The 143,058-nt window shown below is 43.3% G+C and overlaps 4 protein-coding genes across 4 annotated transcripts in view; 2 read left to right on the top strand and 2 right to left on the bottom strand.

Moving 5' to 3' along the window:
* Window positions 1-20,089, top strand: part of CPLX4 (complexin 4) — a 49,830-nt gene extending 29,741 nt beyond the window's left edge. The window contains exon 3 of the mRNA XM_020804904.3: window positions 8,633-20,089. Coding sequence (XP_020660563.1) covers window positions 8,633-8,860 — 228 coding nt within the window. The 3' untranslated portion in view covers window positions 8,861-20,089. The remainder of the gene's footprint in view (window positions 1-8,632) is intronic.
* A 9,725-nt stretch (window positions 20,090-29,814) lies between these two features.
* Window positions 29,815-42,475, top strand: RAX (retina and anterior neural fold homeobox). Its single transcript, XM_072992873.2, has 3 exons — window positions 29,815-30,215; window positions 32,772-33,013; window positions 41,488-42,475. Exons 1-3 carry the CDS (start codon window positions 29,870-29,872, stop codon window positions 41,938-41,940), a joined length of 1,041 nt encoding a protein of 346 aa, XP_072848974.2. The 5' UTR covers window positions 29,815-29,869; the 3' UTR covers window positions 41,941-42,475.
* A 22,838-nt stretch (window positions 42,476-65,313) lies between these two features.
* GRP (gastrin releasing peptide) lies at window positions 65,314-76,869 on the bottom strand. The gene is made up of 4 exons (XM_078385198.1): window positions 76,666-76,869; window positions 76,426-76,635; window positions 71,972-72,222; window positions 65,314-65,752 (listed from the first exon to the last, which is right to left on the bottom strand). Exons 2-4 carry the CDS (start codon window positions 76,601-76,603, stop codon window positions 65,699-65,701), a joined length of 483 nt encoding a protein of 160 aa, XP_078241324.1. The 5' UTR covers window positions 76,604-76,635; window positions 76,666-76,869; the 3' UTR covers window positions 65,314-65,698.
* Window positions 76,870-94,479: 17,610 nt separating this feature from the next.
* Window positions 94,480-114,159, bottom strand: SEC11C (SEC11 homolog C, signal peptidase complex subunit). The gene is made up of 7 exons (XM_020804892.3): window positions 113,948-114,159; window positions 108,984-109,037; window positions 104,411-104,520; window positions 102,348-102,497; window positions 100,272-100,391; window positions 98,240-98,297; window positions 94,480-97,345 (listed from the first exon to the last, which is right to left on the bottom strand). Exons 2-7 carry the CDS (start codon window positions 109,023-109,025, stop codon window positions 97,292-97,294), a joined length of 534 nt encoding a protein of 177 aa, XP_020660551.1. The 5' UTR covers window positions 109,026-109,037; window positions 113,948-114,159; the 3' UTR covers window positions 94,480-97,291.
* Between the last annotated feature and the right edge of the window lie 28,899 nt (window positions 114,160-143,058).

A 143,058-nucleotide genomic window follows, 5' to 3' on the forward strand; every position in this document is an offset into this window, starting at 1 on the left:
CTGATCCCTCTCTCAAACCACCTATCTTATTGATCCAAAATGAGTACACCTTGGTCATAAAATGAGTGTCCTTTGTCCTTCAGACTGAAGAAGCTACTTGGATGAGTAGTGAAACATTTCAACCTAATAAGAAAGACGTCCAGTTGCCATGACTCAACTTCCAGATAACCTCACTCTTCACAGACTGATTAGAAGTGTTGTGCTGCTCTTTTCTATTCCACTTGGTTCACTTCCTACATTAAAAAAACTTTTTTGTAATTTTACATTTTCTTTTCTATTGTTTCAATTATGTCAGTTGGTCACTTTAGGAGGGCTTTTCTGTAAAATGTGCCACACATATATAAGGTTAATACTCTTCCTTCTGTAATAAATCAAAATAATTTCTTCAACCCCTGCTATGTGATTTTTCTTCGAGGAAAATGGAGCTGCTCATAATTTTGCAGGTTCTGTGTACCGTATAAATGTTTCCTTCACATACACATCCAGAGAGGGGGGCGGGGAGAGTAGACAGGAATTGGATAGGAAAAACCCACATGATTGGCTCCCTCCTCAAAATGACTGGATTCTCATTTTCACATTAGCGGTCAGCCTCGCCAAGCACCTCCCCAAGGCCCCACCTCAGTGGGCTGGGTTGAGGGCACTGCCAATCCCTGGAGCCTTCAGGTCCTAACTGCTCACCTTATTTTTGCATGTGGACGAGAGAGAGAGAGAGAGAGAGAGAGAGAGAGAGAGAGAGAGAGGAGGAGGAGGAGGAGGAGAAGCTGGAGTAAGAGGAGTAACTTCCTCATAGAAAATTATTGGAGGTGCTGCAGCTTGAAAGATGTACAGGGCAAGTGAATAAGCTTTAGCAACATGCTGAGGGAGAGATGGAAGCAGCCGGGGGTTCAAAGACAGTGTTTTGTGTATCTCCTCATTTTAAACCTGGAACAGTGCTATTGATGGGTACTGGGAAGCAGATCCTTTGCCACTGACAAAAGAAGCAAATGCAGAAGATGGAATTTGGGGTAGCTTACCAAGGAGCCTGGCATGTTGTGGTCTATGGGGTCACAAAGAGTCGGACATGACTTAATGTCTAAACAACAACACCAAGGAGGAATAGCTCACTGATTTAATTACCTGGGTACAGAACCAGAGACCAGGAGTTTGATTCCCCAGTGTGCCTCCCGGGAGAAGAGTCAGCATGTCTAGTCATGGGCAAAGCTGCAGAACCAGAGGTTGGGAGTTTGATTTCCCGCTGTGCATCTCAGAAGATATGTACAGTCCCAGGATGCCCCCAAAAGAAGAGAAGGGTAAACCACTTCTGAGCACTCTCTACCTAGAAAACCCAGTAAAGGGTTGCCATATATTGGAATCTACTTGATGGCAAGCAATATTTATCATCATACCCAATTTGTTTGTGTGTTTGTTTGTTTACCCCGCCTTTCTCCTTGAAAAGGACCCAAGGTGGCTTACAACAATGAAAAACAATATTTAAAGTTGAAGACGATAAGTATACAATGGTGGTTAACATCATTAAAAGACAATATTTAAAACTACGAACAATGAATAAAGAGGCATCTTACATCATTAACAGGAAATACTAAGGCAAAGATCAATAAGTATACAATTTTTTTTAAAAAAATGACACTCTGAGAAATGGAAAAGACAAGTACGTAGTACTAAAAATCCAATCAAAGCAGTAATGCATAGCAATCTATCTAAAATCACACACAGGTAGCTGGTTACTGAGGGAAAGCTTGCTTGAAAAGAAAGGTCTTTTTGACTGCTTGTGGAAGGAGAGCAAAGATGGGGCCAGTCTGGCCTCCTGTGGGAGGGAGTTCCAAAGTCTGGGAGAAGCAACAGAGACCGCCCTCTTCTGTCTCCCCATCAGACGCAGTACAAATGAGTAACCATTATATCTTAGAAGATCAGGAGTACTTAAGCTCAGAGTGAAGTCAGTTTTTAAGGAGGAGTTAAAAGTTAGTTAATTTTCCCACTTACATTTGGAACAAGAGGAAGAATAGAGTTTGTAAGCTTGCTGCATGGAGGGGGTGACAGAGAAGGCAGAACTTTACTTCTGTTTTCTCTCAAGACAAAGAAGAATGCTCAGCCTAGTGTAAAGAGGGGGAAAAGTGTGCTGTGTGCTGTTTCTATACTACCCCATAGCACTTAAAGCAGTATATGGGGAGTTTATAAATTAATTACACAAGCTACACATTGCTTCCCCCCCCCCCCCCCGGCGAGCTGGAAGGTGGAAAAAAGACAAGTGTTGCCTAAGATAGTTAAAGAGGTATTATGGGACTATCTAGTTACTTTAAATAAACTCAAGCCTTCTGGGCCACATGATCTCCAGCTAAAGGTGTTAAATGAATTTGCTGATGTAATCTTGGAGTCTCTATAACCTTTGAGAATTTTCTGAGAAGAAATGACATCCGTGAAGGCTAGAGGCGAGCAAATGCTATTGCCGTCTTCAAAAAGGGCCACTTAGAAAAACATGCTGTGATAGCTAAAACCCCACATGGGCTTCTCAAAAGCAAGTCATGTCAAACTAATCACATCTCATTTCTATTGAGTCATAAGATTAGCAGATGAGGGGAATAATGTGGATGTAGTATATCTTGATTTGCAGAAAAGCTTTTGGGAAGGTGCTTGATGATATTTTTGCACCCTTGCAGGCTGTAAAATGTGGGCGAGATGATTCTGCTGTTAGGTGGATTTGTTGATGTCTGATGGGCCATAACTAATGAGTGTTGACTGATCCCTTATCATCTTAGAGAGAAGTGAAAAATTGCAAAAATATCCTGTCCTCGCATGGCTACTTCTTGGCTGGTTATCGGAGTTGGCAGGGGGTTGAAAAGTGTCAGGAGCCTCACTGGGGACTGTGTGAGCCCCCTGTGACGTATGCGCCTCATTTTGATGACTCCCAAAGTAGGAGGATCTAATAAAATTCCAGAGGACCTTGCCTGGTCAGAAGGTTTGCCAGCCTGAGTTCAGGTGCTCAGAGGTGCTGGGTGTTATATTCCTTGACCTTAGAACACTGGAAACATTTTCAAGATGGCGACCACTCCAAGAGAGATCCAGAAAGCAGCAACCAGAAACTGGGCCGTTGGGCCTTCTCAGTAGTGGAGTTTTCGTCAAATGGAGATGCATTAGGCTCCTACCCTCCTTAGTTTTACAAAACAAATTAAAATCTGGCTTTTTATCCAGGTCTTCAAAAACTCTCTCTTTTGTAATCTAATTTTTTTTTTTTTTTTGTAACTCTGTTTCAACCCTGTGTTGTTTGCTGTTTAGGGTTCCATAAATTGCTTTTACTGTTGTCATCTTGAGAATTTTGTGTTGTTTGTTAGATAAGAGGGTTTTGAAGTTTGGTTGGGATTGATTTATTTATGTTATCTTTGTTAATTGTTTTAAGAGTGTTTCTATTCATTTATATCTGTTTTTATAGCCACTCAAGAGTAGTGGCCTGCAACTAACTGGGCGGGGTATAAGTTCACAAATCAAATAAATAAAAAGAAGATATGTGTAGGCTGGTTGTTGCAGTTAGTGTGTGGTGGAAGAAGCAGTCACTTGTGTTCTGCATGCGCACGGGCATGTTTTATTATTTCACTTGCATGCTTCACATTTCCACTTTCTGTGTATTCTAACATTTGAAGAGGTGGTTTATTGCATTAATGTGTGAATGGGTATCTTTTGAACTGAAAGAAGAAGGATGTTTCAAAGCATTACTTTATATGACAGTCTTGGCCTGCTATTTATATTATTGTCATCCTTATCCTCATTTATTTACATAGCATCAACAATATACGTGGATCAGTAAAAATGTTAAAATGAAGTAAGGAAGGTCTGCCCCATCGACTGTACCATCTATTATATTTTGATCTCCTTGCACCCTTTATCAAACTTGATAGGTATAATAAGACTAGAAGGCAAACTGGATAACAGAGATAACCAACAGGTTTTTAAAACCTGAGATGTTGTTGAGAATAAGTGTTCTTAATTTTTCAGAGGAAGTGAGTGAAAGGGAAATGAAATTTGGATCTACGTGAAGTATCACATTAACAGATCTAACATGATTTCATTCGTTATTGAAGGCTTTTAGTAAATCTATGTGTGACAGCACCAATAAAAGCAACATCATGAACAGGAGACAAGAAATCCAACTCAGTATTCACAATGCCACCTAGTGGTGGAGGGTTGCCATTCTCCTCTCAAACCTAGAAAAATATTTTGTCTATAGTGGAAGTTAAGGATTGAAGAATAAATAGATGTGTTTTGTTTGTTTGAATGGAAGATGCATGTATGTATGCTTTTATTTACCTGTAGCACTCACAGGTTACTTTTCAGGAGCAATACTGCTTAAGGCAGTGGAAATCGGTTTCTTTTGTGTGGCATTGTTGTACACAAAGTGTTTCATACCCAAAAAACAGTTCTTTAGGAAATTATCCACAGTGAGGTACCCAACAAAAGTATTGCCAAATTACCTAATAGGCCAGTAGGCTTGGAAAGCTAGCATAAGTGTGGGCTGGGTATTCTGAGAGTTGTAGTGAAAATTAGTAACATCTCCTAGCCCTTCCTTCCTTCCTTCCTTCCTTCCTTCCTTCCTTCCTTGTAATGGGGTTTTGGGCTTACTGTCTGACTTTTGTACAGTCTTAGTTTTTAAATGCAGCAGGAATTCATTATTTCTATTGTTGCCGATAATATGCTGTTGTTGCTGTATATGTAAAAACAGCTTTCTGATTTGTTTGTTTTTAATGAGACCAATAAGAACAAAATAGTTTAGTTAGATGTTACAAAGTGTAATTATTGCAAAGTGGTTCTGCATAGGCTCTGACAGCCAACAAATTATGGTTTAAATTAGGAATTTAATTATCAATCTGCAAACAAGGGTTCAAGAATAATAGAGTACCCCAAGTGGTATACGTTTTCGTATGAAAATAATCCTGAGCCTTCTATCTATAATATGATGCTGTTCAGCCCACTTCTGTACTTATTATTCAAAATGAATCCCAGTAAGTTCATTCATTCAATTTACTGTATTTGCATCCTACCTTTCTTCCTGCCCCCTGAAAGAGACCCACTTCAGTGGGCCACCTATCAAGTAAATATACTGTACATTGTTGTTGATGATGTTGTTTAGTCATTAAGTCATGTCTAACTCTTTGTAACCCCATGAACCAGAGCATGCCAGGTCCCCCTGTCTTCCACTGCCTCCCGGAGTTTGATTAAATTCATGTTGGTAGCTTCGATGACACTGTCCAGCCATTTCGTCCTCTGTCGTCCCCTTCTCCTCTTGCCTTCACTCTTTCCAAACATCAGGGTCTTTTCCAGGGAGTCTTCTCTTCTCATGAGATGGCCAAAGTATTGGACCCTCAGCTTCAGGATCTGTCCTTCCAGTGAGCACTCAGGGTTGATTTCCTTCAGGATGGATACGTTTGTTCTCTTTGCAGTCCAGGGGACTCTCAAGAGTCTCCTCCAGCACCACAGTTCAAAAGCATCAATTCTTTGGTGGGCGGCCTTCTTTATGGTCCAGCTTTATAGGACCCAACTTTTTATGTTTTCTATATCTCTGGTGTAAATGCAACTTGTCCATGTTTCGCAATGGTTGTATGTTTTAGAATTTGTCTGTCAGCTCTCATGGACCTAACCTTTGTAGTTATCTCACTTTTCAAAATATGCAGTCCACACATTACACATTAATGTTGTACTGCATCATAGAAATGAAGGGTGGCAGTGGCTAAAGGCCAACAGGAATAGGTATCAATGCTTTCCCCAAGGTGTGTTTTAGAATATGCAGTGGGGTGCAGATCTGAATAAAAGTTAGAAAAAATGAATGTGAGTGTATGTGCTCTTGTATAGGCATTTTAAAAATTTTTATTTTGTTTAATTTCATTTAGCTACAACTCCTAGAACCCCAAAGTTACTGTTGCCACTGATAATGCTGATCAAAGGATTCTGGAGGTTGTAGTCCAAAAGGCAATCTTACCAAGCTCTTCAATAGATTGGCCAACTAGCCAGTTGAAGTAATTTTTATTCACCTGTTTATCTTTTGGAGATAAAATTCCAATTGTTGTTGCTGAGTATATTCTTGCAAAGCACAGTCTGGATGAATAAGGAGGACGCTTGTCCTCAGAGAATTCCGTATCTGGAAAAAGGAGCACTTTAGGACAGCTGTTCCTAGTTTTGGGTCCCCAGATGTTTTTTGCTCGTCACCTCCCAGAAGCAAGTATGGCCACGGGTGGAGGGTTGTACAGATATTTAGTCCAACAACATCTGGGAATCCATGCTTGGGAATTACTTCTATAGCTGAACTAATGCAAATGCTGCCCTCTTGAGAGAGCAGGTGTGCCCGTTCACTTCAATGGATAGGGTAGCTTTACTGCTACCTGGGTGTGAGAGCATCTGGGAATACCAGAGGCCTCCAGGTAGAACCCTTCCTGGAACTCTGTCTGATCCAACATGAGGCAGCTTTCTATGTTCTTTCCGCTGTTGTAGTAGGAGAAGAGGGGAAACAATTGCTAGCATGGATTAAAGCCCCATAAAGATTTCCTTGAGAAAAACAGAGGGACGGGCTATCATGCTCAGCATCTGACAGATTGCCTAATCTGGTAGGATTAAGGTAGAATCCTAACTCCATTCCCAAGACTAATCATGCCCTGCAAATGACCTCCTTGGTATATCTGGCTGGGTAAAGCCAGGAAGAGAACACTAGAGCAGAAGGACTATTGTCTGATCGAACAAGGCAGTTCTTACATTTTTGTACTCCGGGACAAGTGCCATGATTAACTGTGTCTTATGAGAATATAACTCTATTTATATGGTGTGAAAACACACCCCTCTTGAGCAGGTGGCCAAACAAAAAGTACATCAAATAAAATGGATGGTTACCATGGCCTGGTAGCCCGACAAGAACATTTTCACTCTCGGCACGCACAATAAATGCAATTGAACAGGCCAGATTTACATTTCTGTGTAATTTTTTTATTATTCATTATTTTACCTCTCTGGTCGTAACAAAAACTATGCCGTCTGGTGAATATGATGTAGTGGAAAAAATGAATGGGCAGTAAATGTAGTTTTGTAGTTCAAGTGGGGGTGGGTGTTGGAAAATATGACTCATGATGCTTCTAATTTAGGATTGGGGACTTGGGGGCTTACTAGAACTTAAATAGTACCTAGATTTCCAAAAAGCTACTGCCATGTAATGCCATTATTTTGACCTGGGGCTCTTCAAACCTCCTCAAGCAAAGATATTTCATTGCCAATTAAGCTTTATCCCCGTGACCTCTTCTGGCTTTCACTTGGGTTATGGAAATGCTGGACAGAACTGCTCCATGTTTTAACATAACTAGTGTTCCTATATCAGTAAGAAGGTACACAAGTTAAGTATGAATAGAAGCCAGCAGGCATGGCTCCTGCCAGGCAATTGTGAATTATTTAATGAGTAGAGCCGTACGTAATAGATTTCTATCCTCTCCATCCATTTCTGCCATCGGCTGGCTTACAGGTTTCTTATCTTGGGAACAATGTTCATATATCCAAACTAGTTAAAAGTCTGGAGAAATTTCATGGTCAACGTGAGGCTGGAGAAGGAAATATTCCAATGGTCCTCTTCCTATTGGCTTTCTTCAACCTCTCCTCCGTCAGGACCGAACAAAAGTTAGTTAGAGGTTGCTATCTAGCAGGAAGCTAGAGCTAGGATTTCTGTCAGGTGTAAGTGTTTGAGGGGGGTCAGGCTGAGAGTCAGCACCATCCTGTGGTAGGAGAGAGTATTGTTGCCCAACCAAAGTACCAGCCTGACAGAAACATGAAAGAAACCCCACCACCTGAGGCAGGAGAACAAGGAATTATTCACTTTTGCCTTTATTGGTTGTCACTGCTGAGATACCTAAACTGGATAGGTTCTCTGGAGAACAGCGCCAGCTGGTAGAGGCAAAGAGTAGCCAGAATTGGTATCTAGAGAGCTGCCAAAACCGAAATGGTTGGAGGAATCCTTCCTCAGAGCAAGGCATTATGAGAGAGGGGGGGCTACCAAAACCAACTTTGTACAGCTGCCATGGTGCCTTCTTGAGTTAGTGGGGGGAGGGCAAATTTGCCAAATTTTCCACTCTCCGATTTGGAAAAGGAACCTCACCCTGCCTTGTGGAAGGCCTGACACCGTAACCTAAACAGGAAACCTTTTTACTCCCTTGTGTTGAAGAAAACCAATAATGTCTTGCTTTAACTTGATGATCTTCTTTTATAGAAGGAACAGCTACCCCCAACAAGTGATTGGCCTCCTCTCTTGTGAAAGAGACCAAAAGGAAGGGTTAAAACAATCAGACTGCAATGAATCGTGAAACCCAGTTCTGTATTTTTTTTTGTCAAGTGAGGAAAAATTTATATATGCTATTTAGCTCAGAAGTAAGTACTATTAAGTTTAGAGAATTTTCCAGGTAAGTACTGTATCAGTAAGACGTCAGTCTTAATAGGAGTTATGGGATGCACACAATCTCAAACACAACATTTATACAGATTACATTGTTATTTTTTCTGAGAATTCAGATTGGATAGTTCCGATAATTTAAATTCATTTGTGGTGCAGAAAACATGTGTTTCCTATTTATGTTTACAGTTCTCTTTTGTCTCCTTCTCCCCACCCCCACTCCCCCCTCAGAGTGAACTGGATGAGAACCAAATCCAAATGGCCGGCGATGATGTAGATTTACCAGAAGACCTCCAGAAAATGGTGGCTGAAGATCAAGTAGAAGAAGAAGACAAGGATTCTATTCTTGGACAGCTTCAGAACATCCAGAACATGGACATGGACGCTATTAAAGAAAAGGCCCAAGCTACTTTCACTGATATTAAGCAGGCAGCTGAACAGAAATGTTCTGTCATGTAGTAAAGACATTTACAAGATTTATGTACAGATGCCCAATAGAAATGGCGAGCCATGGATGCTCCCACTGGTTATTTGCCACTCTCTACCCATTTATAAGGAGTTTAAATAACTTTAAAAACAAATCACATCCATTTATTGACAGATGTTGGTGGCAATAGTGGGATCTTGAAACACCAGCGAATGTTCGAAAGCTCTAACTGCAGTTGCAAATATTACTGTTTGCATTGGTGTCCAATCCATCAAGGCCATCATGATTTTGGGTTCTGAATTTCATGTTAAAATGTGCTTTGTTAACAGGGAATGGAAGCATATTCAATTTCCTAAAATTTCAGTTCATGGGGTGTACAGTAGTTTTTATCTGCTTTTATTACAGCAGAGTTGCCTAGAACAGTGGTTCTTAACCTTGGGTTATTCAGGTGTTTTTGGACTGCAACTCCCAGAAGCCTTCACCACCAGCCGTGCTGGCTGGGGTTTCTGGGAGTTGCAGTTCAAAAACACCTGAGTAACCAAAGGTTAAGAACCACTGGCCTAGATAATAAAGATTAACCATACATGGTGTCTATTCTACATAGATGACTTTGCTAAGTAGTAGTGATCTGAAAAGGTGAATATTTTGATGTAATAAACATTATATTACAAAGAGGCCCCCCAGCTTTACTGTTGTTGTATGTGAACCATACATTTTGTACTAATGTATTTGATCAGCCTGAAGTGATAGAATCTTTTCCTTAGAAAAGAAAATGACTTTGTATGAAAGATAACGCAGAGCATTTAGTCACTGCTCTGTCATGAAAGGGACATAACATCACATACCTCAAAACACATGACTGTAAATATTTGACAGACACCTATATCTTTTAGCAAGCTGAATAAAACATCAGTTGGATTTAGGGAATTGTGGTATCTTTCCCCCATGGGCCTGCTCTTATGCTTTTAATGGCATTTTGACAAACAGAAAATTAACTGCTGAAGTTTTTGGGGGGAAACCTTCACTTACTAAATTTGGATTCTATCAAATGTTGAGGGTTGGCTTCAGAGGCTAATGGGCCTATGCTAAGTACAGTACCATTTAGTTTATATGAGAGGTGAGCGGATTTGTGATTTGGACTACAACCTCCAGAATTTTATAGCCAATGTGGCGTCTTGAGCATGCTTTCTGGGGAATTCTGGGAGCTGTAGTCCAAAAACACACATTTGCTTAAGCTTCAACCCGAAGAGTGACCCATTTGTCTTGAAAGTGTGGATTAGGTTGATTGACTTCAAAATGCAGACCTAACAAGGACCCTTATTCCTGCAAAAGGACGAAAGATGATCACACTTAAAGAACCCCTTCCCTTCAAGTACCAGAGAATTTAAGGGGGGGAACTACAGTTATGTATACAGAAATAACTTTTAAAGCAAATATCAATGTAGTAGTATATAAATTGAACCTAGATCCCAGTCCTGGGACTCCTTTTGATGTCAGATTATTCTTCCCAGAATCCCAACCATTGTCCATTCTGGCTTGTGATGTCATGGGAGGTGGATCCTTGCATAATTGCAAAATAATGGCTGAAATCCTGTTATGTAGTTATGCAAAAAATGTAACTTTTACATGCATAAAACTGCAGGTTAACAAATTATCTGCCTCACACCAGTTTAAACTAAATCCCAGTGTCTTTTTCCTCCACAAAGCAATTCAAGCATTAAAAGTATTGGTTTTAAGGTCTGTTTAAAATAGTACAGTGATGCCCTGCATAGCGAGGTTAATCCGTTCTGGATTAACCGTCACTATGGGGAAACATTGCTATACAGAACGGAAAATGCCATAGGAACGCATTAAACTTAATGCGTTCCTATGGCTTCTAAACTCACCGTTAAGCGAGGTTTCCCCATCCGGCCGCCATTTTCACGCCCTCGGTAAGCGAGGGCAGGGCACGAAAATGCTGCGCGTGGCCATTTTGGGCATCCGGCGGCCATTTTGGAACCACCGAACAGCTGATTTTTAAAAATCGCTATGCAAAAATTGGTAAGCGAAACGCTTACCGATCATCGCAAAGCGATTTTTGCCCTATTAAATCATTGCAATGCGATCGCATTAGCGATCCCAAAAAACGGATCGCTATGTGAATTCATCATTAAACAGTGCGCTCGTTATGCGAGGCACCACTGTACACGTCTCCATGCAATTCCCATGCTTGTTTTCTATCATGTACCTCCTTATGCCATAATCATATTGTTGATATTTAAATATAATGAACATGGGAGGGAAAGATGTATCTATTATTAAAATTCTTTTTTCCTAGCATTTTCTTGTTGTTGTTTGGGTGGGTGGGTGGAAGGTTCTACAGATACTTTTTTTTCCTAAGATATCATTCCCTAAAACTGTTTCCCTGATCTAATTATAAACCATATTTTGCTCTCAATTAAAAATGATTTAGATTAACATTGCAATTCTACATATGGCTACTTAGAAACAAGTTGACTGAGTTGAATGAGACCTTTTCCCAGTCAAGTATACATGTAATCATGGCATGATTCTGTAACAATATTTGCCTGTGTGTACCTCAACTTTTCCAACTTTGCAATCTAAAATAGCTTTATGCTTTACAATGCATGTGTGCACAAAAGAAAATGCCACTAATTTCAGTGGGGCTTACTCCCGGGTAAGAGGGCACAGGGTTACAGCCTTTGTCTCAGCAGGCAGCTAAATATTCTTAGAAGCACAGCGAAACTTTTAAGGTACCAGAGGAAGGAAACCTATCTACAATCCAACAGTGCTATGATGGACACAGTTCCCTATCTCAAACCCCCCCCCCCCCACACACACACCAGTGTCAGACCTGGGAGAACAGCTGATTCTGTTTGTTTCCAAGTCACCACACACTATATTCAGAAATGATTTTGGCACTAGAAGTAGAAAATCCTATCAACCCCAACTCCCTGCTGTAACCTTTAGCTATTTACAGGCGCCTCATGGTGTAGCGGTTAAACTGTGGTGCTGCAGTGAAGACTCCGCTCATGGCCTGAGTTTAATCCTGGGCTGAGGCCATTGGCTCAGCCTTCCATCCTTCCAAGGTCCATAAACTGAGTACCCAGTTCATGGGGAAGGGAAGGGAATGTGTAACCTGCATAATTAAACTGAGAACTGTCCAGAGAGTGCTTTAAGCACTTTAGGGGAGTATATAAGCAGAACACTTTTGTTTTGCTTTTTTATGTATTTAAAATATTTATAAGATATTAAATAAATAACCACTGGCTGCCCTTCCATAACACTCAAAAACATTTGCTTTTACTTAATAGTAGGGCCAGTTCTGGACAGCAGAAGTTAACTGACAGTTTCAGGTCACGTTTTTCTGCTTACAGTGGACCCTCGACTTAGAGACGGTTCCACTTACAGACTTTTCGAGTTACAGACTTCTCTGGCCGCAAAATTTAGGTTCGACTTGCAGCCTGAGAATCGACCTACAAACTGGGAAAAAACCCAAAATGGAACAAAAACGGCGGTTGCGGATTAATCGGTTTTCAATGCATTGTAGGTTAAGGGAGCCTCGACCTACAGACTTTTCGACCTGCAGCCACCATTCCAATACTGATTAATTCCATAAGTTGAGGGCCCACTGTATCTCCTGGGGCAGTGGTCCCCAACCTTGGGCCTCCAGATGTTCTTGGACTTCAACTCCCAGAAATCCTGGCCAGCAGAAGCGGTGGTGAAGGCTTCTGGGAGTTGCAGTGCAAGAACATCTGGAGGCCCAAGGTTGGGGACCACTGTCTTGGGGCTTTCATTTCCACTGAGCAACTGTGCCAGATAACCTTCCGAGTAACCCCAGTCCCCATGTGGGCCCTACTGCAGGATGAACTGTGGCGCTCATATGGTGCTGTCAAGGAGCGCAGAGCACCAGTTACATAAACCACGAGACAAGAGGAAATTAGCCACAGGTAGCTGAGGTTGGAAGATTACAGAGGCATGGATAGGTGAGCCAAAGGTTACAAGTAATGAATGTGGCTTAGGGGTGGCAATGAATAGCCGGAGCCATAGACTTTGTTTAAGGGTGGATGCTGAAGAGCAGCGTTTAAGACAAAATCCAGTAGCAGACTCCAACCTGACCCAGATATTTAAGTAAAGCAACTGCCTTGGGCAGCAGAGGGAGGGCGATAGGAAGAGGAAGTTCTCTCTATATCACCCAATTTACTCTTGGTACGCAAACAAACAGCAGTATAGGCTCTCCCACCCCTGCTGCTGAAGAAAGATCCAACGACCAATCCACTTGACTTCCATACCCGGAAAGGAAGAATGGGATTTTGTCTTTTTAGGCAGCGCACCTTAGGCAAGTCCTGGCTGGCATAGGTTTCATCATACAGGATTCAAAAGAAGCTTTTCTGGCTTCCTCTTTGTTTTTCAACCCCCGTCAGAGATTCTGTTTTTTCTTATCGATAACATTCTCAGCAGTTAGGGTTGGACACTCCACTGCCTTCCCTAGGAAGCAATCCAATGTTTTTTTCTTCACATTCTGAGGTTCTTTCACCCCTTACAGAGGCACACGTGGTGGGGCAATTCAGAGCCATGGCTAGCCACTTGGCCACCCATGGCAACTGTAAGGCCTCACTCACTTCGCCTTGACTCCTGGGCATGCACTGGGAAACAAGGAAGAATGTGATAATTCTCCCATAAAGCAAAAAAGAAAGTTTGTGTTTTCAAATAAAAGGAAAGTTAATAGGGCCATGAGGTGCTCCCATTTATTTCCCCAATATTCATCAACAGATTCCTTTCTAGATTTTGGTGCCCTGAGGCAAAGCCCTAGTTGTACCTCTCAAGTTATGGCTCTGGCAAAATTGAGTCAGGTTGGCCCCGGTTGTGTCACTCCCTCACCTGACAGATTAGGTAGGCTCCCTCACAGTTGGCCTTTAGGAAAATACTACATAGCTCTGCCAAGCTTTTAGTGATGAATGCTACTCCTTGATTTTGAATGGCTCTCTTGTTTTATTGAAAAATATATGTTTTATTTGTCTTATTTTCTGGTTTTTTTAAATTGGTTGTCTTTGTTTATTTATTTTTAAGGATTTTGTTGTAAATTACCTCAAATACCCCCTGAGTGGAGGAGTGATTTAGAAGGATGTTAAATAAATACATACATACGTAACTACAATATTTTAAAACATATAGAATATATAAGTCAGTACTTTGCTGTAATTCATGAGCACAGAAAAACAATCATGTGAGCATTTCCCCAACTCTAGCAAGTTTCCTGTTATATGCCTATTGTAGGTTGTGAGGTTAGCTGCACAGCCAGGTTAAACTGCAGTACTGCAGTCAAGACTATGCTCATGACTTGAGTTCAATCCTGACATGCTAAACTATGCAGCTCATGGAAGAGAGGGCAATATATAGACCACATAATTATATTGTAAACTGTCCAAAGAGTGCTTTAAGCGCTATGGGCCATTACATAAACAGCATACATCCAGGGGCTCTCTAGATATGTTGAACTGTAACTACTTTCATCCTAATTATAGATCATGCTGGGTGAGATGATAGGAATCGTAGTCCAAAAATCTGGTGAGGACCTCTCCTTGTTGGTTGTCTACTTGGGCTTGCTGATCCAAATCATTTGTCTATCTAGCAAATTCAAGTAGATCTTCTTTTGTAGAAGCTATATCAAACTTACTGCTGCCACTTCACTTCTGCCAGAAGCTATCTAATGGTGTTTCCAGAGTGAAAAAAAAATCAGCCAACAGGGTGCCGTCATTGCCCTGGAGGATGTATATTCTTCATCTCTTTCCATCAAACTTTCTAAGTCTTGGCATTCAGACCTGTAGTTTTTTGTTGGGTTTTTTTTTGCAAAAAGGTCATGGTATGGATGGTTCAAAGGACAAAGTAGTATGTGATGGGAAAGGCCAACTTTGCTTGAGATGGCGGATAACTGCTGCCACTGAGAATACAAAACATTGGAGTAGATGGGCAAACGGTCAGACATGCTATAAGAGAGCTGTCTGGTCCAGAGATGGAAAAAAAATCATTTTCTATACTACAATTCCAGAATATCCCAGACTGCCTAATCGTGGTCATGCTAGCTAGGAAATCCTGTGAGCTATAGTCCAAAGAAGTAACTTTTCCAGTTGCTGAACTTTAGCAACCAGGTTCTAGAGAAGCAAGAGCAGAGATGAGCAGAGAGAAGTGCATTGGAAGTGGTTGCAGGGAGAAGCTGTGGAGGCTGGTCAATGGAGGCATGTGTGGACAGAACTGGTGATAAATATCACATCAGTAAGTCAAGCCCAATAGCATAGAAGCCTATTGAACCAGCAAAACAGGCCATCCTTCCCTTCACTTAGAGGTTAACTGTTAGATGTTAAATGTTAAAGACTTGTATCTACGGCAGTGTCATTGCAAAGGTAGAGAAAGAGGAAAGGAGCTCCAGGATTACTTAGCTCCATTTACTGTTCACTTGGTCCTAGTGAATCCCCTGGCCCAGTCTGTCTCCTTGCCTTCTTGTTCACAGTCAGTAAGAACAATTCAGAACGTAGCCTTTCCTGCGCTCTGTCTTAAAAATACATCATAAATAGCCTTGAGAAGGAGTCAACAGCTTTTTAAATGGTGCACACAGCCAAGGAGATTTATTATAATAAGTAGCATCTTGCTATAATTATCCCTGAAACACTTTTATTAAAGAAGCAGGACTGGCTAATCTACTAGGTGCCTAGAAGTGTTTCTGATTATCGACTAATCTTTACTAATCCCTTGCGAACCTTATCGTTCACCTCATGACAACACTGGGCAATATTTTCCCATGAAAACCCTATTGCCATTAAGGACTTAAATGAAGGAAAAACAAATGACTGGACTGCATTTTTTGGGGGGGGGATTCTTTAAGTGTGCCACAAGAATTGTGTTCACTTTTGTCTTTTATCCCTCCTAGGGCAGCAATGAGGAAAAGTAGGAGGATGGCTGTTATATAGAACTTCCTTGTTCAGGTGCAGTATACCATCAAATACTAATTGTTAGGGAGCAGTTGCAGGAAAGGACTAGCTCTTCATGCCTTCCTAGTGGACCTCTCAAGTGCATCTAGTTGGCCACTGTGGGAAGAAGTGTGAACAAGATGGGTTGTTGCTGTTGTTTTAATCTGATGCAGCTTTCAGGATCGTGCCTGTAAAGCCAGAGTGAACAATGTCATTCGGTATGAGGGTTCATTTTTTGCTCCCGAGAGTTTGTGGGAGCCCTATACTGTGCCAAAAAATGCAAGAGGAAACCCCAAATCCCAAGTGGTTAGAACTCCACTTCCAGGTTTTAAAAATTTATAACTTCTTGCTACCAAGAACTGCAGGGTGGTCTGATGACTTGTTTTTAAAAAATGAATTGCTACTCCTGGAGGCTCCCAGAAGTGGAATTTCATTTGTTGTTGTTGAAACCCATTTTGGAGGTACTGGTGTAAATGAGGCAGCCTGGTGATGCCAGAGATTGCAAAAGCAGCCTTGGGAGATACAGGCAGCCCTAGAGCCATTGTTTGCTACCCCTTCTTTAAAGTCAGGTTGATGTGCAAAAATTAATAAGGTAAACCTTTTACATTAACCCTCTTCAGGAGTCTGAAAGAGTGTAGAATACTTAGAACATGCCAGACCCGTTAATCTTCCCATTAAAAAATGGTCATGAATCAGAAAAAAAACAGTGATTTGTTTTAATTTGTGATTCATCAAGGTTGATGAATAACGAATTTACAATTTTTTTCTGACAAATCAATGACTCGGTTTGCCAATTTGTTTTTGTATTTAAAACCTTATAGAATGCTCTAAGCACCTAGAGACACCAAAATGCTAGAGAAGCTTCTCCTGACTCTCCTCTACAATCTCTCCCAGTTTGGTGAAGATTGGGTTTCAGACATCCAAGTTATATACTCACAAAGTGGGTCCCCCCAGGAAATACCCTTTAGCAGCTGACTTTGGGAAATCCAATCTTCACCAAACTGGGAGCGATTGTAGAGGACAGTCATGGGAAGCTTCTCTGTGATTTTGGTGTCTCTTGGTGCCTGGGGGAAACTTTCCTGTGGGGACCTCTTTCTGAGTGTATTACTTGGTCATTTGAAACCAAATCTTCACCAATCTTGGCGAGATTGTAGAAGAACGTCAGACAAAGCTTCTCTGTAATTTGGTGTCTCTAGGTGCTCAGGGAGCCATTTTATAGCCCACTGAATAAAATAATCACTAAAATGTATTGATTCGTATTTGTCAGGGGTATTGATTCATATGAATATGAATTGACAAATTAGAGGTTTTTTAAAATGAATTTTGCCCATCTCTACTTTCCATCATAGGAAGGCATGGATGGTGGTAGATCTGAAGGAGACCTCTTCTGTGTGACAACCCCCTCTTAAAGCCCCATGTGCAGGAGGTTGACAAAAATTATGATGAAAGGGGGTGGAGCTAGAATGTTCCCCTCTAGATGTGAGAATTCAACATTTCTGGCTAGGAAAATGTTGGAGGCTGTAGACCAAAACAAGTAATTCTTCTAAGCTCAGCTTTGGAAGCTCGTGAGGTCAGTGGAATTGATAAAAACACTCCTTAAATATCTCACTAACTTTGAAAATTCTATTAGGATCACTATAAGCTGGCTCCAATTTGACAGCACAGAACAAGCTTTAATAGTTACCAAAGAGAAAGCATAGTAGACAATGCCTCTCACCCGTTCATTTGTCAGTTTCCTCATGTTGTTTTGCTGTAAACTAAACTTTATGGAAAGCTGTGTGGTAGTCATCATATGTATGTGTGTGTGTGTGTGTTGTTTTCATAGGCTTTGATTCATTTTTGTTTAATGATTCATTTATGGCTGGGTTTTAAATGTTGTAAACAGTCTTGAGTCCTTTACACGGGAAGAAAGACAACAGATACACAAGCACCTCCCCCCCCCCCCGCAAAAGTTGGTACATTTTGAACACAGCAGTATCAGTGTTGGGAGAAAATACAGGTGAAAAAGTTATCCAATTAAGGACCCATTATAGTTGTTCAAATATTTGGGAGAAATATATCTGACAGTGAGAGACAATGTGGTGTAGAGGAAAGAGCATCAGACTAGGACTCAAGAAGTTTGAACCCCCACTCAGCTGTAGAAACTCACTTGGGGAGGGGTGCAACTGGTAAAACCACCCCTCAAATATCTCATGTACCTGGAGAAGGTACATGAGAAGGTACCTGGAGAAGGTACACTCTAGTCCTACCTCCCTAGGGCTACTGTAAATTGGATGTGACTTGATGGCATAAAGCAACTACAAAGATCTAACTTGGTTTTAATTTTTCAGAGGTTGCCTTGAGGTCTACAGCCCCTTGCTGCTTAAAATCTGTACTTCCTTTCTAGCAAGGAGAAATCCAATATACCAAAATGTTTGCAGACCCGGAACCATCCTGTTCCTCCATGGTCATGCTGAAGTCCACACATATTTCTACCTTGGAGCCTGCAGCCAGCTATGACTCTCCAAACCTTTGCATTGCCTCACAGAGCAAAGGACCTTCCCTAGAAACACAGCACGAAACAAGCCTAAAGCCCTTGACCTTTGAATTAAAATGTGACAGGAACATCTTGGAAATCTTATTGAAAGCATCTGGTGGTTTAAAGGAGCTAATTAAATTCGTCAGCGCATATAGGATCAGCATTTTCGTGGTTTAAGGGGTCAAAGGAGAAAGTACAATCAGAATCTCCAAACAAGTGACTAATGAGATTCCATCAAACTTAGGGGTTGATAGGAGTTAACAGGTTTGAAATATAATTATAGGAATGAGCATTGTGGGCTAAGGAAGGGGAGATGGTTGGTGTACTGAGGTCCCTCTTGCTGTCTGCCTTGTCATCTGTATATTCGCACTGCAGGGGAGACAAATCTGTCCATTTTAGTTTCTCTCTTGTTCTCATTTTCTGCTCTTATCTGATTCATGGTGATTTTTTTGCAAGATGTAGTTCAGGTCACCCCAGACTTTTACAGTTTTTATAAAGTTGTATTAAACTTCAAACACCTTTTGTCTGTGATTCTCCAAGTGCATGTGTTTTGAGAGCACTTTAGCTCCACGTTCACATTTTTTTGCAAGCAGGTTTCTTAATAAAATACATTCTCAATGTTACTTCCATCACAATATGCATTTGGGTGTTCCCCTTTTTCCTGATAGTTGCATTTTTATTTCCATTTTTGTTGTGAAAGCATTCCATTGCAAAATTCAGAGAAGTGCAGATTTCCTGACTGTTAGTTTGTACACTGGTTCAAACGTGCAAAATTAGACACTTAAATGTTGTATACTTAACTGGTAAAGACAAGACAGGCCCACTTCATTTCCTTTAGTGAGACATTTCCTCCTTGAAAATTATATATAAATAATATATAATTTAGTGCTGTCAAATAGATTCTGACTTACGGTAACCTTTTCTAATATGAAAAAAAAAATCTTAGAACTGCAGAGCTAGAAGTGACCTTATAAATGAAATGAACTTATGAGTCATCAAGTCCCACCCCTGTCAAGGAGGCACAGTGGGGAATTGAACTCTCAGCTAAACCACTGAGCATCCAACAGTTCACTGAACTATTCACCCAGTTTGAAAACTATAGGCCCTTAAGTGCTTAAAATTCATCCTCGTCCCAGTCCCATGTCTTAAGAAGTGGACTTGTTCACAAAAGCTCACATTAAAATATAGCAGTTAGTTTTCAAGGTGCTACAACATTTTTGACTTCTTTATTTTTTATTTTATTTATATTTTACTTTTTTTGTTTTGGTTTTGCCTGACATGCTAGCACAGGCTAACACAGCTACTGCTTCTAAAACCTGAAAGCTATATGAGACATAGAAATTCAACCAGTGCAACCCTCTTGATTATGGAGGTGCAGTGAGGAAGGCAGAAATTCCAGCTTCATAACCAATTAAACAAGCTAATTTGGTGTCATGTCCAGAGCCAGCTATTAGGAAGCAGGGTGTGTAGCAATGTGCATGTCTGGTATGGGAAATTGTTGTTGTTGTTGTTGTGGGACTACACCTTCCAGAATATCTCAGCCAGTGACCATTCTTAATGGTCTTGTCCAGAAGAAGAAAACAAAGAAAAAGAGGAGGAGGAGAAAGAGGAATTAGTTGCTATTTCCCTTGTTTGGACTATTTTGAGCCCCAGAGCTGTAGATTCTGGAAGTTATAGCCCCACAAAAGTAACTTTCCCAGGCTTTTTGGTGAAATTGCACACCCCAACTGATTTCATTAAAATTATAGCCAAGGCCCTATTGTGCACATTCCCATGTAATGTGTCAACACTGGTGTCTCTACAGCAAACACAGTTTCCGTGTTGAGCATGCAATAGAACTCAGCGGACAAGGAGCTGCTTACCAAGTCCCATCACGTGGGACCTGCTGCTGCGGCCGCTGTTGTCAAAGGAGCAACACAACCTAGGATTTTCATTCTTCTTACAGCTAATAGGATCGCTGGAGCTCAGAGCGGTCATCCCATCAAGATAAACGTCTCGGGTGCCCACTTTTAAGCAATCTGAATTCAATTAGGCTAATTGGAAAACAAGTAAAGAAGGATTGCATTAATGTAGCTTTACTGTGTGAAACTCAAAAACCCTACCCCCCTTGGGAGAAACAGGGTTTGGCAGGGGGGAGACAGAAGGCAAGTGGAACCTATAGAGGAGTTACTGCAATTCATTCACAAAAGGCAGGAGTGGCTAGCCTTGACCCATGGCTATGGTGGTGATTATTACTATATTGTTGGCTGCAAGCTACTGCCTTTTTACCAAGAATGTTTGTGTCCTTATTGTAAACTTCTTAATAGGAGGCAGAAAACTCAGCAAAACTCTTTGGATGATCAGAAGGTAGGGTAGATAAACTTCTCCACAGTGAATTTGTGTAAGCTTTCACCAGCATGGCCAATAGAACAATCTAGGTTCTAGTCCAAACTGTAGAACATCAAGTTGCCTACCTTAACAAAAGGGATAGAGGAGGAAGGCATAAAGGAATGGTAGCCAGTACAACTCTTTGGCAACTTGTATAATATGGTCCTTTTGATCAATTCTAATTAATGAAGAACCAGAATGATAGCGGACCACACTGAGTTTTTGGACAGTCTTAAAGGGGAGACCAAAACAGGGCAAACTATAGTACAGTGGTGCCTCACTTGATGAGGATAATCCGTTCCAGCAAAATCGCTGTTAAGCGATATCCTCGTGAAGCGAAATAAAAAATCCCATTGAAATGCATTGAAAACTGACTGAATAACTCACTGAATAACTCACTGTCCAATGAAGATCCTCCATAGGGCGGCCATTTTCTGCTCCCTGTCTGGTGAAAAACCCTTCCTAGACACAGTGGAGAGCCATTTTGTACACCTGGTGGCCATTTTGAAACCCGACAATCAGCTGTTTTTTGATCATCGTAATGCGAAGAATTGGTTCCCGAAGCAGGGAACAGATCATCGCAACGTGAAAAAAACCCATTCAAATATTGTTTTGCAATCACAAAAGCAATCACAAAACTTCATCGTGAAGCAGATTCGTCATCAAGTGGGGTAAGCGTTAAGCGGGGCACCACTGTATTCCAAACTGTAAGTCAGCAAGGCATGAACAATGAGGCCAGCTGTTCATATTCTAGGAAGGAATGCTATTGGCATGCCACACCTAGATGGAAGAAGGTACTACTGTCTATGATTGTCTAGTGTCGTTCTGTATCAAATAGTGATGCTGGACCTAAGAGCAGCCTCAGACATTGTTAGTATGTATGCTAGATTCCTTCAAAGGAGTGCCATCCTGGCACACAACAGTTGTTCACCTATAGTAAGATCAACAGATCAAGACTTCATTAATTTCTCCCTCTTATTTAGATTGGCCTTCTGTTTGTTGACCTTCATCTCAGTCCATTACTGCCTCAGACAGCCGTTCAGGGGGTTCCATTGCCTCACCAAGAAGAAAGAAAAACCTTACAGGTCTAAACAAAAAAAGTTTGTCCTGTTGAAAAATGTGCATCAATGCATGTAAGAAGTAACTTGAACAGGGGAGGAGATGATAAACAGATAAGCAGGGGGACCCATATACCTACCACTTATTAACATTTAGGTTGCTATTCGCAGGCCCACTTTATTCCAACTTCTCCAAAGGTTTGTTGTTGCTATAGCTGCTGCTGTTTTTCATTAGAGAGACAGCTCCATTGTATGAAGGCTCCATAATCGCTACTGGCAGACCAAACCTGACTCTTAGAAAATATTACTAGGATTTTTTTGTTGCTAAAGGAGGGTTCTTTCTTTCTGCACTATCATGGCATAGATTTCCTGAAGTGATAAAACACTTCTCTCCCCTCTCACTTTCCTCTTGGCTTAATTGCTGGTTTTTGGAGTAATGTAGTTGCTCCAGTTCCATAGTCTGCAGCACAGGACAATGGCACTGTATTCTGCCAGCACAAACATCAAACAATCTTACTCGTCTGCTCAGACCTGAGAGGAAAGGAATGGATTTTTATGACAAAGGACTTCTGAGCTTCATTCTGATCCTCATCCCAAATTTCTGGACTGAGTGTGTGACTTGTTACATTCATTATGTGTCTTTCCGTTATTACTTGGCTCTGGTTAGTGGACGTGAAGCTTCTTGTTTTGTTGGTTTTTTTTAAGGTTGACCCTGTACTCTTGACACTTTGATCTATGATGACCTGCCCCACCCATCCATGAAGACCATCATCAAATGACTTCATTCATTTTACCTACTGAGTAAGATTATCCAGGTATTAATAGCATTGGCTGTAACCTTAGCTGTATCCTCAGTTCTCAGTGTTTTTAAGGATATCTTCCTAATAAATACTAACGATTGCCAACAGAATGGTTTTAAAATTATACCAGCTCTGCTCATATGAGTGAGATAGTTCCAGTCAGATCTTAAAATGCCACTGCTTAGCATAGAGTATTTATTTATTCATGTATTTCTATAATGCTGACTCAGTGCACTATAATTACACAAGATGAAAAAATTGGTATGCTTGGGAAACCCCAAAGCTTGCAGAAATTTTCAATTAATATTTGGGTAGCCTTCCCACCTAGAAAGACCAGTGATGAATAAGGAGAGAATGCCCCCCTTTTTTGCATTTATGTGGGAAATCAAGGGAAGTGGAATGGTGTATGCATGTGTGGATGGATGAATGAATGCTACATTCATAGCATATAAATAGTAAACAGTGCACGTGGTTCTCCTCTTTCCCTCTATATTTTCACCCAACCCTGTAAGGTAGTTCAGCCAAAAGAGTGCGACTGGCTCAAGAGAGCATCTGGTTAGCGGAAAACTAGAACCTAGACAGCTCTAACAGCCCTATTCTGGCACTCAAAAAAAGAGCACATCTGAAACCATGAGCAAAGGGAGAACTCTGGCCCATAAAAAACATCAACAACACAGAGCTCTTGAAATGAGACATTTGGAATATGACATTGCCTATTCACTGTCATGAACAGAATCTTCTGGAAAGATATACACGGTTTTAAGGGGCACAGTGATACCCCTGCCCCGCCTTGAATGCTTTGAGTTTCGTCCGTTGCCTCCAGAATGCGACTGACTTGTTTTCTAGAGAGTGCACCAAAGCTTCCCTCAAACATCTCCTTGTTCACCTTCCTTTTTCTCTTCTTTCTGGTTTCTCCCTCCAGGAACAAAAACAGACTCAATAAAGGGTAGGCTGGCTTGGCAGCATTATTAGGAAGCAAAGGGAGACTCACGGTCAAAAGAGGAACAATGACTATAAGCTCCTTAACAGCATGTGGGCAAACACAAGGGGAAAGCATGGTTTAGGAGGTGGTCTGCCTGCCATGGCCTTCTGGCTAGCTGCCTTCCACCAGTAATAACATGTAAGGGAAGCCCTGCACAGGTAGACCAAAGGGCCACCATCTAGTCCTGGAAAGAACAACAGTGTCACTCCAGTCACAGGTTTGTTCTCCCACACCTCTCAGGCACCCTATCCATCATGGCCAAAGGAAAGAGATTATGGAAGTGGCTGTGCAAATATATCAGGAAGAACACCACTGCCCTTCCGTGATCAAGTCCTATGGGGGGGAGATGTCCAGCCCTCCAGCTGTTTCGGACTACAGCTTCCACAGTCCCTCATCATGGACCATGCTGGCTAGGAGTTCTGGAAATTTAAGTTCAAAACATCTGCACAACCAAAAATCTTCCCCTCCCGCCCCCAGTCCATTCCTGTGTTTCCAGCAATGGCCAGGTAGATGAGCTGAGGAAGCTCATGAAAACAACTGCCTTTCCTTGTGGTCTTCAGCAACGGACGTTCAGATAGTCTTCTTCAGAACCCAGAGGCTCTGTTTTGTATTGGTTAATATAGGCTAGAGACAAACTAGAGGTAGGAAAGCTGGGTGAAGATGTCCTGATATTCACATCCGAAGTGGAAACTGGGATGAAAAGGAGAATGTGGATGTTGGGAGTCTACTGTTGAATATACAGATGTTGGATACTGTTACATGCGCACTGTATCTGGACATCCATTGAATTGGAGAGGGAAGATAACATCAACAAGGACAGTGGCATAGAACGTCATTGGAGCAGTCTTGTAATTTTAAATTCTAGAATTAAGTGTGTTAGCAAACTTACAAAGAGAGAGAGAGAGAGCTAGAAGTATACTATGCTTTGCTTTAATTATTTCAAACGTTGGTGTGCAATCCCTCATCTTTTTGGGACTCCTTATGCTCATTCCCCTGACTGGAACCTTGGATTTCTGCTCCTAAATTCTGTCCAGAAGCAGCAGAATATACGGTATTTAACTAATTGCAGCTACAGTCCAAAGCAAAAGTGACTCTTCTTTTAATAATTGGTCCTCATCTTCTCATATCTGAATTCACTTAATAAGAACAAAATAATTCCCAAAGATTTAAACACATATTTATTATAGCTGCATGATAGTGCATCCCTATTATTGTGCCACAGAGCAAATTAGTATTCTACACAGCAATTCAAAGAATGGGTGCAGGACAAACAAACAAAAATTATAACTTTGAAACTGGACTTCAAATCAGCACCAAATTTGACACAGATGGAGTAGATGGTCTGCTCCTGCTCTTTCCCAGATTTGGGAAAATGTGGGCAAAAGGTATTCAAATTATGATTTTTTAAAAAAAAAAATAAAACTGTCCCCCCATTCAGAAACAACTAACCCTGAATGTCCCCAGATTTTGTTCATATAAATTGAAAATACCAGTTGAAAATAAATTGAAAATATCAATCTTGCTTAACATGGCCCCAGACACTTAAAAAAAATTCAGAAAGAAAGGCTGTAGGGACTGAAATATTCATCCTCAAAAGAGGCCTTTCAAATGGGAAAAACAGTGACCTTGTTATAAACCGAGCATGCATAGTACAGGCTTGCCAGGCAGACCATACAATGTATCATGTGGGCAAGGGAGAATTACAGGTCAATAAAAGTTCACACCTATTATGGAAGGAGTCCAGAAAATGGGTTTGCTTTAAAGAAAGTAATGGAATGACAGTCCTCAGAAAGAGAGGTTGTTTGCCACATATCTCCAGGGAATTACAGTTCTGTAAGGCATATCCAAAATGTTTCTGCATTACAAAAGCATAGAGTGCTTGTGTTTGTCTCAGCCTCAAGTGTTTTCAGTAAAGATTCTGTCAGGATTTCTGAGACCTGGCACAAGTTAGGTCATAAATTTTCAAAGGGGAGATCAGCTCTATGTCTAGGGCAATCTGAACTTTTGAACCTGTCAATTAGGACCCAATGGAATTTTTTTAACTCCTTCCTTTAAATCCTTTCAAACAGGGATTTCTGCTTGCAAAGGTATTCTGTGGAAATTGGAAAAATATTTCAAAAGATATTTTAAAAAAGAACAGAGAACTAATATTCAGAAGCTCACATTATACCTGTGGAGTTACTGTTCTTTGTTTTTTATTTTGTTTTGCTTTGCGGCTGGGATGTTGTTATTCGACTTTAGTACAGCTTTGGTGTCTGTGCCCTGTCATAGTCTCAACCATTCCACTGTCTTCAGTATACACTTGTTTGGTAAATAAACACAGGAAACAAAATAATTTATTTTAAAAAAACTCCAAAGATGTAATGTGTCAATAAATCACTTCTGGTGCGCAATAGCTATATGAGTTGATGACTTCCAAGGGCAGCCTGAATGTTGACACCACCAGTGGCTGCAGTCAGTATAGATTATGAGATACTCTTGCACCTCACTACCATTCAAACTTGTAAAAAACCCAGCCCTGACAATTGCTTTGCATCTATGTGAGAAGAGATTAACTGATGAAAAAAAAGGAGCCAGGTTCTGGGACTTTCCCTTGCTTGGTACCTCTTTGTGAATGGGTGTGAGCAGAAGAGGTTCTCCCATAGACCATCTTGACTGCTGTTATTGGTGGTCTCAGCATTCAGACTGTCCTTTGCTATGTAAAGTTTGACATCCTTTTTCCTGCCGGCATTATGGGCACCATGTTGAACAGCAATATGGAGCCATTTCCTGGCTTTTTGAATTGTGGGTGCAGAAGCACAGCATCCCACTTTCATACTTCAAAATTCTTTTTAAGCAGGGGTGGGCAATTAATTTCTAGGGGGGGGGCACATGAAAAATCTGAACTGTGTTTGGGGGCCGAACCAACTTTACTTAAAAATAAAATGAAACAGTGATGTTATGATTGTTTTTATTTTAAACTTGTTAATCTTCACAAATACGAAAGAGGTTTTTTGTGTTATGTCAAAGATAAGCAACTGATCAACTTTAGACAAAAAGTTATAAATGGTTTTGATGTTCAAAACTGTCTGCGGTCCGGACAGGAGCGGCTTGCGGGCCGTATGTGGCCCCCGGGCTGCACTTTGCCCAGGTCTGTTTTTAAGAATTGAATGTATTGGTATTAGTAGACCTCATTGCTTCATCTTTGTGAACCTGTTGTAAGTGTATCTTCCTTTTGATGAATTAAACTTTGAGGCAATGTTTTGCACATGTAACCTTAATGTATGATCACTTAGATGTAATTTTTATATTTTCTTCAGCTGCATGGTAACCTTCTCTTTCTTGCTGCGGTCGGTTTTTTGATGTCTGGTTTGCATGTGAAATGGATTTTGTGAGAACAATACGGATATGTGATACTTCTGTGATTTGGGGGGAAAAATTCTTACTGAGACAGCTATGTTAGCCAGTTTCAGCATGTAAAAGAAAATAATAAAACGAATGAATTTGTGGCAATTAAGGTGCTACAATTTTCTAGTTTCAATTTTAAACTTTGTGGTCCCTCCTTTTCCTCCTTTAATCGCCATCCTAATCATCAAAATTAACAAGGACGATATAAAGGCCAGCAAATTTTGTTTGGCATAAGCCTTGACAGGCGCCTGCCCACAGCATTAGATCCAGATGTGGACTGTGTTCCCTGAAAATTTGTGCCAAGTAGACGTTTATAGCCTTTAAAATGCCCCCCCCCCCCAAGATTCTGTTCTGTTTTTCCTGCAACCCATTGCAGGCAAGCCCTCTCTCCTCTATGGAAAGAACAATACAATCTGCTTGACAACTCTTCCTGCTAGCCAAACAAGAGGAGGGAAACTGAAGGAAACAACCGGCCAAACAGAGCTTTTCAATCTCCCTCCAGGGCTTAATTTGAGCCAGAATATTTGAGTTTAATAAACCTCAATCCACTTTCAGCGACCGGGAATAGCTCCAAAGTTGCTGAGAGACGCAATCCTCATTCTGAGGGAGTAACACAGCGTGTCCCTTGCCAGTTGACAAAGTAGTACCAGCCCACAGGTGGGTGGAGGCTTCCCCTCCCCATCTTAAATATACTTATTACTTTTAATGTATACAGACAGGTGCTCTGTGTTGTTGGTACGCATTACGCCTACGAATTACGGTAAACATACCCGTGCTCGGTTTTCTCCCCATTCCACACCGGGAAAAATTTCTGCGGACCCTCTTGGTGGGTCGCTGTGACTACCGTATAGACAGGCAGTGCCCTCTGAAAGGGCACCTCGGCCTTCCAGAATCCGCTCTCCTTTCCACTCACTGTGTAGGAATCCGAATTCGGAGGACGCTTTGGTCTGAGAATCCGCGTCCGGACGCCAGTCCCCCTGCCCTTATTTAATAAACCAAGAACCTGCATGTGTCTTGCGAACTAGCTTTCCTTGCGCCAAATTGTCTTGTTTTAATACCCAAGATCGGCGCAGGAGAAAACTAGGGCAGAAAAGGCAGGGAAAACAGCCAAGCCAATGAAATGAAATAAAATTAAAATTTTAAAATAGTAAGTTGAAATAAAACGAGTCACCTTCCTTTCCAACTCATCCGCCGGGAGACACCGCGCTTCCCACATAGGAGTGGCATAAAAAGTTTTGTAAGAACAATAATTAACTGGGCATGACAGCGAGGAACAGTTAATTGGTGCGGCAAATCGATTAATGCCTTGACTACAGATTTAAGAAGTTACATTTTTAATAGGATTGTAAACGGAGGCTTATCCAGAGGGAAGAAGGCAAAGTGGCAATGTCATCATACTCGGGAATCGGCTATCAAGATCTTCCGCTTGGCGAACAATTCCCTCGCACCGAATAAATGGATACAGAAGGTGCGACTCCTCCGAAGGTAAACGAACAGGTGCCTCAACACCTTGAGGAAATCCTTGGGTTCAAGACGATTTTGAAATCGTTCCACTGAGCTTCGTTCAAAAGAACCCGCTTTCCCATCTACTTTAGAGATCACCCAGGTAGGAGGTAACTCAACTTTGAGTGTGTATGAGAGAGAGAGAACATAGCAAATATTTTTAAAAAATGAGAAAGTGTTTATTCTGGAGGGAAAGTAAACCAAAAGGTATGTCTTACTGATCCTCTAATCGTCCTCTTCATCCTATAGACCTCCTTGTTATTTCGTAGGTTTTCTTTAACTAGTCATAATTAATTTTAATTAATTTACCGCCCTAAATAGGACGAAACAAATTAAGCAATTAAGCGCCTCTAATCCGTTCATGGTCTTAAACAGCAACCGGAACGCCTCCTCTCGATCCTTAAAGCCCATTTACCTGAAAGCCATTCCCGTTGATTTTAAGGCAACTTTTGAAACGCTTTCGAGTAAATCTGCTTAGAATGAACGACGCCCGCTTCGCCCATTCGTTCCTCCCCCCCCCCCGCCTCCAGAAGCCTTAACCCGAGAGACTCCCAGGGAGAATTATCCAGCCGTCTTGCACCAAAGTCCTGCTCGCCACGGTTTTTCTCTGGGTTTTTAAATTTTATTTTAAGTATATTTTGGTGCGGAGGGGAGGCGTCTCCCGGCAGGTGTCCCGATCTTCTTTTTCTAACTTTCCCTCCTGCCTTCTCCCGGGTATTCGGTCACTTCTTCTTCTGTTCCGTCTTTCTTCTTCTTCTTCTTCTTTTGAACCGACGCTCGCCTCGCACTGGAGCGCATCGCTGGCCTCCCCTCGGAAGTGAAGCCCCGGACCACCTCAAGGGCCGCTCCTCAGACATCTCCTTGGCACAACAGAAGTGGGTCCCACGACCCCCGGCTCGCCACGATCACCCCCTCTCCTCCCCCCCGCAAATAGTTAATTTCAGCCAGGCTGGTCAATTTCACCCGACGGAGGGCGGTCCCTTGAGCTCTGCGAAGGAGGAGGAGGAGCTTGGGGGAAGACGCTGGAAGCGCGCGGGGGGGCCCTCCCGTTAACAGGGGTCCCTCCGGGCCCCCACGTCGCACACCGCCCCCGGGAAGGGCAGCCTCCGCCGGAGCGAAGGCAGCGGACGCCCCCTCGAGGGCCAGGCAAGCGCGGTCGGCCCGCGGCGCGGCGGAGCGCCTTCCCGGACGCCGCCCGTCGCGGCCGCGCCCTCGGGGGCCGGGCGAGGACAAGGCGGCGCCGGGGCCCCTGGAGGGAGACGGCGGAGCGGGAAGCGGCTTAGCCCGGCCCGGAGGACACCCGGGGGAGCTCAGCAGCGAGCCGGCCCCGGGCCCATCCTCGCCGCCGTCGAGAGGGCCGCCGGCGGGAGGGAGGGAGGGAAGGAGGGGTGGGTGGGGGCCGCGTGCACGGACCTGGACGGGGAGGCTCGGGGACTGCCCGCGTCGCCCCCGCCGCTCTCCATGCACCTGCACCAAGGGGCGCTCCTCACCATGACCGACGGCGGCGGCTTCTCCTCCCTGGCGAGCCACTTGGTCCGGAGCCCCGGCGGCGGAGCTGGAGGCGGCGGCGGCGGGAACCCGTCGCGGCTGCACAGCATCGAAGCCATTTTGGGATTTACCAAAGAGGACCCGCTCTTGGGCCCCTTCCCGGCCGCCCCCGAGGCCAGCGGCGGCGGCGGCGGCGCCCGGGCGGGGAAAGAGGCCGAGAAGATGAGCCCCCGCGACTGCTTCGCCAAGATGCCCGCCGAGCAGCTCCCGGGACAGGCCGGGCAGGAGCAGGAGGGTCCCCCGACGGAGCCCTTCGAAGGTGAGCGGGAGGCGGAGGAGAGGAGACGTGGGACCCCCGAGGAGGCGGTCAGTTCAGGGACCCCCCCTCCCGCCGCTGCCCCGGGACCGTCGCCGCCCCCCCCCCCCGTCACCCACGCCGCGGCGGACGGCCCTAAAACCAACCCAAGGAGGCCCTTCCTGGCGTTGCTGCCTTATTCGTTCTTGCCTCCTGGCGTTGCTGCCTTATTCGTTCTTGCCCGAGATCTTTCGGAGACCGCGTGCCTGACGAAAAGATCTGTGCCTCTCCGAAGCTTGCACGCTGGGGCTTGGCTTCTGGTTGGTTCCTTGGAGGGACTTCGCTTTGGTTTTGCCTTTTTGCGCTCGAGCGTTTCGTTGCGTCTCTAAAGTCATTGGCGCAATGTTGGAATTTTTTCCGTCTCGAAAGTGTCCAAAAAAAAAACCTCGGGGAAGAATTTCCTTGAAATACATCTGAATGAGTTAACTGGTGCCATTCGTAAAAGCGCTCTTCCCAATACTCCCTCCGCTTACCTTCGATATAATTGGGGAAAAGCAAGTGAGACTTTCATATGGGGCGTTTTGGACAGGGGCTAACATTTGGAGCCTTAACGGATGTAACACGGACCGCATCCTCTTTTAAGTCCAGCGCAGCTTTCTAGAGGAAGCAAGAGAGGAGCAAAATGTGACGGGTCGGGAGTCAAGACTTTATGCCAAAGGCCATTTAAGCCCCTTCTGTTGCTCCCAGTCTTTAAAAAAAAGGGGAGAATCTGCAAAACGTTAGACAGAACCGGACTTTAGAAACTCAAGCCTTCCCTAGATAAGTTTTCAGAAGAACCGACAAGGCAGGGAGAACGTTACTATCACACAGTACATAGGGTGCAATGTTTGCAAATTCATTTGGGGATACTGTATTGCCCTCCTGAACTTCCTGAGCCTCTCAGGGAAACCTGCATGAGATCAGGCTGTTCCTTAGAGAAATGCTCCACTCACCGCAGTGCCAGATGGGTGACTATTTTGCAGTGAGCAGAGGGCCAGATCCCTGTGCTCTCATCTAGATTCTCATCTGAAGCCCATTTTGCTAGTTAATTAGTTCTTTCCTAAGTCAAACCCAGTAGAGAGATGCCCAAAAGCACAGCTTCCGTTGCTGAAATAGTCCTGGCGCTTGGGAGACAGAGCAAAATTGCATTATAGGGGTTGGGCTGTGTGTGCATGCGTCGCTTTTTCAATGGACATCCACAGGTGCCCTGCTCGCAAGGGGATCCATCAGAGTGCATGGATTTGACCCGTATTATAAGAGAAAAAAGGGGAGCACAATCTCCCTGTTTCAGTCCAGCTCTGTGTTAATTTGCCATTCAAACAGGGAAGGAGAGAAGCTTTTTTTCCCCTTCCTCTTAAAGATGAACACCTCTCATCCTAGAGATGAGCTGGGAGTACCAGCCTGTTACAATAAAACGTTTGCATGGGACCACTTGTGCTCTGTATGTGGTCGCCAAACTTATAGCTTTGAATGAGACCAATGCGCCAAGCCTAGCTGTGCTGACCTGGAACATTGTGGATTCAGAGGGACATACATGATTTTGGAATCACTGTTCATTCTCGGTTGAAGGCCAGAGCGTTTCCCCAACCTATACTGTACTTGGGAATCACATCTTCCTTGTAAGCATCTTGCTGGCTGTCGGAGGATACCGTGGGAGGACTGGTCTAAACAGAACCTGGCCTAATTCACGAAGGCAAAAGGGAAAGATACTGTCATTCAGATACAAGGACACTCACCATATTTATGGAAAAACCTAGTGCTTCGAACAAAATTGCGCTGCTGAGCAATTTGTGTGAATTAGCTTCTCAGATGGATTAATGGAATATTAATTTAAACCACTTCTATGTGACCGTAGCTGAGTGTTAGTCTAACTTCTGCATAGGATTGCAGCTTAAAGTTGACATGACGACTGTGAAATCAATGGGATTCATGTCTTTGCAACCTGCTGTTAGAGTCACTTGTGTTCTGCTAGCAGCGGCAGCAGAAGCGTAGAAGCAACAGTTGTTTGCTGTTGCTCCTTTAAACAAGGAATGTTATCTTAAAGTAGTTTTGAAAGAAACAGGGAGCAAAAAAGAAGAGCAATGCATGATGATGCAATGAAACCACTAATTAAGCATTGTGATTATGAGGGTGCTTAGTAACACTAGATATTGCTTGTCTTATTAAAATCTAATTCAAGCTTATCATCCCAAAGATAAAGAAGAACTATGTCCAATGTAAATCCATGTTAAAGGCAGTCAAAATGTGTGTGTTTTTATTAAAGAAACGGAAACGCAGATGGGAAAGCAACTCTAAAAAAAAACAGATGACACTGGGAGCAAGTGATGCTGAAGTTACTGGGATTTGCGCTCATCAAAATGTGTTTTGGAGCCACTAAATGACTCAGATCAAATCAGCTTAAATTCATATCAGAGCTGGCAAATATTACTTTTTGGGGAGGGGGGGCTTACAAACCACTGTTGCTTCCAAACTCCGACCCACCTATTTGTCCTTTAATTGGTTGGTGCACTAGCCATGCCTAATTTTCTTCTTGCCTCTCAGATCCTTACTGCCCCAAACGCTCTGAAGATTGTTTGAGTCCTGAACTGCCGACTTGTAATAACAGTGATGGCAAACTCTCCGACGAAGACCAACCCAAGAAGAAGCACCGGAGGAACCGCACCACTTTCACCACCTACCAGCTCCATGAATTGGAGCGAGCCTTTGAGAAATCCCACTACCCTGATGTGTACAGTCGAGAAGAGCTGGCAATGAAGGTTAACCTTCCTGAAGTGAGAGTTCAGGTAAGAAGAAAACAAGTTGGCTCTTCTACCCTGACATCCTTCTCCCACCTTTCCAATCTAGCCGCTCTATAGAATCCCGGACATCTTAATTGTCTCCTGCTCCTTGTATCCTTTATTAGGAGACCCCAATCAAAAGCAACCTTTGCGTGCTAATCCCATTTAGGGACTCTTCTCTCTCTCTTTTCTCCCAAGAGATACTTTCAGATTTGCACACATGCTAAATGGCGTGTAAAGGGATTTTCCTTAATCTGTTTCTCTTTTCTTTTTACATTTCGGTCTGTAATTTCTCTCTTGGCTTCAGATTTTATGATTTGGGTTCCTCACACTTCCCCCCTTTTCCAGCACATGAGGTGGGGGGAAAAGTGTCACTTGTACAGTTGGTGAAATCAATTACACTCATGAAGTGTCTTTAAAACAACTGAACTTTCCTAATACTCTATTTATAGGATGCTGTGGGAGGAGAGAGGAAAGCACACAAGAGCAAAGGAAAACTGTAGCCAACATGCTTGATTGAATTTATATTTACTTACTTTTACAGGAGAGAATATATTGTGCAATCTAGATCTTTGTCCATCGCTACCCAGTCTAAGTCTTCTATCTCTTTGCATGGAAATGAGCATTCGTTTCCCCATGATTTCTGAGCCAACAAGCATCTCTGAGTGTTCTTGTGTCCTTTGGTCATATTTTTTAAAGAAAACAAGCATGGTTGAAATCCAAGAAATACCAATTTTTTAGGAGAAGAAAACAGGAAAATATAATCTGTTTTCTTCACTCCATAAGACGCACAGACTTTCCACCCCCCTGTTTTGTGGGAAAAAAGTGTGTCTTATGGTGCGAAAAATACGGTAAATAATACAGAAACAAGTAAATAAATAAAACTCTCCCTTTCTGCATGCTTCAGCATAGCTGGGTGAGGAATTCTTAGAGTTTCAGTAAAGGTGTGTGTGCATGCGTGTGAATGTTTCCAACCTCTAGTCTACATATTTCTCTCTTAACTAATTGATGCACCTGCCTTAATTAATTCTCAGCTTGCTACTCAAATCCCTACTGTCTGCTTGTCATAAGCAATGGGCATTATTGCACCCTCAAACCCCTCTCTTTAAAACATGCACACACAATTAGCTATTTGTAATTAAATCTTATCTCGCCAAATGAGATATATAAGATTTTTGGAACAGGGTGGGGAACATTTGCAGCGAAGTTGCACATCTTGCAGTTTGAAGTATTCCAGATGGACCTGCCAAGAAATAACAGTGGGGAGGGAACAGAACAGAAGCATACATGAATGGCCTTTGATCTGCTTATTTTCTTTTTTATATCTCATACCTTTCAGCAATGTTGTTAACTAAGGTCAGCCGGTCACCCCTTTTGTCTTAAAACAAATGGGTTTGTTCCCTTGGCCTGCTTACCTAAGAAATGGGCCCCTGTTTGTTTGCTCAGTACAATAGTCACTTTATAGCACCATTAGCAAGGTCTGGAATACAGATGCTTCTGAGGAAATAATTGTGTGTGGTCTGGACCATCTCTGACTTGGCAGTTATGGAGTGGAGAATTATCTCTTTCCACCCTCTCTGAAAAAGATCAGTTGATGCCTATTGAGAGCAGCCGTTTTTTCTTTATTTCTTTGCATCTGAAATTGAAACAAGGGTCCTGTCATGTAATCCTACTGGTTACTTTGCAATATTCCCCTGCTTGTTCCCCCAAATAAGTATCCTTTTATTGTGCATCGGCACACCTTTAGAGAAGTTTCTTTTTTGGACTACGACTCCCAGAATTCCTTTTTAAAATTACTGTATTTTTATTTATTAGATTTCTATCCCGCCCATCTAGACCAAAGGTTTACTCTTTGCCCACATGGCTGCAAAAGCCACATTTCCAAGCTCTGTCTTTTATCCTTTTCTACTGGGGGCAGGAAGATAGGGTTAGCATCTCTTACACCAGATGTGGATCTTCAAATCTCCTGATGCAACTAGAAAGAGATCAGCTGGAGCTTTCCCCACAAATTTGCTCTTTATCCCTGTTGTCTGCTCCCTTCCTCTTCGGATGTATGGAGCACCTAGTGACATCTCTTTACCTCAAGCAGTTGTGAAAGGGGGTAGGTGACAGAGAATCATATGTAGGGACTATGACCACATCTTCTTCTGATGCCCACGAAAATGTGAAGACTTGCAATTGAATCCTAGATGAGGGGTGACACAGCTGTGTCCTCATATACATTTCTGTTTCTGCCAGAACTCCAGCGTATGCTATCTGAAGCAGCTGCTCCACTCTACCTCATGGTAGGACCAGCCCCTCATTAAATAAGCACTATGTAGGTACTGCGGCTTACATAGGTTTCTGGCAGTTGCTTGATGCTTGCTTCTCTTTTCTCCTCCTTTTTAAAGCTGCCCATTTTTGTTCCCATTCAGCTAACGCACATCTACACTAACTGGTTTATCTTTAAGAAATGCTAAGAACTGAAGTCCTGCCAAAGTTTCAGCAAAACTTGTATCTGAGCGTTCTCAGCATCCTCCACAAACTCTGACTTAAACAGTAATATAAAGTGCTACAAAAACATGTATATTTTAGTGTATTGTTCCTGAATTGTATCCACATTTCTTTCTCAATGTCGGGGGGGGGGGAGAAGTAGGCGTAGGAAAAGTAATTCTTTTGGATTACAATTCCTAGAATCTCACAGCCACCATGGGAGTTATAGTGAAAAATAACCTTAGCCAAAAGTAACAATCTGTGACACCTTAAAAACTAATAAGTTGTATTTGGCATAAGCTTTCATTTGACTATGAAAGCGGATGCCAAATAAAACTTGTTAGGCTCTAGGGCAGCCTCAGGTTTTTTTTTTAAAGTCTTGTTTTGTTTTTCTTAATGAACTGCAATGTGGGATAGGAGGGCCATAATAAGTACAGAACAGTCATGAACAATTGCTGAACATCTTTTCAAAGAAGGAAAGATGCTATTAATACAGATGTTTTCAAAAGCAAGAGAAGTGTACGGTATTTATTTCTTTACCAAAGCTAGAATTCCTGTGTGTGGGGTATTGTGGAATGGACAGATGGATGAATTGATGAAGATTTAAATGTTGAAGATTGATGAGGATTTAAATGTGCTGAACCTTGACTGCCACTTGCCACTTTCAAAGACTCTCAGAAGTGCTGTTTTCTATAGATGTCTATCACTTCATTTTATATTGCTCCTGTAGATCGTACTTCAAGAAAGCAAGTTTTCCTCACTCTTAACTGTAAGTGGGAGGTTTTTAAAATGGGCTTAATTAAAGCTGAATGATCTTTAATTCCTGGATCATGAAAACATTTGAAAAGCCTGAAATATTTACTAGTCATCTGTAAAAAAATCTGGGAGGGTTTCCAAAAAACACAGTGGATTTCTTAAAAAGCTGCCTCCCAAATGGTGGAAAAACAGGACTAATTTTATCCCATCTAGCAAGTAAAAAGAGAAGAGATTTCGGTTAATGTACTATGAATCCAGGCTGGTCAAGACTTCACTCCTGTGATTTTTTTAAGGGTTGGCTCAACATCTGAAAGAGGGGAAAGAAACGTGTGGCTTTTCAGATATTGTAGGTTCTTGGACCACATCTCCTGTCACTCCTTACCATCAACTGCCTTGGACAGATGGGAATTGTAGTATAACAATAACTGGAAAGCTGTGTTGCCCCTTTTCTGGTCCGACTATACAAGGAAAGCCGTTTTATAGAAGCTCACCCAGCTACGCATCCCAGATAAACATAGGACTGCACTCTAACCGAAGAAAAAAGAGTATTTTGTTTTTAACAGAAGAAAATTATAGGGAATGTAATGCTTGGGAAGTTACCTCCATGAGAATGGATATCATGACATGCAAAAGGAATTCGTAACGGACCAGTAGTGGGATAGTGCTCTGGATTTAACACTAAACAACAAAAAAGACTCCTTAAATTACACCCTTGAATGTACTGCTATTGCCATACAGTAGATTGTATTGTTGAAAGGTAGAAAGTTTGAGGTATGGATATGTGTCTGCAGAGGTTTTGGTGCCACACAACTGTCTTCTTTTATAAAGGACAGTTCTCTAGTTGAAGGATTATCCAGTCCAAGTCTGGTTTCAAAATAAAAGAACCATAATAAGGTAGAGTAGGAAAGACCTTGAAGTTGCCCATCCTGGAAAGAGGACTGAGCAGACAGGCACATAAGTCATTTGATGGCATATTTTTGTCACTGCGGTGAGGTCGGAACATGGAGCATTGCAATCATAATGATCATGTCCCATCAAGTCAGGACTTTCTGTGTAGAATTACAGAATCTTAAGGACCTCTAAGGCCATTAAGCCCAACTCCTGCTGAATGCAGGAATCCAAGTCAAAGTGTATATCTGAGAGATGACTGTCCAGCTTTCTTTTGAATGCCTCCAGTGTTGGAGTGCTCACCACCTCCTGAGATAAGTAGTTTCATTGTCGCACTGCTCTAACAGTTGGGAAGTCTTTCCTGATATTCAACTGAAATCTGGTTTCTTATAACTTCAGCCCATCGTTATGTACCCTCCTCTTTGAAATGACTGGGAACGGATTCTGTCTCTCCTCTGTATGAGAATCGTTCAAGTATTTGAAGAGTCACTCTTCTCTTCTCAAGACTAAAAATGTCTGTATTTTTTTATCATGATGGTCTGTTGGGAAGTCTGTTGGTTTTGCTGAAGATGACCTACAGAATGTGCTAAGTGCTCCATTGTGGCTGGCCATGAAGAGTTTGTTTATGTCTATGGCACACTCAGTAGGCTCATCATTTTCCAGGGTGCAAGAAGACAGGAACTTGTCTCAAAGAACTTATATCCTCAGACTGAAGGGAAGGGGGATGGAAGAGGTTGGGTCAGGTTATAGAGGAAGGGGGCAGGGCGTATGCTTATTGCAGCTGGCTGTACTGAGGCTTCGTTAGGGTAGAACATGGGGGGAAATGATCAGCTCAAACCGGTTATTAGAAATAAGGGTCTTAAGAAAAGTAATGAGGAGTGTTCCAAGAGGAGTAATTGGGTTTGAGCGATACCAACAGTCAGCATCTAGACCTAATGAGTTACAAGTAACAGCCATCTGTAACTAGTTACTTTTAGGGATAGAATAATGCAACTAATAGTTACAAAGTTTTTCTTTTCTGCTATAATTAATTATACCTAGTTATTTTTCTAACGTTACATTTAAGGAGCACTTTATGGTGTTTTAGAAACATTTTGACAAGATGTTTTGAGGCTTTATGTATTTCTTTTAGCATTTCTTTGTGGGGAGAGAAGTATGTATTCTTTCTTTTTTTTATAAATATTTCCAAAGTGAAATTTCTGAAGGAAGGAACCAAGAGTATTTCCCTTTATTTCCCATAATTGTGTGTAACAATAATGCTCTTTATCTAGTTAATTAGTTACATCTTGCCATTCCCCTTTGCAGGACCCAAAATGGCTTACAGTATACACTTAAAAATAATATAGCTAAAAACAAATTGTAATATTAAAACAGTGTTAAATAAATTATCAGACTAAAACAAAGACACAATTAATAAAATAAAATAAAATAAAAAGCAGTTTAAAACTAATTTAAATGATCTGAAAACAATACAAAGGCAGCAGCAGCACCCAGCATTAAAAAGTTCTTCTCAGGGTATCACAGGCTGTTTATAGTTTAAATATATATATTTGCTCAGTTGAAGGACACCATAGAGGGAACCAGCCTAGCTTCCCTCGGAAAGGAGTTCCATAGCCTAAGGAACAACCACCGAGAAGGCCCTCCCTCTTGTCCTTGTGTCCTCCATAAGAGTGGTGGAACAGAGAGAAGGGCCTCACCTGAAGGTCTTAAGATCCAGGTGGATTCATTCAGGGAGATACAAAATTGTGTTTGAATCCAGAAATAAAGGAGTTTATAGTCTAAAAGGTAAAGGTAAAAGTTCCCCTTGACAATTTTTGTCCAGTCATGTTCGACTCTAAGGGGCAGTGCTCATCCCCGTTTCCAAACCATAGAGCCAGTGTTTGTCCGAAGACAATCTTCCATGGTCACATGGCCAGCGTGACTTAGACACAGAACACTGTTACCTTCCCACCGAGGTGGCCCCTATTTATCTACTCGCATTTGCATGCTTTCGAGCTGATAGGTTGGCGGGAGCTGGGACAAGGGATGGGCGCTCACTCCGTCATGTGAATTCGATCTTACAGCTGCAGATCTATAGACCTTACAGCACAGAGGCTTCTGTGGTTTAACCCACAGCACCACCACGTCCCTCCATGGTATAAAAAAGCGCAGTCAAAAATCAGAGAATACATCTCTAAAAGTTCTGGTGACTCTGGAGCCATATGAGGACGGAAGAGGCCTTTGTTACTCAGGTGTTTTTGAACTGCAAGTCCCAGAAACCCCAGCCAGCAGAGCTGATGGTGAAGGCTTCTGGGAGTTGCAGTCCAAAAACATCTGAGTAACAAAGGTTAAGAACCAGTGCTTTAGATCAAGGGTGGTGTCAAGGGTGACTCAAGTTATTTTGTTGTCTAAGTTGAGGAGCAAGATGGCACCCTCTTACCCCCTTCAGCCCTTCGGAACCATCTAGACTGACAGATGGATACCAAGAATAGAAGCACATCCTTTACCATAGCTGAAAATAGCAGGCTAGTTCAGGAAAATAGGACATGTTGTCTAGTAGACACAGCTTCTCCTTCAGAAGAGGGAAATGGTCCTGAGGCTTGAGAAGAGCAGTCAAAGAATTGACACGGCTGCCCTTAAGTAAGGGTCCCTGAAATAGCTAACTCACTTGGCCTAATGAATGGGCCAACGCTGCAGAGCAACGAAGCTTGAAGTTGTTAAGCAAGATTTGCTGGGATATGTAAGATCTCCCTGAATAGATAAGGAAGGGAAAGTCTGTAGAGGGCTTTGAACGGAGGGGTGACAAATTTGTGTTGGGCCCGGAAGCAGGCAGGAAGTCAGTAAAGAGCCCCGAGGAGGAATGTCGCATGGGCAGAACAGCTAGAAGTTTCCCTGCCTTTGCTTGGCTTTTCATGAAAGATTGTCCATCAAGCTTTGAAGGTTTCCCACGAACATAGCTTGAAAAACACCAAGGCAGGTGTGGATGAAGACAGGGAAGGTTTGTGTTGAGATCTCCTCTCTGGCAATAAAAGTCCCTATGTAGGTTTGGAGCATTACTGTCTTTCAGCCTAAGCTTGTCATATGGTTGGTTCATGCAGTAAGAAGACATTATAAGCAGTTTGAAAAGATTAATTTGTTTTCTTTTCTGATCTATGAGTGTTGGCTTTTAAAAGTGCACAAGTCCCATCTTAAGGCTGATGTCCTATAGCCATTTAACTTAGACGTACACTGCATTGAATCCAATGCTGTGTGTTTCTTAGTGGATATGCATAGGACTACACTATAGAAATAGGGATGTGGTGGCGCTGTGGGCTAAACCGCAGAAAGAATCCTGTGTTGCAGAGTCAGAAGACCAGCAGTCGTAAGATTGAATCCACGTGACGGAGTGAGCTCCCATCGCTTTGTCCCAGCTCCTCGCCAGCCTAGCAGTTCGAAAACATGTAAATGCGAGTAGATAAATAGGTACGATCTTGGTGGGAAGGCAAAATGGTGTTCCTTAGTCACGCTGGCCATGTGACAACGGAAACTGTCTTCGAACAAGCGCTGGCTCTACGGCTTGAAAACGGGATGAGCACTGCCCCCTAGAGTCGAACACAACTGGACTAAAAATGTCAAGGGGAACCTTTACCTTTGCACTATAGAAGCATTATTCCCTGAATGGGAGACATGAAGGAGTGCTTTTCCTAATTCCTGTTGTGACACAAGCATTTCCAGTATCCCTTTTTTTTGCTTAAAGTGATTGGTGCCCACAGATCTATATTTATGCTGAATTAATCAAGAAATTGAAGTGTAATTATCTAGTGCTGTGTTAACATCTAATAATTATATATCATCAATTCAATTCTAACTTACAGTGTTGAATTTCTCAAGGTTTTTCCAGGTATAAAGTACCCAGAACTAGTTCACCAGTCCATCATTTGGATGGTATTGGTGACCATATAGTATACCTAAAGCTATACAGGGGGCATAACCACACATCCCCATCAACTATACACACTCCATGTGACCTCAACTGGTTCCTCTTCCAGGACACACAATGCAGATTTGAACTCACAGTTTGTGCTTCTGTGGTCAGGTGCTCCAACCCACTGACCCATATCAGCTCCATTTGTAATCACACATGAGATTATTTTGTTGCTGATGCAAATAAAGCAGCACAAGGCTATGTGTTTTTAAATAGGGAAAAAGCACAACAGCAGCTGTTTAATAACGAAAGCTTGGAAAGTTTACTTTTTCGGACTACCACTTCCAGAACTTGAACTCCTACGTGTGTGGGATTCTGAGAGCTAGAATCCAAAGGAAGGACATCTTTGCATCATTTTTAGCCACAGTAATGAGAAACTATGCTTTCTGATGCTCAACTAATTCTGAGTTCTGCCCTACAGGTTTGGTTTCAGAACCGGCGAGCCAAGTGGAGAAGGCAGGAGAAACTGGAGGTGACATCCATGAAGCTGCAGGATTCTCCCATTCTCTCCTTTAATCGCTCCCCACAGCCTTCCACGATTGGGACCATCGGGAGCAATTTGCCCCTGGAGTCGTGGCTGAACCCTCCCATGTCCAACAGCAATCCCCTCCAGACTCTGCCAGGCTTCGTGGCTTCCCCCCAAAGCCTTCCCAACAGCTACACCCCTCCACCTTTCCTAAACTCACCCCCCATGGGACATAGCTTGCAACCCCTGGGAACCATGGGGCCGCCGCCACCCTATCAATGTGGCACCAATTTTGTGGACAAATTCCCCCTGGAAGAAGTCGACCCTCGCAACACCAGCATAGCTGCACTGAGGATGAAAGCAAAGGAGCATATCCAGTCCATCGGGAAGCCATGGCAGACAATATGAACAGGCTGCATCCTTGTCTGTGTGAGTTACAAAGGACCTGTTGCATCACTGTGGAAAGAGTTCTCATTGCTTAGATCTCTGTTGAACAGATAGGCAGGACTGTTGGCAGTCGTGAATGATCTCCAGTATAGAAAGGACCTGCTGAGCACTACACACCAACGCTTGAAAGAATAACTTTTTTTTTAATCCATAGAATGCCTCAGCCAGCAATTCTGCAGTTCCCAGCAGGGGATTATGGGGGATGTAGTTACTCCCTCCCCCCCAAAAAAGAGAAATTAGCTTCCTATGTTCTGCTAAAGAGGAGTCATTCTGTCCCCTAACTCTCCAATTTAGCTCTGCATTCCTTTCCCGTCATCAGCACAAGATTTAGAGTTTGATTCTAGTTTTGCTCAGTTGCTGTGTTTTTCTTTGAAATGATCTAATCATTTGATATCCCTGACACGTTGGCTGGATTATAGTAGAAGCAAAAAAAAATTTGTTGTAATTTTCCTAGGGGAATTTTGTAACATTAAAGCACAAATATCGTCAGATTGTACCTTGCCGTTGTTAATTTGCGTTGGGTCAAGCACCGACTACAGCTCGTTAAAAGTCTTTGGGGTTGTTTATTGGCTCTCCCTGATTGCAAGGCTGACTGGGCCATGAGACGCAACGAGGCAGTCACCTAGGATGGCATATGCTTGGGAATGGCAGAAAGGACCGGATGGGATAGTTGTGAACTGTGTGGCTTGCCGAGAGATTCCTTGCCTACCGAATGCTTTTCAGTGCTGTGGGAGACCAGGTTCCGTTTCCTGTGTCAGAAATCATATTCAGTCCAGTCAGGTTTGGGGCACAGGATGGAAAGCAGGTGCCATCTTGTTCTTTGTTTCAGGCAGCAAAATATCTTTGTTTCAACCAGCCTTGTCAAACTGATAACAAAGGATTTATAATATTTAAACTCTCAAGCCATGGATTATAGCTTCAGACCTGGTGACTTCACAGTGGCATTCTGCAAGAAGACTCTCCTTACCCCAATTCACATGCAAAGACCAGATCGTCACATGCAGTGTCATGGGGGTGTGGTTGAATCCTTACCCCCAAGCAGCTTCAGAATGCAGGTGAAGGTGAACCATCTTTTGGAATCATCCTCTGTATCAAGAACCCATACAACTTCCACAGTAGGAAGAGGGCATGACTAGAACTGGATTAGCTGATATGCCAGGGGTCGCTGGACCTTTGATATCCGGTGTGATCTAATGAACAGAGTGATGGAGTACAAGTCAGGAGGCCTGCGGTCTGGATCCCTGCTCAGCTATGGAAGCTCACTGGGGGGTCTGGAAACTCCTCAGGCTGTGGGCACACTGGCAGTAAAAATCGCATTTAAATGTCATTTAAAATTGATTTAGATTTTATCATTCACACACAACATGTGTGAAATTGATTGATATGGACTGCGAAGCGAGGTGTGTGTTTTTTTTCCAACCGGCTGGCAGGAACTTTTTTGAAATACTTTGCTTCTAAAATCAATTGGGTGAAATGCGGGTTTGTAGAGATGAGTCCGTTTCAGCAGTGCAGATGCCAAAACCAGTTTAAATCAGGAATAAATTGGTCTCCATTCAGTGCATGGGAACGTGGTTCAAATGCCACGTGACTTGAACCTGAATTTTAAAAAGTCAGAACAGAAATCGATTCAAATGGACAATGTGACCATATAGTATCTCACTTACCTTGAAACTCTATCAGGGTTGCTATAAATTGGTTCTGACTTGACGGCAGATTGTAACAATCTTTATCCTCGGATGTGCTTGGTGCCATTATAATCTTAATCACTGATGTATGATGTGCAGTTAGACATTTATTTGTGGATGTGCTAGAAGCAGCTAAAACTGAATTCAGTAGCTCAGCAGAGATGGAGAAGAAATAAAAGCAAAGTAAAAGTATGTTGCTTATATACTGCCCCATAGTGCTTCAATTGGTTTACAATTTAATTATATAGATTACACATTGCCCCCCCCCCCCGCCCCAGCAACTTGGCTACTCAATTTACTGACCTTGGAAGGATGGAAGGGTGAGTCAACTTTGAGCTGGCTACCTGAGCCCATTGGAATTGAACCCAGATCATGACCAGAGTCTTCATTGAAGTACTGCAGTTTAACCACTGTATCACAAAGCTCCTTATATAAGAAATAAGAACACTTAAGAACCATCATGGATCAGACCAGCATTCTGTTTCTACATTAGGCAACCAGATTCCCATCAGAAGCCACAAACAGGATATATAGCCAAACAGCTGGAAATCAGAAGCACACAAAAAAAGAATACATACAATGCAATATACAGTAGAAATGCATATTGACAAAAAATAAAATCAATCAGTCAATAAAAACAGTGAACTAGATAATCTAGCTGTATAAACAATTTAGGACAACATTGGACATCGCAGGGAAGATCACTAATACAGTAAAAGGTGACTTTCAACAATTCTGCATTTTCTAACTTCTTAAAGACTGTGAGGAAAAGTCCCTGGACAACCTCCGCTGGAAGTTTATTTCAGAGGTGTGGGGCCACAGCTGAAAAATCTCATTTCCTGATGTTTTTTCTTTTGGCCTCCCTTGGTGTCAGGACCAATTCAAGGCTCTGATGGGCCCTGGGCAAAAAACGTAATTTTGTCTGTGTGTATGTGTGTGTGTGTGAGTGAGTGAGTGAGTGAGTGAGTGAGTGAGTGAGAGAGAGAGAGAGAGAGAGAGAGAGAGAGAGAGAGAGAAGAAAGTCTAGCTTTTGAAGAAGAGGCAAGGCAAGGGAAGCCTAAAGCTGAGCTTCAGGGCACTCTGCACATGCCCAGAGAAGAGGAAATGTTTTGCACATTGTGTGCAGAACATGCTGAGGCTGCCATCCAGAGCTGGCTCCATGTGGAAGGCAGGGAGACAGGCTGCCAGTTGCGTGGGGGGGGGTGTCACAGGACACCAGACTCGGGGGTGGGAAGCAGCGGAGGGCCGTGGGTGCTTTGAAGGAACAGGCACCGCTGCCACCCAACTGAGGGCGCTGGTGGGAGGAGTGCCTCTGAGTCTAAGCAGATTGTCCCATGGGTCCTGGCTGGCCTTACACACATCCCTTCCTCACCTGACCTCTGTCGGGAGAGGTGGGTCTTGCTGAGGCGCTTGAGTGCCAGCCGCTGGAGTGAAGTGCTTGGGGTCCCGGAAGATGGTCCCTGAGCCGGTCCTCAAGATGCAGGAGGGTGCCCTTCTCCTTGTTGGGTGGCAGCGCCCAGCAGCACCTCCCACATGTGTCTCTCTCACAGTGACAACACCTTGCACAGGAAGAAGATCAGCCACCCCGACAGCGCCCATGGCAACCTCAGCCTGTCCTCAGGGGAAGCAGGGAGGAGGAGGGTGGCTCTTTCCCAGGTGCAGCAGTGGACGTAGGACTGTGGCAGGCTGTTGGGGGCAGGACGTGGTGGCAAAGGCAGTCAAGAGCATCGCCTGCATGCACTGCACCACCGCCCTGGGCCAGTGTCACCCTCACGGCCCCGACAGCTCCTTGCCAGCTGCTGCTGCTCTGGCCAGTCCATCTCCCCTCTTCATGTGGGCCCCTACAGACAGTGGCCCCTGGGCAAGTGCCCACTTCGCCCTCTGAACGAAGCAGTCCTGCTTGGTGCTATTGTTTTTAACATCCTGGACTGTGAAGATGGGGTGAGACAGGTAGCTGTTTTGTAGGAGAGACATTCTGACAGGTATGGAGGTCCTAAACCATGTAGGGTTTTGTAAGTGAGGACCAGCACCTTTAATTGAGCATGGAAACCAACAGGGAGCCCACAGAGACATGCCAAGACTGGAGATAAATGGTGTCTGCTGTTACCTGCTGAAGTTTCCATACTGACTTCAAGAGCAGTCGTACATTGAGAGCATTACAGCAGTCTATTCAGGAGATTACCAAAGCGTGGTACAGTATTCAGAAAACCTTCAACATTTGACCCAACTAATCAAATTTAAGATTGAAATAATCTTCAAAGTTCAGGGTAAAATGAAGGTAAGACTGGAACAATGAGAAGCTGAAACTGATAGATTCACCTGTTCCCTTCCTCTAGGTTCCAGTTATCCAGAAATTCAGATTTTTTTAAAATTCCAAATTCTAAATACAAAAGGGCCATAGTTCTGAATTCCAAATCCAAGTTCTGAATCTGAATTTTATTGCTAGTGAACATCCCTAATTAAAACATACAGGCATTGGGATTTACAGTATACATTAACCTTCATGTAAGCAGGTGAAACTTTTTAGTCAGCTGGAGTCACATTCCATGAAAGGATTCACATAGAACTAGAATATGTAGAGATTGAATGACAAACATCTCATGCTGTTTTTCTGACAGCTGTGATGCCAAGAAACAGGGCATATTCTGGTTATCTACATTTGCCCCATTCGGGGGAGGGGTGGAGTTTGAATTTCTTCAGGCAATAATATACGTATGTAGAAATCTGTTTTTAGAAGGAGTGCTCCATGAAGTGGCAAAAAGGGATGTAATATGAAAAGAAGTTAAATGAAGAAACGTGTCACTGGACGTATCTCTAGAATGTAAACAGTTGTTTCCTTTACATGTCTGCTGCAGCAGAGCATAACAAAAGTATCATGTTACTGTGGAGAAAACTGTAAAAGCAAGAAAAGTGAATTTCCCGGAACATATATTATGTTCCTCAGGAGGTTCAGGGAACACAAGACTGCTAACCACAATCTTAACTCTTCTGTTAATCCTAAATGCATTAGAATTCCCAAGGGATCAGAATATTCTCCAGACATTATTCTGTGCAAGTGGCGGTGAGGGTTTGTTTGTTTTTTCCAAACAATGCCACTTCTACATAAACATGTTTTCTTTGAAGAATGCCTATTTATAAATGTGTTTTCTCTCATACAAAAAAAAAAAGAAATGCATTTTTGAAAGACGATCTGTACTAGAATATTCAAGAAACGAGAAAGCCCGTGGATGACTACATCCTGCTCTTTACATTAATCTGAGATCCACATATCCAGAGAGATTGCATTAGAATCCATAGCGGCTGAATTCCCCCAGTCATCCTTGTCATGTCCCAGGCACTCAGCAGCTATATGGGCAGAAGGAGAACTCCCAGCAAGCCAGACCTAAGATCCCAAGACAACCAGGCATGAGATCTCAAAGCTGGTTGAGCATATTTGATATGGCATTCCCTGTCCAGTACAACCCTGGTGGTCCCAGTGTTAGGAGAGGCCTCCTATTATGGAGCTGTCCCTCTGTGGTTTCCTCTTTGGAGGACACAATGATGTAACCTGGAGGGAGGTGTCCTGACCCACCAGTATCACCACTTCAGGTCAAGCCATGGTCACAGCATGGTACTGACAAGGAGCTGTCCTTGGTACTGACTCTGCAGCTCTCCCTATCAGATCTGAATGCAACATTACCTTTAATTTCCTGGGCCTTGATGGAGGTCAATGGTGCACCTGTGATTGGACATCAGAGCCCCACAACCCTGAGGGCTCTGAAATAATTTAGGAGCAATGGGGATGATGCGGATAGCAGTAAACACAGTTAGACATGCTTGTTCTAGAATTCCTTTTAACTCTTTGAAAAGTGATATTTCTCTACAACAAAATAGTGCCTAAGGCCAAGTAAATTTATTAGCGGGCTAATTCAATAGTATTATCTCAGCCATTTGCTAGATCTTCTTTTATACATGTGGTGGTGCATAAATTGCATGCATAGAATCTAGCAAAATCCTAGTAAATTCTAATTTTATAGACAGGATGAAAATACTTCAAGGTTTCTAAAAAATGTGAACATGGAGAAAGCTGAAGGCATAGATATTTAGTCCAAACTGAGAACTTTAGAGCTGGAAGGAACCCGAAAGGTCATCAAATCCAAATCATGCCTAAAGTGTCCCTGACAGGTGATCATCTAACCTCTGTTTAAAAGCTTCTGGTGAAGGGGAGTCCACTACCCTCTGGGGTAGTCTAATTTTGAGCAGCTCTTACTTTCAAGGCGTTCTTCCAAATGTTTAGAGGAAACCTCTTTTCTCCTAATAGAAATATTACTGGAGTCCTGCTCTCTGAACTTCTAGAAACCAAATCTGCTCCGTCTTCCCCATAACAGTCCTTCAACTGTTTAAAAGTGACTACCCTATTGCCCATCACTCTTATCTTCTCCAGGCTAAATATTCCCAGCAGCCTCAGCTGTTCCTCATAGGACTCAGTCAACCTCAAAAGTAGCACTACCGCCGCACAAATGTTAGGAGTTAATAATACGTTACACCAATGATGTAGCAAGAAGATACATCTTTTCTTGCATCATACTGCTACAGTTGGTTGGTCCTGAGTGAGAAAGGAGGTCTGCTACTTCTGTCCCTAGTGACAGTTAACAGATGCTGAAGAAAAGAATCTTGGTCCTTGTTCTTTCAATGTATATACTGCCACGTAATACTTGGAGCACTCTCTGGGTGATTTACAATGTACAGTAATTATGCAAATAAGACTTTGCCTTCAGTGAGCTGGTACTCATTTTACCTGATCTAGGAAGGATGACACTGTCCAGCCATCTTGTCCTCTGTCGCCCCCTTCTCCACTTGCCTTCACACTTTCCCAACATTAGCGTCTTTTCCAGGGAGTCTTCTGTTCTCACGAGATTGCCAAAGTATTGGAGCCTCAGCTTCAGGATCTGTCCTTCCAGTGAGCACTCAGGATTGATTTCCTTCAGAACGGGTAGGTTTGTTCTCCTTGCAGTCCAGGGGACTCTCAAGAGTCTCCCCTAGCATCACAATTCAGAAGCATCAATTCTTCAGCGGTCAGCCTTCTTTATGGTCCAACTCTCATAAAGAAGGCTGATGACCGAAGAATTGATGCTTTTGAACTGTGGTGCTGAAGGAGACTCTTGAGAGTCCCCTGGGCTGCAAGGAGAACAAACCTATGCATTCTGAAGGAAATCAACCCTGAGTGCTCCCTGGAAGGACAGATCCTGAAGCTGAGGCTCCAATATTTTGGCCCTCTTATGAGAAGAGAAACCTCTCTGGAAAAGATCCTGATGTTGGGAAAATGTGAAGGCAAGAGGAGAAGGGGATGAGAGAGGACGAGATGGTTGGACAGTGTCATCAAAGCTACCAACATGAATTTGGCCAGACTCTGGGAGGCAGCGGAGGACAGGAGGGCCTGGCATGCTCTGGTCCATGGGATCATGAAGAGTTGGACACAACGTAACGGCTAAACAACAGGAAGGATGGAAGTCTGAGTCAATCCTGAGCTAGCTATCTGAACCTGTCAGGATCAAATTCAAGTTGTGAACAGAGGCTTGACTACAGTACTGCAGTTTAACCACTGCGCCACAAGGCGCTTGCATAATGGAGGACATTTTTCTAAACCATTACCACGTGTGGGGTTATTATTAATAAATTCATGTCTGGGAAGAGAAAATGTAAACCTCCCAATACAAATTTAAACCCTTCCCCCAAATTTCAAAATACAAAGGGGAAAAGAAAAAGAAGTTAGCAGTTTCATCTTTAACATGACATGGTGTTTGGTTGAAAGTGAGTCCTAAACTTTATGTTTAGGCCAGGGTCTGGCAAAAGAAGGTAGAACTGGATCTGACTAATTGGGAGTTGATTGAGAAAAACTCCTGAATGCCAGTTATTTAACAAAAGTAGCAACAAAATTACTACACCTCTGTCCTAAATTCTTTCCATGAAATGAAGAAAGTTTGCAGGTAACCAGGAGTGAAATATTGGTATGAAAGGTCTCTCAAGCAATGTTCAGTTCTGAAGCGCAGAACAATTTCTGAACTCTTTATTTTTAAATGTATGTTGTTTGCCCCAAGCTCTGTTTTGGTGGATCTTGATGTTCCAGCAAACAAAATGAAATGAAAACAATGTCACTCCTGGCAAAGGTTGAAAAAGAAAAGAAAAGAAAAGACCTTAAGGAGAAAAATATTTCATCACCTTAACAGATGTATTTCACTGTGAGTTTTCATGGATTAAAAGCCACTTCTCCCAACACAGGTTGTACAAAACCATTTTCTCTCTATTTATACATATCCTCATGACCAGGTTAGGATACAGATAATAGATGAAGTGGCAACTGTTTGTTAACACAAGAATGGGGCTACCAAGCTGTAAATTACTACAACCAGCACACCTTAGGCAGGTGATAAGCTAGCCGCCAAGCAGATTTATTTGTTGAGGAAAGCTGAGAGTAGTTTCTGAGTTAGAAGTCAGAATCCATCAATGAAAGAAAACTATTTTATACCCATAAGACATTGCATTAATATTTGTAGTGCCCTAAGAAGACTTGACCCACTGTAGTGTAGTAGATCCTGTCAGACGGAGACTCAGGAACCCTGGATTCAAATACCTACTTGGCCAGGGAAAATTATTGTCAGATGGAATTATTTTATTTGCCTATTTGGTTCACTATAGCTTGATGGCACTTAACAAAGCTATGGTTTTTCCTGTAGTAATGTATGGAAGTGAGAGCTGGGCCATAAAGAAGGCTGACCGCCGAAGAATTTATGCTTCTGAATTGTGGTGCTGGAGGAGGCTCTTGAGAGTCCCCTGGGCTGCAAGGAGAACAAACCTATCCATTCTGAAGGAAATCAGCCCTGAGTTCTCTCTGGAAGGACAGATCCTGAAGCTGAGACTCCAATACTTTGGCCATCTGATGAGAAGAGAAGACTCCCTGGAAAAGCCTCTGATGTTGGGAAAGTGTGAAGGCAAGAGGAGAAGGGGACCACAGAGGATGAGATGGTTGGACAGTGTCATTGAAGCAACCAATATGAATTTGACCCAACTGTGGAAGGCAGTGGAAGACAGGAGGGCCTGGCGTGCTCTGGTCCAAGGAGTCACGAAGAGTCGGACACGACTTAACGACTAAACACAACAACAACAACAACACACAAGAAACCTTGATCGCTATTTAAGCCATTAGGAGCACACTGAAACTTGTGCAGGTAGCCAGTCTCTGTTGCCTCCCTTTTGATTGCCCTTTGCAGTTCTTTTTTTTTTTTTTCCCTTATAGCATCCACTTTGAGAATTATGACCGAATGTCCCGGGAGGCTGAAATGTTCTGAAACTGATTTCTCTGTGTTGCCCTTCCTGATGTCAGATTATTCACGGATGTCTCCCACCTTTCCCTTGTGCTTACTATGGCCCTCATCCCTCATTATCACCTGGCTCCTCATTTGCTTCTGTAGCTGATGCAGGAGAGGAGGCAGAGATCGCAGCTGCTAGGTGAGGCCATCAAACAGTCCTCGCCGGGTACCGTAAGAACGGGAGTGGGCAATAGTGAAGACTACATTTTCCAAGGTGCCGTATGCCGCCGAAGCAGCTGCACTTGCTGAATCTTTGCTGCTTGGAATGCTGGGATTAGAAGTCCCTCTGGGCAGATTCCCAGCACTCTTGTGGAGCATTATAGGTGACGGAGTAAGCGCATGCATGTTGCATACTGCACAGTAGCAGGCAACACTGCGAGGACCACATGAAACAGCACAGTGGACCAGACTTGGCCCGCAGGCCTTGAGTTTTGATATATGTGTCCTACTCCATGGTGTGTTGTCTGTTGTATGTCAGCGATTGTTTAAGATTAGGAGGAGGTTATCTATAGGCTGTGGTGGTGCTGCAGGCTAAACCACAGAAGCCTGTGCTGCAGGGTCAGAAGACCAAGCAGTCGTAAGATCGAATCCACGCGACAGAGTGAACGCCCGTCGCTTGTCCCAGCTCCCACCAACCTAGCAGTTTGAAAGCATGCAAATGCAAGTAGATAAATAGGGACCACCTTGGTGGGAAGGTAACAGCATTCCGTGTCTAAGTCGCACTGGCCATGTGACCACGGAAGATTGTTTTTAGACAACCACTGGCTCTATGGCTTGGAAACAGAGATGAGCACTGCCCCCTAGAGTTGAACACGACTGGACAAAAAAATTGTCAAGAGGAACCTTTACCTTTACCTTACCATCTATAGGCAAGAAATGGCCCAAAACCTGAGGGAGGGGAGTACAGGTGTCCCAAAGTGTCTGTAGGCCATTGATGAATCATCTCAGAGGTCTCACCTGGGAGCTGTAGGTGATTGCTAATGGTGTCCTCCTGTTCTCTCTATTGGGGTCTGTCTTGTAGCAGGTTGTTTCTAGGTACCAGTCTGCCTCTGCCAGTTTGCTTTTTCACCATGCTCAGTGGGTATTGGAGTTAAGAAACGCCTGTTCAAACTCCATGAGTCTTGCCTCCCTGTTGTGTGGTTCTAAGAAATCCAGTTATATCTGAGAGCTTGATAATGAGTTGCTGGTGGGAGCTAGAGGCACGTAAATATGTGTAGCAATCATTCAGTTTCTGATATGACAGAACTTTGATAAGTCCCTTGTGCAGTTACACCATGGTACCCAGAAGTGTACTTGTTGTGTCAACTGGTCCCACCTGCAAAGAGCAGAACCCACATTTGAAAAAAAAAAAGTTGAACGCTGAAAACTCAACCTCTCAACTTCTACATTTAAAGTGCCTCTGAGTTTTGAAGCACATCTAGGATTCCCAGAGTGCAATTCTCTGTGTGTCTTCTTAGAACTGCGTTCAGTGGGACCTACTCCCAGGTAAGCACAGGATGAAGCCTTAGTTGTTTTCTCTGGAAAAGCTATGATAATGATGACATTTGGTTCCTAATTCCCTATTATTTTTTTTTTTAAAAATGACTGCTTTTCTCATCTTTTCCGTTCCCTTCTTAAGTTTTCTTTTTAAACCAAATCCTCTTCTGGCCAACACCAGGGCATCTTTCTTTTAAGATGGGAGTGGCTTTCAGGGAAGAAAAGAAAAGAAATGTGTCAGATCCCAACACGACTGACTCTGAGGATGAGAATCAGCGACAATTCCCCATCTGCACCTAGTCCTCGCCTATTGTCCGAGCTGTGCAGAATTTAAAAACACAAGCATTTTTATTTTCCATTATCTCTGTTACCACATTTAATGGGGCTGAGAACCTTTTAAATAAAACACTCCCTCCCTTGGCTCCTTCCCCCCTCCTCCTTTCTCTTCCTTGGGCACAGGGTGCTTTACACACTCTGGAAATTGTGGCAATTAACATTTCTCATTAGGGGAAGGAGCAGCTCACAAGCCCCTTCATTGTCTCCCCAGGGGGAGGATTCAATAAAGAGTGGAGGACCTCTTCTTTCAACATTTCCCACTCATTGTGGGCAGACAAAGCGAGGCCTCTAATTATATTTTCACAATCTGTGCGTATCTTTAAGGGGGCCTGTCAGAAACAAGCTTGTCATCTTTGTTCGGCTTCATTTCAGGGAGCTTTTTAACCTTAGCAATTTCTCAACATCGCTGGCTGACAGGGTTTCCCAACAATGGCTTCCCCCATTTGCCGACTGGAGAGCTTCTTTCTCAAGTAATAATGGGAATCACTGTATTTTGAAAACAGCCCTTCTTGCCCTTCCTTCTCCTTCGGAGTCCTTCGGCCTTCTCCTTTCTCTTGTAACCAAGTCGACAAACCCAGAACAGCAGGGAGACAATGCGTTTCTGTGAGGAGTTTGCAAAGAAACAAGGAGCTGGGAAAACAAGGCATTCTTTCCCCGAGAAAGAATTGGGTGGGTTCTTTCGCAGACGCTGGACCTCTGAAGTGTGGTTTTCATAAAAGAAGGTGTCCTCACATTTGCTTCCTTAGTTATTTGTCTGAAACGTTTTTCATCCAGCTTAGGTTACGCCTCAGGTTACAAAATCAGCTCACAAAAAGAAGAGTGGAAGAGTAGAATCCAGTCAGAAACCAAACAAAACTTGTCGACTTGTTATGTTTAACTTTAAAAGTTTCCTGCAGTTGGCTCAAAGAAGCATACATGGGTGTCTTCACCTCTCTTTTGTCCTGTGAGGTAGATCCGGAGAAGAGACAGTGACTGACATAAGGTCACTGACAAGAGGCTTTTTGTGTGTGCGTGTGTGAGTACACATTTACTGTATGTTCTACTGATGGGTTACCATAGGCAACTGATCAGCTTCTGTACGAGTGTTGAACTAGATGGGCCTTTCTTATGTCTCAGCCTGACTCTCTTATGGCCTAGTAGGGATCTCCATGTGGACCTTCCAACCCATTTCTACACTCTCCTGATTAGACTGACAGGCAGAAGCTACTCCTAATTAAACAGAAGACTAGAACTCAACAGATCCTGAATGAATGCTCTGCAGCCTTTATCCGAAGCCTAAAGTGATGATGGGGAAGGAACCAAGAGAGGATGCCCACAAGTGAAGGTCTGTGGTTGCCTATACAAGTGTCTAGATGGATGATGGCAAGCCCCAAACTACCTTTGTGTGGAATCATGATCTAGCTGGTCTTAGCTCTGATACAGATTAACTTTATATCTTAAATACAATAGTTAGGCTGTACTCTCTCTCTCCTGCTTAGTTTGCTGGATTATGACGGAAACGCAGACAGGGCTTCTGAGTATTCTGTGCCTAGAAAACCCTGAAAAGTGTTGACGTAAGTCAGAATTGCTGGAGTCCCGTCTCGTCCCCCCCTCAAAGTACAAACTTCTCCCGTGGCCTGTCCTCAAAAGAGAGAGGCTACCGAGGTAGACCCCATAACAGTCGAGGAAGAAGTACCGAAGGTTAACAGTTGAGGAAAGCGGGAAAACCTTGGCAGGAAAGGAACGAAAACCCCGTGTAGAGGTGGAGGTGGGGTTTGCTGATATAAAAGGGGGAGAAGGCGAACTACCTCCAGGTTAGGAATGGGTTTGGATGCAAGACCCATAGACTGGGAAGTGGGAAAGGCTCTGAATACCCAAAGAGGAAGCAGATTGCAGAAGGTGAAGAGACCTGACCCCAAGACTCTCTTATTGGGGTGAGACGGAGGCTAAAGAGTGGAGGAAGAAACTGAGGGAGAAAAAAGAACGTATGGAAAGGGAAAAGAGGGAAAGAAGTGAATGGAGGTTGATGGAGACCCAGAGGAGGGGTACCCGTTGGATCGTGGCAGACCTTTACGCCCTCCAGGGACTTCGCCTGGGTGGACGTCTGGGATGAAGACACAGTACCTCTATTGGAGGGAGAACCCAGACTACTACTGAACTCTGATCCACCGGGTGACTGGCCGGGTCCTTGGGACACTGTTGGGGGAAACCCGTTTAAAGAAGAAGGTTGGAAACCCCTCTCTGACCCGTTGTTAGGAGGTGATAAAACTTGGAATGCTTTTGCTGATACCGGTTACCTGTTAAATAATGCAATAAATGTTACTCCAATTTCCAAACCTCGCAAGTCTGCTAATTTATTTGGAGAAAAAGAGGAGCCACTTTTAGAATCCTCACACTCTCTACTTTAGCATTCCAGTCCCCTATAATGACAAGAATCTCTTTCTTTGGTGTCAGTTCTAGAAGGTGTTGTAAGTCTTCATAGAATTGGTCAATTTCAGCCTCTTCAGCATCAGTGGTTGGTGCATAAACTTGGATTATTGTGATGTTGAATGGTCTGCCTTGGATTCGTATTGACATCATTCTATCATTTTTGAGATTGTATCCCATTACAGCTTTTCCCACTCTTTTGTTGACTATGAGGGCTACTCCATTCCTTCTACGTGATTCTTGCCCACAGTAGTAGATATGCTAATCATCTGAGCTGAATTCGCCCATTCCTGTCCATTTTAGTTCACTGACACTCAGGATGTCAATGTTTATTCTTGCCATCTCCCGTTTGACCATATTCAGCTTACCAAGGTTCGTAGATCTTACATTCCAGGTTCCTATGCAGTATTTTTCTTTGCAGCATCGGACTTTCCTTTTGCTTCCAGGCACATCCACAGCTGAGCATCCTTTTGGCTTTGGCCCAACCACTTCATTAGCTCTGGAGCTACTTGTCCTTGTCCTCTGCTCTTCCTCAGTAGCATGTTGGATGCCTTCCGACCTGAGGGGCTCATCTTCCAGTGTCATATCTTTTAGCCTTTGTTTCTGTCCATGGAGTTTTCTTGACAAAGATATTGGAGTGGCTTGCCAGTTCCTGCTCCTGGTGGATCACGTTTAGTCAGAACTCTCCACTATGACCTATCCATCTTGGGTGTCCCTGCATGACATGGCCTATAGCTTCTCTGAAGTACTCAAGCCCCTTCGCCATAACAAGGCAGCAATCCATGAAGGGAAATAAATAAAATAGGAAGAAACAAGTTCCAAAACCTTGGTTCTATCCAAGAGAAATCAATTTACACTTATTTGTTGAAAACATTTTGATACTGCCTCTCATCAGATCAGATGCTAGCATGGAGTAATGTTAAAGGCACCTGATGTTGGCTTAGCTAAAACTAGTTAAGCCCCTACTATTAGTAAAATAAATATGTTACCTTGGCCACAGTCATTCAGGGACAACTCAACCGGAGAGACAAACAAGCTAAACCACCTGTCACATTAAATGCTAGGGATTACTCAGTCATCTATGAAAATATCTAGAAAAAGATGTGACGTTTTTGTACTCTGAAACTTCTCTCTCTCTCTCTCTCTCTCTCTCTCTCTCTCTCTCTCTCTCTCTCTCTCTCTCTCTATCTATCTATCTATCTATCTATCTATCTATCTATCTAAAAGGACAAAATTAAAAACACAGTAAGTTATATATTAAGAAACGATTAAACTATAAAACTGATTAAAATACAGTGAATGATAAAACACACGTAAAACATTAAAAAACACTTTTAACTACTGTATGAATTTATCTTGACTCTGTCTTCTAGAACCAGCCTGGTCCATGGGTCTTAGCAACACATAAGGATTATCTACTGGACTAGCGTGGAAGGCACTCCTTCAAAGGGCCACAATAAGTCGGAGGGGACTTGATGGCAAATAACAATAACAGAAACAGTTGAGGGGGGTTAGGGAAGGGAAGCTCTTGAGATAGAAAGAAAACTGCTGCGTTAAACAAAAGATTGTAAGAATTGATTCAATGGGTTTCTTTTTAAGCATAATTTTTCTTCCAGGTCTGCTAATAGATGTATAATGGAATGTTATTTATTCTCAACTGGAGCAAATTCAGTTAAATCTGTGGATGCTGAGGGAGACTTTTCTATATTACTTGTGCCTCTGACATGTTCATGGAGTTTCTCCCACACTGTCCTTTTGCATTTAAGACCCTGTTTGTAAGTGATTTTCCCCCTCCCTCCTTTTGCTAAATATCTTCTTCTTAATTGGGTGCCGGGTCTAATAATCCTGCCTCAGCTTGTTAACTGTACAATGGCAGTCAAAGTTAATGACCCATTAGTGATTAATTCCTTAACCAGCATCTAATTGCTCACTGTAAAACCTTTTCTTAAAACTGGATTAAATCATCTGGATCCTTAACCACTTCTTTGCTCTAAATTCGTTAAGACTCTTAAGTTGGCCCTTCTCCTTCCTCGAATTACCTGTTTCCTCTTTCACTTTAAACTTTTTTTAAAAAAAAAGAAAGGACAAGATTGTTTATATGGACAGCTATGAACAATATAGAATCATTAAATCTGAAGGCGAAACCATGAAAAAATGAAACAATGGTGGATTAATAAATGATAAGTGAATAAAGCCTGCCGGCCTGCCTTCGTCCTCTCCTCTTTTCTCCCTTTTCCTTCTGTCCTTCCTCTCTTTTCCTGTTTCTACCTCTTTTCTTTTTTCTCATTTCAAGTCGGGCAAAAGAGAAGTTCACGTCCCCTCCTTTCACTCATCTCTGCATAGGCACAAATATGATATTATTGCTAACCCAGTTTGTTGGTGAAAGGACAAAGGGAGGTAGTGGGCCCCCTTCTTCAAACAATCAACTTGAAAAGGGGTAAATTCAACGTACATCTGGCTATGCAAAATATAGAATTGTGTGAGTTAAGTCAAAAGCTGCAAGCGTTCCCCTTCTTTGACCGGAGGCAAAGGATTTGTAGTAGATTTGTTCTAGTTAATCCCTCTCAAATAGAACGGAGTGCTTCTCCTGAGGCTGGGCTTCTTGTCAATAAATCTGCATGCTTGGCAGTGCTCAAGGTGGCTGCATCTCTGATAGTCCTATGGACCTCTTTTATAATTAGTGGGCAAAGAGTTACAGGCCTGATCCAGCCCAAACTACACATGTTGAACTCTTTCATGGACGTCAGTAAGAACGGAAGCATTTTCATTGTAGGCTGGGTGGATTCTTTAGCAGGATCCTACCCAAGTTTGCTGGGCTCTCACCTGCATCCCATTTAACCTTCCTGAGACCGTCACTGAAACGATGGTTGGATATTTTTTTTTTAATTTTGCAGAATATTGTGTTAAACAAAGAAAGAATTTGGGAAGCTGCTTTATATTGAAGTCATATCCTTCGTCCATCAAGTCCAATAGAGCCAGCACTAACTGGCAGCAGTGGCTCCCCTGAATTTCAGGCAAGATTCTTTCATAGCTCTGTTTTGAGACAGTGGAGACCGAAGCATTTGCTCCACCACAAGAGTGAAGCACATCTCAGCAGTGATGGATGAACTGGGCTTTTTCTGGTCTTTTTTCCAGTTTCACATACATATTCGCAAGTCACCTTCTGATGTGCCATCACTGCATCAGACTGAAAATGTGAATGATTTTTTTCCAAAACAGACAATCCACATTTGTTTTTACACACAACTTTCATTGCCATGTATATTTTGTATACCATTTCCCTAATAGAGACATTTTTGTATATGTTTTTCCCAGAGGCATTTTTGCAAGCAACTGTCTCTAGCAGATAAATTTTTGTATGCTTCCCTCCCACATTTGCTGACCCACCATGAGCTGAATAATAAAACCCAAAAAAAGTTCGAAAGTTCGAAACATATATTATTTGTTTGGGATTTGCACATTGGATCAGTTCACTTTAACAGCAATCTTTTTTTCTCTCTCTCCCCCCACCCCAACTGAGTCCCTTATACAGTAAACTAATTTGAACTGGAAAACTGTGTGCATGTTAAAATCTCTTTTGGAGTAGCAGAACTGAAGGGGCCATGTTGCTGAGGCCATCCAAAGAAGTCACTTTTCTGAGCTCTGCCCCAAAGTCTCCCTTTGCATAAAAGGCTATGCCTTTCTCTTGGTCACACACAACTTCACCCATAGTCCAGGACGATAGAAATGATAGCCAACCTCCAGAGGATCGCAGGTTCTCTACCCCCTTTCTAAGGCCTTTTAATCTGCAGTGAGCAATGTTACATAAAGCTTTTCCTCATGATATACTATCTAGAAAACCACAAGAATTGGTTGTTCCCTGGCATTCTGTGAACCAGCTATGATTCCACCTATCTTATCAAACTCAGCTTTAGAAAACAACACTGAAATGGGGCGAAACAGGAAATATATAGATCTTGATTCAGGTCCTGTGAGGATTTGGTCCACTAAACTCTGGATTCTTATCGTTTCGAAAAGTCAAACATATGTCTCCCTGGCAGTCAAAAAGAAGAGATGTTCCAGCAACCCAGGCTTACCTGCTAGGCAGGCCTGTTTTCCCTGTGTTGCAGAGAGACATCCACAACACAGAACAGATAAAAGGTAAAGATGATGAACTCTTAAGAACCATAAGTAAGAGTAAAGACTCAGAGGAGGAAAATAGCTTTAAGGTATTAATCTAAGCTGCATCACCAAGGTCGACAAGACACCGTCTGTTGAACGAAGGCGCTTTTCAAAACTGACTCTCTCTAAATGCACTGAGGTCAGAGCAAGGTGCTGTTCATCCTGCCGAAGTATTTAAAAAGCAGACTTCAGCCCCTTGCTCCCCAACACACTCTGTGCTTCTGTGTCATGTAAACAAGAGAGGCAAATCAATATTGCAATATAAGCAGGGCCACAACAGATGCCTGAATTAGGCTGATATTGAGTGTTGGCAAACAATATTGATCCACAGGGCTTGGTCTGAATCCCTTAAGCCTGTCTTCCACTCTTGGGAAGATACCGTGAGCATAAGGATTCAACTGACCATTCAATAGGTGGACGAGAGATGAGAAGGAAAAGGTTAGAAGTAAAGTAGCTACTGGAAACAAGTTACTCAGAGGGTAATGAGGGCAAAACAAGCTGCAATCGTGAGCCAGCATGTTTCCCTTGGGAGACCTGAATTCAAATCCCCATTTGGCTGTAGAACTCCATGGGTGAGTTACTCTCACTCATCCTAACCTACCTTACAGGACTGTTGTGAAAATAAAAGTGGCAGGAGGGAGTTACAGTATATACTCTGCCTTGAGCTCTGTCTGGAGGAAAAGTGGGACATGAAGTTAATGATCAAGCAAATATTGGAAAGACTGTAATCATAGAATCGTATCATAGAACATTGGAATAATGAAGCTGGAAAGGACCTATAAGGCCATTGATTCCAACTCCCTGCTCAAGAAAGGAATAAAAAGACATCTTGAGTCTAAAGTTGTCTCCTGTCAGAAACACTGTCTGGTCCAAGTCTGATTTAAAGATAAAGAATATTAAGAAAGATAACTGCGCAGCACACCTTCACAAAACTAAATCGCTGCTGAACCATGAAATTCAGCAGGAAAAGTTGGACCACTTACTTCTTCTAATCTCCTTGAAGGCTTAAGATAAAAATGACACAGTCCTCACTTACTCCTGTTTCCTGCCGTGAGATCTATAAATAAAGGATTGGATACAAATGTACTAAATACATCTGTATATTTTTTCTGTGTCAAGCAATGAGCTTTTAGTCATCTTCTTTGGGAATAAACAAATGGGGGAAATATTTAAGAGTTATCAATGAAACACTGTGAATATTCTTAGCCAATGCTGGAGGTTTTTACAATCCTTATGCAAGGCATTTTACAATTGGTAGAGATTTTTCTTTCTTGGGCTAGTTCATAGAAAAGTGAAGTTTGAAGGGGCCTGCAAGAACTACCTGCTCAGTGCAGGATTACACTCAAAGCATATCTGCCAGGTGATTATCTAAGTTTCTCTTAAATGCCTCAAGTGTTGGAGCACTCACCAACTCCTGAGGTAACTGGTTCCACTGTTGTACAATTGTACACTGTTGTAATAATTAGGAGGTTTTTCCTGATATTCAACCAAAATCTGGCTTTCTTTAACTTGAGCCCATTGTTGTGTGTCCTGCACTCTGGGATGATCGAGAACAGATCTTGCCCCTTCTTTGTATGGCAGCCTTTCAAATATTTGAAAAGTGCTATCATATCACCCCTCAGTCTTCTTTTCTCAAGGATAAACATGCCCAATTATTTCAGCCTTTCCTCATAGTTAAATCATATTTCATAATTATGATGGCTGTTTTCCTAGTTTTTGCTTTGAAGTGTGATTTTTTTTTAAGAAAAAATGTGGCCACTATTATTAGTAGACTGATTGAAATTACATTATATTAAGGATTTCCAGGACCTGTACAGAAACATTTCTAAAATGAATATTCCAGAAAACATATATTGTCCAAGATTGCCACCTGGTGGGTCTTATTAGAATTTCATAGGAACTAATTTAAGATTCTACACTCTTATATTTCTGATTATTATGCATGAGTGTGAAAAGCTGGGCATTAAAAAAAAGCCGACAGAAAAGGGCAAATCATGCTGGGAAAGATGGAAGGCAGCAGGAAAAGAGGAAGACCAAATGCAAGATGGAGTGACTCCCTAAAAGAACCCACAGGCTTGAGTCTGCAAAAGTGGAGCAGGATGGTTGAGGACAGGACATTTTGGAGAGTGTTGATTCACAGGGTCACCCTAAATCATGGGTGACTTGATGGCACATAACAACAACAATTATTTAAGAGTGAGCAACTGTGTCACCTTAAGCCTGAAGACATGAAGACTAGCAAGTTTTGTTTGGTATAAGCTTGTATATATAAAATGACTTAGCTACGTGGCCCAAAGTTTTAACAAACACGGAAAGAAGGATGAGCAATGTGTTTTCTCAGTTCTTCCTATCCATCAGTGGCTGCTTCTCCTCCTACTTTAGAAGTTGGAAAAACAGGACATTTGTGAGAGTGAAAATAAAAAATGTAATTGGCTCAACTTAGAATTGGTTGATTATTTATGAGCAGTCTTAGTGAAAATTCAGGAGAAACAACTGATTCCTCTCCTGATTCATACTGCTCAAATGCTTTAGCTGTGGATTCTCTCCTTGGCAAGGGTTAGGTTAGATGAGCCCCAGGATAGATTTCAATTCCACTGTCCTAGGATTCAGGGATTGTCCTCTAGTCTGGTAGATATGTGAACAGAGCATGATCCTTTTTAAAACAAAGCACTTGGCCACATTAAGAAAACTAAAAGATTTGCCAAGTAAAGCAAAGTTATATACTACCCCATGGTGCTTAAAATACTCTCTGGGTTGTTTACAATTTAATTATGCAGGCCATACATTTTCGTTTAGTCGTTTAGTTGTGTCCGACTCTTCGTGACCCCATGGACCAGGGCACGCCAGGCCCTCCTTCCACTGCCTCCCAGAGTTGGGTCAAATTCATGGTGGTAGCTTCGATGACACTGTCCAACCATCTCATCCTCTGTCGCCCCCTTCTCCTCTTGCCTTCACATTTTCCCAACATCAGGGGCTTTTCCAGGGAGTCTTCTCTTCTCATGAAATGGCCAAACAATTGGAGCCTCAGCTTTCAAAAGCTCGGTCCAGATAAAACTTGGGTGTCGTTAATGTGCCATGAGACTCCTTGAGTGCATATACACTAGCTCATTATACCGATTTCATATCACTTTAACATTTCATCTCCATCTTACAAAATCCTGAAACTGGTAGTTTGCTGAAGAACATTGACTTCTCTGCTGGAGACCTCTTAGTAGCCTTGTGTTGTGCCAGAGAATTCTGAGGACCTCACCAAACTAGGAATCTTAGGATTCCACAGGATTGGGCTATGACGCTTCTTGAGGCTTGTCCAACTGCTATAATTGCGCAGCGTAAATGCACTGCTTGTTGTTTTTGCCCCAGCAAATTAATACAGAAACTTGAGCTGAGTTTCCCATGTGGAACAAAGTTGTATAAATTACATCTGAAGAAAGTAGAGTTGCAGTTGGCATACCGGTAAATCAACTCGGAGTCAACTTGGTTTTTTTTTAATGACTCAGATTTGATGCGGGACTCGGAACTCACCCACCTCTCCCTTTTTTCTGGGGGAAAGTGCTTGTTTTTAAGAGGGATTTGGATTTGGGAGTTTGGGCTCGGGAGTTGGTACCAAAGACTTCAGACTCAGATGTGGAACTCGGACCCAAAGACTGGCCAATGCCCCTGGTGATTACATTGATGATTTGTATCAGTTTTGGCTCCAATGTATTTTAAATCAATTTTCAGTCATGTGACTTTTGTATCGCTGTGCACATTCACTTTGAAAATTATTACTCTGATATAAAGTAGGGCAGCGGTCCCCAACCTTTTTGGGACCACGGACTGGCTGAGCCCCGTGCTTGTGTGGGTGCACGCAGGCACATGCGAAGTGGTCGGGGAGCGCATGTACGCCCGCCAGCACCGCATGAGCACTCCCACACCCCTTCGCGCAAGTGCAGGGCGCTCAGGCACATGCATGAAGGGGTGGGGGAGCACTCACGCCAGTGCTGGCATGCATGTCCTTGCGCAAAGCAGCTGTGGGGAGGGGAGTGCGTGCAGGAGGGTGGGAGGTCTGTCTCCGCGGCCTGGTCCAGCTCAGGCCACGGACCAGCAAAGGGCCGCAGACTGGGGGTTGACGATCTCTGAAGTAGGGGATTAAAATCGCTTCCAGAAACTACACATGAGATTTAAAATTGTTTCAATAACCAGAATGTTTGCAGTTTGTGTGGTTTCCATTGCTGCTGATCCCAGCAGATTGCCAATGATTGCAGCCTTCTCTTTCCCATTTGCTTCCAACGCTGTGTGGTATTTCTCAAGTTTTCAGGCATCCTTTGGAATGTGAACATCTTTTTTAAAAAAAAGTATGGATGACCACAAAGGCAGTATTTGAAGTAAGAATTCTACAAAGAATTAATTTAACAAGTGTGTTAAATTAAAAAGTCCCTGTCAAACACTTTTAAAAAAACTGGTGATTCCCAAAAATGTGTTGGAGACAACGCATATGGAACATGTTCAGCTTCCCCTCTTGCCATGCTCAAAGGGTCCAGGACTCACTGCAGTACAGGAGTGTGCTCAAGACACAGGCTCTATAGACCTGGATCTTGGTATATGCCTTCAGCTTCTTATTAAGCCACACTCTCTTTGTGAGTCTAGAGAACATAGTAGCTGCTTTGTCAATGCGTTTATCCAGCTCAACATCTAGGGAGAGAGTGTCAGAGATCATTTGAGCCAAGGTACACAAAGTCATGAACAACCTCCAATTCATGCATGGAGATGGTAATAGAGGGAGGTGAGTCCATGCCCTGGCCCATGACTTGTGTTTTCTTCAGGCTGATTGTTAATCCAAAAACTTTGCAAGCCTTACTAAAATGATTCATAAGTTGTTGGAGCTCTTCAGCAGAATGGGCAACAACAGCTGCATCATCAGCAAAGAGGAAGTCCCGCATGCATTTCAGCTGGATGCAATGCATGCATGTATGCAATGGAAATCCACCATGCTGAGGCCGCTGAACGTCCTGTCTTCACTAGCCCATTCCTGGGATGGAGGGATTGTTTCCTTGAGTGCTGTTGTTCTAGTTGTTGGTTTTAATTCTTGTACTTCTGAGGACCTCAAGTTTCCCGCGCATGTATTTCTGTTTCCCAAAGGGCCTGTTTTGACTACAAATCTTGTTTGCCATGAGGTATGTTTAAAGTAAATAGCAAAGTACGCTGTTTATGTACCGCCTCATAGCTCTTAAAGCACTCTCTGGGCAATTTGTAGTTTAATTATGCAGGCTACACATTATGTTTAAGAACACAAACCGTACCTTGCTAGCATCTAGTTCAGTATTCATTTTCTGAATTGATTTGTGGTCACTTCTGGGAAATTCACAAGTAGGTATTTCAGTCATGACCTATGTAAGTGAAAGTGAGTCTCTACAATGGAGACATCTCAGTATTCCCCATAATTTATTTATTTCTCAGGACTGTGTCCTTTCTCTTCTCTGTCACAGAGCTCAAGAGCTTTAAACTACTGTAAAGTCCCTAGACTCTCATCCAGGCAGGAAATGTGTCATCTTAATCAAAGTGGCTGTCTGTAAAGCTTGGAAAAGTTGCTGGTTTGGACTATAACTCTCAGAACCACCTGATCATGGTCTGGGGATTCTGGGAACTGTAGTTCAAAAAAGTTAGTTTTCCTAAACCCTGCTGTGGTTCCACAATGGCATGAAGCATGGCAATAATGTGCCTGCTTGATTTTAGGGAAGTTAAGCTATTATTAATGTTCTCACTCAGGAACCACTAAGGAGTTCTGCATACTGGATGGAGGGGGGATACTGGGAACTGTAGTCCAAATTCCCTGTATCTTCCAACCAAGGGGTACAATCTCTTGGTGGTTTTCTGAAGAGCTGTACTCTTCCAAGCTCCAAATACACTGTAGATAATCAGATCAATAAGAGCACTAAAACCCAGTGTTTTTGTTGTTGTTTAATATTATATTGATTTATTGTGAATGCTGAGATGTTGAGTGATTGAAACACAAAAGTTGTGATTGTGAAGAGAGAAAGAGAAATGGCAAAGTACCATTGGAGAACTGGAAGACTCTTCATCGACAATTATGTACAACAAAGCAGTATGAACAAGACAAACACTGCTCGGAAGTAGGGGAAGAAGCTGCCGAAGAGTGTAGTCATTGTTAGGAATAAAATGCTAGGATACAGGTATCTTCACACCAAAGGAAAACCTTGTTTAAACACAAAAGATATTTCACCAGTTATTATCATATACAACAGAATGCTCATGAAACCATAGTCTCTCAAGGATATTATTCTATGCCTTCGGTGCTGATTTACACTCTTTTCAGCTCGGAGAGGTTTCTTTTCTATCCATTGCTTGCACCAGGTAGTCCAGCATCTGAGAAAGAGAAAGAGAGAAAAAAAAGAGAAAATATTTAGAAAACAATTTTGCAAAAAATTTAGATTAGATTTATATTAGGCACCCTTCACTCTCGAGAGACTATGGTAACGTGCTCTGAATAGTGGGCTTGGAACAGCGTCTAGTGTGGCTGAGAAGGCCAAATTGGGAGTGACAATGGCTTGATAGCTTTTGATAAGTATATCTTATAGACCTGTCCAAGATATCTGGCTGCCTGGGGCACTCCGGCTTCCATACCGCAAGCCAAGGCCTTAGGACAAGATGGTAGCAAATCCAACAAGCACCTCACCCACTTCCAGACATTACGATACAGCCAGAACAGAATCATTAGCCGTTTGCAGCCCTTCCAAAACATCCATAATCTGGCACCTGCATTGCCCAATAGTAGGGCTGGCCTGAATGTGTACTAACTTATTCCACAGCCGAAACAGAAGCATCTCACTTTGCAATCTTAATTGCTTCACCTCAGTCCCACTTTATATGCTAATTACCAAGTAAATCAATAAAAAGAATCAGTCATTTATGTTGTTTGTTTGCTTGCTTGCTTATAGCCCAAGGGGCTTATAAACATAAAAATGCTACAATAACTACAGATTTTAAAAGGCCAGAAGGAAAAAAAAAACTATACGATTCAACATTTATCAGTATTAAAACCACAATCTGAAGCCATTTTTACAAAGCATTTTTAAAAAACAGATGATAGTATTACACCAGCATTCTGATATTAAGGCCAATACTTGTGGGAAAAGTGTTTCGGGGGGGATGCATTTTGAAAAAGAGAATAATCTTATTAAATTGTTTGAACTATGAATGAGAGAACTGATTAATCAGGTTGGTTTGCGGATCCTGTTTGGCCAAAGCAAAAGGAAGCCCCAAACTTTTTCCTCCTTGGTGCATCATTTTGCTTCAGCAGAACAGATGCCCACCTCCCCTTCCCACGGCCCCAGTGCCTCCCTACCTGGTCCTGCCATCCCCACCCCTGCTGCCGCCCCCACCCCTGCCACCATGATCAGAGACAGCAGGATGGCTTCCCTTCACTAGACAGGCCTGCTTCCTGTGCACCTGCGCCCGCCACCCAGTTGATCCGGGTGATCAGCTGGAGGTCGGGTGCCTGCAAAGATGGAGTGCCCAGGATCCTGGAAGGAAAGCTATGGTGGTGTGGTGGCAGCGCACTGGCAGCATGGTGGTGCAGTGTTGCGGCAGGGGCTGCATGGCAGTGGCCGCCATGTGACAGGAGCAGGTAGCCTCCCCAACAAGCACAAACTGAAAACCAAAACACGAGCCATCACAAACCTCCATGTTTCAGGTTGGTGCCCATCTCTAGTTTGGAGTGATCACTGGACAGATGTTGTCAATTCCTAATCCTTATAACAACAACCAGGTGAAGTTGACATGTATTAAAAGTACAAACACAAGACTGAAGGGCAGCCACCAGCAGGTCTAGGACCACCTCGGTCAGGGGTGGGCAAAGGGTGACCCTCCAAATGTTATTGGACTCATTGGCTTTAGCTGGCATAGCCAATGCTGAGGAAGACTCAGAGCAGCAGTTCAGCAACATCTGGAGGGTCCCTCTTTGCTCACTCCTGGCCTAGGAAGTATATACAGCAGAGGCAAAAGGCAAGCTAGCACTCTTCTTGTTACGTGTCTCTTAACTGATACATTTCACCTTTGCTGCATAGTGCGTAAGGCCACAGGCTTTAAAATGTTCTGCTCTCCGGGCAGCCTTTCTATACTGATCTGTTTATCAAGGATGAATGTGTAGTTGCCATAGAATTCCTCAGTTATATCCAAGGTTGCCCTTTCATGCTTGGAAGTCTTTTGATTCAATAGAGACTTCCACTCAAAGAAGTGGAATGAGGTGATTTCTGTCTTCCCCCCCCCTTCCATTGAGCAACCCCCTGTGACCCTCCACATCCACTCCAGAGGAACATCCTTCAGAACAGCATGGGAGGTGACTGGGGACGAGGGATCCAGAAGGAAGAATCTGTAAATATCAGCAGGAATTCTATAGAGATTTTACTGCAGATGATGAATTGCGACTAATTAGTAAAGTGCTGGCTCCATGCTTGTACGTGTAACAGGTACACAACCAGGCATACAGCTGGCACTTCATTAATTAGCTGCAATTTGCCACTGTGACTTATATATGTTCACTTACCCAACAGTAAAATCCGAACAGGATTTTGGCCAATATGTCCCTCTCGATTCTACAGACATACTTCGGTTTACGAACGCCTTGGTTAACGTAATTTTTGGTTTACGAAGCAAAATCCATGGAAAATAATTCCTCAGTTTACGTTTCCCCCCCCCCCCATTTTTTTTCAAAGTACAGTACGTATGAAGAAAGTTCCCCCAGGATGCATTGTGCCTAGAGGTTTGTAGCGCTGCTCCCGTTCCTATGGCAATTGGCGTTTCAGTTTATGAATTTTCCGCATTACGTAATGTACCGAACACATTAAATTCGTAAACTGAGGTGTGCCCGTATTCAGTTTAGCAAAGGCCAACAGGAACAGAAAGACAGTATAACTTGAGGCTTTTCATGTAGCTCAGTGGATTGGAACACCTGTCTACACAGATATGGGCTGGACATCTAAATCCCCATTCTGCATCCCAGGACAGGGGCCAGTCCAGATCACCCTGGAGTGTGTGTGGCTGATGGAGTGGGTACTGTGCCACTCCAGAACAAAAGGGAGCTACTGATTGTTCCCAAACATCTTCATAGCAAAAATCACATTGCATGCATAAAACTTAACATATCAGAGAAAACTGTGTGGGCCTTCTCACAGACAGTTCCCTTTTCAGCCCTTCTTGGTTTGAAACACAGGTAAAACAAGCATCTCCTATTAGTAATCTCAGCTACAGAATGGATCCGGAGAATCCACTGCTGTGCGGTTCGTTTTTATTCACTTACACACATGCAAATTCCACTGAGTCAATGAGTCTGCTCAAGCTGGGACTAGCAAGAGTATACTGACTTAGATACGTAAACTACAATTTATGAAAAAAAATATTTCTGGAATACAACCTCCCAAATCTCCAGGTGACTGTGTTTGCTGGGAGTTGCTGGGAATTTTAACTGCAGACATTTAGTATTTCAAAGTTCAGGTTTATATTGGGGGTTTAAGTCGGCCTTTTCCTGACAGTATAGATTAAACTATTATTAAATCAGTTGTTCCAACAGAAGGCAGGACTAGAGCCAATGGGCGGAAATTGTTAGGAAATAAGTTTTGATTCCTCCTCTAAGAAATTATTTATTTAATTTGCCTTGATTCAAAAATCACACTGCACTATCCCCATCCGCCCATGTAGATCGACAGTCCCTCTCTTCCACAAAGGAGGAAAAGTGGAAAGTACATCAAGTTGTGATATGTATGTATAAGCGAGTGGCTTGTGACTGGAGCTGCTCATTTAGCATAATCCCAAGTAGAAAGCAATGACCACAGACTGGCCTGGCAGAAAATTAAATCAAAATAATCAGAAGGTGGTGGCTGTTTACCTCCCAAGACAGCATGATAAATGACAGCTCATAGCAGGAGGCAGAGCTGCTACAAATTATTTATGTTTTCACAAAGCTAAACAAAACACAGCGTGGGTTGGGAGGTACAATCAAAGCTTTGTACACCATCCAAAGGCGTTTGCCATCTCCAGTAACCAAACCCAGTCATCTTGGAGACACGACTTGGTTTGACGGATCATAAATCTCACCCCAGATAAGAAATTTCCATAGGTTTAACTATATGAATTTTCTTCTAAATCCCAAGTCTATCATGGAGGTGTCATCAAACATGTGAAAATTTAACCATGGTTTTGGGGCCACAGTTTTAGTATCACCATGGGAAATGTGAGGTTTGCCAGTCATTTTTCCCCCCAGAAGACACAAGCTTTGGCAACACTCGGGAAGATGGGGTCAATCCTAGGCCCTGCTATGAAGACCCTCTTGTTTCCTTGCAGATGTGCAGTTCACACTTTGGTAGAGAAGGATTTCTACCAGAACAGTAGACATGTTCTCAGATGGTCACAGAGACAGTGGTACATTGAATTATTACTCTAACCAGAGTAGACCTCCTGGATCAATGGGACTTGCATTAAGCGTTGAGTGACTTCACAAAATCCCATTAATCCAATGGACTTGCTCTAGCTAGGAATAACAATTATATGTTCATAATGTCCATATAAGATCAGATAATGTAGCATCATTCCATCCCTTTCATTAATTATCATTCTGATAAGGTTTTAAGACACCTGTGCTATCTAGCGGTCCTCTTTATACACTGGAGAAAATGAAAAGCCATTAAGCAACCCTGTTTTGCATGTATAAGATTTCAACATTCATTCCCTTGTGTCTTCACACCAAATACAATTCGTAGTGGACAGAGAATAGAGAAAACCTCCTTTCTGTTTGGAATTTGGAAGTAGCAAGAAATCTCCTCCAGATTTGTAAATGTAAGTAGTTTGAGTGTTAAAAGATGTGGAGGAGAGGCTATCACCCATTTAAAAGGGGAATCAACACTTCTGGACGTTTCCAGTAGCAGCAATTCGCCTTTTTTGCTGGAAAAAAAGTGGGCAGTGGTCTCGGAGATATCAAGGAGCATCAGAAACAGCCTTAGAGGTATACTGCGGCCATCCCTGGATCAAGATGGAGCACAATTCAAAGTTTGTGGTCCCCCCGGCTAAATTACAGTTTCCAGAAACCCTCAGTCAGCCGTGGTCATGATGTCTATGATGGGGATCAATAGTCTCAAGCAGTAATTTCCCAAACTCTAATGTCTGAACTGGAATTAAAAAGGGGGGCTTGTTCTTTTCTGCACACTCCATAAGGGCCTGAAGAAGAAGAAGAAGAAATTCTGCCAGGTTGTCAGCTTCCTTGAAAGATGGGGTTGGAGGGCAACCTAGTAATCAAACCAAATTAAAAATGAGTTTAAAATGTAAAACAGATAACATTATGAACTGCTGGATAGCTCAGGAGCTTAGGTATCTGGTTGTGCACTGTGAGTTCGATTCCCCATTGTGCCTCTCTGACAGAGGTTAGAACTCAACGATCCATAGGGGCCTTTCCAACTCTGCAGTTCTAAGATGACAATAACCCAGATTAAAATACAGTTGAAATATACAGTATATCCATAGGTACAGGCTGTAGGTATGACTGGTCAGTGCAAACCATTTTATTTAAACCCTTTAAGAAAATTGCAGTAATAATATTTGTCTGAGACTTCAGGAGAAACTGAGAGGCTTGCTATGTGGGTGTTTATTACACTCTGAAGCCCCTCGGTGCCATACCTGGGATCGCTCTGAAAAACATCAACTGCACAATGTTCTTGTTAGAGCATTCCAACTGCCCCTAATGGAGACCAAACCATCGCAGAGGGCTGTCCTGGAGCCTACTGTTTATTTAGAATGATTAGGATTAGTCCAAATAAATATGATTTTTTTTGTTGCTGTGCGATCGTCTAGATTGCTTCAGTGTGGGATTGAGAGGAATACTCTTCCTACACATCAGAGGTGATGTGTAGAGGTGAGTGTAGTCTGGATGTGACTGTGATGGCACCTACTTTGAAACAACAAACAAAAAGCACTCATAACTTAATTTTTTCATTAAAATAAACTCTTCCACTATTGTGTTGCATCGCTAAATCACTATGTCACTTACCAATTTTTTTAAAAAAAAGGATAAAAAGAGAAATGCGGGGCTGAAATATGGCACTCTGTACCCCACCACCTTTTGTGTGTATAAAACACCAGCATTTAATGCGCACCTGCAAGCAAATGGAAGCAGGCTGTTTCTCAACCAGCTCATAGCTACTGCAAAAGAAAAGACAGGAGGCAGGCAGGGAGTGAGAAGAGGAGGGGCATACCATGAGCAAAACAGACCAAACCAAAGTGATCTAACACCGACATCCCTCTAGTGGCTAGTTCTAGTAATGCATTTGGAAAAAAAAATCAGTTTTCCCCCTTTACCATTCTATCTATCTATCTATCTATCTATCTATCTATCTATCTATCTATCTATCTATCTATCTATCTATCTATCTATCTATCTATCTATCTATCTATCTATCTATCTATCTATCTATCTATCTATCGTTCACTATTATCCACGGTTTCAGTATCCACAGGGGAGCTTGGAACCAATCCCCAGTGGATATGGGGGTCCTACTGCATTCACAATTATTAGCAACAGAGTTATCAGAGGTTACTTACATCCTTAAGACTGCTGTTGTCCTCCGCCTCCCAACTGCTCTTGGCTGAAAATGGCAGTTCTTCTCTGAGGACTTGAGCACTTCGGTTTTCATTCCCCTCCAGCAGTCGGAGAAACTCCTTGAAGGTGTCTTCCCACCGCAAATAGTCTCCCAGCTGCTTAATGTTGTCAGGAAGCGAGGAGAGGCGTGGCTCACTTCGTTCTTCATAGATATAAGGAAAATCTCCTGTGCTCTTTTTCCCCATGAAATGCCCTGGCAAAGGAATCAGAATGCCTTTAAATTGGCACAAATGAACATCAAGGAACACCTACATTGGATGAGACTGTATTCGGGTTAAACCATATGATAGGTTTAGCATGTTTTTAGAAATGTGTGCCATTTTCCTCACCTCCATATTTTGCATTTAGTTTACTTCGGAAAATAAACATGGGCTTAAACTGCAATCCTAACTGGCAAGACATGCATCCTGCAGTGCAAGGGGAAAGAGGCTAATTTTTAGCTGCTCCGCTGCCACTCAGGATGATCACCGCTCCACTGCAAATGATGCCATTCATTCTTCTCTAAATGTAAGATTGGGGGGGGGATGTCTGGGCAAAGAGAAAGCACACCAGTAAAACTCCACTTTTATTTCAAGGAAAATAAAACATGGTTCTAGTTCTCATGACTGCAAGGACATGCTTGAGAGCATACCAACCATCCTCAGTTAAATCTCTTAAGCCAAAGAGACGGTCATGGAATAAAGCAGTTGTTCTCAGCCTTGAGTCTTCAAGGTAAGGTAAAGGTAAAGGTTCCCCTTGACAATTTTTGTCCAGTCGTGTTCGACTCTAGGGGGTGGTGCTCATCCCCGTTTCCAAGCCATAGAGCCAGCGTTTTGTCCGAAGACAATCTTCCGTGGTCACATGGCCAGTGCGACTTAGACACGGAACACTGTTACCTTCCCACCGAGGTGGTCCCTATTTATCTACTTGCATTTGCATGCTTTCGAACCGCTTGGGTCTTCAAACAACTCCTAAAAACCCTGGTCAGGGCAGCTCATGGTGAAGGCTTCTGGGAGTTTTAGTCCAAGAACATCTGGGGACCCAAGGTTGGGAACCACTGGCACAAAGCATCTGTATACTGCACTGTTCTTTAACTCTCTCTCTCTCACAATCAGAAGCAGAACTTATTAAGAAGCAAATGCAACCTTTGTGGTATTCATTCCACAGAATTCACCTTCTCTTGGGAGTGGAACCTTGGATGAGTTCTGTTTTTCCATTACTGCAGAGGGTAGGTGGCCCTGACTGCAATCAAAGAAGCTCTAAAGGGAAAGTTAAGCTTTTAGATCTTTCTTCTTCACCTTCCTCCCTTCCTCCCCATGTCCCTCTTGAAACCTATTGCCCCTCCACAAAATGAATCCATTTTGTTTTTAAAATAAAAGTTAGCCTCTAGAAATAGTGAATATTGTTGTGCAAACCTTGAATCCATCCTTCATAAGCTCTTGTTCATCTCACTGTTGCCTGGGATGTGTATAAACCGCACCTAGAAACTGTCTAGGGTGTTGCTTCCAGGTGGAAATCATTCATTCCGTGAATAATCTGCAGCTTGTTTTGTTGCTTTGCAAATCTGCATGTAGGAAATCTGTTGTTTTCTTGTACTCATCCAAGCCTGGAATGCATTTCTCAAAACTGGGACCCACATAAGACCACACCCTTACACTTTGTGCTTAAGCGAAAAGCTGTCTTGGAGGTACTGATTTCCGTGCTAAGGCTGCTGAAAGTGGATTCAAATTCACACTTTCCTCTTGGTGGGAATCCACTCTAAATAAGGCATGGTTGTTTAAGGGTGTTAAATATCAGTCAGTCATCCAGCCATACACTGAAACCTTTTGAAATTGTAGGGTTTCAGGCTTGTCAAGGTGACAGGGTAGACAGCACAGATGATGCATCTGACTGTTATGTATTATAAGCCATCAAGTCAGAATTCACTTATAGAGCATCAAGCAAGTGAAATATTAAAGGAGTGGTTTTACCCCTTCACAAGGGAGTTTCTAAAGCTGAGTGAGGATTAGAACCCAGGTCTCCTGGGTCCTAGTCCATCATTCCATCCACTACACCACACGGGGTATCTGATTAGGTGATCTTTAATATGCCTGATTAATCTTGTTTTTCACTTCATTATTTGGGATTCAGCTCGCCGGTACAGGAGTATCACAAGTCCTGACTTTTTTTTTACCTGAATGGTCTGCTGGATTAAGAAACAAGAATAAGAATCCCCCAAAATAGATTCCGTGCACCAGATCGCCTTACTAAATGGAACCCGCCAGAAAGAGTAAATTCACATAACATATTTTAATCCACACAAAGCGTCCCATCATTTGGGTAAGTGTAGCTGGACCATTTGGAAGTCAATTGATTGACTTGGAAGTAAAGTAGGAAGATCAAAGAATAATCAAGTAAAATGAGGCTACTTGGATACAGGATTTTTGTGTGTGTGTGACTGTGAAGAAACTCAATCAATGTAGCTCTTATGAGCATGCAAGTTTTGCTCCATCACATGCACAAAAGGTCTAGCAAACAGCCAAGATAATGCTATTGTAGTAATACACTTCTAGCCAAAACAGTCTAGTCATCGTGACATTTTAATTAGTTTTTAATTTTACCTATATTTCATATGTGTTCGTAATTTTAAGTTGTGTAACATCTTGATAGGATAGAAATTCATCATTCATGATGGCAGGAAGGAAGCAGAGCTGACTCGAGACATTCTGCTGCCTGATGTGACCAAATGTCTCCTCCCCACAGCTGGACTGGCAACTGAGTTTTGTTGAAACTTGGCAAAGAGATGATGCCCTCTACCACATCCGAGGCTATGTTAGGGGTACCCAAAGGGATTCCCTGGCAGAGACACAACTCTGACTTCTGAGAAAAAAAGACAGGAGACCAGAAGGAACCGAGTAGGGTTTTGGGCGACTGTCCAGCTCTCCCCGGAAAGAAGTATCTTTGTCCATAGTGTACGTAGTCACACTCTTCACTTTTATGTCACTGTGATTCATACGAAGCAGGTTTTACCTGCAGAGTTTTAAAGCCCTATAAAAAGTGATCATTACATGCCCTTTTTCTAATTTAAAAACAAAGCAAAACAAAAGAAGTCTTGGAAGATTTTCAACAGCGGAACAATGAAGATGTCCTTTTTACCCTTTTCTTTTCAATGTCTTTGCTGCTTAACATTTTCTACCACCACCCTTTAAAAAATGTATTGCCAGGAAGGAAAAAAAGCTCAGGGGAAGGATAGCTCTGTATGGGGGGGGGGGGGCTGAAAAGGACTAAACTTCATCTGCAGTGGCTGAAAAGGACTAAACATCATCTGTCCATAAGGGCAATCTTTTGAGCTAAAATTGCTTGGATTAAAACAGTGATATATGGCATAGGTGTTTAAAGTTGAGGTTGACTCAAAGAATATATAGACAATAGTAAAGCTTCTACCATTCACTTCAAACTCTCTTGAATAAACCACCCTCTGTCTCCAATCAGTTAATATGATCAATGGCACAGAGCAGGGGCGTAGGGAGTAAGGGACAAACTAGCTGGAACTCTGAATACAGTACTCCACTTTTCAACCCACCTTTGTTTGCTTTGCAATACCTACTGACAGAAGGATCTATTTTTCTAAGTGCAGAACCAGACAATATATATAACCGGTAATTAAAAAAGAGAAACCCTTAACTGCTAAAAGCATCTGAGTGCATATCAAGAGCTTTTCTCACCTCACATAATTTTCAAGTTAACTTGCTTTGTTTTTGGGATTGGCACCAGAGTTCTGAACTGATTTCTCAAGCCTAAAAGACTGTCTGAACCATGTCTCTCCAACACTAAGACACACCTGGCACTAAGGAGAGGTTTTCTATAAAATCTGCTTCTCCTCTGAATGCCACGACATGGCAGTAAATTCCCGATACCCATTCTATGATGCGTGAAGCAGTTTCTTTTCCAAAGATGGCACGTTGGAGAAGAAACAACGAAGATTGGACAGCCTGGACCCTTGAAATGAAGGTCCCTAATTGTTCTGAGAAGTGGATTGACTAGGTCGGGAGAAGACTTTAGGGATGCGTTCTAAGCTGGAGGTTTGGTTCACTGGAGCAAGAGGTCTCCAAAATTTGGGGCACCGGATTAGAACCGGCTTCCTGAGCCCCCCCCCCCTCACTCAGAGATAGGAAAAGTTACTTTTTCGGTTTGAATTATTGCTGTGTTGCTGTAGGAATCTGGGCGTTGAATTCCCAAAAAGTAACTGCCTCTCCTAAGACGTTTTCCCTTCCCTCGCAACCCGTCCTGTCTCTCTCTTCCCCATCAAAAGTCGAGGTTATGTAAGCGCTCTGGGGGCAGAGATCCCGGAATTCATGCCCCCGGGCGATCTCCGCCCAAGCCCCGACGGTGCGGAGCCCAAAGGAGCCCCCCGGCCGGCTTTCGCCCGCTCACTCACCCACGGCCCAGTGGCTGCCCCGGGGGTAGATCTTGGCCATCGGCGGCGCTCCCTCGTTGCCCTGCAGGGGCGCGGCGCTGCCGCTCCGTCCATCCAGGAGCAGGGCGAAGGCGAAGAGACCCAAGAGCGAGAAAAGCCCGCGGGTCTTCCTGAGGAGCGGGGACTCCGGGCGCGCCATGCTCTCGAGGCAGCGGCGGCTCGTGGCGGGGCCTCGACGGAGTGCGGCGGGCGGCGCGGGGCTCGGGCAAGGAGGGCGAGCCTGGCACCGCGGGGGCTGGGGCTCGAGGCACTGGACGGGCGCTGAAGCAGGAGGGGCTCGGAGCGCGGTTTGGCATCTGCCTCGCCGGCTGACCCGCCTTTATACCTAGGCTGGGCGAGGTGGCGCGAAAGGTCAGGCGCCTGACGCGCCTCCCCTCGAGGGGGGCTCCGGGAAGGCGGGCGGGCCGGCGGGCGGGCGAGAGGTGGGGGGGGGCTGCGACCGCCGCGCCTCCGCCCTCCTGACTGGCTGGCGGGACGGAGCGGCTGGACGGCGGCGGGAGCGGGGCGGGCAGCCCAGTCCAGCCTCCCCGCCCACCCGGCCGCCCCGAAGGAGCTCTCCCCCGCTTCCTGCGTCGGCAGCCTCAGCCTGGACGTGTTTCTTCGGAACGAAACCCCCGCCGGCTTCAATGAGGCGGTCTCGCCCCACAGGCGGAGATGAGGGTCCCCAGGCGCTTCGTCTCAGGGCTGGACGGGGACGCGCCTTTCCCTCCCCCCCCCCCCAGCCCCACTGCCCTCAAGTGTGAAGCAGCCGCACGACGTGGGCCGTCCCTTCCTATAGGTGCGCCCCCCGCTCGGAAGGCAGGAAGGAGCCGGTGGAAATGCTACCTGCGCCCGCACGAATCCGCCAAAACCCCATAAAACTGGAGAAGAGGGGAGGGAGGGGGAGGGAGCTGTTGTTTTATCGACGTATGTGGGGGAGGGGGGCTGTTCATCCCCACTCAGGCCCCGCTTACATCCCCGCAATCAGCCCGGATCAATCGTACTAAACAGAAGGTACCCCGGAGCATGTACAGAGTGCCCACCGAGTCAGCATTTCTCAGAATGACCAGCTGATCCTCATTTTAAATGCGTTGGAGCGACATGGAGTAGGGCTTTTGAAGGGGATGAGGAGAGGTGAGGGTGGGGGCTTAATTCCAGTTAGGGTCAGGGCTGTACAGTTGTACATGTCCTTAGAAGCAGAAGTTGGGTAAGAGGAAAAGAACTGTTTATTCCAAAAGAATCTTGCGTCAGTCTGCCTTTGGAAAGTTAGCCTGTTTTTTTTCTCTTTTTTTGATCGGACAATTGACAGATTGCATAGCTTCCTTTGTATGTCTGATGTCCTTGGCCATGGAGCACTGAAAGATTTGCAAGCCTGAAGGTATAACTTAAGAAGAGGCATTTGCCTTAACTGATCTGACCCTCAGCCTCCACTACAGAATCTGTTGACAATGCCAGACTGCAATATGAAGAGGAAGACTAGGCTACCTTAAATCTTAATAAACTGAAGGTGTGTCTCTGAGCATGTATCAAATGTATTTAATTTGTTTTTTTGGGGGGGGGGGCTCCCACAACCATCCCTTACAGTCTTCACCAAAATCTGATGGAAGGGTGGAGGGACAGAAGCTTTCATTCCTTCTGCAAAACCAGTCTTGATAACCAATAAAACTCTGTGAAGAACCTTCCTTCTAAAGCAGTGGTTCCCAATCTTGGGTCCCCAGATGTTTTTAGACTACAACTCCCATAAATCCTCACCACTGGCTGAGCTGGCCAGGACTTCTGCGAATTGTAGTCCAAGAACATCTGGGGACCCAAGGTTGGGAATCACTGTTCTAAAAGGAATCCTTTGGTAAGTGTGGATGGTCACTGATGACAACATAACGTTAGTTGAGCCTGTCACCTAATACAGTGGTCCCCAACCTTGGGCCTCCAGATGTTCTTGGACTACAACTCCCAGAAGCCTTCACCACCACCTCTGTTGGCCAGGATTTCTGGGAGTTGATGTCCAAGAATATCTGGAGGGCCAAGGTTGGGGACCACTGACCTAATACATTAATACTTTGCCTTTCTAAGCTTTGTCCCTTCATACGTCACTGTCTTCCAGACTGTCTGCACATTTGGCCAACCAAATATTCTTGCAGAAATGGTCCAACTCAGGGTATGTCTGCTTCATAATTCATGGAATAATTCATATAGGTTCTTGTCCATTGTAGTAGTTCTTTTGTTTAATTTTGTATTGAACTTTCAGACTTAATTTTGCCAAGACCCTGTCCTATTGATCTCAATGTTTTTATGATTTATTATAGACTTGGCACCTGTTCTGAGCCCCAGACAGATTTCACCATAGTTTCCTCTTTTCCTTCTTCTTTTTTGCTCTCCAAACAAGTCCAGTTGCAAAACCCTGATATTTTCTGATGAATACACAAACCCCCACTCCCACCATGCTGTTGCGTACCATTTGTCTGTATCGTTCCTATTCATTAAACAAGCCCCCTCCAAAGAGGAGCAATCAATAGGTGGATTACCTTGTCTAAAGCAACCCCCTTCTCCCCTCCCCTTTCCAGAAACCTCCCCACCCATAAAGGAAGGGGGGATCTTTGTTTCCCCCCATGGTTGGTGAGACTTGATAAGCCATCCCCTTATCAAAACAGGGGAAGGGTCTCTGCATTTTAGGAATTAATGGCCCTGATAACCAGATTGATGGAGCCCTGCACACTCTTTTATTGTTCGATGCATAGTTTTTTATGCCTGCAGCCTCGGAGAGATACTGTACTGGGAACATCTCTATACAAACACCCACCATACATGTTTTGGTCTGTTAATGCCGAGTGCCATTCAGTTTTCTAAACACATCTTTCATTTGTGCGTTCTCTCCCTCCCTCCAGCCTCACACGTTTCCTTTTGCAAACAAGTGTACAGTAGTTTGCTTTAGAGGGAAAAGGGAGGAATTCTGACAGTATCTCTGCTAGCATGTTGTTCCTCGTATGACTTTGCCATGAATAACTCCTAATCTGTGTAATGCCTGTACCTCAACGTTCGGTCAACACAGAGGCACATTGGCTGCTTTTGAGTGCTGACAGGTTGTGTCTGCAACTTTCAATGTGCATTATGTATGATCAAACCTTTATTCTGTCTCCCTTTGTTTAATTTTCTCTGGGCGTCCCACCCCAGTATTGATTTAAGAGTTAAAACACATTATGTATTTCCTTCCTAAAAAAAAGTTTTCCTGGCAACTTGTAGAATGCGCGAACATTCACCTTTTTAAAGATACTGGCCAGAATCCTACTGGGATTTTACTGGAGAGTAAAGGAACTCATATGTGGTAATTTGTAACATAGTGCCACTTGCGTGCCTGGATCACATGCCTGGTATCTCATAGTTTGTAATATTTGTCTTATGCAATCTGAAATAGCTACCTTATGCAATTTCACTTACTCAGGAGTAAAATCCAAATAGGATGCTGGCCATGCCTTGATACTGTTGTTTCCTTGAACGGTGTCCTTGAGCAAGCAGCTTCTTCCTTTGGGCTGAAGGGATCGTCCCATCCCATCCCATCAAAGATCACAGACAAAATAATCTATGAGGCTGGATATCAACCATGTTGTGCACATTAGGGGCAAGAGAAAATGGTGGTGAGTGACGACCGTTTTAACAAATAAGTGAAGCTTTTCATGAGAAGTACTGAGAACATGTCCTGGCACAATTAAGAGGTATGCAGTTTTTGAGACTGTAAAGGAAGGAATTTGGAAGTTTAGATTTACTTACCTTTGGCAAAGAAATGGTAAGAGACAGGCCAGTCTTCCTGCTTCTCACTGGAGCCATTTAGAAGTCTCCTTCACACATACAGAACTCCTGTCACGTGATTTCGCTTTTCTATGGTGAGATCTTCTGTGGAAGCAGCATGTATACAAAAACGGTGGGATCTCACTGAGAACAGTATTTATAACTGATTCTCCTAAATGATTACCAGCTTCTTAGTCTTTGAACAAAACCAACAAAAGTAGATTTAGTAAGTCAGACTATCCAGCAAGGCTCCTGGTCATGCTGGCCAGAGGATTCTGGGAGTTGTAGTCTAATACAGTGTTTCCCTGCTGTGACTCCAGTTCATTGCTACCTATAACCCTTTTCAGGATAATCCACTTTATTCCTCTCCCATCCTCATTTTTCCATTCTCCTTCCTGGACACTAAGAATTCTGTGATCACTGATTGTATACAGTTTTCTTTTTCTTCTCTGAAACTCTTCAAAATTTGGGTGAAACCTGGTGGTATCTCCTGTTTATGTATGGATGGTGTCATTTTTTGCTACATAAACTCGGAGAATCATTTAGAATATTTCAGATTAGGCATCCTTCCGTCTCGAGAGACTATGGTAACGTGCTCTGTATGGAGGACTTGGAACAGCGTCTAGTGTGGCTGAGAAGGCCAATTCGAGAGAGACAATCCCTTCCACACTGAAGATAAATACAGTCTGTCCCCTGTCCAGCTCCCCGATTTTGCTGGTTTCGGGACTGCCTCTTTGCCTTGGTCTGTTGTACAAATTGGGAGAGGCCGTGATGCACCACCTGCCTCCAGGCTGAACACTTGGATGTCAAGGTTTCCCATCCGTTGAGGTCCATTCCTAAGGCATTCAGATCCCGCTTATAGAGATCCTTGTATCACAGCTGTGATCTCCCTCTGGGGCGCTTTCCCTGCACTAATTCTCAATAGATGACATCTTTTGGAATCTGGCCATCAGCCATTCTCATGATAGGGTAGGTGGGGGGTAGCTGGGGCTCGTCAGCCTTGGAAGGCAGCCCATCTAGGAGAAGAAAAACTCCGATTTCAAACCTCCACTGCCTTGTATCCATGCATGGAAAAGGCTTCAGGAGTTAACCTCGAGGCAAAATCCAGAGCCAGAGTCCCAGAGGCAATTTGTGTCGTTCTGGCAACTCCTGCGGCGTCGCTGGAACCAGTTGTATTGGCTCTGACCTTTCCATTGGACCATTTCAGCAATGTGGAGAGGGGGGATCTGCTGCTTGGGTAGCAGCCTATCCTCCATATTATTTTGCCCAGGCTTTGTGCTCTGGAGAGGACACTCCAGCTTCGCATACAGCGTTGAAATAACAGTGTTAGAATATTGCACTGGCGCGAAATAAGGGGTCTGGCTTACCTGGACATCCACGCCCCACACACTTTGTAGCCTGTGTGATGAATCCTGGGTACACATTTCCCTCGCTAGAAAAACATCAGCAGGCTTTCCTTGTCATCCCATTGCTCTAAGCAGTCAGGCATGGCTCCCATTGGCCAGTGTGGCTCAAGAGGAGGGGCAGAGGAACAAAAGGGGGCAGTTTTCCCTCCGGTCCACTGCAGGAATACTTAAAGTGCCATGCTGGAGCACCTGGTAGCCAGTCTTCATTGATCTTCCCAGCTGTACCCCACTATGAGAGGTTTCGTTTTTGATGTTTAGTTGGAAGGTGGATACTAAGGGGATACTTTTTGGTTGAGGTGTGTGTACAAAAAATAGCCATAAAGGAATCCTGAGCCTAAATTGAGATCTCAAGGAATAGATGGAATATTGACAGAGAGACTGTTGTATGTTATGTAATACCCAGCTGAGAACAAATACAAAATACAGATGGTGTCTCTTGGTTCCTAAGGTGTATGTGGTAAAAAAAATGCTCCAGGAAATTTGGCAGCCAAAGGAATCAGGCAGATGGAATTGATTGATTGATTGATTGATTGATTGATTGATTGATTGATTGATTGATTGATTGATTGATTCATTCATTCATTCATTCATTCATTCATTCATTCATTCATTCATTCATTTGATTTATATACCACCCATCTGGCAGCCAAGGCCAACCCATACCTTTATTATTTGTCTCATTCCTTGTGGAAAAAGCAGACATCAACCCGGTTGCTCTGAGCCGCCTAGAGTAGACTATGTCTAGATGGGCGGCATATAAATGCAATAAAGAAATAAATAAAATAAAATAAATACAGGCAATTAGTTTATGTTCTGCCTTTGTTTATTCAAGGAAGCTTTTGAAAATTTGCTGGTGACATAGATTATAGAAGACACACAGACGACATACACATATCTCTGACTGATTGAACCATCTTGGGAAAAACACAAATAAACAAGTCGTGCTTCTGGTAAATAATTCTTGCGTACGGAAGGAAAGCCAGTGTGTTGTGGTGGACAGAGGGTAAGATGAAGACTTAGGAAACCTGGGTTCAGACTCTTGCCTGACCATGAACATTTGCCACTGCTTTCTCCTTGAACATTGCACATACCTCAAAAAACAGTATTTGGGACATCGTAAGTGGAATCAACTTGGCAGCACCTAAGAACAACATGGAATGGACATTCTACCCAGCTATGACATTTTGTCATATGGCAGAATTTAAAACAGGGAACCAGGGATGCAGTGGAAAATTTTGGAGTGCAGATGCTCATCCAGACCGTCCCATAGTCATACATCCATGAAGATTCCTAAAATGCAATATTTTTTGGCCCCTATCAACAAACCAGTTCTATCTGCTTCTGCTTCCCCTAGAAGCAGGTCTTTTGTGAAACAAATGGGCCTCGGAAGCCCATGTAAGAAAAAAACCACATCAAATAACTGGTGATTTGATCTCTCTGAGTCCTGTCTCTACTTCTCCAGCTGGAGGTAGCCACTTCCCAAAGGATCAAGTGGGGCATATCAGTACATTCCTTGAATATATGGTGTCCATCTTTACAGATTCTTCATATTATAGGAATCCTAACTGTGAACTGAAATCTTGTTCGGAACAAAATTTCACCACATTTTTAAAGAAAGTAGATTGAAATCTGTGAACAAGCTGTAATCAATCTTTCCTTCCATTTCAAAAATATATATATATATATATATATATATATATATATATATATATTTAACGACTTAAGAAAATGTTGTTTTGTAGGGGGAAAATAATGTGTAAGTCTGTAAATGATTTTCTTTGCCTTTCCGATTCTGAAAATTAGTATGGATTTTCAGAAAGGGATCTATAACAACCATTAGATATTGGTGCTCCATTTGCCAACAGGATACTTAATCATTAAAACAGAATGAGCCATCAAGTTTGGATGCTGTAATAAGAGCTTGGATACTTGATATAGTATAGCCGCCTAGAGTGGTCCTGATCCGACCAGATAGGCGGGATATAAATAAAACACATGGAGGGCAACTTTCTTCAGTCTGTGGAGATTCTATGAATAATTTGGAAATCCGATTTCTGCCTTTCTCTCTCTCTCTCTCTCTCTCTCTCTATTTTTGCCACTCCTTTCTCCAACATCAGCCCTACTGTTAGAAAGAATGAGGAAGCCAGCATATTTCAGATCTCCAGAGAAGGAAGCAAATAATAATTATAATATTCCAGTTTGGTAGCCTCAAATCAATGGGCCCTTGGTTACTCCTGAGCATATGATTGAATTATTCCAGTTGAGACTACCAATTAAATTTAGGCCATTGTTGTTGTTCTTATATTTTTCCTGCCATGAAAATGATGAGAAGAATTTGTTGGATTTTCTGTCTCAGACAACAAACCTACCACTGATCAACAGTGGAATTGATTACTTTGGAAGGTGGTGAGTTACCCTTTGTTGAAGATCTTTGAACAGAAATTGGTAACTGTCTGTGAGCAACACATTAGCTGTGGATTCTCTCCTTGGCAGGGAGTTAGGTTAGATGAGCCCCAGGATAGATTTCAATTCTACTGTCCTAGGATTCAGTGATTGTCCTCTAGTCTGGTAGATATGTGAACAGAGCATGATCCTTTTTAAAACAAAGCACTTGGCCACATTAAGAAAACTAAAGGATTTGCCAAGTAAAGTTATATACTACCCCATGGTGCTTAAAATACTCTCTGGGTTGTTTACAATTTAATTATGCAGGCCACACATTGCATGAATTCAAAAAGTAGAAGGAGGGAAAAAGAAATTAAAAAAATAAAAGGTGGAAAGAGAATTCTTCATGCCAATACCTACAGGCTAACTAGGGCTTTATGGAAGGCATAGGTTTCAAATCAGTGCTCATTCAGAAATGTGTTTTTCCATCAAGGAGAGTACTAGGCTTAGCGGTTGTTTCCATCAATAGGAGGATGAAGCATCTTCTGCTTTTAATGCTTTTACCATCTGTTTGGCCTTGGAACCAGACATTTTTGTTGGGGGCTCTTAGAGGGGCAATGAATCATAAATACGTTTTGGCCAATATCTTTCAGACCGATTAAATTCTGTCTTCATCTTCTTCTTTGCTTTTACTCTCTTTTCCCTTTTTCTCTTTCCAGTGACCCCAAATTTTTTTGGGGGGGGAGCTGTGGAGGTTAGGTGGCCCACCATTGGGTAGTTCTGAGAGCCTGCTAACTTATGCTGGCTTTGGAAGGAGGCAAATGGGGAAGATGAAGGCACACCCCCTGATCTTCCACCACATCTGTTTGATTCAATAGGCATAACATTTGTAAGGCTGATAGTGTAGGTGACGGCCTCAATCCTTCTGAGCCTCTCAGTCAGTGGCAGCAGGTGATTGCCATTTAGGGGGTGATGTCTGGGGTTTTAGTCTGCAGAGGAGTTGTCCAAGGTCTAATTTGGGGGTAGAGTTTTCCCGTGACTACATGTAATTTCAGTAAAAGCGACCCATCCTGTCCCTTTTGCAAGCTGTCCCACTTCTTTTGGGAACAGTGCTAGGACACTTTATTTGGTGCAATTGGGAGTGCTCCTGATTATCCTGTTCAGTAGACTGTGTGGTTGCTAAATTTGCTCCCCAAATAGAGCTGTTGGCAGCATTCTCTTGGGTGACAACCCTGTGACATATGCAGTGGGTTGTAACAGTAGAAGGGACAGCAGAGAAACCCCCTTCTCTATTTTCATCTTCTCACAATGTTTACACAAATATTATCCTAAGTGGCAAAAATATTATCCTAAGTGACACACACAAACAAACAAACATACACAGAGAGAGAGAGAGAGAGAGAGAGAGAGAGAGAGAGAGCCATCCTAGGCTGATATATTGTTGTAGTGCTATGCAACTTACTAAATTGTCCACAGAATGGCAGCCATGACAAACATCAGGGAAGTGGGTGAGAAGCAGCATCAATGATTGAAAGGGGTTGAAATCAGAGCAATCTGAACTGCTGTCTGTATCCTTCTTATGGGAGAAGAAACATCTCCCATGTGAATTCAAGGGCTGCTCATGTGAGAGACAAAATAGATTGCACAGATGAGAAGAGCCTTTTAAGTGCAACCCAGATTGTTTCAACTTCCTCCATCTAATCATGCCCAAACAAACAAGTCCTCTTCTGGCATTCATGATGCACATAGGAAAACCTGGGTTTCATTTGCAAGGTAGAAGAGGGTCCCGAGTTCAGACATGCTGTTTTTACACGAACAAAGTGACTTGCATGCAGTCCTTAAAGTGTGGGAACCAGACACCCACAACTCCCTGGAGTGTCCTAGAGCATCCCATTAATGAAGCAGTAATGCATGCAATATGTTCCGACCCATCTTGTGCATCATTTTGCTGCCCCAACATCTTTAATAGTGACACAACATCATGGCACAGAGCATCTTGATCCCCAATGGCTTCTGCTGAGTTTTCATCAAATTGCTTTGTCAACGTCAAAAGCTCCTCTTCAGTTCTTATTGAAGACCTCTTGCTCCATATCCTTTTGACTTCTGCTTTGTGCTTTTTGCTGTTCTAGGAGGACATGGAACTGCATCATCATTATCCATCCACAAACTTAAGAGGCCTTTCCAAACAGATGTTTCATCAGACTCAGGAACAATATGGCCCTCTCTAAACTTCTCCTATTCATCCACTCACCATTGGCTCCTTTCATTTCCAGCTAAGCTTACTCACAATGTGCAAATAAGGTAACCAGAACATTGCTTGGTTTACACCAGTTTCATTAGCAGAACTGTCTATAAATAAGTATGGGCTACCTGTTTTTTTTTGTATAGTCTTCAAACAAGTATAAGTTGTCCACTTCACAAGTGAAAGAACGCTGTGAGAAAGAAACAATGCTGGGGGAATTGCTATTTGCTAGGAGGGTCCATTTTGGAAAGGAGAAATCCAGATATTATGCATTGTGTTCATCACCGTCCAGAAGAGGCGAGAGTTAAATCTGAAGCAAGATGATACTCTATAGGATACCCATAGCTCCTTCCTTTCCATTTATCTTATACTCAAGCAGTACAACTGAGAACACAAGGAAGGAAGGAAGGAAGGAAGGAAGGAAGGAAGGAAGGAAGGAAGGAAGGAAGGAAGGAAGGAAGGAAGGAAGGAAGGAAGGAAGGAAGGAAGGAAGGAAGGAAGGAAGGAAGGAAGGAAGGAAGGAAGGAAGGAAGATCAGCAAAAAAAGTTTGTCCTTTTGGGAAAAGCTCTGGCATTTGCCCACATGCGTAGAATTGTGGGAAGAAAATTCAAACAATCAGTACAAACAGAATGACAGGGTTCGGGAGTACAGCAAAAGCCAAGGAGAGCATAGATTCCTGCCGGACAGCTTCCCAGAATGGGCCAAGAGAATGAATGTCTGGTGTTCTATGCTCTGGGTGGAACAAAAACTCTGCAATATCTGGATACCTTTCTAGCTACAAAGCAGAAAGGTATCCAGATATTGCAGAGGCAGGTGTGTCAAGCTGGCAGTCATACACCCTGGGACATGCCCAAGCCCATGTTGACCTCAAGGGTAAGTATGGCTGAAATCCAGCATGGACAATATTTAGAAGCCTCCTTCCACCAAAGGCGGTGTCCACTGGCTTATACACTATTTAACAATGGCCAAAAAAGAGGTAGAGGCAGGGTGCTCCAAACTGTGGCCTTTCATATTTCTTGCAAAGATGTATTCATGGCAAGGGCCACTGCAGACACCATTACTTTGATGTCAGTAGTGCAGTTTGGACATGTAACGGATTTTGGCCAGATCCTAAGCACAATAGATGCATGACAGTAAGACAGTATGCTAAGGTGGTTCTAGACACATAGCATCCTAAAGATGTTGGAAGACAGGAATCAAATAATGCATCTGAGTCCCCGATTTATTGATTTGGGGAGATATGCATCTTTAGTGTCCTTCTCACATGGAGGTTCTGCCAGAGTCTCTCTCTCTCTCTCTCTCTCTCTCTCTCTCTCTCTGAGGGGTTTAGGTCTGAATGAGGCAGCACCACTAACTGAGACATGTGAAAGATGTAAGGAAACACAGGGATGACATAGGTCTGATGGTAAGGTAATGTGATTCTCATTTAACTACGGGTAACTCAGATTAGGGGATGTGGTGGCGCTGTTAAACCACAAAAGTCTATTTGCAGCAGTCAAATCCACGCAATGGAGTGAGCTCCTGTCGCTTGTCCCAGCTCCTGCCAACCTAGCAGTTCGAAAGCATGCAAATGCAAGTAGATCAATAGGGACCACCTCAGTGGGAAGGTAACGGCATTCCGTGTCTAGTCGCACTGGCCACGTGACCATGGAAACTGTCTTCAGACAAACGCTGGCTCTATGGCTTGGAAACAAGGATGAGCACCACCCCCTAGAGTCAGACTCAACTGGACTAAATGTCAAGGGGACCAAACTTCGGGAGGCAGTGGAAGACAGGAGAGCCTGGTGTGCTCTGGTCCATGGGGTCACGAAGAGTCGGACATGACTTAACGACTAAACAACAGCAAACTCAGAATACTGATAACTCAGAAACATTTCTCATCGACCCTTTTAAAGTGTGCTGCAGACAAGTTAGTGCTGGAATGGGCATTTACCACCACTGTGCATGACATCTGTAAGGAATGATGTGTCGCAGTAGTGAGCACAACTGCCCCATCTGAAAAGGGCAGTAGCCATGAATTAGCCTTATAAATTTTAAGTACCCCTCTAAAAAAACTATGTTCATAGAATCATTGAATAGTGAAGTTGGAACGGGCCTATACAATCCATCAAGTCCAACACCCTGCTCAATGCAGGAATACAAGTCAAAGGATATCTGCCAGGTGGTTGTCTACGTTTCTCTTGAAGGCCTCCAGTGCTGGAGCACTCACCACCTCTCGAGGTAATTGGTTCCACAGTCTTACTGCTCTAACAGTTAGGATGTTTTTCCTGATATTCAAACAAAACCTGGATTCCTGTAACTTGATTCAAAACTTTATCCCCTAAGTTATCCTGCACCCACAAAGAAGATACTCTAGTAAACAGAAATCTAATCAGCAGCCCTCACAGGTATGGCTGCTGACTTGCATTCTTTGACTTCAGAATGCCCTTCTCCAGGATCTTTAAAGGATGTGTCCCCCTTTTTAAGGGCTTGGGCTCCAGAGACGTGAGCCTCCACTGCCGTTTTAACTAGAGGAATTCTTGAAAGATTGCATGACCGGTTAATTGAGGAAGTAAACATTGAAGCCATGGTCTTTAATCGCATCAGTGTGTTGTATAATTGAAAATTATGGATGAAAATGACATAGAGGTAAAATTAAAAACAAATGAAAAAGTTAGGGTGCAAAAAGCTAGCAAAGCAGGCAGAGAAGCAGAGAGGTGCTGGACGAAGATGAAACCAGGGTTCTGATCCAGATAGTGCTCTTCATAGCTTTTTATTTAGTAACAACAATAAATCAGACTCTTGCTATTTGCATGAATTGTATGTTGGCTAGTTTATGTTGTTGTTTTCTACTTATATACCTCCTCATAGTGCTAAAGCATTATCAGGACAGTTTACAATATAATTATGCAAGGGACACTTTTAGTGTGAAACACTAGTTTAGGTAATGATCATAAACTTCAGCAAAACTAGGTGTAGATAATTGCAAATATCCTGTGCAGAGGGAGTAGAAGTCTTGTTTCTGTTTCAGTATTTCTAAATGAACAGCCTGGCAAATTAGGATGTATTTCCCATTTCGTTCCTCTGCTAAGATGAAACATAATGACCTGGAGAAGGGGTCTAGCTCAGCCAGGCTGGAATGCCAGCAGCAAACCAAAATATGCTAAAGAAATGTGCTTCAGCATTCAATGACTGGCTTCTCAGACGGCAGGGTTTTTTTCAAACCTGATAATTTTGGGGACACAAAACTGGTGACAATGACGACTTGCTGTCTCAAGAAGGTGTTCATGTGGAAAGCACACTCTGAGCCAAACCGTTGTAGAAGAGAAGGAAAAGGCAAAATCGATAGAAGGGAATGCTTATAAAGCTGAGGAGCTACACTTTGGTTTGAGTGTTTATAGGGATCAAGCAGAATTTACAGTGGTTGTTTCCTCTGGATTGGCCCACCAGTTGTGAGCAAGGTCTTTGCCCAGGAGAGTCTTCTCCTTGGCACCAACTGTATCATGACAAAGATCATTTTGGACTTTGTAAAAAGTGGGGCATTTCTGGAAGCCTTTGAATTGGGTAATGAGGCCTGTGATGGAGCTCCCTCCCAGAACAAAGTGGTTAGATTGTTGACTGAGGCTGGTTACAGGGATATCGAACTCCTCTGTTACAATTTCTCTTCAGGCAGGCTTTTCCTTAGTGACAGGCTGTCTGGAAGAGGTTTTAAAGCAAGATGCCTTGCATTTTGTTGCTTCTAAATCTGTTTTAGCTATGCTTTACGTAACATTCTTAATATAGTATTATTAATTCATTTAATATTTAAATAATTCACTGTGTTTAGCTTTAATATTGTGTTTCAATGATGTATTCTGGCTTGGGGCCTTTCTTAGGAGAAAGGCAGGGTAAAAAAATTCTGAATAAATAAATAAAAATATATAAACCCACCTTAATAACATAAGAAAAGCCACGTTTGACCAAAGGCCAATGTTCTGTTTAACCAGTGGTTATCAGTTGCTCATGGGAAACCCTGTGGCCAACCTATTATTTGCCAAAGACAGCATATGACAGCTTTCCCAATGTTGTCCACTCCAGATGTTTGGACTACAAACTCATTATCACCAACTATTGACCATCGGGTTGGAGATGACAAGGCTTTCAGTCCAAAGCATCTAGAAAGGACCAGGTTAGACGAGACTATCTTATGTTAGCTTCCATGCAGCTCATGAGACTCCTGTGATTTTTCTAAGCCAAGTGGACTATGAAAGACATCACACCATGGAGGAAAGATGAAGGACAGTCGCGCGTTAGTTTGAACATATAATCTGGACCACTGCTTCCCAACCTTGAGTCCCCAAATGTCTTTGCACTACAACTCCCAGAAATCCTGGCAAGTATTGATGGCTACTTGGAGTTTTAGTCCAAGAACATCTGGGGACCCAAGGTTGGGAACCACTGGTCTAGAGTAATAATGGTAAGGGGACATTTAATAATGGTAAGGTGTCCCAGAAGCATTTAATTGGACACTGTGAAAGGGCCATCTAGTGCACTCCAAGTGGAGGAAATTAACAGCTAAAACATTCCTGACAAATGGCCATCCAATCTCCTTTTAAAATATCCAACAGGGCAGCCCATCCTGTTTCAAGATATTGTTTGATTGTCAAATGGTTCTTACAATCTGGAAGTTCTTCCTGAAGTTTAATCAGAATCTCCTCTCTTGTCCTTTGCATGCATTTATCTGGGTCCTACCTTCTAGAGAGGTAGAATAGGCTCGTTAGATGGACAAAGGACTGTGATTGAGTGAGAATCCCAATTGTGCACTCCATCTCCACCCATTGTCATATTAGATACAATCTGTCTCCTATTTATCATGCTGCCCTTTCATTCATCCCCAGAAAGATCAGGACCACACACCAGAAAGACCACTGTTAGGGACTCATGACAATGGGTGGAGAAGGACTGCAGAAGTAGGATTATCCATCACCCCCCCCAGTCCTTTGTCCTTCTAACAAGCCTACTGTATTTAGACCAGGGGGAAGTGAAACCAGTGTGGAGGATATATCAGGGGTCCTCTACCAATTCTCCTCAGACTGAAGAAGCTCCTTGGATGAGTTGCAAAACGTTTCAGTCTAAGAAGAAGTCCAGTTGCCATGACTCAACTTCCAGATTGAGGGTGCAAGGTTTTAATATTTTTTTAAAGAAAAAATAAGAAACGATCAATAAGGGAATCACAGACTCATCTGAACCTCCAAGGTCCATAGATGAGCATGTATGGTCCCAAGACCTCTGACCACTGCCCAGTCCTGCCATAGAATGAGATAAACGTACTTCAACAGAACTCGATTTCCAAACTTTTTACCATCTTGGCCACTCTAGACATATTCCATTATGGCAATATCCTTTGTGAGTGTTGAGAGCTGGGCATAGTACTAGGTAGACCTTTGATCCGATCTATCAAGACTTATTAATTAAGATGTCCCATAGGTGTCTTTATTCAGACATGTGGGCAAGGCTGGAACCAGGTGGAAGGCAAGCTGACGGGTGTCTAATGAGTACGTAAATGATGAAAACACGCAGGCAAATGATAACAGACTGCATGGAAAATGAGAGGAAGTAATAAAAGCATTGTTCAGTTAGTATAAGACAGACCACTGGACATCAGTGTGGAACACTGGAAGCTATTGCATGCAGGGAGATGACAGACCCTTTCAGCAGAGAATGTAATAAAGCTAATGGACAATAAATATAAGTCCTGTATGGGGGTGAGTCAGATGCATATACACTATCTTATCTGCTCTATGTATTTCTGGTTTCCCACTATCGTAGCTATGATTATGCTCTAATTCATCTGAACAGGCAACACAGCATTAAGTGTGGATGGGTTTCATTGTGGAAGAACACATCTGCCTGTAAAAACAACCTTCTTGGAATTAGTGAAAGGTATGGCTCCAGTGGAATCTATGTATGGGTGCAGTAGTGATCCTCTTCTTTTCTGGCAAGATTTTGTTTTCTATTGCAACCGCTCACCTACATCGATTTGTCATTTTCTAAGATAGAAAGACAAAACTGGTCAAGAATATCTGCTTTTCCCGATATAGCATACCAGATCAAACGCCAGGGAATGGCTTTGAAATGCAAAGCTTCTTTAGTATCAAATGCACTTTGCATCCTTAAGTTCCAGGAACGTGCTTTAAAAATATGCCTAAGATTTGCAAGAAGTTGAATTCTACGCCCTCTTGTCATATTCAGCATGTTTTCTTTTACAGCTTGTGCCACATATTCAGCATCTTTTCTGTTCCCCTGTAGAGTCGTACTCTACATCCAAATAGGTAAAGGGTCCGCTTAAAATTTAGTCCAATCGTGTCCGACTCTAGGGGGCGGTGCTCATCCCTGTTTCCAAGCCATAGAGCCAGCGTTTGTCTGAAGACAGTTTCCATGGACACGTGGTCAGTGTGACTAGACACGGAACACCATTACTTTCCCACCGTGGTGGTACCTATTTATCTACTCACATTTTTACATGCTTTTGAACTGCTAGGTTGGCAGGAGCTGGGACAAGCGATGGGAGCTCACTCCGTCACGTGGATTCGATATTATGACTGCTGGTCTTCTGACCTTGCAGCACAGAGGCTTCTGCAGTTTAACCCGCAGCACCACCACGTTCCTTCCCTGCATCTAAATACATATGCTCATTCAAAGGAGGGCCACTTACAGCCTTCAGCTCCCACCATTAGCTACAATTGGGCTTCTAGGTTTCTGGCGGGATTTTTACCTAGTTCAGTGTGCAGATGCTGGAGATTCAACTTGAACCTATGCTCCTGAACTATGGCCTCTTCCAAGTATAGCACTTAGTATTTCTTGTGCAATTCGCCCTGAATCTTCCCCCTCCCCAAACCTGTAACTTCTTCATCCCCTGCTGAGGCTTCTATTTTTTTTAAACTGATCCATTCTCATCAGTTCAGGTAGTGTGATGGCTTGAACCAATGCAGAAAAGTGTGGCAACTAGGAGTGAAACAAAGATCCAGGCCAAGAGGGGGAGGAGATGCAGTCATAAAAAAAGAACAAGAAAAGAAATTAGCACTGTCCTTTTTTTTACAGCTCATTAAGCAGTTCTTCTGGAGCTGCACCACCTGCTGGGCTGTACAAAAGCTGCATTAACCATCTGCAAACAAGGCTTTCCTTCTTTTTCCACATGGCCCATTAATACAAACTGACCGAGGGAACCCATGGATATACTCTGTGCTAGAAGGATCTATGTAGGGCAGGACATGAGAACAGAAAAACGGCATGTGCCACAAAGGACTCATCTTTCTTTGTATGAAAGGAGGCCAGAGGCAGGAAACCCTGTTTTGTAGTCACCTTTTTTCAAGTTGGCATTGCTGAGGGTGTATTGTAAGAGCCCCTGCCCTATCCCAAAATCTGAAGGAAATACTGGATGTATGCCATATAACATATGTTCACCTTAACATTTTTCCTAAGAATATATTAAAAAGTACCCATGCATTCATCTAATGTGGTGCTCTTGTTTCACAGCATTAGAGAAGCAGAACTTATTGTGACAGTAAAAGTCAGTTAAATTATTACCTAGCTCTTTTCTTCCCCCCTTTAGGCAGTTTTGATTGCGTCTGGCTGCAAATAAATGGGACACATTTCCTCTGAAATTCATCTTCCCCTCCCTCGGTATTGCTCATATTGTTTTTGGTGTCTTGATTTGCAAGGCTGTTTGTGTTCAAACAGTTCAGAGTAGCTGAAACTAGATAAATCCAGACTGTGGGAAGCCAAGGCATTCAGCTGACACCATCCTAGAGTTTTTGTCACTCAACACACGCAGGACTAGGTAATATATATATATGTTACCAAGGTGCAAGAAGGAAACCACAAAAAGCCAATTTAATATTTCTTCAGAATTATGATGATTTCTAACACTCCAAGCTAGTGATGGTGAACCTTGATATTCTCAGGGGCTTATCTGAGAGAGGGAACCTTTTTTTTGGTGAAGGGGCATATTCCTACTGCAGGTGACCCATTCCTGCACTGGAGAGTGACCCAGGAATGGGTAAAATATTTTACCAAACAAACAGATCCTGAATTCAAGGCAACCAGATCTACAATATAATTGGGTCCATCTGGCAATGCCTCCATGCCGATAACACATCATCCAGTGTGACACAAAATACTTGGGCTTACTTATAATATACAGCATTTGTTATTTACTCAGTCAATAAGAGGTAACGATGTATTGAATCATCTCCAGCAAATCATAAAAGAAGACAAATAATCTTTTAATGGTATTTTTGCACAGCACGGTAAGACAAAGAAAGCCATATTTCTGGGGCACCACCTTTATTAATAACAGATTCTCCCCACATTCACATTTAGCAGTTTTGCAGCTCATTTCAGACAGATCTAACAAACTGTGACTACAATTTCTTTTTTTCTTTTTAAAAAGGCAGACAGATTAATGGAATTGACACATTTATAACTGTGATTATGCAAAAAAGGCAAAGATATTCCCAAAGAATTAAAAAGAAATATGATTCACATTGTTACACTGACTTCTCTAAGGCCACAAAGGGGCTGTAGGAAGCTGAGAATGGCCTCCAATGGATTCAGGTGCTCTCCAAGAAGCAATTCTATAACACATATAAAAGCAGCATGACAAAACGGTATTCCATTTGAGACAAGCTAAAGCAGTAAAGCCAGTATGTTTGTTGGACAGATTTACCCAGAGTACTGCACTCCCTAGAACAGCTTCTTGCATTATGTTTTTGCAGATTTTGTAATTCGTACAACAATCACAATCATACTTGTTTGTCTTTTCGACACACATAAATTTTGGTGCAAAAAAAAAAGTTGTCCATTCTTCAATACATGAAGATATAACCATCTCAAACAATAAATCTAAACCTGAGAAATCTTTATAACTCTTGTATTAATATTAAATATTAATATTAAATAAAATTTTAATTAATAGTTATCTGCGCTAATAAAAGGCAGGGTACATCTCTCTCCCTCTCTCTCTCAATCATAGCTCCAAAGCCATATAACAAAGAAACCCAAAACACAGAAGGCATGCTGAGGGCATTCCAGAGACATTCATTTAGTTGTTATCTGGTTTTGAAAACACATTAGGCAGAATCCTTTTGCAAAATATCAGGTGGCAGAAAGGAAATGGTGCAGTTTTCTGGCTTGCTATTCCACACCCGGTTGTGCAACTGAGTGTGGAATCTGGGTAGATCTGAATGTGTAACAAATAGACAGGATACTCACACAACCAGTTATGCAATTTGGGGTTTATGATCCACCAATCCAATAGGATTCTGGCCTAGTTCTAGTCAATTTAAATATCTCTGAAGCCTGCAGTAAAAACTTCAGCCACAAGGTGGCAGAGCTCCCCAATTACTACATAGCTATTATGGCTCCTATGAAAAGGCATCCTGTAAGAAGCCACTTGCCAAAAAGACCTAACAACAAACGTTGCAGCAAAAGCTGTTCAGACCACAGAGCTGCAAGAAAAGTAAACGACAAAGGAACTCCAGAAAACTATTTGAAGACAAAAAACAAATACAGCAGGAATGGCTAAGTAGGTGTGTAGAGAGAAAGAATGCCAGTGGCGGGTAAGAAATTGAGACAGGTATGAAATGCCAATTTGCCAGTTCGTGCCAGTTTGTTCATCCTCCAAACAGGTGTTTGGCACTTCACAGCTCCATCTCCTCCAGCAGGTGCCCTCTCAGAGTGGGCACCTGCCAAAGGAGTCGGGGTTGGGAAGTGCCAAACACTTGTTGGGAGGATCAACAAACTGGCATGAATCACCAAACCACTGGCTTGTAACCATCTCTGGTCAGAAAGAAAAAAAATCCAAGGTGGTGGTGGTGGGGACTAAGCTGTTGCTAAGCTGAGATGCTATAAACCTCTGCTAGTTATTATCAAAGCTATGGGTGGTGAGGTAGAAACCTATCTGGGCATGGGTTTCTATGTCAAATGCACGTCTGCTCTCCCCGCCCCCCAAATGATGAGCCTCTTAACTATGGCTTGCTGAAATGGCTATAGTGGCCAGATTCCACCTGCTGGCATAACTTTATCAGCATAAATGTCAGTGGTGAACAATTACTAGCGAAGAAGTCAATGTAGGCATATGCTGTCACTTACCAAGTCATGTGACTTGCTGCGTAAGACAAATGCCTAGGCTGACTTCTTAAATTGCAGAAATTTGCCACTTACACTTACATGAACTGTTTTATGCCAGCATGAACATGAATAAGATTCTGGCCAAAGTTTGGCAGATTAACTACCTGCAAAGTACAGGTGAGCAAGAACCCTGGCTTTCCAGGGTTCTTCCTTGTGTATACAACATATGCACGGACAGGAGTATGTCACCTGCAAATAGATTGCTATTGAAGTAGGAAAGTAGTGATGGAGTGTGAAGGGGCCAGGTATACTCCCCCCCCCCCCAGCATGCTCATTCTACTGGTGTAACAGTGGACCAAATCTCTTCATCCAAGACTATAGCTCTTTCAAGGTTTAACTTGCAACCTTTATTTCACAGCCCGCCTTTAAAAATATATATCTTGCAAAGAATGTTGGGGTGACATTGGGAGAGCTGACGCTGATCTTGCTTAATAAGAATTGTGTGGACATGGAGGAAATCAAACCATATTGTGAGAAAGCCACCCCTGAACGTTGCTAGGGAAAGTGCAGTCATCCAAATATTGTGGGATCACAATGTCCAGCATTCTTTACTACTTTATTTGGCAAGGACTGCTGGACATGCCTAGTGCTGGTGGGAGTTCCAGTTAGCAACATCTGAAGCCCATGCTTTCTGCACCCCGCTGTAATCCGCAGGCGCCCTAGTCATGAGAACACTTTTAAAGCCTGATCCAATGAAAATGGTTTGATTTACCCACAAGGATGTTTTCAGGGCTTCAGTACAAAAGGAAAACGTATGCGGACAATACAATATTGTTTGCACACCATGTAACATTATGTACAGACACACAGGAACGTTTCAAATATATTAGTATCTTATCATATCGCTATGCTTGTGTGAGGTGTGCAAGGCAATCCCGTATTCTTCTATGATTCTCGCTTCAGTAATACGTAGGCACCCATGACAGCCAGGAGAGCGTACTGCAAAGAAAATGCACGAATTACTACCATAGATATGCATCATATGCCAGATGAAAATTCAGCAACCTGAAATGGTTTCAGAGCACAGTTTTGGTTATTGATTGAAACCCTTTGCATATGACAGTGTATCTCTGATATCATGAAATTAGAACAGCCTTCCCAAACCAGTATTCCCCCAGTTGGACTGGACTACAACTCCCATCATGCCCAGGATACATGCCTATCAGGCTGGCTCAGAAGGGGACTGGAGAAGGGGACACTCGAGAAAAGCGCCAGAATGGGGAAAGCTGAGCCAGGCGAAACAGGATTAAGCTTTTGAAAAATAAAAGCAGGGCCAGAACGACGGACAAGCATCCCCTCCCTTGCCCAGACTAGCAATGCTTCCTTCTGCTTAGGCATCAAGTCTGTTAGCATCCCTTTCGATCCAAAAAGGTGCAGCTGCAGTAACATTTCTGTCCTAGAAAATGACAAAAAGCCTTTTTTCCTCCGCAAGGAACAACATCAAAAACAATTCCATCATATCCCACACCTTCAGAATGCAATGGAAGCTTGCTTCTCTCCTTGTTTATTCACTACATTTTAGGAAATAAATTGGGGGGAGGCTGCCTTGCAGATGCACCCGCTTTAAATGTGCAAATAAGATGTGGGGAAAACTAGTGCAAGGAAACATTGGAGAGGTTTTCAGATACCTGTTGTGGCAGATTCTGGGCCAAGTTCTATGGCGCCATTTTGGCTCACATGCATGTCAGGTACTCAGAGTTACTCTTTATTGAGTCTGATCATTGTCCCCTCTAACTGAAGCCTTTCAGATCTTGCTAATTCAAGGGTGCAAATCCAAAGCCTAAATTATTGTTCTTTTAAATTTAATGGCCCCAAAGTTAAATCTTTACTTACTTTGAATTTCGGATAGTCATTCATGATTATGGTCACCATTCCAACATACGGCAAAAACCTGACCAAAATGAGTTACAGAGAGTAGTGTAAGAACATTGCATCATAGCTGGGCTTATTTATTTCTATTTTATTTTATTGGATTTCTACCCCGCCCATCTAGACCAAAGGTCTACTCTGGGTGGCATTACAAATTTTAAAACAGTTACACCAATAAACACGCACTATAAATCCAGGATAGTAAGGTGTGAATTTAAGCTTACAGTAGCATATGTGATGAAAATATTAAGATAGTTCAAATTTAAGGGAAATCTAACAAGTGAAAATACAGCCTGTTTGAAATAGTATCTTTTGCTACTATTTTAGTATATTACATTTCTAGCCCTTACATTAATAGAGCAGGGATAGGGAAACAGAGCGTGGTGAAGGGCTGGTAAGACCATGCCGCCAGAAAGAGCTGGATAAAAAAGCTTTACCTAGCATGTCCATTGAGAACCAAATTTTATCACAGATGGGATAGAGCCAGGGAAATAAACTGCTCTTGACTGGCACTACCAGGATGTTCTTAAAAACATCAGATGAAAACAGGAAAGCAAGTTCTATATTTCTTCTCCAATCAGTGATCGGAAGGAGGACAGACTTCCCATTTTGGAGGGGGTGGAACTAAGTGCCCACATTAATTTTAAAATCCAATGATTATAACCAATAAAGGATAACAATCAAGGCCAAAGATGAATGATCTATTTCAGTGCATACAGTAGGCAGGCCTACCTTCTACTAAGAAAAAGAAAAAGCCTGAGCAAAATAAATGCATACTACAATGATATCATTTATGCAATGTACGATGCAATCCAAATGAGAGCTAAAAATACATATATGTGCAAAGGCATCCAGGCCCTATCACTAAAGGAAGTAAATGTTTAATATAGGATAGTGGTTCCCAGCATCAGGTAACCCAAGTGTTCTTGGACTGCAGCTCCCAGAAACCCTAGCTAGGGCAGCTGGTCATGAAGGCTTCTGGGAATTGCAGTCCAAGAATACCTGGATTATCCAAGGTTATAGGTGATATAGGTGATCTGCCCGTACAAGGACTAACCAGTATCAGAGGGAATGAATCTTACACAGAAATCCACAGTTCCATTAGGGGAACAAAGCCTACAAAGGTAGAACTCCTTTCAAAGTTACCAGCCACCTATATGTCAGGATTTGTTCCTAACAAGTGAACAATGGGTTAAATTTACCGTATTTTTTGCACCATAAGACGCACTTTTTTCCCACAAAACAGGGGGGTGGAAAGTCTGTGCGTCTTATGGAGCGAAGAAAACAGATTATATTTTCCTGTTTTCTTCTCCTAAAAATTGTTGCGTCTTATGGAAAGGTGCGTCTTATGGAGCGAAAAATACGGTAATATTGTTGGGTGAATGCAAAACGGATGACAAATGCAAAATCATGCCTGTAAGAATCAATGTAAAATGGATGACTGATGACATGCAGCTGGAACAAGCTGGTTAACTACGTTCAGCTGCTTTGTGTACAGTGTTCGGTGTACAGTGTACAGTGATAGGCTGCTCTTACTATATAAGCAAAAGACTAAGAACAGCACATTGCCACACAGTAATGAGTCTGGTGGCCTTTACTTCTCTAAATGTCTATGTTGCTCGAAGAGATTTGTGCACAAGCTAGGTATATAATGCCATATATTTATACGTATGTCTGATTTATGCTGAATATATTATGTCATAAGTTTTTATCAAACTATCTCATTGTTTTCCTAAACCCTCCAGGTCTTTACTCTGCTTATTAGAAGGGAGGATTTGAAGCTGCCTGATTAGGGACTCTGTTTAACCTGTTATCTTGTGCCCAAGGTTTGTCTTCATCAACAGAGTGCTCTTGGAGTTTCAATATCCAAACGCTGACTCCAAGCTTCTGGAGAGGAAAATGCCACGTCTGTTTTTGGAGTTGGCACCCAGCCAACACTATATAGTCTCCCCCCCCCCTTTGGGTACAAAAATGTATACTCTGTGCCATTACTTACCCTCTTGCTCTGCCCACAACGTCTTTCTTTTCTAACCAGTTCTGGCCTTCTTTGTACAAGCCTCTGTCATCGACTTCATTATTATCTCCCTTAGTCAGAAATTTGATGTTGCCATTTTCTCTACAAACCAAAAGGGCAGAAAGTCAATCATTAATGTTTTACAGTGATGAATTAAAACATTTGCAAAACACAAGCAGACAGGTTTAAGAGATAAGGCGCAAATATATACGAAGTACTTTTCTTGTTTTTAATACTTATCTATATATAATTACCACTTTATTTTACTCTTGCTGACAGATCTGAACTGCTATTTCTCCCGTTGTGTTAATCATCTACATCAGTTAAGCACCTACAATGAAGTTTTGGCTGGTTAAAACAAGATTTGTCACCTCCCCTATCACTATTAAGTGATTTGCACACTTCCTAACATGGAGGGCATGTATTCTGCATACATGAAAAGGAATAAACTAGTAAATAAGCATTTGGTTTTTAAGATGGATATTTTTCTTTTGAGGGATGTCTTGAGGAAGTAGAAAATAGGCAAAGTTGACCAAATGCTTAAAATCGGACACGAAGTGTGTGAAAAACAGAGAATCTGGGTGTTGACGCTGGGTTACAGAGGGTCAGCTGGAATTCCCAGAGGATCAGCAGGTGGTAGCCACATAGTCAATGGATCCAATATATTGGGAAGTGAAAGAACACTTCCCAAGAGAGATGGTGCCAGCCAGAGTAGACAACGCTGGGGTAGATGGACAAACAGCTTCACCTGTTCCTTTTGGGTAAGAGGTAAATAGTAAGCCACTGAAAGTCAGCTACTTGGGAGCAACAGACAGAAAGAACTATTTAGAACTTGTAAAAATATCATTTTATTTAGATTACAACTACAGTGGTACCCCGCTTGACGATGAATCCGCTTCACAGTGAAGTTTTTGCGATCGCTTTTGTGCAAAATGATGTTTTAATGGGCAAAAACCACTTTACAAGGATCAGTTCCCTGCTTCGGGAAGTGATTCCTTGCATTATGACGATCAAAACAGCTGATCGTCGGGTTTTCAAAATGGCTGCCAGCTGCTCAAAATGGCTCCCCACTGTGTTCAGGAAGGAATTTTTCGCTGTACAGTCATGGAAAATGGCCGCCCTATGGAGGATCTTTGCTGGACGCTGAGGTATTTAGCCCACTGGAACACACTGAACCGATTTTCAATGCATTTCAATGGGCTTTTTTAATTTGCTGGATGAGGATTTCGCTCTACGGCGATTTTGCTGGAACGGATTATCCTCATCAAGCGAGGCACCACTGTACTAGAATCCCTTAGCCAACTTAGCCAGTGGCCACTGGAACTGTAGTCCAAGAAGTAATTTCTCTAGACTCTGGTCTTCTTCTTTACAATGATCTTCCTCAGTGCCGTTGATCATGCATAGAAAGCCACATAGATACCAGTTCATTTTACAAGGGGCCCACTTAGAATCATATGGAAGAAAGAATGGGCTTTCAGATTCTGTGGTGGGAGCTTATTCTTTGGTGGGCCAGGACCTCAGATGTCAAAGCCTGACAGTTCTGACTGGGGGATTCCAGAAGACCACCATTCACGCAGCATTCAATTCCACCCCAATCTGCCATTTCTAAGGTGGAGAAGCCACAGGAAGGGCTGTTTGTGTAGTAAAAGGGGTCTCATAAACTTGCGTCTGTCTCATAAAGCTGCAAGAAGCATCATGTTTTTCATCTGGGCTAACTTCCTAGATTGCATCTGAGATTCTTATCTCTTTAGGGCCAACCACACTTATCAAATGCATCCTGTGTACTTATATTGAAGATTGTCATGTTGCAATTAATACTTCATTATTGTTAAAGGACAATTTATTTTTATGCTGAAATAATTACTAAGAATTTCTGCTCTATTATTATATTTCACTGTAAAGATGCACATCTATTCCTTCCAAATAATTCCTTTGCCAGGAGAAAGATAGCATTAAAAATGGTATCAATCAATGAATCAGTCATAAAAGTGTACTGTGTTATAAAGAAGCAAGATTACAACCAATGAAAAGTGGGAGGGGGGGTGTTGTCGTCATTACTTTTCATGAACCTTGATTACTCTGTGCACAATCGGAATATCTCGGCCTTCAACTTTGAAAACCACTATTTCACCCGCCCTGATGGGGTCATCTCGGAAGTTTGTTAAGAACAACAGATCTCCTCTGTGAAAGGCGGGCTCCATACTGCCACTAGAAATGAAAAGGAGGAAAAAGACTTGGTTACGGAGATTGTATCATTTCTTAGAACGTTTGTGGTTGAAGAATTTTACAGCTCTGGTTGCTCAAGAAAAACAAGCAGCTTACAAGATACTGACGTTAAAAGTGTTATTTCACATACATACAAATTCACATTCCAAAATGCAACCAATACATTCATTCAAACCACTTGTACTAATACAGAATTAATTGTGGCCAGAATCCTATTACTTACTGTACATACATTACACATAAAACAGGGGCTAGTTCTGAAGTTAATGCTTGTATTCCTCATAGCACAGCAGTCATATAACTTGGCATGCAATGAGAAATATCGTGGTGCCCCGGTAGACGCTTACCCCACATGATGTCGAAATCACTTAACGATGACATTTTTGTGATTGCTATTGCGATCGCAAAATGATGGTTCCAATGGGTTGTTTTTTTTTTTTTTTGCATTACGTTGATTAGGAGCCTGCTCTGCAAACCGTTTGTTCGCTATATGATGATTTTTCTGGTTCAGTAAAATGGCTTCCCTCCCTTTGCAAAATGGCTGCTTTCCGGACCCCTGCTTCGGAAGACAACAATTTTTTAACAGCTGATCAGTGGTTCTCTATGGGCAATCTTCGCTGGATGATGAGGTATTTCCCCATTGGAACGCACTGACCGGTTTTCGATGCATTCCAATGGGTTTTTCTTTGCTTGATGACGATTTCGCTTAAGAGCGATTTTCCTGGAACGGATTATCGACGTCAAGCGGGGCACCACTGTACAAGCTTTTATGCCACTTAATGCCTGCATATGTACATAGGATTTTGGCCAGTATTTTTAAAGCAATAACTCATTTAAGGAATGCAAATTTTAAGGAATGCCCCAATTACAACACACAATTCTGCAGAGGATGTTTGCCCCCATATTGATTTTGCATGTTTTGCTCATATGATCTCCCTTTCATTTTAAGATGTGCTGGTAAGATTCCAATTAATGGAAACATATGTTACATAATGGAACAGGGTCCTCTCTTTTGTGACCCCGGCAATCCTAACTTTCAGATCTTTTTGTTGGAATCTATTAAGTTGGTGTGAATATGCATCTCAAACACAGACAAAAAGGGAATGGGCAGAGGTATGCCCTGGTAGCTGTTTCTGTTGGCTGCAGATCTCAGAATGGGAGAGATTTAGATTCACTAAAATGAATTCTCTTTCAGTACGCCAGGTTCAGGGTAACCAGCCCAGTGCTGATATAAGCAATTCCCTTCCCCTTGAAATCAGCAGATGGGAAATGAACAAAAGGGAAATCCAGAAATGTCAGCCCAATCTGATACAAGCCAACACTGCTTTTTTAGAGGTGGACCATCTGCTCCTTCATTCCACTTTTCCCGTTAACTAATATTATACGCTGCTTTCTGTAGCTTTCACCCTGCTCATTAATATTTATGTGGAGATTTGCATGCATCAATAGGAGTTGGTGGGGGTGGAGTTAAGAAAAGGAGGGCGGGACAGAGATGGAGTAGGCGGTTGAGAGTGAAGAGAGAAGGTTGTTGAGTTGAGAGTTAATGATATTGACTAGACTGTTATCACTTGTAACAATAAACAATTTCTACTTGGTTCTTAAATGATAGGTCGCCTGGACCTCTGTCATAAACAGTGAACCATGTTGATGTAATCAACTGGTGGCAGCTGAACGACACATAGCATGAGTTCTTGCTTCGTGAAACAACCAAAGGCCACGTGGGAATGTGACACCTTCTAACTCCCAGAGGGAATGTGTCATGCAAAGACAATAAACACAATTAAAAAAAAAACCAGATTCCTAGCTCCGACTATGAGGTGTATTTAGTATTTTAAGGATGGAAGGAGCCACACACCCAAACCTCACAACAGAACTGCTCACAGGAAAGGACATACCTGAGCACAACAACAATGGGACTTTCGCTCCCAGTGATAACAATAAGGCCTTTCCAGATCATTAGTGCTGAAGACACAATCATAGCAAAATTTAAGACTTGGTAATACAGCTGCAAGGAGGTAAATAAGAGTTGATGATTAGGAACAACAAATTATAGTTATCATTACAAATGTGAAGCAATATGTCACAGTACAGATTTTATGATACTATAATTGTATATCTCTAACATTTTAAAACATATATATATACACAGATACCGTATTTTTCCATGTATAAGATGTTACTTTTTCCTAAAATCATTACACTAAAAATTGAGGGGTGTCTTTTACACATAAATTGAGATAGCTGAGGAGAGAACAAAATGGCTGTACTTTGCCTCTGTAAACAGGCTTCCTTCAGTCATGAGGCTTAGCTTCCTACAGTCAAGAGACTTAGCTTCCTCCAATCATGAGCCTTATGGAACTGACGTCAGCTGACACTGAACAAACCAGCTGGAACACACCTCATTGGAGGTGGAGCCTGTAGGCTCAGAAGCAACAGGGACTCCTAATGTCAGAACGTTCTGAGCCCTGAGGTTGGATACTCAAAGCTAACCTTTCTTAATTTGGGGGTTAGAAAAGTGTGGTGGTAGGGGTTTATAAAAAGGGGCATCTTATAAACAGAAAAATATGGTACATCCATAACATGCGTATGTCTACTCTCCATGTGCAGCGTGCGCACACACACGCACCAATTTCTAGAAATCCTGACTCCTGGCTGACTACAGCTTCTGTGAGTTGTAGCCCAGCACATCTGAGGCCATAAGTTTGGGAACTGCTGTGTTTGCAGAATTGGCTCACCAATCAGCTGCAGCCCTCGAAGCAACTGCTGGATGGCCCAGTGGTTGAGGCATCTGGCTGTGGGGCCAGAGGTTGGGGGGGCTCGATTCCCCACTGGACCTCCTTGAGAGGGGCTGGACTCAATGATCCCTTCCAGCTCCGCCATTCTAAGGTGATGATTTTCCAAAGCAAGAAGCCTGAAAGCAAAGTCTACTGTAGAGGAAACTCCAGGAATCACAGAGGTCTTGCGCTGCTTCACTTTTCCCTTTCTTGGCTATATAAGCCACACCCCCATCACATCTACATTTAACGTAACTGCAAGTGACCAAGATGTGCCCCGGGGGGGGGGGGGGACAAAGTGTGTTCTGCACAGAGATGTTTTTAAAGAACTGTTACAGCACCCTGTCTCAATTGAAGCAAGTGACAGAGATGCAGGGGAACCCTTTCCCCGTTACGCTGCCCTGTTTCAGGCAGAAAACAGGCAGAAACAGCAGCTTGGATTTGGACATGCAACTATTTCAGAATCTTTGTCTTCAGCGGACCAACAGCAGCACTTACGAAACTTCCTGGGGCGCCGTATCTTTCTAACAAGGGCAACAGCACGATGGGGACGGGCAAAAGTAGGGCAATCCAAAAGCTGTTTACCAAGGAGGAGGTCGCATCAGCCAAAGCACCATCAGTGAGGCACAAAGTTGATCAGCATGTGGGAAAGTAGGACATTTAACATCTCCCTGGTAAAGGTGACTAACTAAGGATGGCCCACTTTGTAGAGCACATAAATTGTTAAGGAAACAAGCAAAAATATATTCCTTTTTCTTCCCTCCTTGATTTCTTGACACAAAAAGCTAGTCCGAGGCAACCGAACAAGGTAGGTGATGAGCACTTGTACAATTTCTCATTGTCAGCAATTATCTGAGCCTTGCCATGCTGAGACTCCCCACTAAGACCTTTCCCTTGTACCAGCAAGGTTTCCTGGCTTCTTATAAAAACAAGATTCTGGGCTCCTTTTTCCTTTTAAATTTTTTTAACCTGTTCTGAACAGAAAACGGCCAAATTCGGTATAGCTTAATGCCCTTTCTGATAAAGCCTGTGCAGAAAAGATGTCATTTTAAAGAGCAAATGTAATGATCCGGTGCAGTATTGTGTTTCTTCTGGCTTTTCTGGGTGAATCCTGCACAAGAAAGTTATCATTCTGCATAAGACTGCATCTTTCCTGTACAGTGTGTCAATTTTCTGCCCTTTACAAGAGAATGTTATGTAGTAAAGATGTAATTCTGCATAAGGATGCTGATAATCCTGAGCAGTTTGGCATTTCTTCCAGAAAAAAAAAAATCAGTGGTTACAAAACTTCTAAAAATCCTGCAAACTTTCCAGAGAAATTTCTTTGGAGGAAAAACTCTCACACAGATAAACTTTACTCCAACAAAAAATCAGGGATATTCTTCCGATATGGTTCCAATGGGGAAATCTGCATTATAGTGGTGCCTCACTTAACAATGATAATCCATTCCAGGAAAATCGTCATTAAGCGAAAACATCGTAAAGCGAAATTAAAAACCCCATTGAAATGCATTGAAACCCGTTCAACGCATTCCAATGAGGTAAAAACTCATTGTCCAGTGAAGATCCTCCATACGGCGGCCATTTTCCCTGCCTGTATAGCGAGGAATCCGTCCCTAAGTACAGCGGGGAGCCATTTTAAGCACCCGGCAGCCATTCTGAAAACCCGGCGATCAGCTGTTTTTGATTGTCGTAAAGCAAAAATCGGTTCCCGAAGCAGGAAACCGATCGTCGCTAAGCGAAATTCGCAAAAAGATCGTTGTAAAGCAGATTCGTCTTAAGGTGGGGCAATCATTAAGCGAGGCACCACTGTACGTTGATTAGGAGCCTGCTTCGCAAACTGTTTGTTCGCTATACAACGATTTTTCCGGTTCCACATAATGGCTTCCCTCCGCAAAATGGCTTCCCTCCCTTTGCAAAATGGCTGCTTTCTGGACCTCTGCTTTGGAAGATAGCAATTTTTAACAGCTGATCCGCAGTTCTCTATGGGCAATCTTCGCTGGATGATGAGGTATTTCCCCATTGGAATGCATTGAGTGGTTTTTAATGCATTCCAAAGGAGTTTTTCCCCTGGTTGATGACGATTTCACTTAACAGTGATTTTCCTGGAATGGATTATCGTCGTCAAGCGGGGCACCACTGTATTTTGAACAAGTATCATACAAGACCTAAAAAAGGACTCAAGATCTGGCAATCTCAGCTGTGTTAAATTTCTAGACCTTCAATAAAAAAAAAAACAAGATTAAAAGCACAGAGGCAGGACCTATACAAAATTCAGAACTCCTATGTAAAAGATACAAGTTGACCTACAAACACACTTAATTTGTATAATTTCAAATGGTTACAGAATTCAGCATTTTGTTTTGAATTGAGGAAGGTTTTTTTTTTTTAATTTTGATTTGTTTAGTTTTGATAGCCAGGTATCCTGGCTGTAGGCTATGTAGGCTTCTATGGTTCATAGCCACAAAAAGACCAGTCCAATCTCCATAAACTACACTTGAGGCTTGGACTTCTCCTCATGACCTGACTGGTTTCTGACGTTATCAAAGAGGTGTTCTCAATTATTCCACATGGACCTGAGACCACTAGGTGCCACTCTGAGATACTCAGAACCTCGTGAGATCTCTTTGACTGGAAATTTTATCAGCTGTTACTCTGAGAGATTCCCTGAACCCCGATGACTAAATGTCCAGCTAATATTTATAGCTACAATTGTTTTGATATTTTAAATCAGTGGTTCTTAAACCTTTTGAAAGAAACGCCCCCTTGAGCCATTGAGGAAGTTATCATCGCCCCCCCTCCCCACAGTGATGATATCTTTATTTATTTATTTATTTATTTATTTATTTATTTATTTATTTATTACACTTAAAGCCAATGACCCCTGAAAACAAAATTCAATTCCAAGAAAATGAAATGCCCCACCAAAAAACAGTAACATTTAATGATTTAGTTGCAAGCGAATTTTAAGACACAAAAAGAAATATAAAAAGGGCATAAAAACAAACCACAATGCAGGAACTAAAAATTTCAAGACGAAAACTCTGAAACTAAATTAAGATTGGAGGAAATTTTATTTATTTATTTATTTATTTATTTGATTTTTACCCCGCCCCTCTAGACCATGTCTACTCGGGGCGGCTTACAAAATAAAACAAAACAGTATAAAAATATATAAAATCATAAAATTACAAAATTCAATTTAAAACAATTAATTTAAAGAAAGGATTACCAAGATGGAGTAGCCAAAAAAAAAAGAGAGAGACAGAGAGAGAAAGACTTAATTGACTGGAGGGAATATATATATTCATGCACACTGTAAAAAGGCTGCAGCAATCTTAACAGGTTTGGCTTGCTCCAGCGCCCCCCTACCGCCCCCCTTCTGCTCCAGCGCCCCCACGCCGCCCCTTTTCATTCTACCACCCCCCTGAAAAATGAAATCGCCCCCTGGGGGGCATTATCACCCACGTTAAGAACCACTGTTTTAAATCATATTTCCTTAGGTATTTTGTTCACTCGCCACTCAGGATTTTTCATTAAATGTTCATCAGTTTACCAATAAATAAACAAATAAAACAACCTTAATGAACTAATTGGGGCAACAGAATCAGGCAGCACAGCCCAATTCCATCCACAAGGCAGGCTTGCAAACACCCATCCAGTGAGGCAAACGATGCTCATGCTTCTTCCTTACCTGGCGCTTGTTCATACGCCGCAGGTCTCCAAATATATCCATGGCTGAAGGTTTCTGAGGAGCCAATAATGAGAAGTAAATAAAGATTACTTTTACATCAGAGTATTATGCAAGGGAGGCAGGGGAGGACAGGAGAGCCTGGCGTGCTCTGGTCCATGGGGTCACGAAGAGTCTGACACGACTAAACAACTAAACAACAAATATGCAAAAATACTAAATTCTAACAAGCTTATCCTTAAAAGGGGTGGCACAGCTTGGAAATGTAGTTGGTTTGGGTTTTGTTTTGACTGCAATCCCAGAACTGCCCAACTGTGGTTTTTGGGCAGCTGTTTTCTAAACAAATGAATTCTCCAAGTTCTGGGGGTGTGAACCAAGAAGTTGTGGTGAGCAGAACACTATCTTGTAATCAAGGTTTGTCTCTCTTAGATGAGCTGTCTGTAAAACAGAAATACTGTACACTCAATCTACTTTGTTCAGTGTCCCCATATGCCTCTTATTCTTATACCACTGTAATTTGCAGGATAATGATAATAATGGCTACAATGATACATGGCATTTGCATAACATTTTAAAGTGCTCAGGGCTTCATCTAAGCCTTACAACAATTGAGTAATGTGCATTATGTATTTTTAGTCCCATCCTCAGGAAAGGGGGGGAGCAGGTTGAGAAACACTGGCTTGCCTAAGGTTATCAACTGAGTTCCGAATCTTTCATATGTGGAAAAAGCTTCTCCCATTGGATTGTGAAGGAGGACAGGATTTGCTAGGATTTGTGTCTAAGCTTCTCTTCTAAAAGCACTTTTCAAAAAACCACTTCCTTGTTAAAATATTTTAAATGTCTACTTTCCCTGCTGGAGTTTCCCTTCTGGGGCTATGTTTTGTTTGTTGTTCTGCTAATTAACCCTAACTGAAACTTCCAACAGGAGGCTCCAACTGCAAAAATGAACTCCCTATTGGGAAGTACCATAATTCTAAATTTCATCCCCTGGAATAAATCAAGACAAAAAATAATTCATCCAGTCAAAAATGAAAGGCATAAATTAGTCACAATAACAACAAGAGCACTGAACTAAACTAGATAAGCCTCACAGCTTGTGGGTGGTGGAAAAAACTGATAAGATCCGTAGAGAATCATGTACATCTATGAGAACAAATGTTTCATCTGACTAAGTCCTTCATGGGCAAGGTGAGGTTCAAATTAGAGGATTCACAATTTTATCCACAGCACTCAGCATACCAGTACTTCTCAAATCATTACATTCTTTACAATTACTTTCTTTCTTAGAAAAAGCTCACCTCTTCACAGATGTTTTACCATTGCACATAATAATGGTAACAGGAACAATGAAGAAAGGTTTCTAAGGACTTCTCACAACCTTAAACTACTCAACAGTCTATAATGCACGTGGAGTAACATCAGAGATCCCAATCTTTACTTCTTTATCGTACCATAGCAACAAAACTAAGGGTTTCTTACAAAATAAAAAAATACATTTCAGTCTCTCAATATATCTGTGAAGATTCTCAGTCATCCAGATGAGGTTATCTGGAAGTTGTATCATGGCATCTGGACTTTTTTCTTGTTAGGTTGAAACGTTTCGCTCCTCATTCAAGGAGCTTCTTCAATCTGAGGAGAGTTGGTAAGTGACCCTTAATATATCCTCTATGTTGGTTTCACCTTCCCCTGGTCTGAATAGGCTCTTTAGAAACACAAAGGACTGGGATTGAGGGATAATCCCACTTCTGCAGTCCTTCTCCACCCATTGTCATGGGTCATTAATAGTCCTTAGCAGTGGTCTTTCCTGTGTGTGTGGCCACTAGACAGGAGAATGGAGCAGCACAGGAGGGGCAATGGCTCAGATCACAATCCGTAGGGTTCCTTCATTTGAAGGACAAAGGACACTCATTTGATGTACAGTAGTACCTCAATTTGTGAAACGGATCCATTCTACACGATGTTACATAGTACGGAATTTACGCAAACCGAAACGCTAATTGTGCTACAAAAGGGGCGGCACTACGTGTGCAATGCGCCCTGGGAAAACCCTTTTGTAGTGCAAAAAAAAGAAAAAGAAAACGTAAACCGGGGCTTTATTTCTTATGGATTTTGGTTCATAAACCAAAAATTACATAAACTGAGGCGTTCACAAACCGAGGCACTACTGTACTCATTTTAGACTGAGAAGACGCATGGTTTGAGAGAGGGGTCAGGGAGGCCATACATGTGCATACAGAAAATCCCTCACTGAACGGGGTGGAGGCCTTAGATACAATCTGTCTCCTATTTATCATGCTGTCCTTGCGTCCATCCCCAGAAAGATCAGGAACAGACACCAGAAAGATCATTGTTAACAACCCATGACAATTAGTGGAGAAAGACTGCAGAAGTGGGATTATCCCTCACCCCCAGTCCTTTGTCCTTCTAAGGAGCTTATTCAAGACAGAGGGGAGTGGAACCAACGTGGAGGATATATTAGGGAACTCCTACTAACTCTCCTCAGACTGAAGAAGCTCCTTGGATGAGGAGCAAAACGTTTAAACCTAACAAGAATTCAGTCTCTCAAGTTTAACATATAATTTCTTCAATGCTCCCATGAAACACAGTGACATTTCCAAAAATACACCTTCATAATAATAGTTCAGGTAGCCTTTTCTGCAGGGGCAAATTCTGCAAGGAAGTAGAATCTCCAATAATTTATCAAAAGGCATTACAAAAATAAGCATACCATTCTGCAGAGCAGTGGTTCCCAACCTTTTTCATGACCCTCTTTTATAATAGCCAAGTAACCTGCAGGAACCCCCCTCCCCACCATCCTTGCATTAAAAAGGATTTTTAACGGGGTAGAGCCATCCCTTCCCAAAAAACAGAGGCTTCTTTCTCACCCCCAAAAGGTCTGTTTTTCATACATACACATGCATGCTCATTTTAATATCCCGCTCTGAAAAGTCAAGGAAGAAATTATTAAACAAAGGCTACAACATATATAAGGTGGCTGTGATGGACAGCTCAAACATCACTCCTGTCCGTCAGGTTAGAGCTCTGGTGTGGGAGCCTATAACAGGACAGGAGGGGCGGAACCAACTGAACTAAGGGGGGAGGAGACATTTGGGACAGTTAGATCAGTTGGGTAAATAGGGAGTTAGAGAGAAGAAGAGAGAGAGAGATATGGTGGAATTGAAAGAGTTAAGAGGGATAGTTAGGGAAGGATTGAAAACAAGAACTTGGAAAGTTGGTGTGGTTAAGAATGGAAAGAGTTTAAAGTGCTAAGAAGTAAATTAGTATAGTAATACCTTGATTAAAATGAATCTATATAAGCAAACATAAAGCTACATTTATTGAATAAATAATTAAAGACCATCCATGATTTTCTTTATGTGATTTCTATACAAACCCATAAATAAACATTGTTTGACATCACTGATCTATTAGTCATATTTGGTACATTGAGGAGAATATCCCCTGGTGGCAACACAAAAAGGAAGAAAAGAATAAGTCGTGCCCAAAGGCGAACCTGGATGTTAGGGGAAACAGACAGGGGAGCTGGGGGTGTGCGACAGTGGCCTTTGACCTCCCCGAGAAAACACTTTACAACCCCCAGGATGCATGAACACTGCTATAGAGCAAAGATTTTAAAAGCAGAGCTATTAGAGAAACCTAACAGACATGGCAGGCTCTATATTCAAAGAAAGAACATTCTATACAAGCATACTATACAAGCCATACCATTGGTTGATCCAGCTCAACCTCCACTCTGGGACCTGGTGCCTTCCAAGTACTTTGGACTTCAGTTTCCACAAGTCCTAGCCAGGATGGCGAATAATTAGAAATATGGGAATTGTCCCCTAAAACAGGTGGACCGCGTTATTCACCTAATAATGATTTATCCTAACTGGTGGAGCTCTCCAGCCATTCAGTGTGATGCCTGCACCAGGCCTATTATGAAAAAAATATGTTTGGGAGGGGGGATATATTTTTTCTTTTTGACTTTTAGCTTCTGGAATCTTTCAGCCAGCATGGCGACACTGTAGTCCCCAACTATAGCTTTTCTCGGCTATGAACTTTATAGTGAAAGATGCCCAAGATGGTACCTGGAGATATCTGTCTGCATAACACGTATTCCACCACTAAGCTCTGACCTCTTCTATGCTCTCAGAAGTCAGCCACTGCTTTCTAATATACAACCTAAGTAGGAGAAAGAGGCTGCTGAAATTACTCTGAATCACGAATAAAGCCCTATTTTGTAATTATGGATCATCTAGTTTAAACCATCAGGGCTTGACAGAAATTCACTTATATTTGAAGGAACGAATACTTGTCCTGCCTTTTTGATCAACTTTAATCGCTAGCAGCCTCACAAGGGGACCCCCTCCAGTCTACATCCCCAGCAGCAAAAGATTTGAAAGTTTGGAGGAAGAGAGACAAAGTACAGTAGAGGCAGCATCTTCCAATCTACACATAAAGGAGCAGCCACCATGGAGCAGTTCGGTTCTCGTCCCCACCGTGCCACGTATGCCCCGGGGTGCCAGCTGCCCTCCCGCAACCTGTGTGACTTCACAGGGTGGTTACGTGGATAAGGTGGAAAGTTGTGTATGCCACCCACTGGAGGAAAGGCAGCAGAGAAATGTCACCGATCGACCAACGTGTGAAAGGACAGACCATTAAAATCTGTGCCTCCTGCTTGCAAAACGTCCCCAGCCCAGCGGAGCAGAAACTTCAATACTAGGCAAAAGAGAGGCTTATCCCAATTTATTATCCCAAACCACTCTAGCCACCCAACACACACACACACACACACACACACACACACACACACACACACAAGTTCCCGCAGACACACGTGCTTTTTAAAGTCGTGTCACACCGCAAGCCGGCCACACCGCCCAGTGAAGCCGCTCTCAGCCTCCCAAAACCAGCCCGATTGCACCGCCCAACCCACTGGCGGAACTGCTGTGACCACTACCCACCACGTTTCTGCTTCTCCTTCGACCAGCTGCGGTTCACACAAGGCAGGGCCTTTCGGCAGCACCAGAGGCGGGGCGGGCGAAGGGTCGGCGAGAGCCCCAGTTGCCCCCCCCCCCCAAGTTAAGGGGACGCCAGGCAGGTGGCCACCGCGCGCACGCCTCCTTCCTGCTTTTGAAAGACCATTCCCGTTCCCCAGGGCTGCCGGCCCAGGTGGGACAGGCACAGGCGCCCATCTTCGCATAGGCCTCTGGGAATTGTAGTCTTCCAGGCCTCCTTCTTCTCAGTGATTCGCCATAGTGGTGCGGAGTGAAAGAAACTACTACTCCCAGAATGCAGCTGCACCAGGACGGTGGGGTCTTCACGTTTCAAGCTTGGCGTCCCCATCTTGCCTGAAATAGACTTTTGCCAAGGGATGGGATTCCTTGGCCGATCAAGCAAAGGCGCGATTTAAATAAGAGAAAATCGTGACGGAACCTCAGAAGGCGGTGTCAAACCAATTCAGCACGAGTTCATGGGACATGAACTCGGAGATTTGAATCAGGCACTGTTTAGGGCAGCTATATATTGGGAAGAGTCTACTAAACCGTGTACGTCGCTGATTGGCGACAAGGCAACGAAGAGGCGGGGCTCAGGTGATAGGGGATTAGAAAGGGGCGTGGCAAGGAAGTGGATGTTGGAGGCGGAGATTCGAAGGGACGGTGCTTGTAGATTTAAAAATTTGAGGAAGGTTAAGGGGCTAGTCCTCAAGTTGAGGATTGGCGCCTGGAAGCTGTTCAGTTACATTTCTTTCCACTTATTATTTCTCTTGCTCTCTGTGATTTGGCTGACTTGTATGAGTCATTCATGTGCTTTAGAAGCACATTTCTGTGCATTGTGTGACCTCTGAAGTACCGCATGCATAGATTTCTGGAGGAGTTGGTCAATGAATGTTTTGCAGATGGATTTAGCTGGCCATTTAATGTGCTGTAGTTGCACTATTGTATGAATTTTTAAACCAAAAAATCCAGATGTTTCTTACACATATTTGCATATTTACAAATGGCTGTGTAAACAGGGAATGCAAGAATTGCACGCATGACATGATTAAAATTAACTACATTCCACAGAACTTTCCCCTTGGTAACATAAGTGCTGTCTGACTGGTATTGGCAAGGTAGACAAAGACCGCTATGATATCTCTGAAACTGCTTGATTATGACTGCAGTCATAAACATTAACCTGGAAGCAAGTCTAGTTAAACTCCATGACCAGAATCCTCTTGCTGATTTCCATGGCTGATTAGGGATTCACACCCTGTTCAGAGTCCTAATCCATCCATTGCTCCACATTGAGAGTCATGATTTCCCTTACACATGAGTAAATCAGCTACGGGATTGTAGCCTTATCGGCCTTAGTTCTGAAGACATACATATGGTAGTCCTGTTTCACCAGAGTTACAGCTTTTGTCTTGTTGCCCAGCCCAATGCATGTTTATTCAGACACTGGTCTCAATTCTATTATGCAAAGTATGTGGCATGTGTGGCAAGCATAAAGAGCTCTAGAACCCTAAAATTCTGCTAGCTTGGGGCATGCACATTAAAAATGAATTTTTAGGGCTCTTGGTGTTGCAGGAAACAGTAGTTGGAGCAGCAGTAGTTGGTCAGTGTGAGGCTCCCAAGGTGGAAGCCATGGTTGGAGTGCCGCTGCTCTTGAAGAATAGCAGCCAGACCCAGACTTCCCCCCCACCATCCCCACCGCGACGGGAGGAAAAAGGAGTGGAAACCCCTGACTGGGGAGCAGAGTGCGGCGGAACCCTCACCCTAAACAAGGGGGTAGATACCCGAGACTTAGAAGAGGACATGAAGGGGTTAAGAATTGCCCGCGAAACGGGACGGTTTCAGGCGGGAAAGAGGGGGGAGGAGATAGAGGCGGGGATGGGAGATATAAGGGGAAAACCGAGGGATATTCCGGGCGGTTGGGAGTGGGTGTGGATGGAGGATCCGTGGACCCACAAGTGGGAACAAGTCCGGGTACCACATGAAGAAGCAGAGAGGCGCCGGCAACTGGGGCTGAAGCCTCGTCCGTCTTACTGGGGTGAGACGGAGGCGAAAGAGTGGCGTAGGAAGCTAAGGGAGGAGCGGGAGGCTGTGGCTCGAGAGCTGGAAAGGAAACGCCAATGGCACATAGCCGAGCTGAGGAAGCTGGGGGGCTACCCGGCCCCTGGGGCTACACCATAGAAGATGGATCCTCCTGGGACGGTTGGAGTGGAGACGAGGAGACCCTACCCTTGATATCCCTGGAAGAAGAAGCGAACCCTGGACCGGGACCTGTGCTGCCTTCAACAGGTCCCTGGAACCCAGAGAACTCTAACCCCTTTGTACATAGTTTATGGACTCCTCCCAAGCCGAACCTTGGTCTCCAAACGTCCCTGAACCCGTTTATGGGAACCGTTACTGATGATGTTAAAGTTGAAATAAACACGTTGCCGTTTGACTTTCCCCAAGAGTCTCGTCCGTTTATTGGAGAAGGGACAGCCCGCCTACACGAACCCTCACATATTGGCGCCCAACGCGGGGGGCTGTCAGCCACGCAAGAAACGGAAGGATGGATACGACAAATAACGGAAGGGCAAGAAGCATTGATGAAACAACTGGCGGATCAGCAGAAGCTCATCATAGATCAACTAAGCAGAACACAAATAGGGTCGTCGGCCAAGACACCAGCTACGGAAGGAAGAGGGGTAATCGCACATCGACCACCGATCAAACTCCAAAAGATGGGTCCCCAAGACGACCCGGCGGCGTTCCTGAATATATTTGAACGAGTGGCGGTGTCGGCACAATGGCCGAAGGACCAGTGGGCTCTAATTGTCACACCTTACCTGACGGGCTTGCCTCAGGAAATAGTGGACACGTTAGACCCAGAGGACGCAGGGGATTATGAAAAGGTCAAAACGGCGATCCTCAACACACTGAATCTGAATGAAGAAGCCTACCGCAGACGGTTTAGGGAATTGCGACTGAAGCCGGGCATACACCCACGAACAGTGGCGCAAAAGATGAGAGTAAACGCCACGAGATGGGTACAACCGAAGGGAAAAACGGCAGAACAGGTGTTAGAATTAATGATACTGGAACAATTGGTATCAACACTGAGCTCCGGACCCAGGAACTGGGTAGTGAAACACAAACCCACATCGGTAGAGGGCGCTGTGACGTTACTAGAGGACTATCTAGGAGCAGAAGATCCATGGTCAAACCGCCCTGCAGCAGGGGGAGAGAAACCCCGGAGCAGGGACAAGATGGCGGAGGCGGCAAACACAGGAGCTCCACGAGGAACCCCGATGGCGACTCCAAAAAAGCAAGGCCCCGACCGTATTGAGTATGTGAACTCAACCGGGTCGCGAATCCCTCGCCCAACAATCACGACAGACCCGGCGAAGAGCAAGCTAGCCCCCACCTGGAACCAGGGGAAAGAAAAAATGACCGCCTGCTTCGGCTGCGGCCAGTTCGGCCACATCCGGAAATTCTGCCCGGCCGAAGAATATGCGTGGGCCAACATTTATGCGAACGCCGCTAAGGTGGGTGAGAAGTTCCATCCCGGGTGGGTGGTGACTGCCGAGGTTAATGGACAGAGGAAAAGGGCCCTAATAGACACTGGGTGCACCCGGTCGCTGGTACGAGAACTAGAGGGACCGAGACTAGGGGAAACGGTGGTAGTAAGGTGCATCCACGGGGACGCCAAAGAATATGATACGGCCAGGGCAAACGTGACTATCGGAACCCAGGAGGCAACCTTGGAGGTGGGAGTTGTTCCCGGCTTAACCCGCAAGATGTTGTTGGGCAGGGACTGGCCAGGCCTGGAAGACCTGGCACGACGAGCAGAAGACGGACTGGTTGGCGAACGAGACGAGGGAGAAGGGGAAGGAGAGATAATGCAGTTGTCCAGAGATCAAGTAAGGGGCCTGCAACAAGATGATCCTTCCCTAAGGCCTTGTTTCCAAAAAGCCAACCCCGAAGGGGAGACCCCGGTGAATGGGGAAGGGTTTGAGGTGCGACGAGGACTGCTGTATCAGATACGAAGAGGGGAACAGGGGGAGGAGTCAACCCTGGTAGTCCCCGACCACTTGAGGAGCTGGGTAATGCATTGGGCCCACGATTTGCCAGTGGCCGGTCATTTGGCCACACAGAAAACGTTAGCCCGCATCCGCCAAAGGTTCTTTTGGCCAGACATGGTGAAGCACGTTGAAGAATATTGCAAATCCTGTCCCAAATGCCAGCTAACGCAACCTAAGACTGGCCCGGGGGCGGGCCTGGTGCCCATGCCGTTGGTGGATAGGCCCTTTGACCGAATTGCCATGGACATTGTGGGACCCCTGACCAAATCGGAAGGGGGGCATCAGTACGTGTTGGTGATAATTGACTATGCGACGAGATACCCAGAGGCCCTCCCTTTGAGGTCAACAACGGCGAAAGTGCTGGCCAAAGAGCTTTTGGGGGTATTTTCGAGGGTGGGGTTCCCGAAGGAGGTACTAACGGACCAGGGAACCAATTTCATGAGCTTAACGTTTAAGCAAATGTGGGAACTATTAGGGGTCAAGCCCCTCCGGACTTCCATTTATCATCCCCAGGCCAACGGCTTGGTAGAAAGGTTCAACCGGACTCTGAAGGGGATGTTGAGAAAAGTGGCGATGGAACATCCCAAGAAATGGCATATGTTTGTTAACCCTCTAATGTTTGCAGTGCGAGAAGCCCCTCAGTCCTCGACGGGTTTCTCGCCATTTGAATTGTTGTACGGGAGGAAACCTAGGGGGGTGCTGGACCTCATCCGGGAAAAATGGGAGGAGGGAGAAGATGCTTCACGGAATGCCCTGCAGCAAATAGTAGAGATGAGAAATAACTTGAAATTGGCCTGGGAGGTGGCTCAAGAAAATTTAACCCAAACCCAGGGAAAACAGAAAGAGCGCTATGACAGGAAGGTGAAACCTAGAGAATTTGAAACAGGACAAAGAGTATTAGTGTTGTTGCCTACCGAGACTTCTAAATTTCTGGCAAAATGGCACGGGCCGTATGAAGTGGTGAGACGGCTCAGTGAAGTGGATTATGAAGTAGAAACCCCAGACAGAAAAAGGAAAAGGCAGGTTTTTCATGTAAACCTACTAAAAGCGTGGGTAGACCGTGAATGCTTCTTCGATGGAGAGACGGATGAGGAATTGGGGCCAGAAGTAAGCCAAATGCAGGAGGAGGAGGAAATCACTGTGGGCAAACTCCTGAACCCCACCCAAAGGGAGCAAGCCCTCTCCTTGAAAGATGAATTTCCCCAGGTGTTTTCTAAGGTCCCGGGTCAAACGAATCTGGTGGAGCACCACATTGAAACTGACCCTGGGGTGGTGGTAAGGGAGAACGGTAGAACGTGGCCCCACCATGTAAAGGCTCTAATAGAAAGGGAAGTAGAAGACATGTTAAGTATTGGGGTTATAGAACCTGCTAAGGGCCCGTGGCGCAGCTTCCCTGTCATTGTACCCAAACCTGACGGGTCTCTGAGGTTCTGTGTGGATTTTAGAAAGGTGAATGCGGTCTCTAAGTTTGACGCGTATCCCATGCCCAAGGTGGGAGATTTGCTGGATAAATTAGGGAATGCCAGGTACCTGAGCTCGATCGATTTAACTAAAGGATATTGGCAAATTCCTGTGAGGGCCCAGGATAGAGAGAAAACGGCCTTTTGCACCCCTAAGGGGCTCTTCCAATTCGTTAAAATGCCATTCGGGCTACATGGGGCGGCCGCGACCTTCCAAAGGCTTATGGATCGGCTGTTGGAGTCGCAGAGGGACTGGGCTGCGGCGTATATAGATGACATCATTGTTTTCAGCACCAGTTGGGAAGAACACCTAACCCACTTACGGAGGGTCCTCAAGGAATTGAGGAAGGCCGGCCTAACCGTCAACCCCAAAAAATGCAAAATTGGTGTGGATAAAGTAGAGTACCTGGGCTTTAAAGTAGGGCAAGGCGAGGTGCAGCCGCAGGAGGAAAAGGTGACCAAGATTTCACGGTGGTATAAGCCGCGTACCAAGAAGGAGGTGCAGCAATTCTTGGGCCTGATCGGCTATTACAGGCAGTTCATACCTCAGTTCGCATCCATAGCTGCCCCCCTCACTGACCTTACCAGAAAAGGGGCTTCAGTTAAGGTGAAATGGGGGCCCGCCCAGGAAAGGGCTTTCGAGACCTTGAAGGGGATAATATGCGAACTGCCCATCAGGTTCTCCCCTGATTTCAGCTACCCCTTCGTCCTATTTACCGACGCTTCGGATAGGGGTTTGGGGGCAGTATTGTCCCAGGTTAGGGAAGGTAAGGAATATCCTATTCTATATTTGAGCCGGAAGTTGAAACCCCGGGAAGAAAGATATGCTGTTATAGAAAAAGAGGCGCTAGCCATAAGGTGGGCCACCCACACCTTGAAGTATTACCTCCAGGGAGCCCCCTTCACCTTGGTGACAGACCACGCCCCCCTACAGTGGTTAAACCGCATGAAGGAAACTAACCCAAGGCTTACCCGCTGGTATCTAGCATTGCAACCCTATTCATTCAAGGTCCAATACCGCAAGGGTAAGGAACACTCTAACGTAGATTATTTTTCCCGGCAGGGTCCGTGGGCGCGGAGCGAGGAAGAGCGAGCGGCACTCTCGGATGGGGGGGTATGTGAGGCTCCCAAGGTGGAAGCCATGGTTGGAGTGCCGCTGCTCTTGAAGAATAGCAGCCAGACCCAGACTTCCCCCCCACCATCCCCACCGCGACGGGAGGAAAAAGGAGTGGAAACCCCTGACTGGGGAGCAGAGTGCGGCGGAACCCTCACCCTAAACAAGGGGGTAGATACCCGAGACTTAGAAGAGGACATGAAGGGGTTAAGAATTGCCCGCGAAACGGGACGGTTTCAGGCGGGAAAGAGGGGGGAGGAGATAGAGGCGGGGATGGGAGATATAAGGGGAAAACCGAGGGATATTCCGGGCGGTTGGGAGTGGGTGTGGATGGAGGATCCGTGGACCCACAAGTGGGAACAAGTCCGGGTACCACATGAAGAAGCAGAGAGGCGCCGGCAACTGGGGCTGAAGCCTCGTCCGTCTTACTGGGGTGAGACGGAGGCGAAAGAGTGGCGTAGGAAGCTAAGGGAGGAGCGGGAGGCTGTGGCTCGAGAGCTGGAAAGGAAACGCCAATGGCACATAGCCGAGCTGAGGAAGCTGGGGGGCTACCCGGCCCCTGGGGCTGCACCATAGAAGATGGATCCTCCTGGGACGGTTGGAGTGGAGACGAGGAGACCCTACCCTTGATATCCCTGGAAGAAGAAGCGAACCCTGGACCGGGACCTGTGCCGCCTTCAACAGGTCCCTGGAACCCAGAGAACTCTAACCCCTTTGTACATAGTTTATGGACTCCTCCCAAGCCGAACCTTGGTCTCCAAACGTCCCTGAACCCGTTTATGGGAACCGTTACTGATGATGTTAAAGTTGAAATAAACACGTTGCCGTTTGACTTTCCCCAAGAGTCTCGTCCGTTTATTGGAGAAGGGACAGCCCGCCTACACGAACCCTCACAGTCAGGTGTATAAACAGTTGGCTACAGAATCATACTCAGAGATTGCTTATCAATGGTTCCTTAAATTGGGAGGAGGTCACAAGTGGGGTACCACAAGGTTCAGTCCTTTTTATCAATGACTTGGATGAGGGAGTGCAGGGAATGTTTATCAGATTTGTAGATGACACAAGACTGAGTAGAATAGCTAATACCTTGGAAGACAGAAACAAAATTCCAAAAGATATTGATAGGTCTAAGCACTGGACAGAAAACCATAAAATTAAATTAGCATAAGTGCAAACGTTTACAGCAAACCAAACAAGAAGGATCTTAGAATTGTCATAGATCAGCCAAGGTGAATAAGAGCCAACAGTGTGGTGTAGCTGCAAAAAAGGCCAATGCTATTTTAGGTTGCATTAGCATATAGTGTAGTTTCCAAATCCCATGATATAGTACTAGTTCCCCTCTATTCAACATTACACTTGTCTGGAGTACTTTGTCCAGTTCTGGACAAGACACTTTAAGAAGGATTTGGACACATTGCTCAAGCACTTACTGTTCATCATGTCCCCAGATGCATGTTCAATTGTACATTCAGAGAATGACTAGAGAGCCAGAAAAATACCTATAAATGCTTGCATGATTGCCCTGAGGCAATTGTGTAACACAATTATGAACACACATTGTTTCTAAAGTTGTCCCTATACCTAGGAATTTACATTTGTAAAGTTCCTGCAGCTCTATGCCTGGGTCTGTTCACCTTTTTAATGATCCATTTCCTTCAGAAGACCAATGAAAAATGGCCACTATAATTCACTCCCAATTTCTAGTTATAAATGTGTAACTAGCATTCATGTATATCACTAGGGTTTATGTATACTGGGTCTCTATGCCTTCTAGGAGGTTTATGGAATATGGTGGACCATATCACATAGTATGATTACTCATAGTTGAAAAGGTGGGGAGATGAAGTTTTAAATACTGTCTCCAGATATCTAGAGCAAGGTCAACTGAGCTGTTTCAAAGGGAAAGGTGAGGTTGCAAGCTATGCCCTGCTTTGCATAGCCTCCCTGGGATCAGTTCTTCCTTGGCTCCTCCTTGTTCCAGAATTGTCTTTAGTGAGTTCCCTTCCCTTAGCAAGATAAAAACCTTGAGATCAATTGCTCTTCCTTTCCCCCAGGAGAAGCCACAGCATCTGAATTTACGACTTTTCCTCTTCTCTCCATCACCGCTACCCCCTCCTCCTGCCCTACTACCATTTGGGGAGCCTCTCTCCTTTAACTCATTCCCCTAGTTCCAAAACTGTAAACTTTCAGGCAGATGATAAAGATTACACATTCCATGTCTTCAGAAATACATATGTACATAAACATGAACGTCATATCCTTATTAAAGAACCGTGCTCTGGAAAGTGTGTACAATTATGCATGTACCCTATTTTGCTTTTTAATGGGAGTGATTTGCTTTGATTTTTAGCACATTGCAGTGCCAGAGCTGATTGCAGGAATATCTTGGGTTGGAGGAAGAACTAGCCCCCAAACCTGCCAAACCTGTAATATAGCCATCATGACTTGCTTGGGACTGGCAGCGGTTTTCCAATATGCCGCACGGATGCTGCATTTTTGAATGAAGGTGTTATGCATGCAAAACACAGGTTGCATTTTTAAAAAGTTCCCTTTCATACGTGCTGTATTCCTCCTCATGCTAGCCTTTCGTGCTTCAAAAGCTACTATTTTCACTGATGGAGAAGCTCCAAGTGAGGGCACTTTCCATCACGATCACAGAATGTGAAGAAAATTAATCACCCCAAGCCCACCTTCTATGGGACCACTGCTGAAACAAAAAAAAAGAGGTTCCAAGACTCAGAAAAGGAGACCGTGTGAGGGTTTCTAAAATGAAGGGGATGTTTGATAACGGTTATGAACAGAATTTCACCACTGAAATATTTATAGTGGTAATCAAAGGAGCAGAGAGTATACCAGTTAACGGATTATGTTGAGGAGGCCATAGTCGGGACTTTCTATCCTGAAGAACTACTGTACAGAAGATGAATGACCGGGAAGACAGATTGTACAGAATTGAAAAGATTTTGGACACAAAAGGCAGGCGCGCAAGAAAGCTTCACTTAGTGAAATGGTTAGGTTGGCCTAGCAAGTTCAGCAGCTGGGTGGCTGCCTCTGAAGTTTCTGAGGTCGTATAGGGCAGAGAAGCAAAATGGGCGATCATGTTTTTTACATCAAACTCCCCAGCAACGCCTGTAAGAAAATCTTTCCTCCAAATACAAATGCCAGCTTTACAACAATGCTACCCCGGCCCTTAGACTTGAATGGGGTTTGAGAAGTTGGCCTAGCCGAGATACAGTATCCTCGGAGCTGGAACACAATCCTTAAAATGCCCCGTTTTCCATTTCTGAGGGTACAAATAAATGGGCCTTTCAGTTACACAGGGGCTATTACAAGGACATTCCTGATCTTCTGAACAACATGAATGTTACTATAAAACAAGCTATAGATCTGCGACAAGTGTGGCTGACCTATGACCCAGTCATGGGAAAAGTTAGATTCACAGCCCCTGAAAGTTACTTCTTTTCAGCTAGTGCTGAGTTAACCTGCATTTTGGGGGTCCCTCCGGATGAACCCGTCAGAAAAATACCTTATGCTGCAGACCTTACCGGAGGTTTCAGCTCTTTGTACGTCTATACGGACATAGAGCACCAAATCGTGGGAGACCACTCTGTACCTCTGTTACGCTGTATCCCTGTCAGAGGAGAAACCTACGAATGTGTTACAATTACCTACGACAAGCCACATTACATATTGATGAGTAAGAACCACATCAACACGATCACCATTGAAATAAAGATGGATCAAAATCAAGACGTGCCATTCACTTTGGGGAAAGTTGTTGTGAGGTTGCATATTTGCCCCAGAAAAGGTTGTCCATAGGAAGAGAAAAGAAGGTTAAAATGCTTGTGTTAAAAAACTGCAGAGATGTCAATGTTTATAGGGCTTACTATAATTCACAGGCAGGTCGTTGCCTCCCCGGATTTCACGGCGCTGTAAAAATGTACGGGGCATGGCTGGTCGGGATTTTTTGTGGGTTGTTCCAAAAGGCCATCTCCCTCTTAAGGAGAGGTTTTGAGTTTATTAAACCCCACATTAAGACAGCCATGCATAACATCGCTGGAGATGTTGTGGGTTATATTATGAAAAAAGTTAGACCCCAAGAAGAGTCAGGACTCATGTACCTGAAAAGAAGGGGAGGAGTTAAACAAAAAGTGGGTCATCCGCGCTTAGGTCCTCCTAAGCGGTTAAACACAGGAGCGCCTCCTAAAAACCATCAGAAGCTTTGGAACAGGAAGAAGAAAGCAAACTGGAAGATAAAGACTCTGAAACAGGGCAGGAGAGACATCTTTTAAAATGAAGTTCATTCACAGAGCCTCTGAAGAATGTACCAAATCTGAATTGGATATTTTTCAACTATCACCCACACAAACCAGCATGGAAAACAGCATGTACATTGAGGTGCCATCGTTGGCTGCTGTGATTGGGTTCTTCTGAAACTGATGACGGTTCCTTCATTTTGGCGGGAATGAGAAACAGAGGTGATTTGAACTGTTCAACAACCTTAACTTTATTTCCATCAGCTTCTTGGTTAACAAGATTAAACGGATCAAAACAGCTTAAATCTGGAATCATTCTATAACTGAATGTCTTTGACTCTGGTGTAAATATTCCACTCCTCACATCAGGGCTGGACCAAAGCGCTCATGGGCGGTCATCTGCCTCATTGGGGTACTCCTCCCAGCACACACCGTCCCACAGCAGGGGTGTCTCACCCAATCCCCCTCCGGGGGTGGGGTGTTGCATATGGGACCAGGACGGATCACTTTCCTCCCTCCACTTTGGTTGCGGGGGTAAACCACGACTGTCCATTCTAGTGGCTTCGCCTCCTTCCCATCACCTCTGGGAGAGGAAGGGTCCGGTAGCAATCCTCCTCCCGTCTTGAGGTTTGGAAATTCTCTCAATAGATCACAGACCTTGTTAACTGGTTCATCCACACTATCTGTTTGCACCGCGCTGTCTCTCCTGTTTCTTTCTTTCATGTCAGTTTCCACTCTATATTCCCGCACTTCTCCTTCCTCTTTTATAACCTCCTCCCATAGTATCAGATCTTGCTCCTCCCCTTTGTCTCCCTCCTTGTCTTCCGCTAAGCATATCTGTATCACCTGCTCATCCTTCCCTTCATCTTCCTCTATCTTTATGAGTTCCCCCTCTACGCATCCAGATGTCTCCTCCTGTCTATCCTCTCCCGAGGACGACACACTAGCCCTTTGTGCTTCACAGCCACCCTAACACCCAACGCCCCACTCAAATTTTATATAACTGGCAACAAAGAAGATTATATTGATTTAAACAACACATTGCTCTACGTGTTGTGTAGATCACAAAAGCAAATGAGAAAGACATTGCTGCTGATGCTAAAGTAGCCTTGGTAAACTACCCCAGTGCCTCGCTGTTTAGTCAACTGGATGTCACCCTTGGAGACTGACTTATCAGCCAGAGTAATAGTTTTTACTCCAATAGAGCTGCTCTGACACCCCTATAGAGGTGATTGAGCACCCAATTTGCAGTGGGTGGATTTTATAAAGATGGCTATCTAACCATGGAGCAAACCGCCACAGGAGCTGGTGCCGGAAACAGGGGCTTTAGAACCACAGCACAACACACCGGAGCCAGTCGGAAATGGGATCTGACGGGCCCATTGCACAATGAACTATTTTTTTTCAGGAGAAAATGTTACTGAATGGTGTAGATGTGAAAATCAAACTCACCAGTAGCAACGATATATTCTGTTTGATGAGTGGTGATGCTGCGGAGAATTACAAAGTGGATATTTTAAATGCCTCTCTGTTTGTCAAAAGGGTGAAAGTGTCCCCGGGAGTTTGTCTAGGACATGGCAAGGCCCTTCTGACCTCTAATGGGAAATACCCCCTTGAGCACGTGGGAATGAAAGTGTTCAGTATACTGGCGGGGAGCCTGGTGTGTAATCAAGAAAACCTTTTCCTGGGTCAATTGCCTAAACAGCTTGTGATAGCTTTTGTTGACAATGAAGTTTTCAGCAGCACATATAACAAAAATCTTTTCAATTTCCAAAACTTAATTGTTAAATTTATAGCTTTGTAGGTTGATGGTGTTTAAGTTTCATTAAAAAAAAATGCACCCTGATTATGCAAACGGCCTATGGGTGCAAGAATACATGCAGCTGGTACAAGCTTCAGGGAAAGCCATGAAGAATCAAAATATTTTAATTAGCCATACCGAATTTGGCTATGGCACCACCCTTTCACAAATGGTTACATACCTGTGTTTCGGAGGGCTTCTCTGTAGAAAACTAAGCTTCCATATTATGCCAACTTTCAGAGCTTTCAGGGTCTTCCAGATGTTGTAATACTAATGGTGGCATATTCTCATTGTCAGAATCTGTACTCATGTAACACTTTCTGGGGTTGGTTTTGGATTCCAGATCCTTTTGGCCTTCCACCTTTGGGGGACCCTGGGTACAGGGGAGCTGGTTTTCCTTGTCCATCTTCTCCAAGCCTCGCCGGTCTCTGTAAAGAGCTGCAGGCACACGCAGAAGTCCCCCAAAACTACCACTGTGGTGTTCCAGCAACTGCTGTGGAGTTTCAGCCCCAGGTGACCTAAGGGCATGCCAAGGCATGCCCTATGGCCACCCTTTTTCTAGCCAAACCCCTCCACCCTCTCCCCATTGGCCTACAGGGCTCCAAGGGTGACACGTCACTTCGGGGGCCAATCCTGAGGCTGCACTTTGGCCATGGGGGACCCTCGCATCTATTAACCCCTCCTATAGACCCACGGTGGCCTCACCAGTCCCCCTATGTCATCCTAAAGTCCCGCCCACCCAGGAGGAGGGCCCTGGGTTGATTCTTGACCCTTTGTCCTGCCTCGCAGGGGCAGAGCACCTGTCAAAATTCTTACTACTTGTGGTATTCTTACTACTTATGCATGTTTTTCTCTTGAGTGCTGCCAAGATGTAATAAGCAGTGTTTGTATAGCTCTCTATGTTAACCTACATTTTCCATCTCGTATTGAAGCTGCTAGCCATTCAAAAGTGAATGGCTTTCAGGAAGGCAAACAGCCTGAAGACAAACACTGCTTATTTGATATATGGGTAGCAATAATATCTAGGAGTCCAGAAAAACCACAATGGAGCCAGAGCTCCAGGCACTGTAGATATATTCCCACTGTCTACTGATGACTTGCGTGAATCCATAAATAAGAGAGATAACAACTAAGGACTTATAACGGGAAGATAAAGTTCATGACCCAGTGATTCACGATGGGATTCCTTGAGTGACCTTGGACCAGTCAATCATTTTCTCATTCTCTCTATTCCCCCCCCCCCGGCCCTGCTTGATCTACCTGTGAAGGCTGCTGAGTAGATCAAGTGGGGAAAAGGAGAATCATAGTCCAGTGCTTTAATCACTGTAGCACAAGGCTGGGCAAACATGACCCCATTTCATACAATAATGGAACGGGAAGGAGCCTAGAAGGCCACTGAATCCAACCCCTTGCTCAATGCAGGGATCCAAATCAAAGTAGATCTGACAGATGGTTGTCCAATTTTCTCTTGTCGTAACTCTCACCACCTTCTGAGGCAACTGGTTCCGTTGTTTCACTGCTCTGTATAGAAATGTGGTACATCCCATAAGAGGAGAGAACACAGTGACAAATGAGCTGTGTGACTATCCAGCCTACTGTGACTCTACACATGCAATCTGGTACATTGCCCTTCTGAAGCCCCTGGAAAAGAACTGTCCAGTCTATGCTGTTGAAGTGGGGGATCCGCCCCACAGGAATGGGGAGGGATTAGCCCTAATTCTGTGCCTTGAACTGCTCCCCACCTGGTTTAACCTGTACTGACTACAAGCCTACACACTAGTTAAGGAAAACTGCCACCTAGTTTATGAAGTGTGGTAGATTCCAAACACATGGACATATACGAACTAATGGTAATTAATATGTGCATGGATAGACATTCAGATAGATATCCTCTCAAACAGACAACTAACAACCTAACTGATCAACAGACAATCAACTACCACTTGCTTTATATATCCATTTGACATTATCCTTCCCAGCTTCTATTGGTTAATGTCAGATTCAAATTAGTTAGAATGGTCTATCATGCAAATGTCACATTCTAATCTTTCCCATATAGGCGCATACCTATACATCTATGTATATAGACATGCTGTGTTGTATAATTACATTTTCCAAGACAGGTCTGATTCGATCCAGAACCCACTTGTTCATCTTTCTGATATTCCAGGATATGCAGTTTAGAGTCCATGCTAAACCCTGGAAATACGTTAGTGCTTTGGCGCATGATGACTGAAGCAGACCTGTAACAACAACAATGACTTGGGGCTTAATGTGCTCTCTGTTTTATTTGGCATTTATAGGATAAGCTTTCACTGTCATGAAGTTTTATCTTGTTTCTGCAGTTCAATCTGTTTTATCCATTCTTCATTTCAATATCTCTTTCCAGCCTTAAGAACGCTAGCTACACACTGGATGGTCAAACGTTTGCTATTGAAGATTATCCCCTGGGAATCTTCAGTAAAAGATGTACATCAGATGTACAGTGATCTCACCTGCTGTCCTTAAATCAGTACTGCTTTCCTTAATTTATGGTTGGTTTTGGTACTTGCTTTGATCCGACTCTTAAAGCACTTCAAAAAATCACTTTCGCTCCCACCAGCTGATCCCGATGTCTTGTCTGTTTCCCTTCTTGCTGTCTTTAGCTCCATTGCCTGAGGGTATGGCCAGCATCATATTTTAATTTATGTGTCACAACTCCTCTAAAAATATTAATAACAGTAGTAGGACCAGAAGTGGCAGCAGTAGGAGCAATAACAGTAAGTCGTGAGCATAAATGTAAAACAAAACTTTAATTGCCTCTTCTCCACTTGTGTTCTTATTCACTAATGGGAGTGTTGCAGGATTCCAGTTAGCCAGCTATACTTTTCTCCAGGATATTATAAGACAGGGTAGAAATTATATGGGCCACAGGCCACAAGCAGTCTTCGGCATCCATCTTTATCAAATACAAACCTATGCACTAGTTAAGAAGATATGCCACCTAGTGTCTGAAGATATTGCCTATAACATAAGAAGTTTCGGATGTACAGTTTTTATTTTGCAGTTTCTTGGGGTCATATTCTCCATTTTAAGTCTATTTTCAAGGCCTCTTGCACCTTTTTTTGCATCTGAAATCCCCTCCCACCCCAAACCCCCGGATCCTCAGAAGAGGAGTGGGAGCGGCCTGTGGACATCAACGAAAATGGAATATGGTATGGATGAAGGCTTCTGGCCCACTGCCCACTCTTCCTATGCAGTGTAACGAACTCAAAGCAGATGCCTACGAAATATCATTTGGTGAGATTGGTTGTTTTGGCATGCCTATGAGGATAATTTTTATTCCTTAGAAGAACAAAAGGGATATAAATCTATTGAGGAAGCTGCACTTACTGAGATAGTATATTGCCCAATTATGGCGCATTGATTTCTTTGGTAGCCACTCTGCATTTTAACTCGGGAGAAAAGTGGCAATAACTTGAAACAAATATGATGTTGTCCCCCCATTGACCCCCAATACTGAAATGGCCATGTCTGGCTTACAGATTCAGCAGAGTCAAAGCACCAGTCTACCAAAGGCGTTAAGTCCATCTTTATCAGTCTAACCATCTTGGAATGCCTGAATACAAAACAGGGAGACTGGGAGAGCTAATGTACCCAAAAAGAATGGAAGTGCCTTCAAAATTGTATTAACGGAACACATTTATGGCAGCTAAATTCAGTTTAAATCAGAGACTGAGTTATGACTTTAAACATCACTTAATTTTCTTCTTGGTTATGTGAATAGCAGCAGGAAGAGAAGCTAAGGAAATCAGGTCAGTTGTGATGCCTCAGTTGTCTGAATTTTTTCTGAACTCATTATTTGAGATGGGAGACATTGTCGCTGAATTCAGATGTTGTGGTTTTTGTTGTGCCAACACACCATGGTTTAGTAGTAAGACATTTAACCTATTTCCAAGCTCACACACTCAACCTTGAGTGCCCACAGAAGCTTTTGCTTCTGTCTTAAATTAAGAACTGTTTAGCATGTCCTCTAAAATGAAGCTTTATGTACAGTGGCTCAAAAATTGTTTCAGTCAGCCACAATTAAAGTTCACTACAATTTAGGCTTTGGAGCTCATGCCTATCAGTGGTTAATTTAACTAAGCCAACTTTTTAACTGTGCCTTGAAACATGCAAAATTTAACATCAGTTTCTAATGCAGTTTGCTTGAGAGCCAGAGGTGGTCATGTGACATAAACCACCACGTTATTTACTGCCTAAGACAGTCTTCTTGTTCTGTCTAATGGTAGGTCTGGTCTGAACATGGTGGGTACATGGTAGACTCAAGAAATGCCAGAAAATCCATGGAAATCACACCACTCATTTGGAGATAACAGATAAATCTTTTTTTTAAGCCAGGAGCTTAAGAGTGCAGTCCTGTTTCCACATGGAAAATCCTAGGAGCAGATCCCACTGATTATAATTGGACTTACTTTCTGAGCAGATCTTTGCAAGACTGTGCTATAAATGGCTACCATAGGCAAGGTAATAGCTATCAATTAATTTAAATCACCACCACTTTACTTTAAAAGATAATTGATTTGAATGCACTTTCTTCCTTTGACCCACTTCCTATCATCTCATTTCAAACTGTGGCCAGCATCAGATTTGTAAGTTCCTTTGGGCAAGGAAAAATCCTGTTGCATGTTGAGAGCACAGTATAAACAGTAGGTTAGTAAAAGTGGGGTAGATAACATTTGGGGGGAAAGGGCAACATTTTCACAAGTGTGTATACAATTATATCCATGAGCTAGCTGGATAACAAAGTGGTGTAAGTATCTGGCTGTGGGGCCTGAGGTTGGGAGTTTGATGCCCCACTATGTGTCCCAGGAGAGGAGCCAATCTGTGTAGACTTGGATAAGCTGCAGAGTCTCAGGTTGCCTCCAGAAGAATGGAATGATAAACTACTTGGAAAACCCTGAATAGGGTCACGATAAGTCAGAATTGACTTGATGGTACTTTATTATCAATCAAAATTATAAAAAAACATTGACTGGTATGCAAGTTTTAACAAAAACCCAAGTATCTGCTAAATATCAATGCAGTATATATGCTATTCCTGATATTTCCAGGGATTTTTTGGGGGTGGTGGTGGTTCTGTAGCTCTGATGGTGCTATTTCAGAGATCTACAACTGCTTATAAGAATGTATGAAATTTCTTGATATTGTTCCCAAAGCCCCAATAGCAACGGGGATCACTGAAGTGTGTTTCATCCACAAGCAAGATGTCTGAATTGCCAGGTCTGTGTACTGTGTTAGTTTTCCCAATTCTTTTATCTTCAACTCTGGCATCCCCTGGAATTGCAATGTCAATGATCCGGACATTTCTCCATTCTATCACCACTATGTTTGGTGTGTTATGTTCAAGTTGTCTATCAGTTTGATCCAGAAATCCCACAAGATCTTGACTTTGTCATTTTCAGACACCATGTCTACCTCCTCACATGAGATCAAATTAACATATATTACTAATGATCCTCTCCCCCCCCCATTTATTCTTGCAACAACAACAACCCTGGGAGGTATCAAGTTGAGAAAGAATGATTGGTTCAAGCTGACCAGTTGAGTTCCAGGATTCAGTTGGGAGCACATCCTACCTCTCAGAAATCAAAGTCCAATACCAACCAATATGCCTCATTGCCTCACATTGTTTCCTTTTGCCACAAACGGCATTATGAGGTGTGCACAGAAAATGAAGCACCGATGTTTAGTGGCATTCAAAGTGCATGACATTAGCTAAAATGTATTTTTGTCTTTCCCTCTTGCTTTCCACACTCTTTCCCCACTCCTTACGGGAGATTAGACAGATAACCTTTTAATAGTAATCTGAAATTCAAATAGAGAGAAACCCACTCTGAACAGGTCCCAATATTTGTGAAAGGTTTTAAACAAAGTAGTTTTTAAGCCCTATTATTGGTCTGGCATCTAAGTGTGTACTCTTGAGTGCTCCAGAGGAAGTAATATTAACAGAATGAAAAGGTCAGAAAATTACAGTATAGGAAATTCCTTTTAAAAGCTAAGTATTCCTAACATAACCGAATTCCCAGCAGAGGTCATGTTGGAACTTTAAAAACAGGCAACCTTAGACATCTTGGCAGGTTGAGCTATACATGAATAAATGCTCTCTAAAAATATCTCATGATACAGGGATCTCCATGGACCATAATTTAGATTAATGAATACTTACTCCACAAGAGGTCTCATTAGCCCTTATGTCAACATGAGCAAAGTGAACAGATTCTGAACTTTTTACTAAGCTACTAAGTTGAAGAAGTGCTTGAGTCATAACCATGTTGGTGAAAAAAATTATGGCCTTTATTTGTGATCTTAGGATAATTTCCTCTTCTTTTTCACTCAACCTTTGAACATTCTCCTTACGCATCCTCTTTTTGCTTTCTCACTCAGTGCTGCATTTGAAGTCACCTCACCATGGATAGAAGGAATAAGCACAAGCTTATTGCCAGTTGATATAAAAATGTCCAAAACACACCACTAAGATAAGGATGTTAATTTTTCACATACCTTGTTCTCATAAATGAGAATGAGATGCTCCCCCAGGTTTTCTCCTTGAATACAAGAGGGGCACTTTTTAAACCTCATTCTTGAGGAGAGTTTTCACATTGGTGAGGAAAAATTGTACAGATAGCACAGATGGTACAAACTTCTGATGCATGTTTAAGAATCAGAAGCATTGGATGGGTTGCTTGTGCCCCACAATGTAATCACCCAGTCTTTTCTGCAGCTAATGAATGAGGTGCTGGGGCAGATCTCACCTATTCAATTTGCCCATGACATGTGATCAAGATGTGATCCAGCCCCTTGTTCACCACTTGCAACTTGTGATCACAAATATTATGTGAACACCTGTTGATGGAAAAAAGAGCTCCTTGTTGGAGGTGAGGAATGTAATGGAGGTTGAACATTCCTTATTCAGGTGTCTCTGTGTATCAAAACAGCTTAAATCAATTAAAGTCCTGGGTAGGTGGGGCTCATCAATGTGGGAAGGCAGCCCATCTAGGAGAAGGAAAACTCTGATCCCAAACCCCCATGCAGTGAGGAGTAGGAGGAGGCACTGCCACCACCCATGCAGTGAGGGAGAAGCCCAGGTGGGTGAGACTTGTCAGCCTGGGAAGGCAGCCCAGCTAGGAGAAGGAAAACTCCGATTTCAAACCTCCACTGCCTTGTGGCTATATCCACTGATGGAAAAGGCTTCAGGAGTAAACCTCGAGGCAAAATCCGGAGCCAGAGTCCCGGAGGCAGTTTGTGTCATTCTGGCAACTCCTTTGATATCGCTGGAACCAGTTGTATTGGCTCTTGCCTTTCCATTGGACTATTTCAGCGATGTGGGGAGGGGGGATTTGCTGCTTAGGTAACAGCCTATCCTCCATATTATTTTACCCAGGCTTCGTGTTTTAGAGAGGACACTCCAGCTTCGCATACAGTGTCTAAGTCCTCCAGAGTACGATACCATAATCTCTCAAGATTGAAGGATGCCTATGAAATCAATGAGAACAAGGAATTTTGCATATACTCTTCACATTCCTACACAAATAAGATGAGAGGAACTTGGCAGAATCAGACCAAAGTGGATAAAATCAGGGGCATGATTGCAACATCTGAATCCTGCTGTAGTCTTGAGGAGGATTCAGTTGTGGATGAATCACAGAAGAGGCCAATCAGGGGAGCACTTGGTACCTCTTCCTGTACTGAGGATATCATGTTCCATCATCCTCTAACTCTGGTGCGACCTCCTCTTTCCCTGTAGCTTATTTTAATCCACAGTTACTTGGGTCCTTTTAGGGAGAAATGAGGGATAGTAATATTTTAATTAAATAAATAGGCGCACAAGACTGCACACTGGACCACTGATCTGTTCCTGGGTGGAGGGAGAGCTAGCTGTTGCTAAGCCTTTTCAGGGTACAGTATCAGATTCTGTTAGTAATATTTTTCTGCTGCTCAATTAGTAGACCGCAATAGGAGCTGTCCAGAGTCCTGACTGTTGCTGGCTGGAATTTGCTGCAATTACTCTGTGATTTTAACTAGTTATGAGTCTGACTGAACAGTCTCACCTTGATTCAACTTCTCCATCCAGCTAAATGCATGTAGTTTTAAGTGGAAGTTTGGTTGAAAACCTTCCTGAACATTGAAGGGGAAGGGGAGGGACAGTGAGTTTAGAATTCAACTCTAGAAGAATGTGATGCCTTTACTAAACCACACACACACACACAATTAATGCAAGCTTTCATGAATTAAAAACCACTGCTTCAGGAATGCACTAGTAATTTGTGGATAGTGCAGAAAAAACATAAATGAATGTTCCAAAAATTAATGGCAAAGGTTTGCTAGACATCATTTTAAGATGAATTTAAAGCTGGTGGTTTAATGCTTCTGACCCGGTAACATGTGGTTGGAAATTTCTACTCAGTAATTCAGATAGAGATATCCCATCACTCTACTTAAGCCTCCTTCCCCTCCTCTGCTTGATCTACCTGTGCTGACAGGGATGGAATAAAAGCCAGCCTGCATGTTCAGTAACAGCAGGCTGTCACGTACACTGGTGTTGCTGATACCCCCGGGGAGGATTTACATGAAGAGGTGGCATCATTATGAAGACTGCTGGACAGGAAAAAAAATACGATGTCATTGTGTCCTTCTCATAGTCCTTATTGTTGTTATTGTCACCTCAGACTTATGAATGAGCTCCAAAAGATGCTATCATTTACAGCCCTACTCATCTCTTGTTAACTCTTGTAGCTTCCTTTAGAGAGGCAATCCATCTCACATTTGGTCTTCCTCTTCTACTGCTGCCTTCAGTTTTTCCTAGCATTATTGTCATGTCCAGCATGTGTTCCTTCTCATGATGTGCTAAAAGTACAATGGCCTCAGACCTCAGCAGCCTCATTTCAAACCACATGGAATATGCCAGTCACAAATAAAATGCAATATCCCCACTTCCAAAACTGAAGGACTATCATTGGTTAAAGACACCCAACTATCCCATGGATTTGTACAGGTTTCATCCCAGAACTTCTAAGTCAGGGAGGTGCAAGTCTGGGTTCTCTAGAATCTAGAGTCAGTAGTCCCCAACCTTTCCTGAACTGTGGACTGGTTGGGGGGTGGGGTCTGTGCACAGGGGGCAGGGCACTCCTTTACTCACAGGTGGGTGGGGCATGCTCATGGGTGGGCGGGGTGCTCACAAACACATACTCATATGGGTGGGGCACATTCACGGAGGGGTGAGGCGCTTGCTTGCGCATGCATGGGTGGGTGGAGCATGCACATGGTCATGCATGGATGGGTGGGGTATGCTCACAGGTGGGCGGGGCAACCATGCATGCAGGTGGATGGAGCACATGTGCATGAGAGTGAGTGGGCTGTACATGCAGGGGGCAGGAGATCTGTCTCCACAGCCTGGTCCTGCCAAGGCCACAGACTGGCAGTGGGCCACGGACTGGAGGTTGGGGACCCCTGCTCTAGATCAATGGTTCCCAACCTTGGGTAACCCTGGTGTTCTTGGATTGCAACTCTCAGAAACCTGGGCCAACACCAGGTTTGTAGTCCAAGAACACCTGGATTACCTAAGGTTGGGAACCACAGATCTGGATATTTCCGGATGGCATCTCCCAAGATCTGTTACCTCAGGCTTTGCTGACTAGAGCTGATGGGGGTTGACACCCCACCACACTTGAGGTACACAAGTTGCTCACCCATTAAGAACCTTGTACATTTGGGTATTTGGGACAGTAAGCACATACCCTTCTTTAGCACTGGCCATTCTGGAAGAGGCTTCTGGGAGTTGAATTTCAAAACATCTGGGTGGACCAAATTTATACACATCTAAACAATGTTGGCTTGCTTTTACATACATGCCTGCTGTTAAGTCCAGTAACATGGTGGCACCCAACTCGAAATGGCTCTCTGATCCACAGTAACTCTGGTGACGTGACTGCAAATACTTTACACATGTTTCACCATGCAATCCTGCACATGTCATTTGAGAAGTAAGCCCTCTCCTTTTCAGCACAATAGCGCTTGCTCCCACAGATACTAAACATCACAGCTAGGTGGCTGTTTCCTGCTGTGCAGAGTGACTGATTGCATTCAGCGAGGTCATTCCTCGGTGCCTCACGCCCCACTTCCATTCACTTGGATTCTGCTCTCTAAAAAGAAACAGAAAAGCAGAATGTCACCTTTTCTGCACATTCGTAGTTCTGCTTTCTTGGGGAGTTTCAGCTGTGAATCAAAAGTAGCACCAGAGATTGTCGGTTTGCTATCGTTGCCTTATTTCTGTGCATTTCCCGGGTCATGTAACAATCTGGGTCTGGGTCTTTGCTCAAGAAGCATTTAATTAGTGTTCGTATCCTTGGAGCTGAGCACGCAGACTCTGATTTAAAAAAACCGTGATCTTTAAGCCGATGCAGCACCAGGGTGACCGAAGTGGGTGGAGCTTCTGCTAGTTTTTAAAAGTAGTTTTTTTTTCCAGACTCTGAGTTTAACCAAGCCTAAGGAATTTCACATTCTGTTTTTCAGGCTATCTCTAGGAGTTTTGGGGTTTTCAGAATGTAGGCAAAATGGGGAGTAGTCTGAGAAGACTGGCCAAAATAATCTGAGACGTCCTGTCGCTCATGATTAAGTTGTCCTGGTAGTCATAACCAGCAGTTGTGAACAGCAGGTCCTGACACCCTACATTTTGCCACCTGAGGCAAAAAAAAAAAACCCAGATTGCACTTCCCCTGTCGGGATCTGCAAGATGAAGGAAAGTAGGGGTCTTGCAGATGAAGCCTCAGGGGCAGGGATCTTTCTCCTTGACCAGCAAGGGGGAAAAGAAAAGACGGGACACTCGAGTGTATGGCAGCTGTTCAGAGGCGGAATCTCTCGTTCCCCCGCCTCCTCTTCTTTTATTGTATCCCCCTACTACATTTGCTCTAGTTAATCAATACAGAGGTAACTAATTTCCTGAATACACAGGCATCAGTAAACAGAGTGGTTGGTAAACAGACAGGCTGGTAAACAGACAGTTAATAGTAAACGGACACAGTTAACTTCAAATACACAGCCAATGTAAACATTCCTCAGGTAGACATTTTAACTACATTACCCAGAGACAATAGACAGCAGGTCAATGATTTATCCGTTACTGGAAGTTAGCAGTTATGTACGTGTCTTGCAGCTAGGGCATTATGTCTGCTACTAGCATACAGATATATACATTTAAATACATTTATAATATACATTTGCTACTGCCATAGATATATACATTTTAAAGGCATACAATTTTCCCACATTCCCCCACTCATTTTATGGAGCAAAATTTGAATAAACTGGAAGTTGCTTTGAATTCACCACAGGTTGATGGCGCAGAAGACTAGATGATGGGGCACAGAGCAAGCCAAGTGGCGTTCAGCTCCCCATCCCAAAACTCTGCTGCCTCCCAGCATCTGCCACCTGAAACATCTGCCTCACTCTGTTGACGGATGGAGGAAGTTCTGGTGGGCATCACAGGGTTGCAAGCAGTTCTAGATTGTTCGGCCTAGCTGCCATTTTAATGTCCCACAAGATCCTTGAAGTAGCCTTTTTCTGGGATACTATGTGCCAATATTTCCTCCATCAACACTTCCCACCAACAGGTTCTTATCCCAAGAATTTTAGACATAGATTACTGGTTGACAAAGAGATATACTGGAAGTGGGGCCTTAGAAGCCTGTCTATTTGTGTAGGACTGGTTGTTAGGTGTTTTGAGTCTGAAGGCTTTGTATTCAGCGATGTACCCTGTGACTGATGCTTTTACACATCTCTGTCCAGCCACAGGTTAGATTTACAGTGTTCTTGCTTCCCCTATTGACATAGCAAGAGGGTAGTGGTGAGGCCATATTGAGAGAATGGGCATCTGCCAGCCCTTAAAAAGATATATGGTTGATCAAGTAGACTGGTTCTGTATTTCTGGTTCTACACTTTGACTACTGATACAAACACGAAATGTGCCAGTGTATTGGATTATGCATGCCAAAGGCAGGAATCCAATGTTGTAAATAAAATAAAATAAAATAAAAACAGGGTGACTTTGACCTATGGTGAGGAATTTAAAAAAAATTCTTTAAAATATACTGCAGTTGGGCAATTTTATCTAAGGCAGTGCAGTGTTGTGCAGTGGACAGAGTGATGATCGAAGATCTGAGTTCAAATTTCCACTTGGCCATGGGGGAGGGGCAGGGAATGCTAATGCAACTCCTTAAACATTTCACTTGTTTTGAAATTTCTATTGGAGTCACTGTAAGTCAAATGTGACTTGACGTCATAAAGCAACAAGCACCAGCTCCAACATATAGAAGACCAGTTCTTGGAACATTGCAGAGAATCTTATTTAACAATCATCAGCACTGTGGATAACATGGCAAGGGACTGTTTATGCTTGCAAGAGGATTAATAGGGCCTAGATCAGGAACGGCAAAGTCTTTTGAGATTGAATCCCAGTTTGGGAAGGGTTATTGAGCATGCCAATGGTGGGGCCACAGGTTAGGCCAATGTAAAATAAGGCAGGGCCATGTCTAATTTGTACTGCACTAATTTGGTGCAAAAAGCACAACTCCATTCTATGAATACGCAACATGATGCTCTAGGCATCCAAGCCAACGTGGACCCAGGACTTGAAACAACTCCCGCTAAAAGGTGGGGATATTGGAGAGAAGTAGGTTTTGGGGAGGAAAAAACACTAGATGAAGCCTTTAAAAAATAATAATAATAAAAAGAGAGAGAGAGTCCAGAATGGCTTTAAAACAATTCCTGTACATAATGCATGGAAGTTGACTTGCTTGCTCCCTTGTTTCTGAGAAATAACCATTTTTGGTTTGTGTGCAAGCCATAGAAAAAGCAATGAGGTGGTAAAAAGTATCTGTCCAGGTAGTGAGACAAGATTAATTGATTCCACAGTTGCAATGCAGATGAGAATCAGATCCTGGGAGGCATCCCATCTTCCTGCCCTTTGGTGCTTGAACATTAACCTGCTCATCTACCCGTTCCTTGGTCTGGAGTAACTATTTACACAGGTTATTCTCATCAGTGTCAAATGGAGACTTGATCAGATCTCTACCCATGTCAATCAATCCTCTTGAGTCTTAATTAAAAGTTGCAGCTTTCAGATACTGAGTCACACTCCAAAGTTTACAGAAGAATGCCGTTTGTTTTATAGGTGGTGGAAAGAAACACAGCAAAAAGTGAATTTTGTGTGCCAGACCTAATTTCAAACTTCTTTATAATACTCGATGAATTTTGGGAATGTAGCAGCTCATTGTGACAGTTCCCCACAAGCCATGCCCTGAGGGAGAATGCGGAATGTCAGGCAGTTCTGTTTATCCATACTAACAAACTAATGCTGGCAGTTTCCATAGCTAGAGGAAGTGGGTTTTTTGTAAAGCTAATGGTTTTTAATTGTGCATTCACTGCCAAGGCAGCTTCACATACATTTCCCAATAAGAGAGGTGTTGTTTCTACAGTTTCCCTCCTATTATGCATTGTGTGACAGCAGCTGATCTCTGAGAGAAGAGGATGGTGGCGGATAATATTTCCACCCTTGCTGATCAAAAAGTCCCCAGATTCCGCCCTGTGAACAAAACAGAAATATACCCATATTGCTCGTGGGAGAGGGACCTGTCTTGTATTCAGTTTCCAGCATCCTATTGTCAATTTACACTTGCATGGGGGAAATTGTTCAGTCTTGGTGGCAAACTGCTACTCATTAATGAGATGCTGGCTGCATTCCTGTGTGTGTGTGTGTGGACTTCTAAGACTTATGCAATTTCTCTTAATACAGTACAAGCAGACGTAAATCTGCAATAGGATTCTGGCCAATGGCTTTCAAATGTATATGTATGTATATGAGTCTGTGTCCCATGAGTTGCTGCAGGACAGTGTGGGGTTCAGGGAATTGGAACCCTCCCTCAAACCAAAACATAGCCTCCATTCTGGTCTGCTTACTGTACTTCTTTTGTTTAGACTAGAGCATGAGTAGGGAGTTCGTGCTGGAGTTCTGACAGCATCTCATGCTGCCTCAGCTTGTTCAACTGAGAGGGACCTTTCTAGGCTGGGGTAACTGTCGATCTGTCCAGCATTAACCAATAGTTCTCTTCTGTGTTCTGAATTCAAGAAGAGCACTGCCTTTCTGCCGAGAGTTCTTTTCTCTCAGAAAGTCTGTTAAGGCCTATTGATGATGGTTAATAGAAAATGTCTGTACAAAGTCTATTAAAGCAGAGTGATAAAACCAGTCATGTTGTTAGTTCATTGTCAATATATTCACAATTGTAAGTAAATGGAATGTTTTTATTCTTTTTACTACTAATGCCTCAGTGTGAGTCACTGAGACTGTAAGTGACAATTAATGAGAAAAGGGGTGGACCCTTTGGGAACTAGTAGCCATTGTACCCTGTGAATCTCTGCACTTCCACTGCACAGCTGAGGAAAGTTAACCTAAATTTTAAACTCTGCTACAGCTTTTTCCCCTGAAGAAGTAGTACCTGAATTACATTTCCTATCAGCCCCAGCCAGTCTGATCAGTTGTGGGGGAGATGGAGCAGTAGTCCATAAACATGAGGACGGTTCCCCTGGCTTTGGCGTCAGGTGTACAGTCTGGATGCTTCCTCTGACATTATCTTGTGGTGGTGGTGGGGAATCAGAACAGGATTATTGCCTCTCATGGAACTTTCTCAGGTGGTAATTATTTTTAAAGTGACAGTCCAACCTACTCTTTCACCTGGAGTAGACATGGAGTTTCACATCTGTTTTTTCTTAAGAGCTGAGACCATCCATGCTGGGACGGGGGACAGATTGTCCCTGGATCTCGGTCCCTCTCAGCCTAAACATTAGACTAAGTCAAATGAAGCCTCCAAGCCAGCTTCACAAAGAGGACTGCGTATCTGTTCACAATGGAGGGAGTTTATTTCAACTCATGCCTCAACTGATGTACATCTTCTGGACACGCCTGTTGCAGTTCTGGAAGCTCACATGAAATGCAGAGATGTTTCTTCACTGGTGGAAGAAACTGGACTTTCCCCCCCTGCGCAGTTCATTTGTATTCCACCTGTATACAAGTGGAATTTGAAAAGATGAATAATCATGTTTTGCATGACCTGAACCTCAGAGAGGCACGGAATGGAACATTTCACAGAGCCGAATTATTCTGCCTCTTCATTAGAGGTGAACAAACTGGTAGTCTCTGATCTATTTTATGTATGCATAAATATGTATTAGGATAGAAACACTCCCCTCCTCCAACCAGACACAGAGAGATATGGGACAGTTCCAGAAGCAGGTATAAAGCAAGGAACTATGCTGCTATTCCTACATCAGAAAGACAGAAGAAAGTAAATGCAGCTGGTGAAACAGGCAAGTCCCAGTGAAGGAAACATCTGCATTAGACAAGAGCACTAACCCGGAATGCAGGTACTTCTTTCTGGTCTTGCTCCGTCCACATTCCTCTTTCCCCTTTAGGTGAAGTCATGAAGAGGAGACTGGAAACACCCATTTTCCTTTCTAAAGTAACTTGAGCCTATCATTTTCCCCCAAACTAGTGGAACTGTGCTGGTTTAAAACTGTGGATAATAAGCCGCTGTTTAAGCCTGACTTCAATCAGCAAACAAAGATCTAAATTAACCAGAATGGCCATCCCACCTTGCTTGGCCATAGTAAGTGGTTTGGGAAGCTCCCTCTCGTATTTTTTTTGGGGGGGGACTCTCACCACAAAGAGTGTGGTCCACAGCTTAGGGATCCATCTTGACCCAGTACTTACCATGAAGTCCAAGTTAGCGTTTATGGTCCACACTGCCCATCTACATCTTTGGCGGATTGCACAGCTGTGCTCCTATCTTGATGTTGGGGCACTCATCACTCTGGTTCATGCGCTCATCGTCTCGAGATTAGACTACTGTAATGCACTCTACATGGGACTGCCCTTGAGATTGATGCGGAAACTACAAATAGTCCAGAATACGGCTTCCGGATTAACCGGGATGAAAAAAATATCACATTTCCCCCACTCTGGCAGCCTTACCCTGGTTGCCCATTCATTTCCTCATTGACTTCAAGGTATTAATGGTTACATATAAAGCCCTAAACAGTTTAGGACCTTGATACCTGGAAGAGCGCCTGCTCCCACCTAGCTCTACTCGTCACTCGATCTAGCCAGGGTGGGCGACAGAGGGACTTGACCCTGAGAGAGGCCTGGAAGGAGAGAACTAGACACTGGGCCTTCTTGGCGGTGGCCCCTCATCTCTGGAACATCTTGCCCGCTGAGATTCGCCTGGCACCCTTGCTGGGAGTTTTCAAGAACAAGCTGAAGACTTCGTTCTTCAAGCAGGCCTCCCCCCCATCACTTAG

This window comes from Pogona vitticeps, chromosome 2 (assembly GCF_051106095.1).
Source record: "Pogona vitticeps strain Pit_001003342236 chromosome 2, PviZW2.1, whole genome shotgun sequence".
NCBI classification, from domain to species: Eukaryota; Metazoa; Chordata; class Lepidosauria; order Squamata; family Agamidae; genus Pogona; species Pogona vitticeps.

Excerpts from the sequence above, each read along its gene's own strand:
- RAX (XM_072992873.2), top strand. The coding sequence starts at position 29,870 with ATGCACCTGCACCAAGGGGCGCTCCTCACCATGACCGACGGCGGCGGC. Across the intron at positions 30,216-32,771 it reads CCCGACGGAGCCCTTCGAAG|ATCCTTACTGCCCCAAACGC; the intron begins GTGAGCGGGAGG and ends CTTGCCTCTCAG. Across the intron at positions 33,014-41,487 it reads TTCCTGAAGTGAGAGTTCAG|GTTTGGTTTCAGAACCGGCG; the intron begins GTAAGAAGAAAA and ends TCTGCCCTACAG.
- GRP (XM_078385198.1), bottom strand. The coding sequence starts at position 76,603 with ATGGCGCGCCCGGAGTCCCCGCTCCTCAGGAAGACCCGCGGGCTTTTC. Across the intron at positions 72,223-76,425 it reads GGGCAGCCACTGGGCCGTGG|GGCATTTCATGGGGAAAAAG; the intron begins GTGAGTGAGCGG and ends TTCCTTTGCCAG. Across the intron at positions 65,753-71,971 it reads ACAACAGCAGTCTTAAGGAT|ATGCTGGACTACCTGGTGCA; the intron begins GTAAGTAACCTC and ends TCTCTTTCTCAG.
- SEC11C (XM_020804892.3), bottom strand. The coding sequence starts at position 109,025 with ATGGATATATTTGGAGACCTGCGGCGTATGAACAAGCGCCAG. Across the intron at positions 104,521-108,983 it reads GGCGTATGAACAAGCGCCAG|CTGTATTACCAAGTCTTAAA; the intron begins GTAAGGAAGAAG and ends ACCTCCTTGCAG. Across the intron at positions 100,392-102,347 it reads GTAATCAAGGTTCATGAAAA|AGAAAATGGCAACATCAAAT; the intron begins GTAATGACGACA and ends TTTGGTTTGTAG.